Below are 119,902 nucleotides of genomic sequence, written 5' to 3'. Positions count from 1 at the left end.
CCGCCACCTTCTCAAGGGCAATTAGGGATGGGCAATAAATGCTGGCCCAACCAGCGAAGCCCACATCCCATGAATGAATTAAAAAAAAACTATGGGTCACAGTCTCAGAATAAGGTCCATTTAGGCCTGGGATGAGGAGAAATGTCTTCACTCAAAGAATTGTGAATCTTTGGAATTCTAAACCCCAGTGGGCTGTGGATGTTCGAACATTGAGTATATTCAAGAGATCCATAGGTTTTTGGGTACAAAGGGAATTAAGGCATACTTCGATAGCTAATCTTCTACCTCAACTCCATCTTTCCACACTATGATTGTTGAATTGCAAAACAGGCTTAAAGGGTCAAAAGGTTTACTCCTACTCCTACTTCATATGTAAATAAGAAATATTTGGACCCCAGAATAAATCCTTGGGGGACTCCAGAGGTATTGATGTCCAAGTGAGAAGAGAAGCCATCACAGGTGATTCTTCGGTTGCAACTGAATAGTAAGAATGGAGCCAGGTGTGGGCAGTCCCACCCAGCTGGATGACAGGAGAGGCACTGGAGGACGATGATGTGGTCAACTCTGTGAAAGGCTACAGACAAGTTGAGAAGGGATAGTTTACAACAGTCACATAGGATGTCATGTGATTTTGAAAAGGGCTGTTTCAGTGATGAGCTGGCAGCAAATATCAATTGCTGGGCAAAGAATAAGCCACAAACCAATTTGATGAGTCCAAGAGTCCAAAAGCATAACACCAGCACTCAACTCTGTCCTTGGGAGCCAATCTGCCCCATTTTAGTTTGATTTCACGCTGTCTTGTCCTGCAAAAGTTTGAACTGGGAGGGATGAGTGGGACAGGAATGAAATTGGAAAGATAAGTCCCCAGCATCTATACAGCTGCTGTTAGTAATTGTAGAATTATTATTTGGAGATTCTGATGTACAGAATGATGTCTCTAAGCTCTTTACACAGAAGATAAAAAAAAGTGGATGCTGAACAGGAGAAGGTACAAAGCATTATCAAAACGGATGGAAGCATGATTAAAGAGGGTTTCAGTATAGCAGTTGCACAAGGGCCAGGAGGGGTAAAGAGAAAAGGGAAAAAAAAGGGAAAATAGAAAAAAAGCTGTGGCTTATTCTTTGCCCAGCGATTGATCCTGCATATCTCCTGGATCCTGGCAGTGTTTCCACCAGTGCTCAGCCCTTCAAATAGTATTCAGGCTTACTCACCTTCTACACCGGTCACTGATTATTACCAAGATGATTAGCAGGATGTTTAAATCCTTATCCCCACTGCCTGTCACTTGACTTTCCCTGTGTCCATTCATGTGCGTTTTGGCTGTTGCTCTGAGCCCAATGGTAGATTGAAGAATGGGGATGCTAAGTATGAGAGAATAGGGGCTGGGTAATTCCTCCCTGGATAATATCAACTCCTACTTGGTGATCTATTATCCTAGCTTCTGAAAGATGATGTCTACATTAACATGCATTTATATGAGGCCTTTAACATCGTAAAGCATCCCAACAATCTTCGTAGGAGATTAATCAGTTAATAATTAACACTAAGCCAAAGGAAATATTAGGACAGGTGACAAATAATTTTGGTCAGAGCTAGGTTTTAATGAAGTCAGGGATGCACAAGAGACCAGAACCGATGGAAAACAGTTCTCAAAGGATTTCAGAGCTGAAGAAGTTTACATAGATAGGAAAGGGGCAAGGTCATGGAGGGATTTGAACATCAGGATGAGAATTTTAAAATCAAGGCATTGATGGGCTAGGAGCTAATGTATCAATAGTGATATTGGGGTTGAGTTCTGATACAGGCAGCTGGCCAAAAGCATTGCAGAAATGTTTTTTTGTTAGTATACTGTCAGTAAAGTAAAAACTCCTTATCTCCCTCACTAGCTTTTTTTGTTTTGGTATGATTTAAAGATGTTTATGTTTCTTTTATAACTAGGCTTTGAAATCAATATTTGAACATTCTCAGGATATTAATATTTGACTTTTGCATTGTAAGCTTCCTGAATGCTGAAGCACTAATGTGGCAGGATAAGCACTTCAATCTGATATTGTGATGTTGTAAAACTTAGTCATTCCTGGTATCCTGAATGGGCATGGTAGCACGGTGGTTATGTTACTGAACTTGTAATCCAAAGGACTGAACTAACAATTCAGAGATATAAGTACAAATCCCACCACTGAAGCTGGGAAATTTAAATTCAGTTAATTAAATAAAATCTGGAATAAAAAGCTCACATCAGTAATGCTGACCATAAAACTACTGGATTGATGTACAAACCCAACTGGTTCATTAACGTCCTTTATGGAAGGAATTCTGCTGTCCTTACCTGGTCTGGTCTATGTGTGACCCCAGACTCACAGCAATTCTGAAATGGCCTAGAAAACTACAGTACTTAGTTGCATCAAAAAAATCAATAAAAATAAAACCATATGGACCACCAAACATCAATCTAGACGAAACAAAGGCACGCACAGCCCAGTCAACCCTGTACAGTCCTGCTCACTAATCTGGGAACTTGTGTCAAAATTGGGAGAACTATCTCACAGACTAGTCAAGCAACACCTTGACAGAGTCATACTCACAAAATCATACTTTTCAGCCTATGCCCAAGATGTTCCCCATCACCATCGTTGGGTATCCCTGCCTCACCAAAAGGACAGATCCACCAGAAGTGGTAGCATAATGTTGTACAGTTAGGATAGAGTGGGATTCATCACCATTGACTCTGGACCACACAGGGTCTCATGCCATCAAGTTAAACATGGGCAAGGAAAACTCCTGATGATTACCACCTACTCCCCTCCCTCCACTGATCAGTATTCCTCCATGTTGAACATCACCTGGAAAAATAATGAGGGTAGCAAAGGCACAGAATGAAGTCTCCTATCCACAAAACAATTTCCATTACCAAGAATGGCTCAGTAGCATTATTACTGACTGAGCTGGCAGAGTCCTGAAAGACATTGTTGCCAGAGTGGGCTTGCAGCAGATAGTGAGAAAACTAACACAAACATACACACCTACATGATCTCACCCTCGCCACTCTACCTGTCACAGATGCATCGGTCCATGACTGTATTGGTAGGAAGGACCACCGCACAATCCTTGTGAAGATGAGTTCCTGTTTTCACACTGAGGACAACTCTCCATTGTTGTGTGTGGCACCACCACCATGCTAAATGGGGTAGGACAGATCCAGCTGATTCAAAACATGTCTAGCAGCTCAACAATGTTATCAACTGTGGGCCATCAGCAGCAGGGGAATTGTATTTCACCAGAGTCTATAACTTCATGGCACAACATATCCCTCACTCTACCATTACCCAAATGAGTGAACTAGCACTTGTTCAAAGAGTGTAGAAGAGCATGCCAGGAGCAGCACAAGGCAAAATGGTGGTAAACGGTTGAAACTGCAACATAAGACTACACACTTTAAACAGGGAAAGCAATGTACTATAGACAGAGCTAAGTCATCCCAGGACTAAGGATCATACCGTGGGAGGGGGTTGAGGTGTAGGGGGTGATGGAGGATATCTTGACTCCATTCTCGCTCCCCTTATCCAGTCTCTTCCCATCTACATCCGTCATTCCTCTGACACCCTAAATCATGTCAACAATTTCCAGTTCCCTGGCCCCAACCGCCACCTCTTCACCATGGACGTCCAATCCCTCTACACCTCCATCCCTCACTGGGATGGTCTGATCGCTCTCCTTTTCTTCCTCGAACAGAGGCCCCAACAATCCCCATCCACCACTACTCTCCTCCGTCTGGCTGAACTTGTTCTCTCACTGAACAATTTCTCCTTAAACTCCTCTCACTTCCTCCAAATAAAAGGTGTGGCTATGGGTACCCGCATGTGCCCCAGTTATGCCTGTCTCTTTATGGGGTATGTGGAACATTCCTTGTTCCAGTCCTACTCCAGCCCCCTCCCACAACTCTCTCTCTGGTACATCAATGATTGCTTTGGTGCTACTTCATGCTCTCATCTGGACCTGGAAAAATTTATTAATTTTGCTTCCAATTTCCATCCATCATTTTCACATGGTCCATCTCTGACACTTCCCTTCCCTTCCTTGACCTCTCTGTCTCAATTTCTGGTGATAGACTGTCCACCAATATTCACTACAAGCCTACCAACTCGAACAGCTACCTCGACTACAGCTCCTCACTCCCCATTTCCTGTAAGGAGTCCATCCCATTCTCTCAGTTTCTTCGCCTCTGTCACATCTGTTCTGATGATGCCACTTTCAAAAACAGTTCCTCTGACATGTCTTCCTTCTTCCTTAACCGAGGTTTTCCACCCACAGTCGTTGATAGGGCCCTCAACCATGTCTGGCCCATCTCCCACGGATCCACCCTCACACGTTCCTCTCCCTCCCAGAACCTTGATAGGGTCCCCCTTGTCCTCACTTATCACCCCACCAGCCTCCGCATTCAAAGGATCATCCTCCACCATTTCTGCCAACTCCAGCATGATGCCACCACCAAACACATCTTCCCTTCACCCCGCCGGCGGCATTCCGCAGGGATCGTTCCCTCTGGGACACCCTGGTCCACTCCTCCATCACCCCCTACACCTCAAGCCCCTCCCACGGCACCTTCCCATGCAACCGCAGAAGGTGCAACATCTGCCCCTTTACTTCCCCTCTCCTCACCATCCAAGGGCCCAAACACTCCTTTCAAGTGAAGCAGCATTTCACTTGCATTTCCCTCAATTTAGTCTACTGCATTCGCTGCTCCCAGTGCGGTTTCCTCTACATTGGAGAGACCAAATGCAGACTGGGTGACTGCTTTGCGGAACACCTTCGTTCTGTCCGCAAGCATGACCCAGACCTCCCTGTTGCTTGCCATTTCAACACTCCACCCTGCTCTCATGCCCACATGTCCGTCCTTGGCCTGCTGCATTGTTCCAGTGAAGCTCAACACAAACTGGAGGAACAGCACCTCATCTTCCGACTAGGCACTTTTCAGCCTTCCGGACTGAATATTGAGGTCAACAATTTTAGATCATGCACTCCCTCCTCCATCCCAATCCACTTTCCGATCCCCCTTTTTTCCAATAATTTATATAGATTTTTCTTTTCCCACCTATTTCCATTATTTTTAAATGTATTTCATTCTATTGTTTTATCCTTGCCTTTTAGCTTATTTCAATCCCTTCTCCCCACCCCACCACCACTAGGGTTATCTGTACCTTTAGTATCACATTCCTTAGATAATATCACCAGCTTCAACACCTCTTTGTCCTTTTGTCTATGACATCTTTTGGTTATCTCCACCTATCACTGGCCCTCTACCCAGCTCTACTTGTCCCACCCCCCCATTACACCAGCTTATATTTCACCTCTTTTCTATTTTTCCTTAGTTCTGTTGAAGAGTCATACAGACTTGAAATGTTAACTGTATTCCTCTCCGCAGATGCTGTCAGACCTGCTGAGTTTTTCCAAGAGTCTAACCAACTCCCTTGATATTGCATGATATTACCATGGTCGAATCAACATGTTGGGGTCATCACTGATCAGAAACTTAACTGGAGCAGTCACAAATAATTGGTTACAAGAGATCAGAGGCTGGAAACTCTGTGGCGAGTATTTCACCTCCTGACTCCCCCAAACCTCACCGTTTACAAAGCATAAGCCAGAAGTGCAATGGAATACTCCCCACTTGCCTGGATGAGCATAGCTGCAACACTCAAAGCTCATCACCATCCAGGATAAAGCAGCCCACTTGATTGGCACCCCAACCACCTTAAACACTCACTCCCTCCACCACCAGAATAGTATGTATCATCTACAAGATTCACTGCAGCAACTCACCAAAGCTTGTTTGACAGTACCTTCCAAAGCCTCAACCTTTACTGCCTAGGACAAAGGAAGCAGCCACATACCATCATAACACGGAGATATATCGTCATTCCTTCAACATCGCTGGATAAAAACCAAACTCCCTAACTACCAGCACTATCAAAGTACCTATACCACATGGGCTGCAGCAGTAAAAGATAACAGCTCATCAACACCTTCTCAAGGGCAACTAGTGATGGGCATAAATGCTGACCTTGCCTGTGACACCATGATCCCATGAATAAATTTTTAAAAAAAATCCTTGTTACATCATGTAATAGGTTGAATTATAAAAGAGGAACAAATAGCTAGTTATGAATTCCTAGACATTAATTATATTCATTACAGTTTTTCTTCCTCTATACCCAAACTGTAGGTAAGGTTCAATGGTTATAATCCCCACAGATACTGACTTGGTCTTATGAGGGATGGTTTCATGGATTTACCCCCACCTCCACCAAACATTGATTTGGTCTTGGGGGATGATTCCACAAACAGCAGCTACTCTGTTGCAGCTTGCCGAAATAGGGCAATTTTTGCATATGTACCAAAAATGGAGAGCAAATATTCAGGGAGTTGGAGCCAAAACCAATCCTGTACTTACCAGACAGGCAGCCACTTGTGCATTTTCCAACTGGAGTCAAGGAACAATCAGAGTAGGAGCCTTGCCCAATTCATCTCACTGGCATGCCCAGCACTTCTACACCATCTTATAAAATTGAAAATGTACAATTGATAAATCAAGTTAATTTTTACCCCTTTTGTTTGATCTTAAGCAAACTTAAGTAAAATTCATTCTTCTATAGCATGCAGCTGAATGGATAAAATTAGTGATAGCACAAAAGACCACCAAGCAGACTTGACTTTGGATATGGTTTATTCAAGGTACTAAATTGAATAACGAATACATGTATCTTATTTACAAAATGGAATGAAGACAATCAGCCAAAGGCATTATAATAACGGCAATAGCCAGAGTACAATAACTGGATATATATTTACAATTTATAGCAACTGCAAACCAGATAGTTAAAACATTATACATTCAAAGAGTAATGACATTAACAATGTATATAACAATTACCTACTGCTGGGACAGAATCACAAGAACTATACACCTTGAGGTGTCCAAGACCTCTTTATTTCCACTTTATTTCCATGCAAAATCCTTCCAGCAAAGAGCTTGATGCAATCTTTGCAAAAAAATAAACACTTGAAACCAAACATCTATCTTGAAATAAATGGAAATACCACCATTAAAAGCCTAACTGCATAAGTGAGAGAGTTCTTAAAACATGTTTTTTGGACTTTTCCAAGACACCTTCTGAGGAGGCAGAAACAAATACTGAACAGTTTTTATCCTGAACCGGAATTTTCTCAACAAGGCCAAAGCTTCAGCTTCATGAGCGGAATTCTGTTCATGTTATTTTAGAGTGTCATCTTCAAACACTTCAGGTTAAGGGAGGATTTAAAGAAATCATATCTCCCTATTTCCCCCTTCTGTAAGTCTCTCTCTTGTTTGGCTGTATCAAAATGTTGCTCACCACATTTTAGGAAGGTAAGAACATTTCTGAAATTCATGATTTGGGTGGACTTTTGTTCTAAGTTCTATTGTATGAGGAACAGTATCTTTCCTCATACAATAGAACTTATAACAAAGGTTCACCCAAATGTTCCTATGTTCCTAAAATGTGATGGGCACCACTTTGATACAAGGCCAAGCAAGAGAAAGAAGATTTACAGAAGAGGAAAATTTTCCATAATTAATTCTCAGGCTGAAAATTTTGTATTACAGATACATAGTGCATTGTTGTGATTGGGTTAACAGTACGTAACATCGGAACGACATCCTGGATAAGAGATTCTAGATACTGACTTACTCTTTGGATGCTCATATAGGATATTAAAAGGTGTTTAAAAAAATCTCCTCTCCTAATTTGTCCTTTCAACTTTTCCTCCCCTCTTCCCAATCTTAATTTCTTGATGGGGTAAATTTCCTTCACTACCATATTCAATTAGTCATTTTTGATTTGGCAAAAAGAGCCTCCAGTGACTATAGACAGACCATTTGATTGTATCAAAATTCTGCTCATGCTCAGTACTAACACAATCATGCTGTCCAGTAGGGATAGTGTTGAGGAGCAAGAAACCCCGGTAATTATTCTTTCTCTAATCCATTGGCATTGAGTGCCCCTGTGGTCATCCTAACCAATTCAGCAAGGACCAGGATCAAACCTAAAATTTCTGGTGACTATGGCTCAGCAACCTTGCTTTTTTGAAATCAATAATATTTTAATATATTATGCAAATAGCAACTTCCAAAATAAATCAATTAACCAGAAATAACAGCATTAATTTAAAACAAAGAATTGCTTTAGCCAATTTAGAACCAAACACATGGGCTGAGATTTTCTCTGAAAGGGATGAATCCTGATGCAGAGACCATATGTGGGTCCTAAGCCTGCACAGGCGGGCAGTGGGACCACAGTGGCAATCTTGCTGGAAGAGGCCTCTTAATTGGCTGCTGTCTGGTCTACTGTCCAATAAATCCATGCTGTCAGTCTAATCAGAGGGCTGGCAGTGAAGAAGCCTCAGTAGCACCACTGAGTGAGGTAGCTGTGCTGAGGCAGTGTGGACAATGAGAGGTGTCTCCATCTTGAGGCATGCCTGCAGGGGAGGATGACATTTCATTTTTCTGCTGGGGCCAAGCAGGCATGCCCTGGTGTTTAGAGGGTAAAACCCTCTAGCAGTGATGTCAGGAGTGCAGGGGCTGCCATTATTGCCAGCACTCCACTCCTTGGGTACTGTGGCCTCCAGCTCCAATGGCTCCCCACCGAAGGCTGCAAGCAGGTCACCTTCTCACGCTGAGAGAAGCCACTCGCCGCTGACAAAATATCGGCTGCCAGGGAAAATGAATCTCAGCTGGGTCTTTAATTGGCTAAATTGGTTGCCCATGACCATTCAACGGGCGTTTGAGCCGCTGCCTTTCCCAAGACTGGGAGATTTCCCAGGTGGTGGGACTGCGTCAAAGAGTTGTCTTAACTCAGCCTCCCGGCATTTTACCAACCCCCTTCCTGCTACCTGGGGCTGGTAAAATCTTGCTCATGAGCTCTATCACTGTTTGTACTCTTGTCCTAGATAAAGTGGAACATTAAAAAAAAAGTAAAGGTGTACATAAATGGTTGTAAACACAAACATAGTATAACACATGCCCCACTCTTTGAATGGAGAAGATGTCCAGTTTTAAGAAGTACTCTAATAGTCAATCCTGCAGCACCAATCCATCTACACGAAATCCTCAGACACATTACAATCCCACCCAAATCCTTAAAACCAGCTCTCTGTCCAATGAGTCAGAAGGAACAAAGAATAGTCATGGAATTTTTTGGATCCTTTTAATCCAAGACAATCAGTTGAATAAAACTCCAGAGAGAACATAACATAGTTGTGCACACTCCAATGTTGCATGTTCAACAGTATAACTGGCAAGTCGCTCTGGGGACAAAAGTTCAGTTTTAAAAACATTGACAAAAGTATTCATGCACCAATTTAAGTTTTATATTTTGAAAGACATTCAAGAAAGAAAGAAAAGGCATCAGCTCAAGATCTAGAATCAGGATCACGGAAATAATATAGCATGTTTTATCTTGCTCTGCTCCGTTCTGAAAAGGGAAGGACTGATTGTCAGTCGTTAAAACTCAGCACACCATTGGAGAATGTCCAAATCTAACAGCTCAAACTTTGTGCAATATTTATGGTTACATCTCAACTACATCCCTCTACTTTTCAAAATGGATTTGTTTCACAATGTCAGTATAGTCATTGGATAAATCCACATCTGACTTTTTTTTTTAAGTGCCTGTATAATACATTTTTGAAAATGCTCAATTTTTTAAAAATTGGTTCAGTTCCTTGAAGCTTTGGTACTTACAAAATGGGAACTAAAACTTTCTCCAACCTTCTTGAATGAGCCAACTCATGCTGGGGTACAGGTCACCCTATTTGATACCTCACCCCTATGGCAATGCTTTCACGTGGTGAACACTGACAGAAACTGTTAAGAGGTTATTTAATATGCATCAGGGCCCAGGCCCATCCTTTTCACATATCAGACATCCACACTGGTGAGCCTATCAGCAGGGGTTAGCGGACAGTGATTAGGAGCAGGACTGTGAACTGGATTCCCCATTTCTGCTTCAGCAATGATAAATGTTCATTATCGCTACATGATCATCATCATCACTACTGCTACTTTCCCAGTGTCAGTGAGCAGGAAATCGTTCCCATGATCTAATTTCCCTAGTACCATAAATCATTTTTCACTGTTCTGGAAGCCGCACTTTCAACCAGGTATAAAGAATCAGGCCTGCTTATCCACTACACCTTCACATCTCACTCAACATTAGACAAAAACAATTACTTTTCTTTAATCAATTCTATTAACAAGAATGGGAAAGTGAAGATTCATCATTCATACAGCAAATATATTTTGCAAATTGACTTTGGAAAGGAATTAAATGGAATGTTAAAAGTTGAAGGTCAAATGAAAAGGTGAGTCTGCAACTTTAACAAAATATTCTTAGCCAACTCCACTTTTAACCTGGTCATCAAAAAATGTGCTTGTGCTATGAATTAAAAGATTTAACAAGGGCAACAACCTACATTTTGTTTTGTACCATTTTGGTTAAACAAAAATAAAATTTCCATCTGTAACAGATACAGGTGCAATTTTATACTCTGATTAATAAAAATTATCAAAACAAGAAACATTTATCGAATAATACCTATCTAACTTGGAGTTACTTGGAGAAAAAAGGTTCAAATAAGCAAATTAAGGCTCAAGATGGCAGGTTGTAAAGAAAGTCAGCAACCACATTAAGCAAAAAGAGGAAATGTAAACAAACTCACATTCTTTATACAGTACTGCTTTGTATTTAAAGCCCCACAGGCAGGTGCTTGGCTATGTTATGTACTGACAATGATGACGTCTGTGTTACACAAGGCAGCAAGATTTTCCTAGCAGTCAGGCAATGGAATATAAAACTAAAGCTGCTATTCAAAAATGGAAAGTTCAAAAATCATTAACAGACTACATTGCTGGGATTCCTGTACCTGGCCAGAGGAAAGGCTGCTGCACATCCCCATATATTGCGCAGTCAGTTTCACAATAAACAGAGCAAGCTTGTACCCAGATTGAAGCCTTGAGGATCACTACACAGTTCACACCAAATCAGAAGAACAATGGGGTATTATATTTTTCTAATGTTGAAAATATTGTGATTTAATCAAGCTCTAGAATAAGTTATATTCAAAAGGCATAGTTTATGAAAACAAAAGCAACATTTTCAAAAATTCCCTTAACTGAAAGGTCAGTTCACTTTAGTTGGTAGCACTCATCTCTGAGTCAGAGGTTTATGGGTTGAAAGCTCCCTCTTCCCACAAATCACAAAGTCTGATACTATAGTTGGAGTGCTGACTGAATGCTGCATTGTCAGAGGTGCTGTTGTCTGGATGAGACTATTAACCAGGGCCCTGTCTACCTTTTGCCACAGAATTATTTAAGGAGGAGCAGGCAAAATCTGCTTATCTTTTAGCCAACACTCCTCCTTCAACTACAACCAAAATAGTTCATGCATTCATTCATTACACTGCTTTTTGTGGCAACCTGTTGAGCAAAGATTGTCTGCTAGTTCGTCTGCAAGGTCAATAAATCACTATAATGAAAAAGTAATCTATTGGCTGTGAAGTGCTTTGGGGTGGCCTGAAAATTTTATAAAGCGCTATATTTATCTTCTTTTAGTTAGCAAGCCAGCTAAAACTTTGGTGTTATTTTTATTATCCTAGTTTTCTTAAGCAACAAATAGATGTGCTTGGGAGTATATGGTTATCAACATGTAGCATTTCCAATCAACAGTTCAAAACCGAAGAACAAGATTGTTTACAATAAGCTCACACAACCACTCCCATGTAAACTGGCTGTGAACATAATGAAGGCACACCCATTAGCAAAAATTTATCATTTGCACAATAGGATTAAAGTACTCCTTTGCTTTTGTGTTCGTCAAGTTCTACATTAAAAACTACATTTTACTACATTAAAAAATAAGAAAACAATTCAGAATGCTGAAAAGCTAATGAAAACAAAGTGCATTTCCAATGTAGCCAGTACTTTGTTTCAGCCTGAAAGATTTTCTTTTTATCTCACAATTTTGCTCTTCCTTGTGGAAGTGTTGATAGAGTCATGAATGCATAAACATAGTGTTCAGTTTTCGTTGACAACAAACTCCATTATATTTTGCAAAGTGCCTATTTTTTCCTTTTTTTTGCAGAGATAATGAGAAAAGGGGATTTGGGGGATTAAATAGGGGTTCAGTGGAACATTTGTGTCATGTTTTATGATGGTGATGTTTACATAATGTGCTGAATCTCAGCTTACGCTTCTATTGTTCTATGTTTCTTAATCATAGTTGATGGTTTGCTATAAAGTAAGTACAGGTTATCCAAAAAGAGAAAAATGATGATAAATGAGAGTTATAGAGTTTTCTGGAGTTATGTCATCACAATCAGTGTTCACTGCTCTGTCACGATCAGTTTCAATTTAGAGATCAATGATCAAAAGGAGAAATACTGAAGTAAACAAATTTTTTAAAAATTACAATCTCCTTAAACTTTTGTTTAAACTTTACATCATTTTGGAATTGCACAAAACCCTTAAAATGTGCATCAAGTACTCTACAATAAAAAAATTAAAAACATTCTGAAAAATAAAAGGTGGTAAACACATTGAAAAGTGAGTTTAAATACAATAAGTCCTCTTTAAAATTTTTCACAAACGGTATAGTATTCTTTTGCCATTTCATTCATTAAATGTTTATGGATGACCATAGAGGGGTAGGAAGGAGATGTAAATATACCACTACTCTAACAAGATAGCAAAAAATCCTTTTAAGCTCCTGCAGTTTAAAAGGGAAAAGCAGGTCTGGGGAGAGAACTATTTATTAATCTGCAGTCCCTGCCTCAACCCATTTTATTCTAGAACTTAATAAGGTTTTCCTGTATCTGATTTTCATTCAAGCGAAATTTTGTCAAATTGTTTGCAGTGAAAAATAATAAGCACTTTGAATAACACTCTCCTAGACTTTCCTTCCCTCATGAGCTCTATATAGATTTCAAAATATTAATGATTTCTATGGCTCCAATTCTGCACTCTGGTTACTTTTACTTACTCTAACCTTCCTTGGACACCATTATCCCGTTTGAATATTATAAAGTTGATCTCAGAAGTTCTCATTTAGTGAGGCTCACAAGCTCTCTGACTATGCACTGTGGTCATGAGTACAGGAAGCTGATTGTAGTGTTGCTAACTTTATCACAAAAATATGTTTTTTTTAAAACATGCAAAGTATTTGGTGCCCAACAGTGTCATTTATTAAAGTCAGGAGAAAACCACCCAAGAATCACTGCCATAACACCAATATTAGAATGTTGTGACATCAAGTTGTTGTAAATTGGTGATGCATAAGACCAGTGTTAATTAACGTACACAGGTGATGAGCGCACTTCCTATCACATCTTCTATAGAAATTCAAAAGGATACAATTCAAACCTTTGGGTGCACTTTTAAACTTTCTGAATTCCAACAAGCTTGGATCTCTGCTCTGCCACTTTTCTATTTAAAAATAACATTCAGCAAAAATAAAATTAGAACGGGTCTCCAGGTCTTTACATAATTAGTGCTGACCGACCCAATAACTATAACTGATTACTGTGCAATACTAAGGGTATACTTTATGTTCAAGGCTAGTTGCTGCCTCTAGTTTATAATAAAGTAGGTTAAGATCACACACACTTCTCATCCTTGTGTTCTTTGCCCTGTTATTTTGCACAGGAAAGCACAAATGATTGTCAAATTTAAAACTCCGTGTTTCCATTCCATAAGCTTGAACCTTACAATAGGAGAATAACCACCATCTAATTGAGTAGCGATAATATGATGTTTTTAATCCCACTGTTCATCAGGATTGCATTTAGATGCTGGCTGCATATATACTGGCTCCTGAGAATGTTGCAAATGAAGTTTGTTTCTTGCGTGTATTCTATTAAACAAGTTGCTGTTGTTGTGCCGATGTTGGCTGGAGTTACATAACACATTTTGGGGACAAGTGTAAATTGTGTGAATTTTCATTTCTTTATAGTTCTTTGCCAATAAATTCACACAATTGTTTCACTGGAATCTTTCCTCACGAGCTTTGATGAGAGGAGTGAATGCGGAGTGGCATTGTTATGGTCTGCAGCCATCAATCGGACCTTTTGGTTGGTCCTTCGCCATTCTGAGTAGAGCTGGCAGTGATAGCGGAATGAAACCTTTGGGCAAAAATCAACATGTGTTATTTTTACAAGTACTGGATATCTCCCTTCAACTTCCGCCCTCTCCCATACACTAATTTTCCTGAGGAGGTAGTGACATTCTGGAGCAGAACTTCGCATCAGCTGGAAAGTATGTTGGTAGGTTGACATCAGAGATAAACCCAACTATTTCCTCCCTGTTCACTGATTAAGAAAAGCAATTATAAGCAGGAATCCTGGCTAATTTTTTCTCTCTTCCCTAGCACAGAGACACAGAGGCCTGTTACAGCACTATCAAGACAGATTGTAGAGGCAATTAGCCAATTTAGCCCAGACCAGGGCTTGAATCATGAACTTTCCTGCTGTTTTATGCTCAGAAGAATGTTATGCTGAGCATGTACCCACACAGCCACAACACAGGCCAGTTTTTCTTGTAGTAATTCCATAGTTTGAATTTTTCTTTACAAGTTACTAGCCAGTTTACTTTGCATCTTCCAAATCACTTACCAAAGTGAAAACCTGTTCATAATCGACATTTATCTTCAAACACATCATCATAGGGTTTTGAGATAAAGTTACAGGACCCTTGGACTACATGCATCCCATGCTCAAAACAAGTAATTTTGCAAACAGGAACCTGCCTAAACACGAGCTTCGTATTTGCATTGCAGAAGGTGGGCAACAACTCCAGATAAAATACAGTGAAAGGTCAGTGATTGAATTCATCTATTCTACAGACAGCTTCTGTTGAGCCACACAGGTATTGAGAAGCAGCTAACTTGGGCAATCCACTGCACTGCAGGGAGAAATAACAAACAGCAACCACTTTATGCCATTCCCACACACTGCCTAAGTGGCAGTTCTGAAATGGTATTGATAAAAGGCCTGTTCTGAGTAAAGTAATGAACCACTGACCCGAGGGCAGAGGATGAGGAAAACAAAAAAAGTCACTTATATCATAAAGATTAGTCACCATCCTAGGAGAAAGATTTGGAGAGAGAATATTAACACATTACAGCAGCATATCATTTAGAGTGCTGGAATAAGTTTTAGAATAAAAATACTGCCACTTTTAAAAGTCTGAAACAAACTGTTTCACCACAAGTGCTTCAAGTTTAGTTATCCCCTCTTTCTATCAATTTTATGCTTCTCATTAGGTCAACAAAATAGTCCTCCTTTTATTTTACCTGTTTTATATTTTTTTAAAAATATCTAATAGTGGCATATATTTCATAGAAGTAACCACTGTCTACAATGTATTAATAACGCAAACAGGACACATAATCAGAATGGTGTATGTATATAGATGAGCAAGGCAGAAAGGCATTAACAGACTGATATAGAGGACAACTGGTTTAGACATTCACCACTTGATCTGGACCAGATAAAGTATTATCAAGTCCTGTTCTCCTCTGTCAAAACTGCTCCCTGTACCAGGTTCATCCTAGAATGCAACAATAACCCCTGGCTTCTTCCCTCTACTGCAATACATCTTCCTAAATCCATCCTCTGTCTTCTCTACCCTCACCTACAACAAATATAAGGAGTTCATGGACTTCTTTGTCATTAAGATTGAGACCATCTAACCAGCGACCACTGCCTCTCTTTCCTTAGCCTTGAACTCACATTGTTCTTTAGTTTCCCTCTTATCTCCCCTCATGCCCTATCCAAGCTCATCTTTTCTGTGAGACTTGCCTCCTGCTCCATGGACCCTATTCCCACTAAATTGACATCCAATTTAGCAATAGTGTTAACAGTTCTCTCTCTTCAGGTACTGGCTTCCTTTCTATCAAATCTGCCATCATTATCCCCTCCTCAAAATACCAACATGATCCTCTGTCTTTGCAAGCTACTGCCCATCTCCAACTTCCTCTCCAAAGTCCTTGAAGGTGCTATCTCCTCTCAAATCCAAGTCCATCTTTCTCAGAACTCTATTTTTGAATCCCTCCAATCAGATTTCCAACCTGCCACAGCACCGAAATGGCTATCAAAGACACAAATGACATCCTATGTGAATGTGAAAAGGTAAGCTGTCCCTCTCAGCCCTTCTCAACCAGTTTGCAGTCTTCAACACACCTTTCCTCTGTCATCCAGCTGGGTGGCACTACATTCACCTGATTCCATTTGTATTTATCTAATCGTAGCCAAAGAATCACTGGCAATGGCTTTTCTTACTGCACCTTTATATCTGGGGTCCCCCAAAGACCTACCCTTGGTTCTCTCTCATCTACACTTTTCTCTTTGGCAAAATCATCCCAAGACACAAGTTTCCACATGTATGCTTGGGGCCACCTAACTATACTTCACCACATTGCTCAACTACTCCACTGCCTCTAAATTGTCAAACATCCAGAACTGGATGAGCAGAAATTTCCTCCAATTAGATATGGGCAGACCAAAGCCACTGTCTTCAGTCCCTGTCTCAAACCTGGACACCAATTCTATCCCTCTCCCTGGTAACTGCCTGAGGCTAAACCAGACTGTATGCCATTTTGGTGTCATACTTAATCCCGAGATGAGCTTCCAATTTTATACCTACACCATCAGCATTTCGACCTCTGTAGATCACCTGATTCTGTCACTGCCTCAGCTCACATGCTGTTGAAACCCTCATCAGTACCTTTTTTACCTCCAGACCTGACTATTTCAACACACTCCTGGCTGATTTCCCACTTTCTATCCTCAATAAATGTGAGGTATTCCAAAACTCTGCTGTCCGTGTCCTAACTTACACTTATCACCCCTGTTCTCACTGACCTACATTGGGTCCTGATTAAGCAATGCCTTGATTTTAACATTCTCATTCTTGTTTTCAAGTCCCTCCATGGCCTCGTCCCTGCTTATCTGTGTAACATTTTCCAGCTCCGCAATCCTCTGATGTCTGCGCTCCTCCAATTCTGGCCTCTTAGGTAACCCCAATTTTAGTTACTCTACCATTGGTGGTCACATCTTCAACTGCCAAGGCCCTAAGTTCTGGAATTCCCTCCCTAAACATTTCTGCCTTTAAGACACACCTTAAAAACTCTCCCTTTGACTAAGCTTTTGCTCATCAGTCCAAATATCTGCTTGTGTTTCTCTTGCATGAACTAAGTTTATCTGAACAGAACTGAGGGTGCATTAGATCTCTACCATTCGTAGCTATTATGAGCTCCAGGGCTTATTTAAACAAGACTACTTTTATTATTTAGAACTTTGAAGAAGGCAACGTGCCCACAATCCAAGCATCTGCAACTGTAAATGAATACATCTCCACAAAAACTAGAAAAAACTAAAATTAAACTTTGCCAATAGATTTGAAGGTATGGGGCCATATTAAATTTTCAAAAGTAAACATATTGAAAATAGGGCAGACTCATTTCCTTAAACTTCTGTTTAAACTTCACTCAATGCTGCTTAGTTGTAATTGATTGTCATTGACTGGTACTATTCTCTTTTTTTGTTGCAGTGGATATTCTTAATCATAAATCAGATGCCACGCTGATTTTTGCATTTATTTGAGGTTTTTCTATCACATCAGTCAGAGCCAAATGTTCATACCACCTTTTAAATTGATGCATAAGCCAAGTCTCTATAAAATCAAAGTTGTGGTTACTGCAGAAACCGTGATGGAGTGAAACACCAGTATGGATCTTCTGCTGATCGAAAGACAGGCAACACAATTCTCCAAGCAATTTTAAACCTGTAAGGGCCACATATGTTTATAATGCTACAGGTTTTGGCATTGAAAACAATTTCAAACGTTGATTTGTGATCTAATACTGTCAATATTTAGGATTTTAATATCTGAATGGCTGAAATCTTTGGAACTGGAATTTATCCAAATTGTTTTCATATATACAGTTGACCCCATCTCCAGAATGAGTGATGAGAACAAGAAAGAAGACTTTATTTACATAAACAAAATGTTTTAGGTGTTTAGCTTAATAATTCAGGGTTACTAAACTAATAAATCTATAACTGGAGTCTCAGTAACTTGATTATTGTACTATTGCTTGCTTTCAACTCACATACAGTAACACTGACGCAAAGTTACCTTAGGGAGATGAGAAAGGGAGAATCTGCCAGAAGTTTAAGGGTTAAATCAGTTGAAAAGAACAAAGTTACTGCAGAATGACTCAGTGATGTTTAATCTCATCTAATTCCTAATGTTTACTTACCAGTGTCCACAGGACATAGATGGTAAAAAGTGCAACAGTGAGTGCAATAAGTCCAACTGCCTCCAGGCGGCTGTTGAATTGTAGATGATCCTGTGCCCCTCGCAAACAGAGCCAACCAGAGATTGCTGCTAATGGAGTGATGAAAAGAAAGCAAATCATGTCACAAAATAATGTCCTCTTCTCATTCCTGGGACCTGGATCTCTGAGCCACTGAAAGACAGGACATTTGCATTACCCACCTAAATAAAGTATGCAACATAAACAGACAAATGTAGCAAAGCCAACTTGTTATGTAGCTTTCAATAAACACTAATAGAAATGGTCACAACTGTAGCACCAAGGTAACAACCAGGATGGGTGGAGGAAAATTCCTCTGCATGCAGTGCAACAAATCTATATATCTGTTCTTTATTTGTCTACGATTTTGTTACAGATAGTGTGCTGAGGAAATCTTCCCCTACAATGCTCTACATGTTGGATGGTTGATTGTGGTCTGCTTTCTATGACAGTTTCTCTTAATATTGGCACCAATTCCAATGGACTGAATGCATTCATGGCCCAATAACTATGGTTTGCATTTCAAGAGGATTTAATCATTCAATCATGATAGTATGATACACAATGAAGAGCCACAAGGTTGAATGTTTACTTTCCTTTCAGCTCTGTGTAACATATTGTTCTAAGTTAAACGTGTGATATAAATGCAAGCTGCTGATGTAGAGTTTTAAAAAGTCCCTCCCTGCTCAAGTAGTGTTATTGGTACTTCAGACTGTACTTTTGTCCCTTTTTCTTTCCTCATCCATTCCGCCAGGTTTAATTACATCATCATTATAAAGCTCTGCATTTACAGGTCCAGTCAAGCAGTGGAGAAAGTATAATAAAAAATATTGCCCAGCTTAAAATTTAATACTTTACTGAGTCCTTTAAACTCTGAAAAACTGTAAATAAAATCTTGCAAAAGGAATAAAATTCACAAAAGCAAATTTAAATCTGTATCAAAAATTAGATAATTACTTTTCAAATGTTACCTTTAAAGTTAGTAATATAATGCATGCTATGATTGTTTTACTACAGCTACCTCTCTCAAAGGTCTAGGCCTTCGCTCCACCACAAACTCAGTGTGGCAAAGTTCGCAGTAGCTGGTATTAGATGATGAGAGCCATCGCTCTAGGCAGGTTTTGTGAACTGTCCCAAGTGTTCCAGTGCAATCACAAGGTGACAGCAAGCTTTCCAAGTTGTTGCCCTCATGACATATTCGGCAAATTGGTCCATCACTGGAAGTGAAATATATACATTTTATCAAGACCTGTTGCAACGTGTACTGTATATGAAGTATTCTTCTGCACATTATAACCTGTTAATAATGTAGTAATCTACAAACGAGCCAAAAATTCGATTGCGAATTCCACAGCAGTGAGACAGTTGCTGACTAACCAGCAAGCAGATTATGCAATAAAGCAGAAATACCAGAGAGCAAGTCCTAGGCTGTAACCTAATCTTGGCATTTGATGAGGCTTATTAACTGTCTGAATTTCACATTCAAATTTATTGCCCACCATTAAATTATAGGCTATTTATTCCTACATGTGCATGATATTTATACCAAGCAAAAGATGATGATAGCCCTTCATCAGCAAAAGACAAATAGTCAAAAGAAATCGAAACTTTTATGATCATCGCTCAGATATATAGGGGCTTTTATAACATTCCATTGAAACTGCATTAAAATATCTTTTATATTTTTATTAATTCCTAAGAAATTCAGATTTACTCAGCTGGTGAATTTGGGAGACAATGAAAAGATTGAATCGCTGTTCTATTCAGTTCCCAATCAGAGTTGTGCAAGTTGGCAGGAGCCAAAAGAATGACATCTCCCTGGGGTGGAGGGGAAAAAAAAACTCAAATTGTGCCTGGCCAGTGCTTACCATCACCCACCATCCAGCCACCCAGAATTTACTTGCAGGAATCTGGAGCATGCAGCTGATACCCACAGCATCCCCCTCAACTCAACACAGCAGAAATACTTTAATTATTTAAGAAATTTAGTTTTGGTCTCATCTTTATCCCTCAAATTTTAGTCAATTTTAGTTGTAGCCTTAGAGAAATGTTAAAAAAAAAGGTTTTTGCTCCCCACAGTTGTATTCTGCCAGAGATTCAGGAAACCAGAAAACTATTCCTTAAGATAGGAAACTTGCTCATGTCACTCCATGATTGAAAAAAGGACAGAGAGGAAAACCAGGGAATTACAGACCAGTTAGCCTAACATCTGTTGCCGGGAAAATACTCAAGTCTGTAATTAAGGTCAGGATGACTTGTACACCTTGAAAAATTTCAGCTGATCAGAGAGAGCCAGCATAGATTTGTAAAGATTAGGGGCTGAATTTTCCCAGGATTGCACTAGGTGTGGTAGCAGGCAGGTAAAATGGAATCCTACCTGCCAATGAAAATGGCGTGTTTTCACACCGTATCTTCCCGAGCCTGCCTCATTATTTATTCACTCCCATGAAACACGCCGTTTCCATGGTGGGTAGGCTCTCATTCGCCCACTTGCCACCACCCCGGTGTTGCATCATGCCGGCCGCCATTTTTAAAAAGCAGCCGCCAGCAGCACTCGTCACCATCAGCTCACCACCGCTGCCTGGGAGACATGGCCTGCAAAAGCAAAAAGACTGCAGCCCCTCACTTCAACGACAGGTCCCTCAAGCGACTGCTGGAGGCCGTGGAGGCCCGTTGGGATGTGCTGTACCCCCGCTATGGCTGCAGGATGAGTAGCAAAGTCACCAACCCAGCTCAGGAGGACAGCCAACCACTGCCGCAAAAGGATGAATGATCTCCTCCATTCCACCAGGGAATCATTCCCAACTCACACACTCACAAACCCATCACACATCCACAGGACGCTCACTCACTGCCAGCGCAAGGGATATCACCATTCACTCTTTCACACACACCGTCATTGTCCTCATCCCATCCATGGGAACACTCACCACCCACGCAGGCCAGACATGCTTATCATCTGGCCCAGCAAGCATCCTGATACACTGTCCCCAGCTCTATCCATGCAGGACAAACTCATTCACAAGAGGAGGGAAAGGTCGCAGATAGGTGAGGGATGTCGGAATTCAAAGTTCTCTCAGAATTTGAAAACAGAGCCATCCAGCTGGCCGGTGATGACCGGAACTGGTCCTGTGCTGATGGCGAGATTGATGCTGCTCTACGAAGTAAGGATCCAGCAGTGCAACAACCATCAGACAACTATGCTGTGAGTGATGTGCCCTATTTCACAGGCCACTGCCAAGCACTAATTATCTTCCCTGGCTTTCGCAGGCACATCTGGGAAGCAGCAGACAGAGTCCATGACGCAGAGCCTCCAAGCAAGCTCCGAAGAAACCTCTGAAGAGGAATCTGAAGGCACCCTCCCTGAAGTCCCGTCAGAGCGCTCACCCACACCCTCCACCAGCGCAAAGGCACACACCTTGGTGGGACGTAACTTTAGAGTAGTCTCGGGACCACAATCTGGTGAGCACATCAAACTTTCTGATCCACAGCAGGCAGAGGCGGGGATCTCCCAGGTTCCCGGCATTCAGAAGACTACTGGAGACCAGAACGTTGCTGAGTCCAAGTCAGATGACAAGCCTCTGGTCTTGGTCACGGCACAGTTGCTGGAGCTGCAAAGGCAAGCTCGGGAACATCAGAAAGGGATGGCCGCTGCATTCCTCAGATTGCAAGGAACGATGGAGGAGTCCATCCGTCTTCAGGCTGAAGTGGTAGCACCAGCATTGCAACGCACCGAGGTCAACACTGGCAGGATGACAGCCGCCATGGAAACCTTGGTTCAGGACATTACTCCTGCATTGCTGCACGGGCTTCACTCCATTGCTGATGCCATAGTTGGCCTCCAACAGTGTGGATGTGAAAGGGGTGCTGGGCAGCTCGATCTCACTCCAGCTACCCCTTTTGCACAGGGAGTCAGCCAGGGGCTCTTGGGCACCCATAAGGATCAGCAGGTGCACGCTCCGGGGCCATCCACCCAGGTGACTCTAGGAGCGACTGGCCCTTCTGACACCCCTCTTCCTGTGACCTCCGCAGATCCAGCTTCACAGGCTGAGGAGGATGCCACTGCCACACAGCAGGACCCTGAAAGCAGGCCAGGGCCCTCCAAGTCTTGGCCCTCCAGAGGACGCCCGCCAAAGTCATCACAGACAGGGCATCACAGTCAGCAGGCTGCCTCTACCTCCGTAGTGGATGTCCAGGGAGCACCAAGATGTAGCGGCAGGGTTAGGACAGTTAAGGAAAATTAGTTAATCAAGTACACAATGTTCACAATTGTCAATAAACTCCCAAGAATGTGTCCCTGCCTATGGCTCCTTGTTCTGATGAGCAGTGTTCTTGTCACTCAGATGTGAAACCTTTCTGCACAAGATAAAAGGCAGGTGTCTCAGTCCAGAGCCTCTTCCCTGTGCTCTGTGCTGCCGTCAGACCACAGTGATGGTCCGGCCTCACACTCCCTGGAAACATTACTGATGCCTGCACCTCAGCAGTGCTGGTCATTGCCGCCAGAATGTAGTGGGCAGGCATCACAGAGTTCTCTCATACTCTGTGTGCTCTCAGCACCTTTAAGGTGGGGCTGACCCCATCACACCAGCATCTGCAACCAGTGATGCTGTGCACCAGCTCCTGAAGGGCTGAGGTGCTGAAGGCGGACACAGCATCAGATGCATCTAAAGTTTCATGGCTGCGTCTCTGAGATGACCCTGATCATGGAGTGCAAGCGAGCTGCCCTTGGCCATACAGGGGTCAGACATTCTCAGAGGATATGTGAAGATCTATGGAATGTCCTCACTGCATGTTGTCATCATCCTCCTGCGATTGAGCGACTGTTAGGGCGTTCACTGCATCTCCATGATAGGAGCATTCTCTCAGAGGGTACTGGTGCTGAGATAAGCCAGACTGGAGTCAAATGTTCACAACTGCGATGTGAAGATCTATGGGGACACCTCACTGCAAACTGTCATCACCCTTCACAAATCTGGCAGCTAAGAGGGCCTCCCATGTGCGCCTGCCTCGTCTAGCCAGTGCAAGAGCCTCATCCCCGTCTTCATCACCACTGAGGGCCCCCTCAACCTCATCAGCATCCTCATCAGAGGAGTAATGCAGCTCCTCCGTCTCATCCTCAGCCAGCTCCTCAGCCCATTGCAGTGCCAGGTTGTAAAGGGCACAGAGATGACGACGATGCATGACACACTCTGCAGACTGTATTGCAGGGCTCCACCAGACCGGTCCTGGCACTGGAACCGCATCTCCAGCTCTGCTCCATGGTCTGCTCCATCAAAGTGTGAGCTGTTGCATGAGCCTCATTATAGCTTCGCTCTGCTGCAGTCTGAGGCCACCGCATGGTGTCATCAGCCACAGCCTCTGCGGGTAGCCCTTGTCCCCAAGGAGCCAACCATGCAGCCTCTATAGACCCTGGAAGACTGCAGGGATCTGCGAGCGACTCAGGATGTAGGCGTCATGCACACTTTAAGAAGTATTTGGATGTGCACTTGCGATGCCGTGGCATACAAGGCTATGGGCCTAGTGCTGGAAAATAGGATTAGAACAGTTAGGTACTTGTTTGACCAGCGCAGACTTGATGGGCCGAAGGGCTTCTTCTGTGCTGTAGACCTCTATGACTCCCTGGAAACCATGCGCATACCTGCAGGATACATTTCTGGTGGTCGCATACCAGCTGCGTATTCCGTGAGTGGAAGCCCTTGCAGTTGATGAAGTCCATTGAGTGTAGCGATGGAAACCTGAGCGCCACGAGTGCAGTCAATCGCACTCTGCACCTGTGGGAATCCCGAGATCAGGGCAAATCCAATGGACCTTGCATCCTAAACAAAAACAGATGGCTGATGCTGCCAGACCTGCTGAGTTTTTCCAGGTATTTCTGTTTTTGTTTTTGATTTCCAGCATCCGCAGTTTTTTGTTTTTATCTATGGACTTTGCATCCTGGCTGTCCTGGTCCCGAGCAAAATGCACAAAGTTGTGTGCCACGGAGAAGATGGCATCCATGACCTCATGGATGCATTTGTGGATGGCGGATTGTGAAATCCCACAGAGGTCACCTGCAGAGCCCTGAAAGGAGCCACTGGCATAGAAATTGAAGACCACGCTCACTTTCACAGCCACTGGCAGTGGATGCCCTCCATGTCCCTTTGGCGTCATGTCCTGCAGTAAGTGGCAGATGTGAGCCACCAGGTCCCTAGACATGCACAGTTGTCGGCGACACTAGTTGTCAGTCATCTGGAGGAATGGCAGGCGGCGTCTGTCGACCCTGGGTGTCGCTAGGTGCTCGCTGTTGCTTAACGCTTCCCGGAGAGTGCTGGTCACCTCTTGGATGGTCAGAGATGAGTGCGCTGCATGGCTGCCCTGTCAACCTGTGACATGAGGGGACGCTGTTCCAAACCAGGATGCTGAGATTGCAAGGGGCTGTGAGCGCCTCCAGCAGTGACTGCTACATGACCTGCGATGGCGAGGAGATTATACAATGTGTGCAGTCAAACTGCTCTGCAGTCCAATAAAATGGTGATGGACTCTAAGTCTGTGCTGGGAGGGTGGGGTAAGGTATGTAGCGCTTGGTGGCCCTTTGGTGCCTCCACGATGCTTGCATGGGCGGGCAGGCAGGCAGGCCTGACTCCAATCATATCACTGTGACTGCGCCTGATCTGTCCGAGTTGCAGATATGGTCTGTTTATACATGGCCATTTCCCTCGCTTATCCTGCCCCCACCTCACTTGCCTGTGCACGGGATGCAGCGCCAGGGTAGCACTTGACCCCCATGCCCCTCAGCAGTCACCTGCGGGGCTGGCCAGCACTTGCCCCCAGGCACCCCCCAACCCCTCAGTAATCGCCTACGGGGCTAGCCAGCATTTGCCCCCAGACACCCCCCAACCCCTCAGTAATCGCCTGCAGGGCTGGCCAGCACTTGCCTCTAGACACACCCCACCCCTCAGCAGTTGCCTGAGGGGCCAGGCACCCGAGGCCTGAACGCTGCTGCTCACTCACCTCAGTTCCCCCAAAGTGAAGGCCACCAAGTGCAAGTCGCCTGCGTGCTGTTGTGGAACATGTCGGCATGCTTTCCTGCCAACGTGGACAGACAATACGGTGGGGTTTCAAGAGCCTGGTGGGATGGCTTTTTCATTATATGCTAATGCATTACAATTAGCTCCCTGCTGACCGATGGTGGGAAACGCGGCCCGCCGTTGGCGGGCTGAGCAGAAAATCGCGACCTGCTTTCACACCGTCGTGAAGTGGGTCCCACCATATTTTTCGTACACACCACCTATCACACCCGCCACCAGCAGGCTTGGAAAATTCCGCCTTAGGTCACACTTGACAAACATGAATGAATTTTTTTGAAGAGGTGACTAAAGTAGTGGACAGGGGAATATCTTTGTATGCTATTTATATGGGCTTCCGGAAGACATTTGATAAATCTCTCATAAGAGACCATTAGTGAAAGTTGAAGTTTATGGAACTGAAGGAAAGTTATTGACCTGGTTAGAAAATAGGCTGAGTGGGAGGAGATAGAGAATAGGGATGATGGGCAGGTACTCTCCTAATTGCAGTATGTAACTTGTGGTGTCCTGCAAGGATTTGTGTTAAGGCCTCAACTATTCATTATTTATTGGAATTTATAAATTACTTTGATGATTGAATACAAAGCCAGATATCCAAATTTGCTGATGACAAAAGATAGGCAGCATTGTAAATAGTGCAGATGGAAGCATAAAATTACAGAAACAGATCAAGTGAATGGCAAAATTGTGGCAAAAGGATTTTCAATTTAGGCTGGTGTTGTCATCTAATTGGAACCTTCAAAGGATGCAACAGGTTACTTTCTAAATGCTGAAAAAAGTTAGAAACCGTGGTGATATTTAAAGGGAACAGAAAAGGCAGAGAGAGGGAGAGAGAGAAAGAACATATTTCAGCTGGTTGTAATGTCTAGGACTATGGTGACACAAACTAAAAATTAGAGTCAGACCCTTCAGGAGTGAAATTCGGAAACAATGCAAAGAGTGGTAAAAGTTTGAACTCTGCCACAAATGGCAATTCATGCTAGATCAATTATTAACTTTAAATCTGACACTGATAAGATTTTTTGTTAACTAAATGTATTAAATGGTATGAGGCGAAAGTGGGTTTATGGAATTAGGTCGCACATCAGTCATGATCTCATTGAATGGCATAACATGCTGAGTGGATAACTGGCCTACTCCTGTTCCTATGTTCTTTGTATTTTGAAAAATGTCAACTGTTTCTTTGGCTCTCCCAACACAAGCTACAGAAAATGCTGAGAAGTAATAAAATGGGTCTGAAGGGACAGCTGAGACTTTATTTATTTGTTCGAAATTCTAACACACCTGCTACAAAGGTTGTTGTGGACCACTAACCATGGTATTTATAGTGCCACCGATAATTTTAAATTTAGTCTCATCTCTGCTCAAATCTTAGTCTTATTTTAGTTGTAAATTATTAGAGGAAAGGTCAGTCACAGACCTGAAATGTATAAATCTCTCTCTCTCTCCACAGACGCTGACAGACCTGTTGTGTATTCCAGCATTTTCTGTTCTTAATCCTGAAATTCAGTTTGGATTAGTTTGGATCTAGACCTCTTATAATTTGGATCTAGAAACTCACCAAGGCTCCTTAGGCAGCACCTTCTAAACCCATGACTACTACCATCTAGATGGACAAGGGCAGCAGGTACATGCAAACACCACCACCATCCCTCCAAGACGCTCACCATCCTGACTTGGAAATATATGGCCGTTCCTTCACTATTGCTGGGTCAAAATCCTGGAAGCCCCTCCCTAACAGCACTGTGAGTGTACCTACGCCACAGGAACTGGAGCAGTTCAAGAAGGCAGCTCACCATCACCTTCTCAAGGGCAATTAGGGGTGGGCAATAAATGCTGGCCTAGCCAGTGATGCCCACATCCTGTAAATGAATAAAACAAAAATGTGGGCCATATCTATGGTCACACGACCAGAAAATGAAACTCAGGTCTGCCTTTAAGAAGCGTGTGGGTGCATTTTCAGCCTGTTCACCCCACCTCACATCAAGGGACTATATGCGGGAATGTTCCCATGCAACCGAGGAAACTCTTTTCAGTATACCCTTGCCAGGCCTTGGTTGACCACTGAATACCAGAGATCTACACAAGTACTTTTAAAACTTTTAAAAAAAGATTCAATGTCCTCAGTGGGCAAAGGTAACCAATTCCAGAGGGAACTAATTAGCTTGAACTAGCTTGACCCTGGCTGTAAACTCCAAAGTGAGCTGAAGAGAAAAAGTTGCCTTCATTGTTGAGCCTTCCTCTTCTTCTTGGATTGCTATGTCTTCTTTGGGCTCCATTGGGGTTTGATTCTGATGTGCCCTTGCAAGTGCTTAAAGTTTGCCCAAAAGCATGTAGATAACCACCTCCTACAATTTGGAGTGGGGTCTGTGCTCCTTGAGAAGGTGATGGTGAGCTGCCTTCTTGAACTGCTCCAGTTCCTGTGGCGTAGGTACACTCACAGTGCTGTTAGGGAGGGGCTTCCAGGATTTTGACCCAGCCGGACATTTTGCTTTATCACACACCCACAGTCAGAGTAGGATGTATAGAATTTCAAGCCCAGAGAGTTTATACCCCTAACAAAACATACCATCCATACATCTCACATTCCAACTCCAAAAAAAAAACCCACGAAATCTTCACACAAACAGAACACCAACAGGTTGCTTAATTTCTTCACAGATTTTGTAGGTTAATTCCTCTCCCTCTTCAGGTTCCCTGTCATCCACTCCATGCATCAATCTTCAAGAGACTGCCAATGGTACTTTTAAATTATACTTCCTAAGAGAGTGCTGGAGCCCAACTACACACACCCACCAGCTACAGTTCATACAACACCATCCCATTAAGAATAGAACTTCGCCTGTTTTGTCCCACTCTAATGCACTCTTGTGCATTAACATGCCAGACTATATTGTCATTCTATAAACACATCAGGAAGATATATGTTGCATCATCCCCTTTTCCTATCATGTGAAAACAAATAATGACCGAAATCCATCTGAACAAACCCATTTACATACCATTAGCAATGTGTCAAAAAGATGGAATTTGCATTGGTGTTAAGGAAGAGGGGAAAGGGAGAAGCATTCTCCTATAGAACCAGAACATTTGCTGACTTGACCTCTTAATAGTCGACTGTTGCTTCACAGTCCCTCCCTTTATATAAATTCCCCCACTCTACAACCCTCAGAGATATCTGTGTTCATCTAATTCAGGCCTTTTGAGCATCCCTGATTTTAATTACTGCAAGGTGGCCGTACCTTCAGCTACCAAAGGAATTTTCTCCCCAAACCTCTCCACCTCTCTTTCCTCCTTTAAGACACTCCTTAAAAACCTATCTTTTTTAAACAAGTTATGGTCACCTGCCCTAATATCTCCCTTATGTGGCCCACAGTGTTTGTGCCTTATTACATCAATGTGAAGTGTCTTGGGAAGTTGTATGTTAAAGGCACTATATAAATACAGGTTGTCTAATTTTAATCAGGATGCCAACAGCAGCAATCAGGAGATGTACTGCAGTTACCAATGGCTCACCATAATATCTCAAGCCAACAGGCATGTAAACTTGGTCTCCCAATACATTGCAGAGCAAAAAATTCCAAGTTAAAAAGTACAATAGTTTCAAAGCTACTAAACAATACACCTTGAAACATTTGGAACAATAATGGACACGTGCATTTGCATTTTCTCACAGTAACACCTCACCCCGAATTACCTTTGAGTGCTTAGAGCCTTAATGACAGTTGACAGCAGACGTCCATTTTTTGCTGTTACTTGTGTGACGTATTGAGGCCTCCCCACATCAGCTGCCACTACTGTCTTAGAAAAGGTGGCACTGCCATTACAATCACAGAGAGATCCTGGAAGATGACAGCAGTCGCCTGTTGTCATGGCAACAAGGAGTTAATGCCCTCCACATTCACGCTGCGCCTGAAAAACAATATTTAGGAACACCAATGTTTTCAAGTAATTTAGTTTAAGTTTAGTTTCCTCATCATCAATGAATATTAAAAAACCTTACTTGGAGGTTCTGAGTATGCCACTTCAATAAAGGCCATAATAACTACTATACACATGTGAAAATTAAGTTGTGAAAAGACCACTTGGAGCATCCATGTTGACCTTCCTAGGTAATAAAGGTTCATGAACCATCCATCTCAATCATTAGTAATGCTAAATCTTAGGAGAGGCAACTCTACCAAAAAAAACTGCCAACTTCAAGAAAAGCCCTGGGAAAAATCCCCCCACAGCACAGAGAGTTAATCCAGCAAATTATTCACCAAATGCATTACTATCTTAGGACATTAAAAAGAGAATGAGAGATACACTAACCCTTTCTCTACCCATGTCCTATGACTAGAATTACACACAATTCAAAAATGACCAATTCTGTCCATTGGCAAAGACCCCATTTCTCTCATTCCTTTCAATTGCCTTGTCTACCAAAATGTATCCATCACCATCTTGAAATCTGTAAAATCTATATTGCCTCCCTTAATAAGGCTATTCCACATACCTACCATTCTTTGAGGAAGTTATAACTTAATTGTATATCCACCTCTGTGTATAATCTTAAAACCATGTCCTCTTATCCCAGAGTTTGTATTTATACTGAACATCACTTTAGGACTTTGTTGATCTATTCTCCTTAAATATGTAAGAATTAGAATTCAGAAGTAGTGAAGTCAGCTTGCATAAAACCCTGGTCAGGCCTTATTTAGAATACTGTGCACATAAAAAAGGCAGAAGCATTGGAAAAAGTGCAAAAAATATTTAGAAGAAAGGTAGCATAACACTAACCCTGTATTACAGCTACCAGGGAAAGCTGAACGGGTTGGAACTCTATGGAAAAGAAAAGATTTCTGGAAAGCCAGATTGAGATCTTTAAAATTATGAATGAGTTGAACAGCCTGAATGTGGAAATAATGTTTCCATTTGTGGGAGAGTTCAAAGCTAAAGGTCATAACTACTAGATAGTTACTAATAAATCTAGCAGGAAAATAAGGAGAATTTTTTTTTTCCAAGAGTGTGGTTAGAATGTGGAACTCACTGCCACAGGAAATGGTTGAGGCAAAAAGTTTAGGTGATTTCAAAAGGAAACCAGATGACGATATGAGAAAAAGAATAGAAAGATAGAAAGCTGAAAGGCTGAGATGAGGTAGATAGAATGGGAACAGACTCACGTGAAGTAGCAACATCAGCACAGACCAGCTGGGCTGAATGGCCTGTTTCTGAGCTGAATATTCTATGTAAAAGGCAGTTGTAAAGTTAGCATCAGCGTTAAAGATCTTCTGAAAATCCTCTAAAATTGATCAGCTTAGAATGATGCTCCATACTTTCCATCCCACGTGTCACATCTAGGCAGCTAAAATGTGTAGCTTCCTGCTTTTTCAGGTTTACTATAGTTCCTTACAATCTACTACAAAAAGCTACTCGAGGAAATATGGGTGGGAAAGGGCAAAGAAAGAGGGAAAAAAAGAGGCATATGCTTTTAGATAAGAGAAGTGACAAGAATCACTGACTTGTATTGAAACTGCCCATCTGGAAACTGGGACACAAGATAATTTTTTGTTGTTCTGGAGTGCAATTGCAGCTTCTACCTATGAGAAGGTGAATTCTAACTAAATTTAGAACTACCAATAAATCTCATTGGTAGCAATGGCTCTTCAGTTCTTCGTAGCATGTATATCTGATGCATTAGAAACCCTTTTATGTAATCAGAGAAACAGACTTTGTTCTCATGAGAAATGCATGAGAAAGGTTACGATTTAATCTATTAAGGTTAAAGAAATCACTTAAATTTCTGTAATTGTTGAAAGTCTTATGAAAATCATACTGCCTCCAGTGGCCCTCATGACAAAACTGGAAGTTACGGGAATATAGGTTAAATCATTGATTACGCCAACATCTGTGTAAAAACAGATGAGACACTGAGTTTGCCTCCACTCTCCCTCCTTCAAAAAACTGAATGAGGCAAGGTTGCCCACCATCACACAGTTTTGGCTGGTTAAATTACACCATCTTCCTTATGCATGCTTGGGCGTCCCTAAACCTCACATCACTGGCTTAGGCAAGTAGGGCTTTTCCCTCAATAGAAGCAAGTGTACACACTGTATCAGGCACATAGAAACTCATGTGCTTTTCACAGTAATAATGGTGGGGTTCTGCATGCAACAGACACTCAGTGACAAATGAAAGAAATCTTACATTCTCCTCAGATATATAATTCCTAATTTGGGGGGAGATGGTGGTGTAGTAGTAATGTCACTAGACTAGTAATCCAGAGGCCCAAGCTAATGCTCTAAGCACACTGGTTCAAATCCCACCGTAGCAGCTGTGGGGAGTTTAAATTCAATTAATAAATATGGAATATAAAGCTAGTCTCAGTAATGGTGACCATGACAGCTATCATTGATTATTGTAAAAACCATCTGGTTCACTAACTAGGGGAGGAAATTTGCCAACCTTACCCGGTCTGGCCTACATGTGACTCCGGACTCTTAACTGCAATCTGAAATGACATGACCTGGCAAGCCACTCAGTTCAAGGGCAATTAGGGATGGGCAACAAATGATGGTATTGCCAGTGACGCCCACATCCCATGAAAGCTTTTTTTTAAAAATCCTCATTCAACAGGCTAACAATTTTTTCAAATTAGTTCAGAGCAGCCATCAGGTAAGTAACACATCCGTGCTGAATCTAGTTCCCACAAATACATATCTTTAACAGGAATCTTTTAAAATAATGAGGGATTCTTTTTTCCAGCTACATCTAAAGTTTTTGTGAGAAATTGGTCAATACCAACATTCAAACAAGCGAGTTTTAAACAATTGCAGATTTGGAAGCAGAATTCAATTGGAGTCTAAAACAAAAGCAGACAGTCAGTGTTACACATGAAAACAGATCTTATTTGTCACACCATGGAAACGCCCAGTTGGAAGCTGTGTAGGAAATTGTTCACCCACTCGCACATCTGGAGAAGGTTGCAAGAGCAAGTTTAAGAAACCATAAAAGGAATGTTTTTCTTAAATTCGATTCACTACAGTACAGTCTAAGGGCAGATTGTACTTTTTGCTTACACAAAACTTAAAACAAAAATGAAAAGTTATGATATCAGACTGAACTTATAAGAACAATTAAGCTGCATTTTACATTACATCTGCAGCATTAGTGCAAAACTAAGTTGTCTGTACTTAATACTTACCTTCCCCATCCAAACCACTGTGGCCCTTATCAATAGGTCAAACCTTAGCCTCTCCCACAAATCTTCCGCTATTTCCTCTTTCGGGCATTTCAACCTGTTCCATTTCTCCCAAACTCTCTTTCAAATTCCTTGCTGTTTACAAAGTCTAATCCTGAGTCTCTCACAGAACTATCATTCCTTCCATCTTTCTTCAGTCTCTGCACCAAGTGAAGGCTCACACTCAATGATTTTTGTTCCCCTTTCACTTCTTCCTGAATTCACCGCCTTCCTAAACTTCTCTGTCCACCCATATTCATGGATCCCCTCTTGACCCTGCTACATCCTATGGCCTCAATTACAAACAAGCCTATAACTGACCTCTCTTGTCACTTGCCTTACACACGTAACTTATTTTATTCTGTATCTACCCCTGGAAAATAAAAGCCAACCACTAATTGGTTACAACCACACTCCAAAATCTGGCTAGCTCTTCACCCTCCATTTGCTACAATACATCTGGAATTATTTATTTGCTCAACAGTTGCCTATAGTGAAGTGTCAGCCATGGCTCAGTTGGTAGCACTCTCACCTCTGAATCACAATGTCCTCTCAGGTGGACATAAAAGAATCCATGGCACTATTTTGAAGAAGAGCAGGGGAATCATAGAAACAAAGGAGCAAGAATAGACCATTCGGCCACTCAAGCCTGCTCCACAAATTTGATCATGGCTGATCATCTACCTCAACTCCACTGTCCAATGCTATCCCCATATCTCTCAATGTCATTGATATCCAGAAATCTATCGGTTTTTGTCTTGAGCTTATAGAACATAAGAAGTAGGAGCAGGAATCGGCAATTCAGCCCCTCGAGCCTGCCCTGCCATTCAATACGATCATGGTTGATCTCATTTCGGCCTCAACTACAACTTCCTGCCCTCTCCCCATAACCTTTCAGTGCATTACTAACTAAAAAGCTGTCTAGCTCCTCCTTAAATTTATTCAGTGTCCCGGCATCCACTGCACTCTGAGGTAGTGAATTCCACAGATTCACGACCCTTTGAGAAAAGTAATTCCTCCTCATCTGATTTAAATCTACCACCCCTTAGCCTAAAACTATGGCCTCTCGTTCTAGAACACCCCACAAGGGGAAACATCTGCTCCACATCTACTTTGTCTATCCCCTTTAGCATCTTATATACCTCTGTTAGATCTCCTCTCATCCTTCTAAACTCTAGCGAGTATGGGCCTAAATTGCTCAATCTTGCCTCATAAGACAAGCCCTGCATCTCTGGAATCAATCTAGTGAACCTCCTCTGAACCGCCTCCATTGCAGCTACATCCTTCCTCAAGTAAGGGGACCAAAACTGTGCACAGTACTCCAGGTGCGGTCTCACCAATGCCTTGTACAGTTGCAACACTTCCCTATTTTTATACTCTATTCCTTTAGCAATAAATGCCAACATTCCACTTGCCTTCCTTATTACCTGCTGTACCTGTATTCTAGCTTTCAGCGATTCATGCACAAGGACACCCAGATCCTTCTGCACTGAAGCATTCTGAAGTTTCTCTCCATTTAAATAATAAGTCGCCTTTTTATTCTTCTGACCAAAATGGATAACCTCACACTTATCCACGTTAAACTCTATCTGCCAAATTTTGGCCCATTCACCTAACCTGTCCACATCCATTTGTAAACTTCTTATTTCTTCGTTACAACTTACTTTCCCACCTATTTTGGTGTCATCTGCAAATTTAGCTACAGTACCTTCTATCCCTGAATCCAAGTCATTAAAAAGATCGTAAATATATTCAATGATTGAAGTTCCACAGCCCTCTGTGCTGGAGAATTCCAACAATTCGCCCCTCTCTGAGTAAAGAAGTTCCTCCTCATCTTAGTCTTAAATGACCTTCCCCTTATTCTGAGACTGTATGCTTTGATTCTAGACTCATCAGCCAGAGGAAACATCCTATCTAAATCTACCCTGTCACGCCCTGTAAGAATTTTGCAACTTTCAATGAGATTACCTCTCATTCTTCTAAATTCCAAAGAATACAGGCCCAGTTTCCTCAATCACTCCTCTTAAGACAGAACCTTCATTGTACTCCCTCTATGGCAAGTATTTCCTTCCTTAGATAAGGAGACCAAAACTGTACCCAATACTCCAGGTGCGGTCTCATCAAGGCTCTATACAATTGCAGCAAGACATCTTTACTCCTGTACTCAAATCCCCTTGCGATGAAGGCCAACATACCACTTGCCTTTCTAATTCCTTGCTGCACCTGCATGCTTGCTTTTAGTGACTCAAGAACAAAGACGCCCAGGTCCCTGTGGACATCAACTCTTCCCAACATCTTGCCATTTAACAAATAATCTGCCTTTCTGTTTTTTCTACCAAAGTGGGTAACTTCACACTTATTCACATTATGTTCCATCTTTCATGTTCTTGCCCCTTTACTTAGCTGTCCAAGTCCACTTGAAGCATCCTTGCATCCTCCTCACAACTTACATTCCCACCTAGTTTTGTGTCATCAGCAAATTTGGAAATACATTCGATTCTCACATCCAAATCATTTATATAGATTGTGAACAGCTGTAACCCCAGCGCTGATGCATGCCCTGTGCCTTGATCAATATTTATCCCTCATCAACATCACAACAAAACAATTATCTGGTGATTGTGCTGTTTGTGGGAGCTTGCTGTGCACAAATTAGCTGCTGTATTTCCTACATTACAACAGTGAGTACGCTACAAAAGTACTTCATTGGTTGTAAAGCGCCTTTAGACGTTCAGTGGTCATGAAAAGTGCAATATAAACGGAAGTCCTTTTTTTAAGGCAATGCCCTTGCCTTCAGAAAAATCTCCCATCCCCAATACTCCCCATGTTGCAATCCCATCTGGCTCCCTCAAGTTCAAGGAGCACAAAAGTAACCATGTCTGCAACACAACTGAGTCAATCAATCATCAGGTCTGGCTCAACCACATTTAGCTTTAATGGGCCTCATTTTCTTCTGCCAAAAGTACCCAATACTCAAGGATCATCTTGGAGGACCTAGATAATCCCAGGCTCCTTTTTTCTACTACCAACAGTTTCCTTAAAACCCACTCCTCACTTCCCCTTCCCTCACATCCAATATTATTATAGAGTTAATGGATTTCTTGCCATCAAGATAGTCACCTGCTCAGCAGTTTCAGCTGCTTCTCCTTGCCCACTAAATCCCTAGTTTCCTCCCTAGTCTAGGTCTGCACCCCCATGTCTCTTTGTCTCCCACTGTCTTCATGCTGTACGCTAAGCTTACCTCGCCCACTAAACCTTCCTCTGCTGCTCCTTTAACCCGATTGGTCCCGGTTTTACTTGATATTGTCAATGGCTTCCTTTATTCAGGTAATAACCACCTCAACTTTCAAAACCACTGTAATTACCCTCCTTCTCAAAAACCCACACTTGACCCTCCTACCTTTACTAACTGCCATCCCATTTTCTATCTTTCTTCCCTCTCCAATGTCCTTGAACTGCTGGGGCCTTCCGAATTTGTGTCACTTCCTTTTTGAAATTCTCCAATTTGGTTCTGTGGGAGGATCAAAAGCCTAACAGCCCTAACCAAAATTCAAAACAACTGTTACTGTTGTGCATTCTCTCTTTTCATTGCCCTTGATTTCTCCATAGTTTTTGATACAATCAATTGCACCAACCCTCCTCTAATGCCTTTCCTCCATTATCTAGCTTGCCAGTGGTCTGCTCTTGCTTAGGTCTACTCACCTTCCTGTTCACAGCCAAAGTAGTCCAATGATCTCTCAGTTTCCAACTTCCATAAACTTCAATTCTTTCAAAACCTTGCTGCCTGCAATTCAAGCTTGCACTAAGTTCTACTCATCATCATACTGACCTACTCTCCCAGTTCCCCAATGTAGCAAACTTAAAATACTTGCCCTGTGATAAAATCCCTTAATTCTTAGCCCAACACCCCCACCCCCCAATAACCTCCTCCAACTCCCAATTTCCCCCTGAAATCTCCGATGCTTAGATTCCGGGCTCAGTATACCCACCCCTCCTTCATCTGATCAAAAGTGGCAGCTCTTTCAGATACTTATACCCCATGTTATGGAAATCTCTCCAAGCCAGCTCCTCCTCACTATTTTTCTGTCTTCTTTATAATTGAAAATAAATAAATTTTGGTCTAGTCACAATTCATTAAAATACCATTTTCATTTAGTTACTTCAAAACACATCTGAAAATGTATGTAAATAGGCCCCTACAGAAAGCACTTGCAACTGGACTGAGCCTCATCTGGAACCTAATTTTCTCTGTTGCACCTATGCTGATATTCCCCACAGTATTGGCTTGATTACAGTCACATCTATCCACGGCTAGGCTAGGAGGGGAAAAGTACACCTGTGTCAAACTCTATTCACTATCTATGAACCTTATTAAATAACATGTGTATCAATCACCATTTGAATAGTCAATATTCACCATCTAAACCCACATATGAATAGTCAATTAGATTAGATGCTGGAGAGTCATCAGTTTTTAAACTTACAATTAATGGGGGCCAATTACGAATAGAATTTTTTAGCTTTGCCAATTTTTTTCTGTGCCCTCAAATCCATCAATTCTTTGAAGGCACAACAGTGAGTGCGACAGTTTATTCATAGGTGTAACAAACTACACCAGACCATATCCAATTTGCCTCTAAAAATGTACATTTGCAGCTGGGGGTTTGCGTAGTGGTGGCAGTGGGTGGCAATAAAGAGCAGGAACCCAGGCAATTTCTTGGCTATACTGAGGAAAAGAGGAAAACCTTAATACTCTTACCACTGTGCTGGCTGAAATTATCTGATTCAAAGTCCAGGGATTTAACCCAGTCTGTTTGGTGTATCAGTGGCGATCAGACTTTTTTTTAAATTGAGAAAGACAGAAGCGAGGAAGTTTTTTCAATCAAATCGAATAGTTACTCACATGCAACTTGTATAGTCATAAGCAGCAAGCCAAGCACAAAGTAAAAGTGACCTTTTCCTGGAGTTTTAATAATTAAGTTGAAGGGAATATTTGATTTCCAATTTAAATAAAAATGAAAATGCCTGTTGTGCATTCCATAGATTCTGAAATACTAAACGTGGTTGCTCACCATGCAGTGTTTAATATATGACTAATGGTATCTTGTTATTGGGATTGTAAGTTATTTTGTTGTACAACTTGTAGAAATCTTGGGAGATACAACATGCTCCACAATCATTTAGCACTGGATACACTAGAAGTTAATCACCTTTTCCCCTGAAAGAAAATCCAAAACTGTAAAGCAGCAAAGAAAGAAAAGCAAACTCCATAAACAATTCTTTAACAATGTACCAAAAAATAAATACTGTAACCTAAAATCTTAATAGTTAAGCTGATAATGTATTCAGCTTCCCTCATGGTGTATACGCAAGTCCTCTGATCCCTCAGAGACAGATTACATACGCTGTATGTTCCTTATTCATGCTCTGTGGGCTGTTTCCAGGGACACAAACAGATAACCATCAACTGCTGGAGGAACATTAACTCAGCAGAAAACGCTCTTTAGTCTACCCACAACTTGCCAATTTGGTTAAGTGAGTGGGCAAACACATTGCAAAAGGGGTATAAAGTGTGAAAATGTGAAATTGACCATTTTGGCAGGATGAATAAAAAAGAAGCATATTGTCTAAATGGTGAGAGATTGCAGAGCTGTGAGACTCAGGAGGATCTGGGTGTCCTAGTGCATGAATCACGAAAGGCCGGTATGCAAATACACGTATAGTACTCCAGAATCTAAGGAATGCACATCAGGCATTTTCAATCTTGTTTTTAAAAATGGAAATTAACTGTTCCCTTCAACTTAATTATTAAAATTCTAGAAAAGGTTACTTTTACTTTGTGCTTAGCTTGCTGCTTATGATTATACAAGTTGCATGCGAGTAAATATTTGATGCAAGTAATTAGGAAAGTTAATAGAACATTATTGTTTATTGCAAGGGGAATGGAATACAAAAGTAGGGAGGTTATGCTTCAGTTGTACAGAACACTGGTGAGACCACATCTGGAGTACTCTGTATAGAATTGGTCTCCTTATTTAAGGAAGGATGTAAATGTGTTGGAAGCAGTTCAGAGAAGGCTTACTAAACTAATACCAGGAATGGGTGGGTTGTCTTATGAGGAAAGGCTGGACAGGTTTGGCTTGTATCCACTGGAGTTTAGAAGAGTAAGAGGCGACTTGATTGAAACCTTTAAGAGCCTGAGGGGGTCTTGACAGGGTGGATGTGGAGAGGATGTTTCCTATTGTGGGAGAATCCAGAACTAGGGGTCACTGTTTAAAAATAAGGTGTCCCCCATTTAAGACAGAGATGAGAATTTTTTCTCTCTCAGAGGGTAGTGAGTCTTTGGAACTCCCTTCCTCAAAATGCAATGGAAGCAGAGTCTTTGAATATTTTCAAGGCAGGGATAGTTGGATTCTTGATTAACAAGAGGGTGAAAGGTTATTGGGGGTAAATAGATGGTTATAATCAGATCAGCCATGATCTTATTGAATAGCAGAGCAGGCTAGAGGGGCTGAGTGGCCTACTCCTGCTCCTAATTTGTATATTACGTCTTCTAGTGCCAAGAGCTGTCTACAACCGAGTGTTAGAGACAGGCACATTCCAAGATCCAGGACTACATGCTGAGGGATGCTTGGGGCAGCTGCTGAAAAGGGTGGGGAAAGGCTACAGTCTAAGGCCGGCCTACCATACTACATCAAGGGGCTGGAACCAATGTAAAAACCCTGGGCTACATGCACCAGAGATTGTTTGATAAGAAATATATATCATAAGCAAAACCTGTAATTGTAAGTGTAGTGAGGCACCTTAGATTTCCATGTTCATGTAATGTCAAATTTAAATTATGTACTTTTACAAATGTTATGAATAAGTATATTGAAAAATAAGTGTGGATGCCCCTCTCTCCTCAATGTATGGGTTACGGGAGCTGAGGAAAACCTCCCCATTTACAGGCCTAACCACTTTGATATAAAAATGGTTAGCCACAGAAGTCACGTTCACATGGCAAACTGTCGGGACTGTCAAATCAGCCTTAAAGGCACCCACTACTTCATGCTATTCCCCAAAAGGGAGAGCGTGATGATATGAAAACAAGAAGTTTGGTATTTATCAAAATCTTTTACATCTCAGTGCATCTTCTAGGGTTTTGTCCATTATGATCCCCGTAGAGATTGTTAACGTTTAAAGGAAAACAATTAAAAAGTAATTAACTGACAGGTCTACACGACAAAATTTTACGATTTTAAACAAAAACAAGCTTCATTCTACATGTAAAGAAAAATTAGTAATGCTTGCTTTTTTAAAAAATTAACATGATAGTTTAGAAAGACTTATTCTATAAACTCAGTTCTATTTTTTAATCGGCCCCTACCACTAAGAGTTCCCTTATCTTATATCTTGAAGGTTCATTTACTTTCCTTGGGAGCAACTCAAAGGTATGCCACACTCTCCAGAAATCACTGTGATTTCTCCCTGATATTCCAGTTATCCTCAGAAGCATGAAAATTCATGGGGATCCTCCCATTAGCTTTTGGCTAAGTGATTCTCCAAGACCTCACGACTGTGGACTCTTCAGTTCAATATTGGGCTTCACTGCCTTCTTGCATAGGGATCTAACTACTAGGAACACCCCTGGTTCCAAATGTTCCTCTATACTCCCATAGGTTCTGTACAGTTGCTGGTCCCATTGCTGTTTCCCAGCTCATCAGATGCTTTAATTCTGCCTGTTCCAAGCTGACTGTCTACTGGCTGTTGCAAGGCTAACAGCCTTTCACCATGAGGACCACTGCAGATTTCTTCCGCTAGCTTCAAGGTAGGCAAATCTTCCAGCTTTGTTTCCCCTTCATGAATTCCAAACTGAGCTCAAGCCCCAGCCATATTTCGTGTGGTGAACAATAAAGTTAGTATTTTCTCTGCTTAAGGTGAAGGTCATACTAACATTTACTTCCTTTTGATCCCTTGATTCAGTGAGCTGCAACCTACATAAGACCAAATCTGCAACTGCCTTCTGAGAGGAAAAACCTAGTTTAAAAAAACCTTCTAACCCCCACAACCCATCTCTATACTTTGGTTTTAGTTCTGGCATAAAGTGGCATGCTTTGGGAGGGCAAAAAATGCAAACTAATTATGTTTTACCTTTGACACAACTCTTTGATTCGGTGATGCGCATGAATAATTTATATCTCTAATGGATATAATTGCCCTCTCTCCAGACATGCTCTTTACAAACTGCCTTAGGCTTCTTTTCATCTGGAACTAAACAATTTAACTCTTTTAAGGGTAATAAGGATAGACATTAAGTTAAGAGGGGATCCCTATTGTTTATTGCTTTCATACCCCTTCCTTTGAACTTGTTAGAGAACCATAGTTTATCTTTTAACCTAAGCTGGTTTGATTTGCCCTTACATCAGGCTTTTTCATTTAGCTCATATTTAACACTTTAATATCCAATCTAAAAGTTATATCTAAAATATTAATATAAACCATGAAACTTGATGATTATGACAGCATCAACTACAAGCAGTACTTTGACTTCAGCAAATGATGCAAATGTTGATACACTCAAGACGTGCCCAGTTCTCCACACAGAATGATAAATACCAAACCTATTTGTTGTTTCCTTACCATCACCCTCTTCGTTTTGGAGAACAGTTTTCATATAACTGAGATTTTTTTCTTGATGTTAATAATTTTCTCTTTTGGCAATGCAATCTTCTTTTGTTTCCTGTTGCACGCGGCTAGCAGCAAGGAATGGCGGGAAGTCAAGGTCTATGCCAACACCTTGTCATTAGAAGATGTACAAGAAAGGTGACTGTCCCCTTCAATTTTCCTTCATAGCAGAAAAGATCTTTTCCATGCATATCAGTACTCTCCCAGCAAACATCATATGTAAAGTATCGGATTAGCTCTATCACTTAAAACAAAGTTGAGTTTGAACAAAGCTCACTTCAGCACACAATCAAGACAATTACTTTTGTGCATTACTGAGGCATTTTTATTTTAAAACAAGGAGTGTTCCCTCAACTACCACTACCATGAACAGATTAACTAGTCATCCATCTCACTTCTGGTTGTATGAACTTGCTTTGCGCAAAATGGCTGCATAACAGGAGTAACTGTACAATATAACACTAAGTGAAGCACCCGAGGACATATCAAAGAAGTGACGAGGGCACAATATAAAATCAAATTCATAGAGTCATTAAAGCACAGAAGAGGCTATTCAACCCATTGAGTCCTTGTCTGCTTACTGTAGAGCAATACATAGACCTATTCCCCACACTATCCCTGTAGCCCTGCAACTTTATCTCCCTCAAGTATCTGTCCAACATCCTTTTGAAATCAGTGAGCCTCTCCGCTTCAACCACCCTTGTAGGCAGTGAGTACCAGTTCATTACTACTCACTGAGTTAAAAAGTTCTTCCTCACCTGCTCCCTGTATCTCTTAACAAAAGCCATAAATCTAGGTCCTTAGCCCTTGTACCATTAGTGAATGGGAAAAGCTTTTCTTTGTCTACCTTGCCTAAGCCTATCATAATATGTACACTTATATCAGATCTCCCCTCAACTTCCTTTGCTCCAAAGAGAGCAACACCAACTCCCCGAACCTAACCTTGTAGCTATATTCCCTCATGTCTGAAAGCATTCTGCCAAATACCCTTTGCACCCTGTCAAGTACCCTCACATCCTTTCTATATTAAGGTGACCAGAATTGGACACAATACTGAATTTGCAGCTTAACCAGAGATTTATAAGAGTTCAGCTTAACTTCCTTGCTTTTTTACTCAGTACCTCTATTTATGAAGCCCAAGGTCACATAAGCTTTGCTAACTACTCTCATTATGTACACTTATTTTAATAATATGTACACTAATGGTACAAGGGCTAAGGACCTAGATTTATGGCTTTTGTTAAGAGATACAGGGAGCAGGTGAGGAAGAACTTTTTAACTCAGTGAGTAGTACAAAATGAGAATGCATATAACACCACCTCCTCCACGTCCCTCTGTCCCTGCACCCTCTTTAGAATTGTGCCATCAAGTACATATTGCCTTTGCCTGTTCCTTCTGCCAAAAATGCATCTCCTCACACTTCTCTGTATTAAATTCCATCAACCACTTATCTGCCCATTCTGCTAGCCTGTCTATGCCCTGTTTCAGGCCACTGGTATCATCCTCACTGTTTGCCACACCTCCAAATTTGGTGTTATAAACAAATTTTGAAATGTTACTTTGTATTCTAATATCCAAGTCATTTATATACATATATATTCAAAAACAGTGGTCCTAGCACTGGGCCTTGGGAAACGCTACTTTCTACCATTCTTCAGTCTGAAAATCAATCATTTACCACAAATTGCTGTTTTCTGTCTTAAGTCAATTTTTTATCCAACCTAAAAGTTATATCTAAAATATTAATATAAACCATGAAACTCGATGATTATGACCCCCCACCACCACAAGTTTCAATTTTATTACCAAACCTTATATTTGGATTTTGACAAATGTTTTCTTAAAATTCATATAGGCAAGATCCAATGTATTGCTTTCATTAAGCATAAAAAAATTCAATGAGATTAGTCAAACACGATCTGCCCTTTACAAATCCGTGCTGGATCTCCTTAATTTACTCAAACCTCTCAAAACACCTGTTGATTTTTTTCCCTGATTATTGTTTCTGAAACCTGCCCTACCACTGATGTCAAACTAACAGGCCTGTAGTTAATAGGAATATCCTTACACCCTTTCTTGAACAAGGGCATCACTTTCCCACTTTCCAATGATCTGGCACCTCCTCCTTATCTAGTGAAGATTCAAAGATGATGGCAAGCCCTTCTGCCATGTCCATCCCATTTCACTTAGCAATCTGGAATACAAGCCATCTGACCCAGGGGACTTATTCACTCTGAACACAGCCAGCCTTTTAAATACATCCTACCAATCAATTTTCACACCATCCATTACCTCCATCCTCTCTGTTTCTAACAATATTTTGTCAGCATCCTCTTCCTTAAACATTGACACTCAATAAGTATCCTAGCCTTGCCCTGCTCCTCCAAGCATATATCACCTTCTTTATTCCTAATAGGCACCACCCCGACTCCTCCTACCCGTTTATTGTTTGTATGCCAGTAGAAGATTTTTGGACTACCTTTTATGTTAACTGTACTCTATTCTCATGTTTTCTCTTTGCTAGTCTTATTTTTCCACTTCACCTCCCTCTCAACTTATTCTGGCTCTCGCTTGAAGAATTCACTTGACATGCATCATGCACCCTCTTTTTTTGCTGTTTCATCATATTCTCTACCTCCCTTGTCATCTAAGGAGTCCTTCCTTTTACAAAACCATAAGTGTGAATCAAATCTACCATTGCACTGGAGCTGTTATCTGTTTCATTTCCTTAGAAAAACCCACACTCGAAAGATTTATTTCCATTTGTTTAGAAGCAGTGGCATCATTCCCACTGTCTAAACAACATTAGGAAAAAGGTCAGCTTTAGTGTTATTATTACTACTACAATATAGGAAACTATTGCATCAGAATAGTCAGATCACAAATTCTGGAATACAGACCGAATTCTACTTGTAAAATATCCAGTACATATTTTGCAATGCACAGTCATAAATTAAAAGGACCAGGACATTAGAATGGTTATATAAAAGAAAACAACTGAAATTGAACAGTAGTTAAGGGTTGAAAATAAAGAGGAAAATACTTGAAAAAGTGGTACTCCATGATAAATTCATACAAGTACAAATTATGCATAAACTCAATAAATCAGTCTTGATGAAGAGTCTATGCCTGAAATCTTAACCTATCTTTCCAGAAGCTGATGGATATACTATATGTTTCCAATGCTGCATTTTTATTCTGTAACATTTTTTGTCTGCTATCTCGATTTCCAATTTACCCTACTTTTAAGTCTCCCTCCATAAATTCACCCTCATTTTGAATATAGGAGATTGCTGATGTTACCAATATATGTCGAAAATCCATGATGCTTTGTAACCAAACTGTAGGAAATACACTTGGTGGACAAGATAGTGAGAGGTCATTCTTTACCTTTTCCCCTCTTCCAAATGGAACTTGCTGCTGGTGGCCCCGCATGGATGCCAGGTTCTAAACTGCTAGATCTGATCTGAATCTATCCTAGTTAGCAGGATGGTAGTGCTACACAAAACAATGCAGTGTGTCTGTGTGACTTTGTCTCCATGAGGAGTGTGCAGTGATCACTCTAACCAATACTGTCATGGACAGATTCCTCTTTGACATGGTTCAATACAACTGAGTGACATCGTTAGGCTATTTCAAAGGCAGTCAGAAGAGCTAATCACATTGCTCTGGGTCTGGAGTCACATGTAGGCAAGACCAGATACGGATGTAGATTCCTTCCCTGAAGTACGTTAATGACCCAGATGTATTTTCACAAAAATCTGGTAGTTTCATGGTCATCATTAATGAAGCTAGTTTTTTATTCAATTAATCAGTGAGGCCGCAGCTGGAGTAGTGCGTGCAGTTCTGGTCGCCACATTATAGGAAGGATGTGATTGCACTGGAGGGGATGCAGAGGAGATTCACCAAGATGTTGCCTGGGATGAAACAGTTAAGTTATGAAGAGAGGTTGGATAGACTTGGGTTGTTTTCATTGGAGCAGAGAAGGCTGAGGGGCAACCTGATCGAGGTGGACAAGGTTATGAGGGGCATGGACAAGGTGGATAGGGAGCAGCTGTTCCCCTTAGTTGAAGGGTCAGTCATGAGGGGACATAAGTTCAAGGTGAGGGGCAGGAGGTTTAGGGGGGATGTGGGGAAAAACTTTTTTACCCAGAGGGTAGTGACGGTCTGGAATGCGCTGCCTGGGAGGGTGGTGAAGGCAGGTTGCCTCACATCCTTTAAAAAGTACCTGGATGAGCACTTGGTACGTCATGACATTCAAGGCTATGGGCAAGTGCTGGTAAATGGGATTAGGTAGGTAGGTCAGGTGTTTATCGTGTCAGTGCAGACCCGATGGGCCGAAGGGCCTCTTCTGCACTCTGTGATTCTGTAATTGAATTTCAATTCCCCCAGCTATTGAGATGAGGTTTGAACTCATGTCTTCACACACTAGTCCAAGCTTCTGGATTACTAGTCCAGTAACACTGCCACTGTTCTTAGAACTAGGGAGCTTAAATGTTATACCTCTCCTCACATACAGGGTGATAGATGGTTTAGAGGGCAGAAGAAACAAATGGACATCAAACATGATGGAGAAAAGGTTGTGGGAAAAGTCAAGTTCAAATTGTAGGTGGAAAATAAAAGTTTTAAAGAGACGTTTGAAAGCAGCAGGGAGAAGTAGCTAGGCAAAAGGATTTGGATGGAAATTTCAGAGTGGAGGAGGTACGAGATGTACTTCTACATGGTTGGAGGAGGTTACTGAGGTAGGATGTGCAAAGAATAGCCTAGTGTCAAAGGAATGGAGTTGCACAACCAATTAACTGATACATGAAGGGACCATGGATATCAGCAACGATGGAGGTTAGAGTTTAGGAACTTTGTGCAAGTGAAGTGGTGGGCCATGTTACCTGCATAAGTTATATATTATAGAGGCCAGAAAGTGGAGCATTTGAGTCAAATCTCAAGATGTTAAGGGTTTTGGAAGCACCAACCATCTGAAAATTTCATGCTTATTGCATGGTTCCATTACCAACCAATTGTTAACACCATTATCTAGTGGAATTCAAATCTGTGACTGTATCAACAGTAAGTGAATTAATACCCAGTAATATTTCTTCAAATTATTTTACACGTCAATACTCTTGGTAACACTCCAAAACAGATGATTGACTGTGAAGCTAGACTTATTTAAAGTTCATAATTTGTGACAGATTTTAGTCAGTCAGGTTTGGTTTCATTAAACTACTGTGTATGCAGCTGGAGTAGTATGTACACTTCTGGTCTCCTTACTTAAGGGGAGATGGTGGCATAGGTGACTTTAGGGGAGACAGTGGTGTAGTAGTAATGTCACTGGACTAGTAATCCAGAGGTAATGTTCTGGGACAGAGATACAAATCCCTGTAGAGCAGCTGGTGAATTTAAATTCAAATAATAAATGTGGAATATAAAGCTAGTTTCAGTAATGGTGGCCATCAAACTATTAATTGTTGCAAAAACCCATTCAATTCATTAATGTCCTTTAGGGAAGGAAATGTACATCCTTACCTGGTCTACTTGTGACTCCAGGCCCACAGCAATGTGGTTGACTCTTAAGTGCCCTCTGAAATGGCCTCAGTTCAAGGGCATTAAGGACGAGCAACAAATGCTGACTTTGCCACTGATGTCCACATCCCATCAAAGAATGAAAAAAACTTAAGGAAGGATATAATTGCAAGAGGAGCAATTCAGAGAAGGTTCACTCAACTGATTTCTGGGATGAGGGAAGGTTGAGCAAGGTCAGCCTATACCCATTGGAGTTCAGAAGAATGAGAGATCATCTTATTGAAACATACAAGATCCTGAAGGGAGTTGACAGGGTGGATGCCGAGAGGATATTTCCTCTTGTGAGGGGAGTCTTGAACTAGGGGACACAGTTTAAGGATTAGGGGCCTCCTATTTAAGACTTGAGATGAGGAGAATTTTTTCCCTCTCAGAGGGTCTTTGGAATTCTCTACCCCAGAGAGCTATTGAGGCTAGGTCATTGAATATATTCAAGATTGAGTTAGATAGAATTTTGTTAGACAAAGGAGTCAAGTGTTATGGGGGATGGATAGAAAAGCGGATCAGCCATGATCTTATTGAATAGCAGAGCTGGCTTGAGGGGCCAAATGGCCTACTCCTGTTCCTAATTCTTGTGTTTTTATGTTCTAACTAAAATAATCTAGCTATAGATTACTACAGATTGGATTTTAAATGAGTTACATTCAGTAGGTTCAGACCATGCACATCTGCTGCATTTTTGCGAAACTAGACAAAGGATATTTGAGGAGCCATCTCCCCCACGGCAGCAAATTACATTTTAAATAGTAAATCTCCATCTGTTTTGGGAACAGCAATGGTCTGAAATATTTAGACAGAGCAGAAAGGAAAGACATTTCTTGCAAAAATGCAAGGAGACAAAGCTAAAGAAAATTCTCAGCATGAGAAATTATGAACCAGTAAAATTAATAATGATATACAAAAAGTGGGGGAGGGGTGGTGAAAGAGTCTTAGCAATGTGAAATTACTACCAGTGATGTTAACACATGAACATTTCATGTGTTTGTATAACATTCCTCTGTTAACTTATTTTAAACGGATTAAGTCATTCAAAGAGCAGAGAAATCTTTACAGATGTAGCGGTCTGTCTTCTAATATTGACAAAAGTAATTTTTGAACTTTATATGAGCTGCCTCATACTCTTTTAAAGCAACTATATAGAAAAAGTAATTCCTTGAATTCAAATGCAGATGAACTAGAAAATATACTGCTTCATTTCCTCTAATGCTAACTTGTAAAAAGAGAAATTTTATAAAATATTGGGTACCAGTGCTAAACAACAGAGCTTTTCTTGCCCTTGTTCCCTGTTTTTTTTTATGTGACAATCTCCCCACGAGCAAGTTAGATTTTCGTGCCAACTGTCTTGATCTCTTCTACTTTTGCCTCTTTCAAAAACTGAGAAATAGTTGAAGGGTCAAAGTATATTGTGCCAAGGTTGAAAAATAGAAAATAGGAAGTAGTTGATACCTAGTTTTAAAATCAGTAGATTACAGGAAGAAAGGATGATTGAGGGAGTTAAGGAGTTGTGTTTTTCTAAGATCTTGGGAAAAGATGGGTCAGATAATTACATGATGGGTCAATAAAGTGAGGATTCGGGGGGAGAAGATTGAGAAGTCATGCACTATTTTTCAGCTAAATCAACAGAAAAGCAGATATCCTGTTTCTGGGGTCTCCGTTGGTGTTATTATAATGCAAGTGTTGTGTGAAAGCAGCTTGGGTTCATGTGCCCTTAAATTCTGCTATCCACAGCTATTTTCAAATATAGCTTAGTTTCCAGAAAAGTATCAAAAGTCTTAATACTGAATAGAATTATACAAGTCTTATTATAGAATTATACAGCACAGAAGGAGACCATTCAGCCCACTGAACCTGTGTCAGCTCTTTTGAAGAGCAATTTGTCTCGTCCCACTCCTCCAGCTGGAGTCGTGTGTCCAATTCTGGGCACCGCACTTCAGGAAGGATGTGGAGGCTTTGGAGATGGTACAGAAGAAACGTATTAGATGGGTTCCATGGATGAGAGAATACGGTTACATGAATAGTTTGGAGGTGCTAGGGTTGAGATCCTTAGAGAATAGAAGGCCAAGTTATATTATTGCCAGCATCAAGTTCATACATCTAAGGAACTATCCAACACAGACAATTCTCCCTCACTCCCAGAAAAGATCACAATGGTTCATTGATTTTTCACTCCCAAAAGTTTAAATAGATTGCAAATACTAACAATTTGCAATCAGCATTAACAATACTCCATCAGCAGTATTCTTGTTGAAAATATGAATGATCTTTTATCAATGCCAAAGTACTATTATAATCGCAGTTATTTTCATGTTTCAGAAGGGTTGGAGTAGGGGGGCAGAAACATAGGAGAGCTCCTGTAGTTGGGAAATTACAATCTATCAGTTGTTTTTCAAAGATCACCACCTGAATTAATAACAAAGTTCTGTAAATGCACAACAGATTCATTGGCATAATAAAGAGAAGCTAACATTTTGGATTTATTTGAGTTCTAAGTAGATGACTAATACTTCCCGCAAACTATCAGTCCATAAAATTTACTCTCCATGAAGTTTATCAGAAGTGAGTAAGCAGAAAGAAAAAAATACTGTCATCTTTTGGAAAGAAAACTTAGTTATGACGAATGGCCTCTTCGATGAAGCAATAATTTGGGGTTTACAGGTCTTACTTTTAGATGTTTATCAGTATTGCTGGCCATTTCAAGAACCTTCTCTACAGGCACACAAGATCTGTCATTCTTACAGTCAACTTTAAGAGGGAAGGAAATAAATTATGGAAGATCCAAACCAGCTTAGTTGAAGGTGAAATGCTCATCCACAGTAATTAGGAAAAGATTAAAATTTGTATGCTCTTTTGGTCATTCAAGTACCATTGCCTTCAAGCACCTTACTTCATATAAAAAGGTCGATGTATTATTTTAATTAAAAATCACATATCATTATGATCATAACTACTTCTCCAATTGATACTCAGATACTTTATCCAGTAGATTAAAATCACAATATAGAGAACTGAAGCAGGAAATGTGCCATTTCCTTCCAGGCAGCAGCCAATAAAATTTGGCAATACAACTTACTGCATAGAGTTAGCCAAGGATTGACATTAGTTCCATGGTTCACTTCAGAAAATAGTTCCTGAAGCCAAAATAGCTTCATGAATTTCACTTTTATCCAGTTAAAAGTCCATTTTAATACACGATAGTCCATTGGTAACTTGTTACAAGGTTAATCCTTCTCATGCAAGTCACATCTGGGCAAAGTCACAATTTCACAGGGGATATCAAAGAATTTTGATGAAAAAAGTTCACAATAAAAAACAAATTATGAATAAAAGCAAAAATGAGGAGATAAAAAGAGATAGAGAGATTCAAATTTTTGATAAGTTAAAACTCCTCCTCACTCATGTGAGGTAGACTTGTTATCTGCTGTACCGATTGTGTATTCTCTAGATAATGTGTTCTGGCCATTAAACAAATTCCATAGTCTGCACAGAAGTTTTACATCTGGAAACTGGGCCAGTAACCTACACATGTGAACATATTTGTCTGCTTTATTTTTCCATAAAACAGCAGTTACTTGGCAACCAAAAATGTTTTTGGGAGCCGAACAGTTATTCCCATACACTATTCATCAATCTTACAGATATATTTGTACCTAAAAATTATTCACATGAAAAGTGTATTAAACACTTTCAGCACTGTTCAGAGAAATTTTAGCAAAATGTTAATATGTTAAGAAAATTAAACAACAGATCTTAGAGTTGGCAAAAGATACATCTCACATTCTCATGTACACATAAGTAAATGCTTGCATGTGTGCTTATCACGTATTTCAACAATAAACAAACTACAGTTCCTGGCACAAAAATAGTCTGAAGAGACATCCATCATATTTTCCTCACAGAGTTTGTAAACAACAAAAAGAACATCGAGAAAAGACATGCATCAAAAGTGAAATAAACATTGAACAGCACAATTACCAAGCTTACTCATCCACAAAGGTCCTTATTTTAATCTAGAATCAAGCAGCACAGAGAAAGATCATTTGGCCCATTGAATCTGTGCTGACTCTTTGAAAGAGCTATCCAGTTGGTCCAATCCACTAGTCTTTCCTCATAGCCCTGCAAATTTTTCTTTTCAGATGCACATCTAGATTTGTTTTGAAAGTTACATTTCAATCTAATTTCACCACCCTCTCAGGCAATGCATTCCAAATCATAACTTGCTACATAAAAAATCTCCACATCTCTCCTCTGGTTCTTCTGCCAATTACCTGAAATCTGCGTCCTCTGGTTATCAAGCCAACTGCTGGTGGAAACAGTTTCTCCTTATCCACTGCCTATTTTACTTTGAGAAGCACCCCAAAAATTATTTGCTGACGTAAAAATTTACTGTTTTCTTCAAGCCATTTTATGGTATTAATGAAACATGACATCCAAAAGATTTACATTAAGGTGATGTCGCAAAGATCATAAAGGCATTCATAATGCAGTAGAATTTAAAGAAACATCCCAGTAGATGTAGGAAAATGTAGAGCAGCCAGGCCCAAGATTTAAGTCCTCTGGTCATTCAAGTATTCAGTAGCTATCAGTAAATTGCACCAGTCCTCCACAACACTTTCACAATTGTAAAATTCTTTATCTAAACAAAGCTTATAAATAAAAACTCCCAGTACCCACAATATACAGTATAACGTATGTGCACGTTATAGTTACAGATAAAATAACATCCTTCTTTTGCCTACTACCAAGAAAATAATCCACATAACCAATATTTAATAGGTTAAGCATGCCAATGATAATGCAGTATCAATAACCTCAGCTAATCTTCAGTAATTGTATTACCAAATAAGGACAGTTTAATAAAAATAATGTATATAGCACCTTTACTGTAATAAAACATTCCAAAGTGTTTCACAGTAAGGTTATAAAGCAAAATTTGACACCAAACCACATAACGCAATACTAGGCCAGATGACTAAAAGCTTGATCACAAAGCTTTAAGGAGCATCTTAAAAAGCAGAAATGAGCCAGAGGAAATTCCTGAGCTTAGGGCCTTGACTGCTGAAGGCATGGCTACCTATGGAGGTGCAATTCAAATTTGGGATGCTCAAGGAGGTAGAATTATAGGAGCATTGATATCTTAGAACATTATGGAGCTGAGTAAATTGGGTTTATAATCTCTGGAGTTTAGAAGAATGAGAGGCAATCTCATTGAAACCTACAAAATTCTGAAGAGGCTTGATAGGGATTTAATCACATATTATTTCTGCTGGTCGAGGAAACTAAAACATGGGGGCGCAGTCTCAAAATAAGGAACCCATCATTTAGGACTGCGATGAGAAGAAATTACTTTACTCAAAGGGTCATGACTCTTTGGAATTGTCTATCCCAAATGTGGATGCTCCATTGTTGAATACATTTAAGGCTGGGATTGACAATTTTTGATCTCTCAGGGAATTAAGGGAAGCAGGGGGTGAGCGAGAAAGTGGAGTTGAAGCCTAGGATCAGCCATTAAATTACTGAAGAATGGAGCAGGAAAGACATGTCATATGGTCCACTCCTGCTCCTATTTCTTGTGGAGCTGGAGGAGATTACAGAGATAGGGATGGGCAAAGCCATTTTAAAAATCAAGGTATTGCTTAACCAGAAGCCAACATAGGTCAGCGAGCACAGGGATGGTGAGCAAATGGTACAGCGAGAGTAAGGAAACAGCCTGCAGAATTTTGGATGATCTGTGGGCAGCTGGCCAGGAATGGACTAAAATATTCAAGTTTAGAATAACAAGGCATGGATGAGGGTTTCAACAGCAGATGAGTGAGCCGGGGTGGAGTCAGGCGATATTATAGAGGTGGAAACAGGCAGTTTCTGCGATGGCACTGATAAGTGGTCAGAAGCTCATCTCAGAGTCAAATATGACACCCAGGTTACAAATGGTCTGGTCCAGCCTCAGACAGCTGCAAGGGATTATAAATATAATTTATAGTTCCACAAGAGACGCTGGCTTGGAAACTAGCTCCAATCAGCAACGTGAAACACTCTTTTGATAATGTGCTTCCCATTTTGTACTTGTCCAATAATGATCCCAAAGGAACAATAGATTGTTCAGATACAAATAAAGCCAGAGGTAACAGAAGATCTAACCTCAGAAATGGCAAATCACTGAGCACTGATGAAAAATTGTCATAAACATTGTGTCGCAGTGATATCACAGCTCACTACTGGGAGATTTATCAATATTAAATATTAGTCTTATGTTCACATATCAAAAGTGAACCATGTCAGTACCATTTGGTCTCCACTATCAACACGTTTGATTGCTGACTAAAGCTATCGGAACCATTTGACAACTCACCTGGAACATTATTCCAGACACACACTCATACACTATTGTTCGAAAACAGCAATAAACCACTCAGGCGTTGATGTTGGATTTATTTGGGAGCTTTATGAGGGCTATCCGAAGAATTGCACGATGTGCTCAATTTCCTCCGAGTTGTGACAGCAGAGCTAGGGGGTCTCTGCAGAGATGTCAGGCTAATGTTTACACTCTACACAGCTGCAGAGCGATTGACAGTTCACTCGGAGGCCTTTTTAAACGATCACTTGAGGAGACATTTTAACCACAAAATAAACCAAGAGACCCAAATCCCGGGATTATGACGCACAACACCGTGTTAGAAGCGGGGGATCGCTGCTCGTTTATTTATTTTTAAAAATCGCTGGTTTGATTTGATCTTCGTTACCTCAGAGTTATCGCTTTCGGGAAGACTTGTGTTGATGATCCCCAGGGCTCGGTTCAGCGCTTCATTGGGCCCATCTCTCCGCCAACATCACCGCTCCCAACTACTCCTTGAAGAAAAAAAAATCCGCGCCGGAAAAGGGGCGTGTAATTGATCAACTGTGAATGACAGACAGACTATCCAATCAGCGACGGTAAGTTAATCTGATTGACAGCTCTTGTAAACAATCAGTGAACAGGATTCAGCGATAGACATGCCCGTGTGTGAGCAGGATGACTTCACCCAGTCAGGCAGCGCAGTGCGGGGGTGGGGGGGGGGGGAGGGGGCGGGTCTTGTTCCCCCCTGTGATCGAATTTCCAAGGTCTGTTGTACCCATCCCAATCTATTATTGGTCAACCAACTATCAATCAGTGAGCGAGACGGCGGGCGGGCTGGTTGTAATTTCCGGTTGTCGGGCAGGGGTTGGGCTTGTGCCTGTGCCTGCGCCGAAAAAAAGGAAGGGGATATTTTTTGCGGTCGTTGCAGGTTTTTGCTCTTGTAGAAACCGGCTATATTGAAGCTAAAATGGGAACTAGAGATGATGAGTACGATTACCTCTTTAAAGGTAAGCGAGTTGCCATTCGTAATGGAGTTAAAATATATTTGTTCTCTTTTCACACAATTATGATAGATGTAGGCCTCAGGCTTTGTGTCTTCAACCTGGGCAAAGAGGGTACAAAAAACTTCCCCGTTGTGGGCCAGGTAAGTTCTCAATTTCTTATCGGCGTTTTGTTAACTTATTACCAGAAAACGTGGAAAGAGTAGGCGTCAGTAGCAGGAGCTGGAACCGAGGGAGATACCACCCAAAAAACTGTAGTCTGCAATAACATTAATCCCCACCGATTAGCCATTTATAACCTGCAGACCTAATCCAGCTAACACTTTCTCTCTATTAAGTTGCATAATAAAACTTTCTGTCCGCTTTTTCTACGTTTGAAGTATTTTTACCAGTTGGAAATGTTTCTCTGGAATTAGTTTCATGCACCTTCCCTTGTATGATGCTTATGAGCTTTGTCTTAGTTGCTTTGCTGATCATCAAATATACCTTTTCCCGCCACGACATTGCATTTGTGATGTGTTAGCACTAGGATTTCAGTAAAGTATAATAGGTGTGTGAACTGAGAAAAGCAATTAGACTTTTGTTTCCAGACAGGGGTTGTATCTGAAGGGAGCATCAACAGCGTATAACGCTACTGGTGGTCGTAAGGATATCATTGAGTGGCTGGGGTGCATGGGTACGTTAAATCTTATTGGCCAGAGCATATTTTTTGCTAACAGAGTTACCAATGCACCAGATATGTCCGGTGACATCAGTTGTCTTCCATGTTGTGGCTAACCTGTTTCTTTCTGGTTTTTCATTCTCCCACAATTCAGCTTCTCTTTCTTTCTTGTTCCCCCTCAAAAACTAGACTTCTGTTCCATATATGTCTGCCATTCCCTTACTTCATCATAAACATTAATGCCCTTCAGTGGAAAAGAAATGGTGAAAGTTGAAAAATACTATTTTGGAAATTAAACTTTTTCATCCAATGTCAACATTAAGATCAAATGTAGAGTAGATTCAATACTGTGTTTTCAATCTAGACACCTTTTTAAATTATTATAGGAAAGTTTTTTCCCTACATTTGGCTATTTCTTTACTTCAGTGTTATATTCGGCCTAGCATATTTTTGTCTGAGTATGCTTCTGTGAAGCACCTTGGATATCTGATTTGGATGCGGTTCTCTCAGTTTTGAGTATAAATATTTGTAAAGTGCTTTAGCGTTTGCTATTTGACTGTACCTTCTTAACTTGACTCAGATTGCACTCAGCAAATTGAAGTTTGAAAGCTAGGATCTGCTGATGTTTGAGCAATTTTATACAGGCTATGTGTAATTAAAAATGCATATAAAGATTTCATTACGCTGCTTTAATTCTCATAACTGCAACCTCAGATTTATTCTTCAACATGTCAAGAGTTCAATCTGTACACTCTAGTTTTAGTCTCATTAGTGCCTCCTGGTATGCATTCTCTTTTGGTTGGATGAATTTTGGAGCATAGTTATTCTCAACTTGCTTTGCCCAGTTTTATTTGGCAGTCAGGTGGAATCCTGCACAGTAGGCAAATTTCTTTCATCCAAATAAAGGCTAACCTATTTCTTCAGATCTTATATATTATCAGAGCAGCAGCTATATCTGTAAAAGGTAGATTTGAAGCTGTGTTTTTGGGTTGCAATGCATTCATATTATTTCCCTGTTCTGGTGGTGCCAATTTCTTTTGGGATCATTTCACTTTACCTAACTTTAGAAGTGAAACTGAAGATTACAAAATAAAACAGAATGCTGGGAGAAAACAGCCGAACTGGCAGCATCTGTGGAGAGAGAAACAGAGTTAATGTTTTGAGTCTGTATGACTCCTCTTGGAAGAGTTATACGGACTCAACCTTAATTCTTTCCCTCTCCACAGATACTGCCAGGCCTGAGTTTTTCCAGCATTCCCTGTTTTATTTCAGATTTTTAGCATCCACTGTTTTTAGCTTTTATTGAAGATTATGAAGATAAGTTAGTGCAATTACATAAGATGGTTGCATTTATATATCCATACAAAAAAGGACAGTTTTTTTCCCTCCTTTTCTAAAAGGAAGGTTGTATACCTTCAGTTAGAGTTGTTTGGTCATACTGAGGTCAGAGAAGGGTTGAATTATAAATAGTAGAAGATTAGCTGTCCAGTTAACTTCACAAGCATAGTACTTGATTTCATAAATGGTAAGTAAAATACTTAAATGAATGAGTAACGGTTTTTGGCTTCTCGAAGCTTGGTCCGAGCACCCTAATGCTCCAGGTCTAAAGTTCAACTTCACTTTGCACCTGATAGGTGTCTCCACAGTTCTGTTTAACAAATATTCCAAACATATCTTTGCAAATGAAGTTTTTTCCTACTTCTAATTTTGGTTTTAACCAATTTAAATTTATCTTGTGTCTCTAATCAACCTGTATGTCATCTTTAATATTTTAAGTCACTTCTTGTCAATGCCCATTGAAATCAAGACCAAGTGTTGACTTCAAGTGAAATTGGGGAGTTAGCAAATAAGGGATAGGTGGACTAGGGGACACAAATGTAATTCGGTCTGTCCTTTTATTTCACACAATTTTGGCGTTATAAATAATACTCATGGCAATTTGGGGAGCAGTGCTACTTGGAATATAAGTTTAGAGTTTCTCTGCATTGCAGTCTGTGTTGGGAAAGGTAAAAGTGAAGCACTATAGCTTTCTCAATGAATGACAAGTTCACGTAGGTTGTTTTTATTGAGGAGGTGGGAATTTTTATAATAGAAAAGTTGACCAGCATGTGCTGACACAATTGTTTTGCTTGACTTTTATGTAGTACCTTTTAAAGTCGTAAAATGTCACACGAGAGATTATTGGGCAAAATTTGACACTGAGCCACATAAAGAAGTATTAGGATAGAAGACAAAAAGCTTGGAGATGGAAGTACATATTAAGGAATGCCTTCAGAGAGGTGGAGAGGTTTGGGGAGAGGATTAAGGAGCTTGGGCCTACACAGCTGAATGCATAACTGCCAATGGTGAAGTGATTACAAAGGGTAGAGTTGGAGGAGTGCATAAGATCTCTGAAGTTTGAAGGGTGCAGGAGGGTAGGTCATGGTGGGGGGATATGGATGAGAATTTTAAACTTGAGGCATTGCTGTCTCAGAAGCCAATGTAGCGACCAAAGATGAATGGGACTTGGTGCAAGTTAGGGCATAGGGAGCAGAGTTTTTGGATAACCTCATATATTTCTGAATGGTGATAGGTGGAAGGCCAGCCAGGACAATATTGGAATAGTCAAGTCTGGTGGTAATATACTGCCGAGTTTTTCTTTAAATATATGGTACAACATACTTCCCTGGAAAAGCGTTGTACATAGCCGATACCATTGACTCTGTAGAACTTGTCTATCTTTTTGCAACATCTTTATTCCTCTTAATTTGCGTAACTTCTGTTCCTGCACTCTCTGCTTTCTTCCACAATTCTGTCTGGTCTACGAGTAGTTTTCAAAACTTAGTTTGGCTCAGTGGTAGCACTCTTGCCTAAAGTATGAAGGTTGTAGGTTCAGGCCCATTCCATGAAGTAAGCACGTGACCTAAGCTTATGTTTTAGTCCATTGCTGAGGGTTCCATCTTTCAGGTGAGTGTTAAACTGAGGCCATAACTGCCTGTTCAGGTGAACATAGTGCTATTTGAAGGAAGGGAGTTCTTTTAATACCCTAAAGATCATGTAAATTTGCTGTGATTTGACCCTCCCACTAATGTATAACTTTTTAATATCATGAGTTGATGTCCTGTTACAAATTTGGGAAGTCAAGGCAATGTAGTCTTCAGGTGAAGCAGAATTAACGCGAAGCAGGATAATGTACCAGCGTTTGCAAGGTATACAATAATTCAATCCCAATTTTGAAGCCATATAATCTGACCTTAATCTTTATTTACACTTGTAAATTCTCACTTACTTTCATATTTAGAATGAAACCAGCCTATGTAAACTGGTCTAAAGTATATCTGACCACCTGTTGTGGCATTGCAGCAACTTCACTATAGGGAAGGTGTGATTGCAGTGTGACAGGTTTATATGGCCAGTTTCAATTATAAGTGCAAACAGGAATTTATAATTGGAAAATTTGACTCAAGTTTAGACAGCAAATGGCTACAATTATATTAGAACCTTTCTGCCAGCTGTAAACAGATATGAAGTAAGATATGTTGTAATAATGAATGGTGTGAGATATTATTATTGATGTGAATACCTTAAAGATCACTGAGCATGGCCAGTTTCCACGAGCTGAGTCTGGCACCAGTGCAATTTTGTAATATTCTCTTTAAAGCAATCTTGAATTCCTGACGTACTTGTGGTTGACAGTTTGCGTTCCCATGTAATGCACAATGGTCCTTGGTAGCTTTTTGATTATGATGCTGACTCCATAACTCTGCCCTGTGCTGAGTTTAAAGCCCACACAAACAAACCATGGCTGAGGCATAACTTGTTGCAGGGCATTTGTAGGCACTTTCCTACCTATCTTTGTGTCATATGTTGTGAAGAAGACACAAAGAGTTTGCAGACGGATATAGATAAGTTGAGAGTGGACAAAAATCTGGCAGATGGATGTGGGAAAATGTGAAGTTGTTCACTTTGGCAGGAAGAATAAAAAAGCATGAGTATTCCTTAAATGGAGAACGACTCCAGAATTCAGAGGTGGAGAGGGATCTAGGTATTCTCGTGCATGAGTCACAAAAAGTTAGTATGCAGGTATAGCATGTAATTAAGAAGGCTAATGGAGTGGTGCCCTTTATTACGAGAGGAATTGAACATAAAAGTAAAGATGTTATGCTTCATTTATTTAGGGCATTGATGAGACCGCATCTCGAATACTGTGTGCAATTTTGGTCTCCTTATTTAAGGAAGAATTTAAATGTGTTGGAGGTGGTTCAGAGAAGGTTTACTAGATTGACACCTAGAATGAGCAGATTGTTCTATGAGGATAGGTTGGATGGGCTGGGCTTGTTTCCAATGGAGTTTAGAAGAATGAGGGGTGACTTGATGGATTTTTTTTTTATTCATTTAAGGGATGTGTTTCACTGGCTGGGCCAGCATTTATTGCCATCCCTAATTGTCCTTGAGAAGGTGGTGGTGAGCTGCTGCTGCCTTGAGCCACTGCATTCCATGTGGTGTAGGTACACCTACAGTGCTGATAGGAAGGGAGTTCCAGATTTTGACCCAGTGACAGTGAAGGAATGGCAATATATTTCCAAGTCAGGAAGGTGAGTGACTGGTGGTGTTCCCATCCTTCTGCTGCCCTTGTCCTTCTAGATGGTAGTGGCTGTGGGTTTGGAAGGTGCTATTTAAGGAGGCTTGGTGAATTCTTGCAGTGCATCATGTTTACACTGCTGCTACTGTGTGTCAGTGGTGATATGAGTGAATGTTTGTGGATGTGGTGCCAATCAAACAGGCTGCTTTGTCCTGGACGGTGTCAAACTTCTTGAATATTGTGGAAGATGCACTCATCCAGGCAAGTGTATTCCATCACACTCCTGACTTGTGCCTTGTAGATGATGGGCAGGCTTTGGGGAGTTAGGTCAGTTACTGGTCACAGGATTCCTAGCCTCTGACCTGCTCTTGTAGCCCCAGTATTTATTTGGCTAGTCCAGTTCAGTTTCTGTTCAATGGTAACTCCCAGGACGTTGATAGTGGAGAATTCAATGATGGTAATGCCATTGAATGTCATGGGTGATGGTTAGATTCTGTCTTGTTGGTGATGGTCATTGCCTGGCACTTGTGTGGCGCAAATGTTACTTGCCACTTCTCAGCCCAAGAGATCCTTACCCGGAAGGTCCTGAATGGCCTTGACAAGGTGGATGTGGAAAGGCTGTTTCCTCTTAATTGAGTGCAGAACTAGGGGGCACTGTTTTAAAATTAGGGGTTGCCCTTATAGGACAGCGATGACATTCTTTGAGGGTTGTGCGACTTTGGAACACTCTGCCTCAGAAGGCATTGGAAGTGGGGTCAATAATATTTTTTAATTTAGAGGTAGATTGATTCCATTCCCTAACGAGAATCTAAGGTCATCAGAGGTAGATGGGAATGTAGAATTTGAAACACACAGATCAACCATGATCTTATTGAATGGCAGAGCAGGCGTGAGGGGCTGAATGGCCTACTTTTGCTTCTATTTCATATGTTTGTATGGTCAAAATAGTGACTTGACACAAATGGTAAAATTTTCACCCCATTCTTTCCCACTGAGGAGTAATTTGGTTGTCAAGAATTTACACTTTTGTTTTCACTTCTCCCGTCCCAACCAACTTGATTTTTCAAACTGCTGAAACACATGCAGTGCTTTTGTAATCCAGTGTCAACCACTTTGCCTGTCCAAACTAATTATGGACTAAGTCATAAAAATGTTGAAATTCAACTGCTAGTCTGTCTGTAGATAATGACTAAAAAGTCGTCATTTGTTGTGCAAACTCTGACTGGAGATAAATGCTGCACAAGCATTTTCACAGTTTCCAGTTGATTTGTTTGAGTGTAAAGATTTAGAACATTTTACAAAATAGACTGAAAGCTAAAATACAGGAATGAACACTGACACCCAAGGCTGCCCCAGTGAGTTGGCTTGTTAAGTTAAAAACAAAAAACTGCGGATGTTGGAAATCCAAAACAAAAACAGAATTACCTGGAAAAACTCAGCAGGTCTGGCAGCATCGGCGGAGAAGAAAAGAGTTGACGTTTCGAGTCCTCATGACCCTTTGACAGAACTAAGTAGAAATAGGAAAGGGGTGAAATATAAGCTGGTTTAAGGTGTGTGTGTGTGGGGTGTGGGGTGGGGGGGTGGGGGAGGTGGAGGGGGGAGAGAAGTGGAGGGGGGCTGTTGTTGTAGGGGCAAGCAAGTAGTGATAGGAGCAGGTCATCAAAAGATGTCACAGACAAAAGAACACAGAGGTGTTGAATTGGTGATATTATCTAAACGAATGTGCTAATTAAGAATGGATGGTAGGGCACTCAAAGTATAGCTCTAGTGGGGGTGGGGGAGCATAAAGTGCTTTACAGCCTTCCGGACTGAATATTGAATTCAACAACTTTAGGTCTTGAGCTCCTTCCTCCATCCCCACCCCCTTTTTGTTTCTTCCCCCCTCCTTTTTTTTTTCCAATAATTTATATAGATTTTTCTTTTCCCACCTATTTCCATTATTTTAAAATCTTTTATGCCCCCCCCACCCCCACTAGAGCTATACCTTGAGTGCCCCACCATCCATTCTTAATTAGCACATTCGTTTAGATAATATCACCAACTTCAACGCCTCTGTGTTCTTTTGTCTGTGACATCTTTTGATGACCTGCTCCTATCACTGCTTGCTTGTCCCTACAACAACACCCCCCTCCACTTCTCTCTCTCCCCCCCCCCCCCCAACCTTAAACCAGCTTATATTTCACCGCTCTCCTTGTAAAGAAAAATCAGTTCTGTTGAAGGGTCATGAGGACTCGAAACATCAACTCTTTTCTTCTCCGCCGATGCTGCCAGACCTGCTGAGTTTTTCCAGGTAATTCTGTTTTTGTTTTGGATTTCCAGCATCCGCAGTTTTTTATTTTTATACTGGAATTAATTTGGGTTCACAATGGAGAGTGACCACTTGGATCAGGTACTCAAGGGTATTCATTCAACTGTAACTATTCACCAACTCCCCCACCAATGATCCAACTTCGCCAATAAGAATCTCTTCAGAATGTGCTGTACCAAAGATAATTAGCAAAACAAGGAGGATGGAGAAGAAAGAGTTTAGTGCCTAATTAAACAACAAACTGTCTCTGCACTGTTAATGCATGGATATTGTTGCTTGCTCCCAACTTTCTCTGTTGCACTGATGTTAGCTGAAAGAATTGTTACTTAGTTGTGAAGCACCTTTTCTGTTGGATTTAGCTTCTTCACAAGTTTAGGTAGCAATTTTTATATCTGCTTTCTTGTAAAAGACTGTCTACTTTGGGGAAATTCTCACAAATTTACATATGGGCACAAACGATTCCAGTTAACTCCTTTGAAGCATACAGATTGTAACCACTCTTGCTATCTTCTAAATGTTCTTCCGTTCCAGACTCCTCCAGCATCTTGCACTTGTCCATTTTTTTAGGATGTGCTTTGCCTGATTTTATGTTATGTCCTTATTGAGAAGGAATTTGATTTTTTGTGGGATCACAGGCCCAAGATTGTTATTTGGTCTGTGCCATTTCATGTTGGTGCAGCAGCATCTTGCACATCCACTGTATCATCTTTGAACAGCCAAGGCTCAAATGCTGGCAGTTTGGGTTGTGTAATAGTCATAAAGAAAGTTTATTTGTTCTTCCCAAGTCAATTAGAGGAAAAGTACATCACTTGGAATTTCTGTTGTTCAGCTACCTATACCTGGTTTTATATTGCACATAGTGCCAACAATTTACAGTTCCCTCTTCAGCAAAATTAGCAAGTTTACTTGGTTTTGCTGCTGTCTATGACACCAAGCAAAATAAGAACTTATCTGCTGAGTTATTTTATTACTTTCATAACATTAGTCACTCTGGCTGGAACTTCTTTAATAGTGATTCAGTAACCTGCTGAAGAACACATGTGTGAAAAGTTTGGGCTTGACCAATTTCCTCAGCAGAATAGCCAACAATTGCTATCAGGACTCTTGCATAAATAATAGCCAGTTCAATAGGTAGTAGAGGTTAAACAGAACCTGCTGAGCAAGGACTACATGCTTTAAGGAGGGATGTAAAACTTAAAAACAGATTTCCTTTTGAATTTAGGCATTTGTGAATGTGTTTTCAAGCTGCCTCTGCTCATTCAAATTGGAACAAATCTTAATATATTCACACACACACACACACACACACACACACACACACACACACACACACACACACACGATATCAGCTGACTAGGAACTGATTGGAATGAAATTAATTCTTTTGAAAACTCAATTTGAAGGCTTTGAAACTGAGGAAGTTACTATTTTAGGCATTAATGATGCCCATGCATGCATTGTCACATATGAAAGCCTTTAGCAATATCTAAATCTCCTTTAACTAGCATTGAGCAGAATTTGTGGTATCCATTCAAAGCAACTGTAATCTATGGTGATTTAGAAAAGAGGTAGCAGCATTAAACTGGGTATTCTACTGTGAGTATCCAAAATTGATATTTTTTAACATAACAATTAACTTGGAATTCCAATTGGAAAAGATTCTTTTGGGGGAAATTTTGTTAATTTTTATTTCTTCCCCCCTCCTGATCTCTCAGTTGTTCAATGCTCATTGCAGATCCAATGGGGGAGGGGGTGCAATTCAAGTAATGGCTCTTAGTCCTAAAGAATCATTCTTGGAACCACTTGTTTTGTGTGGGTGCAATAGAATCTGATCTGAAATTACGCAAATATCAATTAAAGTAATTAAACTGGTTTCAAACAGACTGGTAACGGCCCTATATTGTTGGTTTTAAACTCCAAAGTCAAATCAATGACATGATTCAACTTCAGAATGGATCCATTTGCCATTTTACATAAAAATGCTGTACAAAGGCAAGTATGTAGTACTCAATTTGGTTTGTCAACTATACTTGTTAATAAGCTGGTGTGGTCTATTTTTAAGAGATCCTATTCCATCTCAATGTAATGAAATGTTACCTTAAAACATTGTACTTGTAATGATTGAAAGTAGATATGTAAAGCCTTCTCCATGGATTGCCATCTTTTCATGGTGGCAATTTATTACAGTATTAGCACCCAAATAGTAGAAATTCAAGAAATTTGTACACTTCCTGTCATAAAATAACTAATGTACTTGATAATTGTCAACCATATTTAAAACTTTAGAAAATTTTCCTTCGGTGCCTTACCTAGTGGAGAAGAATGATGCCTCAACTCCTAAGCAGCCGTGTTATCCTTGTAGCAAGTGAAGGATTTCCCTTCCACAGCTTACTACAAGTGTAGCCTCTCTATCTCTTTCCTCTAAAATGCTCCATAACACCTATTTCTTTGACCAAGCATTTGGCCATCTTCTCTAATATAATTTTGTGTCTCAACGTTAAGCCCCTGCAAAGTGCCTTGCAATGTTTTATTATGTTAAAGATGTTATATAAATAGAAGTTGTTGATTGGTAGACTCAACCCTCTAGTGGGATTCAACATAAATGGTAAGTGAACAGACATGTGAGCAACAAGTCAGATATAAAGATCTCTAACCTTAATTATACTTTCTTGGTGATTTTGCACATATGGCAGGGGAGCAATGCAAATGAGCCCTATGTTTTTAATTCAGCTGTATCCTGGGTGGTGATTTTTGCTACCTGCATGCCCTTCTGCAGCACAGGCAAATTGCATTTTTTAAGCTGGTTCTTTATTGAACATCCACAATTATATGCATATGTCCTTTCTAGTTGTGTTGATTGGAGACTCTGGGGTTGGAAAGAGCAATCTCCTATCGAGATTCACACGTAACGAGTTTAATCTGGAGAGTAAGAGCACCATTGGAGTGGAGTTTGCCACCAGGAGTATCCAGGTAGATGGAAAGACAATTAAAGCACAGATCTGGGACACGGCAGGACAGGAGCGATACCGTGCCATCACTTCAGCGTAAGTATTTTGTGTCACACTGTTAATAAACAATGAGATCAGTACGTTAAAGTCATGGATGATTTTAACCTTCATGTAGATTGGGAAAATCAAATTGAAGAGGTAGCCACGAGTAAGAATTCATAGTGTATTCGGGACAGTTTCCTAGAACAGTGTATCGTGGATCCAACCAGGGATCAGGCTATTTTGAATCTGGTAATGTGTAATGAGGCAGGTTTAATAAATGATCTGAATAAAATATCCCTTAGGAAACAATAAGCATAACATAGTAGAATTTAGTGTTCAGTTTGAGAGTGAGAAGCTTGGGTTGGAAACAACTGTGCTAAACTTAAATAAGGGTAATTACAAAGGCATGAGGGCAGAGTTGGCTGGACTGGACAGAGAAAGGAGTTTAGCAGAAAAGATGGTTGATGAACAATGCCAGGCATTTAAGAAAATAGTTCATGACTCACAACAACTATATAACCCAGTGAGGAAGAAGGATTCTAGGAAGGGGATAAACCAACCATGGTTAAGGATAGTATCAAGTTGAAAGAAAAACATACAATGTGGCAATGATTAGTGGTAAGTCAGAGGATTGGGAAAGTTTTAAAAACCAACAAAAATGACTAAAAAAAATGGAGAAAATAAACTTTGAGGGCAAACTAGCAAGGAATATAAAACCAGACAGTAAGAGCTTCTTTAAACATATAAAAAAAAAGAGAGAGGCCAAAGTGAACATAGGCCCCTTAGAGAATGAGGCTGGGGAAATAATAATGGGGAACCAGGGAATGGCAGGGGAGTTGAATAAATACTTTGCTTCAGTCTTCACGGTAGAAGAGACTAATGGCATTTCCAAAAATGCTAAATAATGAAGGGGCAAAAAGGGGGAGGAAATAAATACAATAACTATCACTGGAGAAAAAGTACTAGGGAAACCAATGGGGCTAAAAGCTGATAAGTCTCCTGGACCTGATGGGTTGCATCCTAGGATATTAAAGGAAGTATCTCCGGACTTAGTGGATGCGCTAGTGGTAATCTTCCAAGAATCCTTAGATTCTGGAAAGGTCCCAGAGGATTGGAAAACTACCAATGTAGCGCCCTTATTCAAAAAGGGAGGGAAACAAAAAATGGATAACTATAGGTCAGTTAGCTTAACATCCATCATTGGGAAACTGTTAGTCTATTATAAAGGATGTAATAGCAGAGCATTTAGAAATGCATAATATAATCAAGCAGTCAGCATGGCTTCATGAAGGGGAAATCATTCCTGACAAATGTATTAGAATTCTTTGCAGAGGTAACAAGCAGGATAGATAATAGATGTAATATATTTGGATTTCCAAAAAGTGTTTGATAAGGTACTGCACATAGGGCTACTTAATAAGATAAGAGCCCATGGTGTTGGGGGTAGTATATTAACATGGATAGAGGATTGGCTAACTAGAAGACAGAGTTGGGATAAGGGGGGAGGAGGGGTGCATTTTCAGGATGGCAACCTGTAACTAGTGGAATGCCACCGGGATCAGATGGGGCCACAATTATTTACAATATATATTAATGATTTGGATGAGGGAATTGAATGTACTATCACCAAATTTGCGGATGACACAAAAATAGTTGGGAAGGCAAGTGGTGAGGCTGATGCAGTCTACAGAGGGATATAGACCAGTTAAGTGAGTGGGCAAAAACATGGCAGATGGAATATTATGTGGGAAATGTGAGGTTATGAACTTTGGCAGGAAGAATAGAGGAGCTGAATATTATTTAAATGGAGAAAGATGCAGCACAGAGGGATTTGGGGGTCCTCGTGCATGAATCACAAAAAGTTAGTATACCAGTTCAGGTAGTAGGGAAGGCAAATGGAATGTTGGCTTTTGTTTCAAATGGAATGGAATATAAAAATAGGGAAGTCTTGTTAATACTGTACAAGGCACTATTAGACCACACCTAGAATACTGTGAACAGTTTTGATCCCCTTATCTAAGGAAAGATATACTGGAATTGAAGGCTTCCCAGAGAATGTTCACTAGGTTGATCCTGGGTATGGAGGGATTTTCTTATGAGGAGAGGTTGAGTGGGCTGGGCCTGTACTCATTGGAGATTGGAAGATTGAGAGGCAATCTTATTGAAACATGTAAGTTTCTTAAGGGGCTTGACAGGGTAGATGTTGGGACGTTGTTTCCCCTTGTGGGAGAGTCTAGGACCAGAGAGCTTAATCTGAGTAAGGCATCGCCTGTTTAAGGCATAGATGAGGAATTTCTTCTGAGGGTAGTGAATCCGGAATTCTTTACCGCAGAGGGCTGTAGATGCTAGGTCATTAAGTATATTCAAGGCTGAGATAGAGAGATTTCTAATCAGTAAGGGAATCAAGGGTTATGGGGTAAAGGCAGGAAAGTGTAATTGAGGATTATCAGATCAGCCATGATCTCACTGAATGGTGGAGCAGACTCGATGGGCTGAATGGCCTACTTCTGCTTGTACGTCTTATGATTAGTGAGAAAGGATCTTAGATTGGAAGATCATGATGTAGAATCAGTTTGGCTGGAGCTAAGAAACTGCACGGAGCAGCAAGCTTTGGTAGAAGTTGTTTATAGGCCAGCAAAGAGTATTGGTAATATGGGGCCTGGTATAAATCTGGGAATTAGAGGTGGATGTGACAAGGATAACAGTAATCATGAGGGGATTCAATCTACATATAGACTGAGTAAACCTATTAGCGTTAATGCTGAGGATGACAAATTCCTGGAATGTATACACAATAGTATTCTAGAACAGTACGCTGAAGAATCAACTAGAGAATGAGCTATTTTAGATCTAGTATTGTGCAATGAGAAAGGGCTAATTGATTACATTGTAAAGGAAGCTTCTAGGGAAGAGTGACCATAATATGATAGAATTTTACATGTAGTTTGAAAGTGATGTAGTTCAATCTGAAACTAGGGCCTTTAATCTAAACAAAATAAACTACAAAGGTATGAGGGGCGTTTTGGCTGAGGTAGTTTGAGGAACTACATTGAAAGGTAGATGGGTAATGGCTAGCATTTAAAGAACTAATATGTGGTTTGCAACAAATTTATATTCCTTTAAGGCACAGAAAACCTGCAAGAAATGTAATCTAACCATGGCTAACAAGAGAAGTTCAAGATTCTATTAGATCAAAGGAAGGGGCACATAAAGTGGCCAAAAAAAAGTAGTAAGCCTTAGGATTGGGAGAATTTTAAAATCCAGCAAAGGAGGACCAAGGTGTATATGAAGAGAAAATAGAATATGAAAGTAAACTAGCAAACAAACAAATGGACCGTAAAAGCTTCTATAGGTATTGGAAAAAGTTAGTAAAGACAAATGTGGGCCCACTGCAGGCAGGGATAGAAGAATTTATAATGGGAAATAAGGAAATGGCTGAGAAACTAAACAAATACTGTGTCTGTCTTCGATAAAACCCTACTTGAAATATTGGGGAGCCAAGGGACTAGTGAGTTTGAGGACCTAAAAGAAATTAGTATTAGTGAAAAAGTAATGTTGAAGAAATTAATGGGACTGCAAGCTGCCTAAGTCCCTTGGACCTGGTGATCTACATCCCAGAGACTTGAAAGAGGTGGCTGTAGAGATAGTGGATGCATTGATTATCATCTTTCAAAATTCTATAGACTCTGGAATGGTGCCTGTGGATAGGAAGGTAGCAAATGTAACCCCCCCCTATTTGAGAAAGGAGGGAGAGAGAAATCAGGACTACAGACCTGTTAGTCTGATATCAGTAGTAGGGAAAATGCTAGAATCTATTATAAAGGATATTATCTGGACACTTGGGATTTGGGAGAGTCAGCCTGGATTTTTGAAAAGGAAATCATATTTGACATTGGTATTGGTATTTGTTTTGAGGATGTAACTAGCAGAACAGAAAGGGATGTGATGTATCTAGATTTTCAGGTGGCATTCGATAAGGTCCCACAAAAGAGGTTAGTAAGCAAAATTAGAGCACATGGGATTGGGGGTAATATACTGGCATGGATTGATTAATGGACAGAATACAGTTTTGGCCTGTCTTTCTCTCCACAGATGCTGTCAGACCTGAGTTTTTCCAGCATTTTTTGTTTTTGTTACAGTTTTGGTCTCCTTACCTAAGGAAGGATAAACTGACCATAGAGGGAGCTCAGTGGAAGTTCACCAGACTAATCCCTGGGATGGTGGGATCGTCCTATGAGGAGACTGGGCTTGTATTCTCTAGAGTTTAGAAGAATGAGCGATGACCTCATTGAAGTGTACAAAATTCTTATAGGGCTCGACAGGGTAGATGCAGGAAGGATGTTTCCTCTGATAAAAACAAAAAGACTGCGGATGCTGGAAATCCAAAACAAAAACAGAATTACCTGGAAAAACTCAGCAGGTCTGGCAGCATCGGCGGAGAAGAAAAGAGTTGACGTTTCGAGTCCTCATGACCCTTCAGCAGAACTTGCCTCTAATGTTTCCTCTGTTTGGGAGGGTCTAGAACCAGGGGACACAGCCTCAGAATAAGAGGTAGGCAATTTAGGACTGAGGTGAGGAGGACTTTCTTAGGTCGGAGAATGGTGAATCTTTGGAATTGTCTATCTCGGGGCTGTGGAGGCTCAGTCATCGAGTATATTCAAAGCCGAGATCAATATCAATGACATCAAGGGATTTGGGGATAATGTGGTAAGTTTAGGTAGAAGATCAGCCAAGATCTAGTTAAATGGTGGAGCAGGCTTGAGGGGCCAAATGGCCTACTCCTATGTTCTTAAATATGATTTATTTGTAGAAGTAAAACTGGAAAATATAGGTACATAGGTATTTTGAGAGAGACAAGTTCAAGTTTTGGGTAATGATAACATAACTGATGACTGAAAAAGAACCTGGTATACTTGCACTTATTAAGAGTTAGTTAATGGGTTTAATGGCCTATGAATAGGTTAATTTGAAAGCTGGAAAAAATGTTTGATGCTAAAAGTCGTCTTATCAGGGTGTGAATAGCACAGCAGGTAAAGATGGCTAAGTAAAGTGAAAAGCTGTTTTTTAAGTGGTGAAAGTTGAATAGGAAAAATAACAGTTTGAAATTGCTAAGGTAATTGTTCAGCACAGAGGAGGATGGCTCCCTTGTGGCTTGCCACTTAAAGGTTACAGTGGGAATGTGTGTTTCTGTTTTTGGCCTCCTAACACCTGTTCACCAAAACTTAATGCAGGTGTCAAGACCAGTATCTTGCCCTTCTTCCACCATGCTACCACCACAACCCCCCACCTCAAGAAAAATAAATTCCTAATGACCAGTTCATCAATAGCTGCCTAAGTGTGGTTATTACTGCTTCCTAATTGGTAAGATAAAGGTACTCAAATCAGAGTCCTTGTGTTTCACAGAAGAGGTTGGATGGGAAGATGCAGCCTGCAGGAGATAAGCAGGAGTGAGGACGTACAAACATATGAACAAGGAGTAGGAGTAAGCCATTCAGCCTCTGGAGCTTACTCCACCATTTAATAAGATCATGGCTGATCTGGTGTAACCTGAAATCTGCATCCCACCTACCCTGATAATCTATCACCCCCTTGCTTATCAAGAATCTATCCACCTCTGCATTAAAAATATTCAAAGATTCTTCTTTCACCACCTTTTCAGGAAGAGAGATCCAAAGACACTCAGAGAAAAAATTTCACCTCCTCTGTTTTAAATGGACGACCCCTTATTTGTAAACAGCGACCCCTAGTTCTAGATTCTCCCACAAGAGGGAACATCCTCTTCATACCCCACCCTGTCAAGACCCTTCAGGGTCTTATGTTTCAATCAAACCGCCTCTTTCTCTTCCAGTGGATACAAGCCTAGTTTGTCCAGCCTTTCCTCAGAAGACAACCCACCCATTCCAGCTATTAATCTGGTAAACCTTCTCTGAGCTTCCATCCTTAAATAAGATGACCAGTACTGTACACAGTACTCTAAATATGGTCTAACTAATGCCCTGTACGACTGAAGCATAACCTCCCTACTTTTGTATTCAATTCCTGATGCAATCTGGGTTGTTTGTGCTCTCAGGTACTACCGTGGGGCTGTTGGCGCTCTGCTTGTTTACGATATTGCCAAACATCTAACCTATGAGAATGTCGAGCGGTGGCTGAAGGAGTTGCGTGATCATGCTGATAACAACATAGTCATCATGCTGGTCGGAAACAAGAGTGACCTCCGTCATCTGAGAGCTGTTCCAACAGATGAGGCGCGGGCCTTCGCTGGTAGGTATTACATACTGTAACCATAACATTTCAACAGCCAGCTATTTATTTAATGTTTTAAATGTTTACTTTGAATAAACACCTTATCCTTTATTCAAGTGGTCACAGTGAATCTAATAGTATCACTGTTGGCTAATTGCAGCAGGCAGCACTGAAAAAGGGTGCCATGATTGACCCAGAGGTTAAAACCATGTAGAATCTGGATGCTCAATCTTTCTCTCTGTTCAGTGACACCTGCTAAAATGAATGTCTAAATAGTGATTGATTTGAGAAGAGCTGGGGTAGATGATTATAGCACCTGCGTTCATTTAACACACACTTCCCAGGTTTAGATGAAGAGTAGACATTTGATTGAGGTACCAAAGAACCATTGTTGCTTATGGAGTTGTATCCGAGTTCAATTTTGTTTCGCGAAAGGTATCTTAACGGTTAAATCTTACTGAACCCTAGCAAATTACCTAGCTACCTATGTGGGCTTTTTAAAGCACTAATAGAGTTCAGTTTATAATGCTAATCCATTATTATGTTTGATCATTAATTTGATAATGTAGCCATAGTGCCCGGTATAATGGAGAAGAGTTCCAGTGCATGCACACCACTTGTACTTTTAGTGAGAACTACTAGTCCTTGATACCTGGTCCATTGCCTACAACACCCATTCTCTCTCTGGAAAAACTCAGCAGGTCTGGCAGCATCGGCGGAGAAGACAAGAGTTGACGTTTCGAGTCCTCATGACCCTTCGACAGAACTTGAGTTCGAGTCCAAGAAAGAGTTGAAATATAAGCTGGTTTAAGGGGTGTGTGGGGGGGGGGGGGGGAGAGAATCTTGTCGCAGAGAAGAACAGAACTTCTTCAACGAGGTAGGCATTTCTTGAGCAGTGGCAGTCAATTAAACACAGAGATAAAAACAAAAAAACTGAGGATGCTGGAAATCCAAAACAAAAACAGAATTACCTGGAAAAACTCAGCAGGTCTGGCAGCATCGGCGGAGAAAAGAGTTGACGTTTCAAGTCCTCATGACCCTTCGACAGAGCTTGAGTTCGAGTCCAAGAAAGAGTTGAAATATAAGCTGGTTTAAGGTGTGTGGGGGGGGGGGCGGAGAGAGAATCTTGTCGCAAGATTCTCTCTCCGCGCCCCCCCCCCCCCCCCCCCCCCCCCCCCCCCCCCCCCCCCCCCGCCCCCCACACACCTTAAACCAGCTTATATTTCAACTCTTTCTTGGACTCGAACTCAAGTTCTGTCGAAGGGTCATGAGGACTCGAAACGTCAACTCTTTTCTTCTCCGCCGATGCTGCCAGACCTGCTGAGTTTTTCCAGGTAATTCTGTTTTTGTTTTGGATTTCCAGCATCCGCAGTTTTTTTGTTTTTATCTCTGTGTTTAATTGACTGCCACTGCTCTTCAAGAAATGCCTACCTCCTTGAAGAAGTTTTGTACTTCTCTGTGACAAGATTCTCTCTTCTCTCCCCCCCCCCCCCCCCAAACACCTTAAACCAGCTTATATTTCAACTTTTTCTTGGACTCGAACTCAAGTTCTGTCGAAGGGTCATGAGGACTCGAAACGTCAACTCTTTTCTTCTCCGCCGATGCTGCCAGACCTGCTGAGTTTTTCCAGGTAATTCTGTTTTTGTTTTGGATTTCCAGCATCCGCAGTTTTTTTGTTTTTATTCTCTCTCTGACGCTGGCCACTGAATCATATCTTCATGTTTCACTGAGTATTAATGCATCATGTTACATAAATGCAAAACCATTCTCCCAAGAGTTCCTGTGACACTGTTAAAGAGGTTACTAAACCAATCATCTTTGATTTCAACTAAATCAAGTGCTAGAGAAATTGACACATCTACCCCATTTCTTTATCTTAATGTTTGATTTGGTCTGTATTATTCATTAACAGGAAATGAATTTGCTTTAAGCCAATATTTATTTTACAATCAACACTTACTCTGGTATCACACAGAGAAATCTTGGTGTTCTCCTGAACATCCACATGGCTGTACCACAGTAAGATCTTTGAATGTTGCAGCTTGAGATGGATTCTACATTGACTTACTTTCTGGTGTGAAGGTTCCAGGTTCAATCAGAATCTGTTGGGTTTGTTGGTCTCAACTGGTTTAGGAGTTCAGATGCTACAATTGTTCTTACTGGCTTTAGGCTGAGGGGAACAAATCAGAGGTCCAAGCTCTGATAACTATCCAGTGACACCTGGTAAAACTCAGCAGGCTGGCAGCATCTGTGGAGAGAGAAACAGCTAACGTTTCGAGTCTTATGGCTCTTCTTCAGATTTCCAACATCTGCAATATTTTGCTTTTATCTTAGTGCATGTATGGATGGTGGGTGATGCCCTTTGGAGAATAGCTCGCTGCTACTGCTATCCAGTTAGTCTTGTAAATGACCAGTTAAGTACAAAGCCATGCCCTATTGAAAGTCAGAGGAGGAAATCATTTTAAAGGGTGGTGACTGATCTCCAGACCAAGTAGCTTATGCATAAATGTTTTTGTTGTAACTGCTTAGTTCCAGATGAACACGTCAGTGTGTAACTGTCAGGTTTGACTGCCATTTAGCTCTGGTGCTTCAACCACATTTATACTGTTGTTGCAGTTAACTATCAGTTTTTCTTTAACCTTGTGCTAGAAGTTTTGCTGTAAGTGTGCTTGCACACACAATCTTGCTGTCTAATTGTTATGAACTACTACACTCTAGGACAGGGAGTAATATAGTTTCCAGATGATACAAACTTAGCAAAGTAGTAAAGATGATGGTTATAGACTTCAGGATGACTTAAGACAGGATAGTGAAATGAGCATAATCATGGTAGATGGAGTTCAATATGGAGAAGTGTGAAGTGATGCACTTTGGAAGAACTAATACGGAAAGACAATATCCTGTAAATGGCGCAATTTTAAAGCTCAGAAGAGTTGAGACTTGGAGTGCATGTACAAATCATTAAAGATGGCAGGACACTCATAAAGGTGATTTTAAAAAAAAAACATGCTTATGTTTATAAATGAAGGCACAAATTAGTCCTGAGGAGAGATTGGAAAAGTTTGTACAGTTCCCTTGGACAGAGAAGGTTCAGAAATGACCTGCGAGAGTTTAAGATGAGAAGTTTTGATAATATAGAAAATCTTCCCTTTGGTGAGTGAGTTAATAACCACAGGTTGTAAATTTAAAATCATTGGCAAAAGAGCTAGCAGCGAGATGAGATTTTTTTTCCAGTCAGGATCTGGAATACTTTACCTGAAAAAGTGGTGGAAGCTGATTCCATAAATAATTTTAAAAAGGAATTGAATGGGTACTTAATGAGGAACTTACAGGGTTATTGGGATGTGGGACACAGCACAACTCCTCTTTCAAAGAGTTGGCACAGGCGTAAGAGTTTCTATTTCTATGAAAATCACCTGAAACCTACAGGTAGCCTGGTGGAAATTGGTATGTCACTTGAATTGTGCTGTGCCTTTGTTCTTGTAGAACATGAAGTCTTACTTTCTCATTTCAGAAAAGAACAATCTATCATTTATCGAAACATCTGCACTGGATTCAACGAATGTAGAAGAAGCATTTAAAAACATTCTTACAGGTAAAATAATGTCAAACGGAGAAACTACTGAGTGTGGTGCTTGGAATTGGTCTGCAACTCTCAGTATCATTCAGATATGTAACCTCTCCATTATCTTGCTCTGTATACGTTCTGATTAGCTCAGAATCAACTAACCCAAATTGAGGTTCTTGGACCTCTATGCTTAGAAAGTCACTCAAAATAAAATGAGCTCCTTTAATTACAGAACTGCCCTTTAATTATTTATCCCACAATCATCATCAGATGACCAACTCATCTGTCTTAATGCTGTTGTGGGTGTGACTTTGCTGTGTACACATGGTTGCTATGTTTCCCTACATTACTACAGTGAAGCACTTTTGAGACATTAAGGTCATGAAAGACGATATATCAAAAAAGGTCGGTCCTTATATTTTTCCAGCACTCGTTGGTGTGAAGGAACGTGTTAGAGAATGGAGATCTTTCCAATTCAAGTACTGTGTCAGTATCAAGCAGTTTCAGGTTAGGTACAGCACAGCCAGATGCAGAATGAACCTCTCTACCCTGCTCCAACAAATGCTTTGGATCTCTATTCTGAATTGTATGATGTAAATTGCAATGTTAAATCATCTGGCTCAATATGTTCGAACTTCCACATGTCACTGTGCAGTCAGTGAGTTTGTATCCATTGGTTCTCGGTGACATAACTGAAGGGTCATGAGGACTCGAAACGTCAACTCTTTTCTTCTCCGCCGATGCTGCCAGACCTGCTGAGTTTTTCCAGGTAATTCTGTTTTTGTTTTTAACTGTTCTTGGGAAGTGATGTATTAAAGCCACACACTGCCCTCTGCACTAATGGAGGAGAATTCTCCAGGCTGATCACTTGTATCTTATTGCAGCTGCTCAGAATGAGTTGAGTTGTCAATTTGGGTACATGATGTGCTGCGGGGGGGTTAAAGCCTGATGAGAGTAAATTTCTTATTGGATCTGCACAATTAACATTTGTATGTTCTTTCAATTAGTAAAATATAATTGTTTTTAAAAAGAAAATATTGAGGTATTGTAAGTGGAACAAATAGACATTTCTGCAACTGCAGACGTGACACCAGGATGATATGTTCCCTCCCTGATCGCAGGGTCAAGGATGTCACTGCGTGGCTGCAGGACATTCTGAAGGGGGAGGGTGAACAGCCAGAGATCATTGTCCACATTGGTACCAACAACATAGGTAAAAAGAGGGATGAGATCCTATAAGGAGAATATAGGAAACTAGAAAATAAATTAAAAAGCAGGACCTCAAAGGTAGTAATCTCAGGATTACTCCCAGTGCCACAAGCTAGCGAGATCAGGAATAGGAGAATGGACCGGATGAATGTATGGCTGGAGAGATGGTGTAGAAGAGAGGGATTTAGATTCCTGAGACATTGGGACCAATTCTGGGGAAGATGGAACCTGTACAAGCTGGATGGGTTGCATCCCAGCAGGACCGGGACCAATATCCTCAGAGGGGTATTCGTGAGTACTATGGGGGAGAGTTTAAACAAGAGTGGCAGGAGGATGAGAACCTGACTTGGAGGAGACGAGAGGGAAACAATGATAGAAATGAAAGACAGAAAAGTAAAAAGCAAAAGAGTAAGGAAGGGGAAACAGGGTCTAGCAGCAAATAGGACCATAGTACAAAAAAAATCTTTAAAAAGACAAGTCTAAAGGCACTGTAACTGAATGCATGGAGTATTCACAATAAGGTAGACAAATTAACAGACTTGGCTCCAGGGTGACCAAGGCTGGGAACTGAATATCCAAGGGTATTCAATATTTAGGAAGGACAGGCAAAAAGGAAAAGGTGGCGTGGCATTGTTAGCTAAGGATGATATCAGTGCAATAATGAGGGAAGATATTGGCTCAGAAAATCGAGATGTAGAATCAGTCTGGGTGGAGCTAAGAAGCAACAAGGGGTGGAAAACATTAGTGGGAGTTCCTCGAGGCCTCAACAGTAATGGTAAGGTAGGGGACGGTATTAAACAGGAAATTAGAGATGCATGTAACAAGGCTGCATACAGTAATCATGGGTGACTTCAATTAGACTAGGCAAACCAAATTAGCAATAATACTGTGGCAGATGAATTTCTGGAGTCTGTACAAGATGGTTTTTATAGACCAGTATGTCAAGGAACCAACTAGGGAACAGGCTATCCTAGATTTGGTTTAGTGCAATGAGAAGGGGTTAATTAGTAATCTTGTTGTGTGGGGTCCTTTAGGGAACATTGACCATAACATGATAGAATTCTCCCTTAGGTTGGAAAGTGAAGGAGTCGAATCTGAAACTGGGGTCATAAATCTATACAAAGGAAATGACGAAGGTATTGAGTTGGCTAAGATAGATTGGAAAACTTCATTAAAAGGTGGATAGGCAACTGCTAATATTTAAGGAACTAATCTATGTACGCATTGCAACAGTTATATATTCCTTTCTGGTGCAAAAACACCACAACGGGAAATGTGGCCCAACCATGGATAACAAAAGAAATTAAGGATAGTATTAGATCCAAAGAAGAGTCATATAAAGTTGCTATAAAAAGTAGCAAACATGAGGATTAAGAGCAGTTTAAAATTCAGCAAAGGAGGACCAAGAGGTTGATTAAGTGATGAAAAATAGTGAGAGTAAACTTGCAAGGAACATAAAAGCAGACTGTAAAAGCTTCTATAAGTATGTAAAAAGAAAAAGATTGGTGAAGACAAATGTAGGTCCCTAACAGTCTGAAATAGAGAACAAGGAAATGGCATAGCAGTTAAACAACTACTTTAGTTCTGTCTTCACGGAGGAAGACACAAATAACTTCCCAGAAATGCTAGGGACTCGAGTGTCTAGTGAGAAGGAGGATTTGATGGAAATTATTACAAAAATAAAGTGCTGGAGAAATTAATGGGACTGAAAGCTGATAAATCCCCAGAGCTTGATAATCTACATCCCAGGATACTAAAGGAGGTGGCTGTGGAAATAGTGGATGTGTTGCTTGTCATCTTTCAAAAATCTGTAGATTCTGGAATGGTCCTGGCAGATTGGAGGGTGGCAAATGTAACCCAACTATTTTAAAAGGAAGGGAGGGAAAAAACAGAATTACAAACCGGTTAGCCTAACATCAGTGGTAGGGAAAATGCTAGAGTATATTATAAAGGATGTGATAACAGGACATTTAGAAAATAGCAACCAGATTAAACAAAGTCAACATGGAATTATGAAAGGGAAATCATGTTTGACAAACCCACTGGAGTTTTTTGATGATGTAAATAGCAGATTAGATAAGGGAGAACCAGTAGAAGTGGTATATTTGGATTTTTAGGAAGCTTTTGATAAAGTCCCACATAAGAGATTAATGTGCAAAATTAAAACACATGGGATTGGGGTAATATATTGGCATGGATTGAGAATTGGTTATCAGACAGGAAACAAGGAATAAATAGGTCTTTTTCAGAATGGCAAGTGGTGACTAGTGGGGTACCGTAGAGATCAGTGCTTGGGCCCAGTTATTCACAATATATATCAATGATTTAGATGAGGGAACCAAATATCATACTTCAAGTTTGCTGATGACGCAAAACTAGGTGAGAATGTGAGTGGTGAGGAGGATGTTAAGAGACTTCAGGGTGATTTAGACAAGTTGAGTGAGTGGGCAAATACATGGCATGTAGTATAACATGGATAAGTGTGAAGTTACCTACTTTGGTAGGAAAAACAGAATGGCAGGGTATTATTTAAATAGTGATAAATTGGGAAATGTTGATGTACAAAGGGATCTTGGTATCCTTGTACACCAGTCACTGAAAGCAAGCATGTAGGTGCAGCAAGCAGTTGAGAAGGCAAATGGTATGTTGGCCTTCATTGCAAGAGGATTTGAGTGCAGGAGCAAGGATGTCTTACTGCAGCTGTACAGGGCCTTGGTGAAACCACACTTGGAGTATTCTGTGCAGCTTTGGTCTCCTTATCTAGGAAAGGATATACTTGCCATAGAGAGAGTGCAGCGAAGGTTCACCAGACTGATTCCTGGGATGGCAGGATTGTCGTATAAGGAGAGATTGGGCCAACTAAGCCTACATTCACTGGAGTTTAGAAGAATGATAGGGGATTTCATTGAAACATATAAAATTCTGACAGCACTGGATGCAGAGAAGATGTTTCCTCTGGCTGGGGTGGGGTCTAGAACAAAGGGTCACAATCTCAGGATATGTGGTAGGCCATTTAGGACTGAGATGAGGAGAAACTTCTCCACTCGGAGGTTGGTGAACCTGTGAAATTCTCTACCGAAGAGGGCTGTGGGGGCCAAGTCACTGAATATGTTTAAGAAGGAAATAGATTTCTAAACTCTAAAGGCATCAAGGGGTATGGGGGGAGAGGAGATTATGGCTTTGGGATAGATGATCAGCCATGATCACATTGAATGGTGGAGCAGGCTCGAAGGACCAAATGACCTACACCTATTTTTATGAGCAACATTTGGCTGGGAAAATATTTTTTTGTTTATAATTATGGAAAGGAAACTTTAACATCCTGGCTGCTAATTTACGCTCTTTCTCTTCACCAGAAATTTACCGCATAGTTTCGCAGAAGCAGATTTCAGATCGATCGGCTCATGACGAATCACCTGGTAACAATGTGGTAGACATCAGTGTACCCCCAACAACTGATGGGCAGAAATCTAATAAACTGCAGTGTTGCCAGAACATGTGACCTGCTTCAGCAAACCCTCTGATTCCTACTTCTGCCTGTGCATTGTAGTGTGTTGTGAATGCTTCTGTCCAATGTCTGTGATTAATGAAATCCTTTCTAATGAGTTGTAGCAGTAGAGCTGATATTCATTTCTGCATTTGGGACATCCCTTTTAATGTGACTACATTGCATGTGTCTCTCTACTCTTCCTTCTTTACCTATAATTATGAACACTCAAGACTAAGTCGAGCAATACTTTATGTACATAACTTTTTTTTTTAAAAGACAAAGACACATACCCTTTCTGCATCTTTCAAATGAGTTTGAACTTGTGTGTATTTATGCTTCTGTCATTGAGGGTTCCTGTATGAAAAAGTCAAGATCCCACCATATTTAAACTGTGGAACATCTTTTTATAATGCTACTGAGGCCTTTATATCCTGTCATAAGTATTTATATCTTGTGCTTTGAAGTCTTTTCAAAAGAAAACCATATTTTTCCCTTTCCATTCAGCTACCATTAGTGAAATCTATCAATTATAACTATTTAATTGTAGCATATTTGCTGCATCTTAATGTAGATACAAAACCTGCAGTGCTGCTTTGCGTTGACTAGTTAGCAGCTTAGTGCATTAAAAGCTGACACATTCCTGAAGCATGTAAATATCCACACTAAGTGTCAGCAGTACTACCTTCACTTGGGGAAAACCTGTTAAGTGGGATTGAAAAGAGAATATGCAGCTTGTGGGAAAGAAAGGGCAGTTCTTCAGTTGGATTCAGACAGATTTTTTTTTAAAAATCGTGCATTTTTTTTTGTACAGATTATTTTATTCAGAGTCTGTCTTCAATTCCACCTAAGCAGGGAAATGACTATAGCAAACCCCTTGCCAATGGTTTGGAATCAGAATCTCATTGCCTATTTCTGACCTGAAGAGTTTCATGAAGGGGGACTAACTTTTGCTTACTGTTCAACACTGGGTTGTTAAATCAAGAAATGTAATGGTATCCATCCAATTCTCACCTCACCTTTTTCCCACGCCCAGCCACCTAAAAAAAAGTTTTGCCTGTGGCTGACACACTGGAACAATAGCTCTGTTAAAATGATTTGGAGCACGCTATCTGTTATTTCCTTGTCACTAATGGTTCTTCTATTCCATGAAGTGCAATCCATTTTGTAAATATGTATTGTCACTTGATTGTGCATGGTTATTATATCTGGTGGATAAACTTGTTGCCAAACCTTTTTCTGTGCAATTCCTTCTTCTGCTGTACCACTAACATTAGATGGTATAACTTAAATCCAATTTGTCATTGAAGCTAAGGTGACTTAATATACGCTCTGCTTAAAAACTGAAATTCTCCACACAGGGCACATCCTTTTCACATATGAACTTCTTTCAACTTCTGCAAGAAATTGCTTTTCATTGAATCTCTACATCCAAAGTGCTTATGTTCTGGTTATTTACTTTGCAATAAAAAAAAACTTGTGGTTGCTCTATTTGCATACCCTTTTTGTACAGCAAAGTTCTGTGGATGCAGAAATCTACAGTGTACTTTATCAGTATGGACATAACAATTGATTATACAGGCTGTTCAGCTTGAAGTGATAGAACAAAACATAAAACAAATCTAGTAAAACAGCATGATGAGATCAGGTTCCAACCTCTTCTGAAATTTCTGGCTTTATATTCTTTAGTTAGATTGGATTCTCGTAACCTAAGGAAGATGCCATAAATACTTATCTAGTTCAAATTTTCTCAGTTGAGTCACTTGCATCTGCATTTTTTAAAAATCATTTTTACTAAATTTTCCTTTTGTTCCCTGTAGGCTTACTTTCCTTTCTGTGAAAGGAAGGGAATAAAAATAACATAATAGGAGTGGGCCATATGGCCCCTCAATTCCACCTTCCAGTTCCCCATTACCCTTACCTCCCTTAAGAGTTGAAGAATCTGTCTATCTTAGTCTTGAAAATGTCTTTCGAAGACATGAAGACAGCTCTCTAGGATACAGAAGAAATTCCTCATTAAATCACACAGAAGATTTTAAAAAATGGAAAGCGGGGATAGTCAACTATATATTTACACTCAGGATGTGGGCATTGCTGGCAGGGCCAATATTCATTGTCCATCCCTAATTATCCTCTGGAATGAGGTGGTGAGCCACCCTCTTGAATACAACTGAGCTAGGCCATTGCAGGGGGCAGTTAATAATCAACGACAGTGTTGTTGTCTGGAGTCCTGTAACTAAATTGAATCTTAAGTAAAAAGTTTTAAACAAGTTATTTATCTTGTTGCAAATAGAGTGTAGGAATGTTTTTTTTTTCAGGTGTATGATTGTTATGGGACTAGTAAGCCAGAGGCCTGGACTAATAGAATTTAAATTCAATTAATTAAATGAATTGAATAAAAAAAAAAGCACCAGTAATCATGAAACTACTGGATTGTCATAAAAACCCATGATTCACTAAGGTAAAAGGACATGAGAAATAGGTTATGTGGTCTTTGAACCTCCTCCCAATCAATCCTCTCCATCATCCTGCACTAGCCCCGCATTCCTTATTCCCTTAATTTAATACCCATAAATCCTATTAGTGCCTGTCTGGAATACACTGAGAATCCACAGCTCTCTGGGGTAGTGAACACCAAAGATTAACAACTCATTGAGCGAGGAAATTCCTCATCATCTGAGTCTTAAATGACTGACACCATATTGTCATACTGAGACTCCCTTTTTGGATTCCCCAGCCAGTGTGGCCTATATTCACAGCAATGTGTTGCCTCTTAACAGCCCTCTGAAAAAGCTGAGTTACTCAGTTGTATTCAAGAGGATAGCTCTTCACCACATTCCTGAGGATAATTAGGAATGGACAATAAATGTAGGCCTTACCAGTAATGCCTACCTCCTGTGCAAATATAAAAAAGTTAGTTTATTACACCTGCTTTCCATTGTTATTAATTATTCTGTTTCCCTTTAGACAATAAAAAAACTTAACAAGGAACACAAAGGAATTCCTTTTAAAAAATAAAGTTCTAAAAAAAGGATTTTTAGTAAAGAATGCAGAGGCAAGTGACTCTGGAGAAAATTTGAACCAGTTAGGTATTTATGGCAACCTTCTTAGGATATGGGGATACGTTGAGACTTAGAAAGGACATGGAAGTAGATTGTAGTCAGAATACATTGCAATTTAGAGGGCAAATGGCAGCTAGAAAAGTTTGCAGAGCCAAATGGGATAGGGATTTTTGGAGGAAATAGAAACCACAGCTACGTAGAATTTTTCAAGGCCTTGCCCCTCTCCACACAGACATCTGTGTAAGTAGGCTAGGATGATAGCTGAATTATATCCTAACCCACTAACGACAATTTTTAGCAAGTGGGAATTGTTAATTTTTTGGTTCTTACTCCCAACTCAAGAGCACTGAGTATAACAGTAGAACACCAACTGCTCCTCTAGCTGAAATCGTCTAACGGCATACATATAGTCTTGCATAGCTTAGCTAGAGCGCATAAGAGCAGCTCTAAATCTCATGGCATTCTAGTTTTCTTTTTCCTTTCTCCCCCCACCCCCCTTTCCCTTAATTTTGATTAATAAACCAGGGATGAGGAATTTCCACAACCGATACTGGCGTTTCAGAAAGCAAGGCTGCATTTTTTAAATATATGTTCTAACCGTTAGTACTGGTACAGGGCCCTAAAAAAATGCAACTGCCAGTGATGATTGATTGGAAACTTGAACTGCTCCTCCTATCACAAATTCTACGTCTCCCACGCTGGCTGCTCCAGTTCCAACAATTAGAATCCCTGTCCCGTTCTTGCTTGCTCCTTAGAGACAGAATCTATTATTATATCTACGATCGCTGGAGCAGCTGCTGTGGCCGTTCCCGTAACCACCACACAGGAGACTTTCGGCTGCACTATTAGCAATCTTTCGACATCTTCCCGAGGCCGAGAAGAATCCGAAAATGAAAGGAGGGACCCTCTGCTAGTAACAATGCTCCGTATCATCTTCAAAATCCCAAACCTGGCTGTTCTCCCACATCGCACTGCACACGGCGCTGACATAGCCTTACTCGGGTTCGTGGCGCTACCCAAGTACATGCTGATGAAAGGAGCTGTACTAACCGGGATCTGACCCACCACCACCCTTGGTCCTTGCCCGAGCTTCTCTTCCCCCTCTGGGAGATGGCTGGCCCTTCCCCAGCATATGGCGCCTGCCCAGGAGCTGTAGTCACCGTTGAAAGCAGGGGCAGCTGTCGGAGGCGAGTATGAGCGGGTGGGGAGGAACTGGGCAGGGAAGGCATGAGTGAAAAAGTCTCCACCCTATGGGAGGGAATGTAAGGAGATTAAACACAAATCTTGGTTTTAAAGTATCTCAAGCCAACAAAATATTTGAATCGATCCCAATACAGCTGTTAAGTGTGGTCTCGCCCATTTCAGAGGGGCAGTTGAACCCTTCCTGGATTTGCATTCAACTGGCTCAGTTGAAACATTTTAATATTCATAGCAATTGCAATCATGAAAAGAACAACACAATGTTTGACTAGCATTTATTCTGATCTATAGCAGTATAAAGAAACCATAACCACCATGAATTTTCCACTTCGACACAATTTTCAAGAAAACTGCAAAAAATTTAATTATACAATTCAAACGGAGGAATATTTTACAAAGTGAACCATTTTGAAAATGGTTGGTTCTGTAGCTTAACTGAACAAAAACCTCCTTCCCAAACATTGAAAACAAACAAAAGCCGAAGTATAAAACGTAAACATATGCTGATAAATAGAAGTAAATGCTGTGTAACAGTGACCAGGATTGCAAGAAGGATCTGATCCCATTGCAAAACTTTTAAGAAGCAGATGTTTGCAACGTAGAATGGTGGTATTAGGCAAGTGTCTTGCTCAATGAAAATCCTAATGAAGTCTGCATATGAGATTTTATACAATGGTATTCATTAGCTGTAAAATCTTTTTTTAAGTTCATTCACAGGATGTGGGCTTCGCTGGCTGGGCCAGCATTTTATTTCCTATCCCTAGTTGCCCTTGAGAAGGCGGTGGTGCTACATGTTTTAGTTTTTGCAATCACTTAGAAATCCTTAGTTTGAAGCTTTGTCCTGCTTTGGAACAGAGAAGTAAGTTTACAACCAACATTGGGAATTTTTCACCCAACAGTGCCACTTTTCCCCTCGTATCCAAATCTTCATGATTTTTGCTGCCCATTTTCACTGTTCTTTCACTTAATTCTCACCTGACAAATGATGGAAACTGATGCTTTCCTGCGATTCAAAAATCAAGGTCATATGGCACAGCTACCTTTTCTCTTATCTCTTTCCCATCAATTTCTACATAATCTGTAGCTTCTTTCCCAGTTAAGCTTACCTCCTCTATGACACCCAACCATTTTTTCTTTTAAACCCTCCTTGCTTTTTCAAATTTCCTTTCTTGGCCCATGAATGTTCATCTCCCCATACCCTCTGGCAGTATCCCACTTTCCAGAACTATCATCTACCACCTTCTGTTCCATCCCCAACCTCATTTCTTACCAAGGTACTCCCCAATCCAATTTCTGTCCCAGACTGAACACATTGAGACAGACAATGGCTCGCTATCAATCCAAAATCTAATATTTCCAACCCCCACTACCCCCTCCTATATAATCAATTACATGTTAGCAGGCAGTGATATGAATTAAACACAGGCCAAGTTTTCTCACCTATGCCAAAAGCACACTTAACTCAATGATTCAGATAGTTGGAAAGCAAGTCCTAGGTTGAGTTGCAATTAGCTGCAGATTAATGCTGCCTTAAGCCAACAGTTCCAGCTCTCCAACTTGACTTCCAAGCTAAATAATGGGATCTTGGGAACACCCTTCTGAGCTTTTTGCTTCAAATTCTGTCTTCAGTGCAATTTCTTCCATCTCTGCAATATTGCTCACTAAATTATTTCTGCCTGAACACCAAAACCTTTGTCTTTATTTTTCAAACTTTTCTTCATCTATGACTAATTGCCACTTCTTTACTACTTGCCTTTCTCCATTCCAATGTCAGTACTCTAGATATTATCTTCATTCCACTGTTTGGATACTCTTTTCCACTTACCTAACTTCCAATTTTCTTTCCATAGCCTTCAGAACCCCATTTAAAAAGTTAATGCCTAAACTCCTGCCCCATATCTCTCCCAAAACTACCCAACCCTTGATTCCAACCTAAGCCCTCAAATATCTCCCAAAAAATTCTTTCAATAATTTCACTCTCCCTCCTCACTCAAATGTTTTTTTTTTTAATTCTTGCATGTAATTTGGTTATCACTGGTAGCCAGCACTTGCTGCCCATCCCCAACTGCCCTCAAGGTGGTGCTTTCTTGAACCACTGCAGTCTCTGGTGCAGGCACACCAAGTACCATTAGGGAGTTCCAGGATTTTAACCCAGGACCAGTAAAGGAACAGTAACATAGTTCCAAGTCAGGTTTGGATGGGAGCAGTGTTCTTGTCCTTCTATGGTACACACTACTGCTATGTTGGTGGCAGATAGAGTAAATCTTTAGTTGGTGGATGGGGTGTCAATGAAGTGGGTTGCTTTTTCCTTGTAGATGGTGGATAGGCAAGTCAGGAGGTGTACTACTTACTGCAGAATTCCTAGCCTCTGACCTACTCTTGTAGCCACGGTATTTATGTGGTTGGTCCAGTTAATGGAATACAGCCCAATGATGGAATCTGGGTCCAACTTCTTCTGCATCACTCACTCACTATCCTGTGAGCTCTGCCATCTCTTCCAACTCAGGCAATATGAATGTTGAACATCTGATTGGAGTAATTAGGGTAGCAGTTGGTCAAGAAACAAGCCATCACAACTTTATTTCCTTTCAAAGCCAAAGTTGCAAATTTTTTTGGGAGATCCAGTTAAGTAAAATCTTAAACAAAACAGCTGGAAAAACTCAGGTCTGACAGCATCTGAAGAGAGGAATACAGTTAAAGAGTCATACAGACTCAAAGTTAAGTAAAATCTTACTTCAATGAATGGGTTTTAGAAAATAAGAGCAAAATGGGTCTGATTTTTCACTTCCTTCTATTGCTAGAATTCTATTCAAGGAACAGTGAAGGTGCAACAGAAACTGCATGCCAAGAGTAAAAATAAACATGTGTGCGCAAGGTACAAATAGAAGTCATGTACCCTTCTCACCCAGGACCAATAAACTATACTTGTAAACAAAAATAAAAATACCTGGAAAAACTCAGCAGGTCTGGCAGCATCTGCTGAGAGGAACACAATTAATGTTGAGTCCATATGACTCTTCAACAGAACTAAGTAAAAATAGAGACCTTCTATTTTTACTTAATTCTGTTGAAGTCATACGGACTCAAAACGTTAACTGTGTTCCTCTCCGCAGATGCAGCCAGACCTGCTGAATTTTTCCAGGTATTTTTTGTTTTGGATTTCCAGCATCCGCAGTTTTTTGCTTTTAAACTATACTTGTACTTTACCTTAGGCACCTAGCATCATAAGCATTAAAAGTATACTTTCTCACTAAACATCCTTTCAATCATGAGGTATAAAATGAATTACATCAAGTTTAATTTGTAATATTTTATCACATTATTGCAACCCAGACTTACCCAACATCAAATACTTCAATGAGCATGGTTGTGGTCTGCTACAAAGGACAACATTGTGGAAAGAACTGATAGTAATCCTTTCACTCACTTTTGCTATAGAATATGCATTTTCTATGCAAAGAATAATTAAAATGCATTAAGCTAGAACCAAAAAGTTTCATTAATGCAGTTTAGATCTTCAATTCCAGGTGTCACTGAAAGCAGGTGGAGGTAAAAGGATAACAGCAAAATTATTTCTCTGGGGCACTTTGAGACAACCTTGCTGCCTCGCTTTTTATCTGTGGCCATTTGCCTCACAATGCCACTGAGGCTACAAGGTTCCATTCCCCACTAAAGCACTCCAACTAACTGATAACCTGCTTTAAAGGCAAGAAATTACAGCCCTTGTTTCTATATACTTCAAAGGAGGAAATTTTAATTGAAACTAAAAAGCCCAGAAATCAGGAAGTCAATCTGTAGTCGGATGCAGGATCAGTGAACATCTAGGCCTGAACAAAGAGCAAAATAATGTAAATCTGAAAGAAAAGCATTAAATACTGAGTTACTTAGATCAGGCTACAGAGATCAAAAAGGCATTTCTGGAACAAACCCTTCCTAGAGCTGAAGGGACCTACTCTTGAATTGTTAACTTTGTTCTTAGATTCTGCCTGACCTGCTGAATTTTTGCTGCGATAAGAATTTTAAATATACATAACTGACAGTCAGTAAAGTCAGCATAGCATCAACAAGAATAGGTTTGAGCTTGTTTGGAAAGCAAGCAGCTATTTGGTTTTAGCAAAGGATGGTAGAAAAACATTCATTTATGAGGCTTATGTTAATATCGTCAACATGATAATTGGATCAACCACCTATCTAACCCAAAGGGATTAGGACAAGCACCAGTGTGGTCTGGTTGGGCCAAACGGTCATTTTCCATGTTTTAATTTTTGCACAATTCTGCACTAAGGCTTAAAGTTACACCTCACTGTCAAGGGTATATTCAGTTCATCTGTTTCATTTTTTGAAAGAAAGCCAGGGTAAGGGTTTACTTACAATCCATAGGTATAGTCATCATTTAGTTACATAATGTATGGAAAAGGGAGAATCTGGATTGCTAGACACAGATCTGCTTACAGGAAATAATGCTAAATGAAAGAAACTAGTATAATAAAAAACCTGAGAAAAGCCCAAACAAAAGCAAAATACTGATGCTGGAGATCTGAAACAAAAACAGAGAAACTGCTGGAAAAACTCAGGTCTAGCAGCATCTGAGGAGAGAGAAACAGAGTTAACGTTGAGTCCATATGACCCTTCTTCAGAGCTGATGAGATGTGGAAATGTGATGAAATTTATACTGTTAAGCAGTGGGGCAGCTGGAGCTGGATAGAAGGCCAGTGAAAGTGGGGACAAAGATGGGATTAGAGCCCTGTCAACCAAAGTGAGTGAGAAACCTCAGTTAAAGGAAGAGGGAAGACATATCAGAAGCACTGCTTTAGAAAGTAGCATAATCAGAACAGGTGCGACAGAGGCAAAGGAACTGGGAGAATGGGGTGGAGTCTTTACAGGAAGCAGGGTGTGAGGAGCTGTAGTCAAGGTAGCTGTGGGAGTCAGTAGGCTCGTAAAGATCAGTGGATAGTCTATCACCAGAAATGGAGATGGAGAGGTCAAGAAAGGGAAATGTCAGAGATAGACCAGGTGAAAGTGATGAGGGTGGAAATTGGAAGCAAAATTGATAAATTTTTCCAGGTCCAGGTGAGAGCACGTAGTGGCACCGAAACAGTCATCGAAGTACTGAAAAAAAGTTGTTCGAGGGGGCTCTGAGTGGGACTGGAACAATGAATGTTCCATATAACCCATGAAGAGACGGGCATAACTGGGACCCATGAGGGTACCCATAGCCGCAGCTTTTATTTGGAGAAAGTGAGACAAAGTTTAAGGAGAAATTGTTCAATGAGAGAACAAGTTCAGCCCGGAAAAGAGCGGTGGTGGATGGTCATTGTTCAGACTTCTGTTTAAGGAAGAAGTCTGTTCCAGGAAGAAGTGGAGAGTCCTCAGACCATCCTGATGGGGGATGGAGGTGTAGAGGGATTGGTAGTCCATGGTGAAGAGGCAGTGGTTAGGGCCAGGGAACTGGAAATTGTTGATATGATGTAGGGTGTCAGAGGAATCACGGATGTAGGTGGAAAGAGAACAGGGTCAAGATAGGAAGAAATGAGTTCTGTGGGGCAGAAACAGGTTGAAATGATCTGTCTAATGGGGCAGTCCTGTTTCATGGATTTTGGGAAGGAGGTAGAAGTTAAGAGACTGAGGTTGGAGGCAAGATGTCCAGAGGAGATGAGGTCAATGAGTCCTGGAAACAGTGGCTTCATGTTCAGTGGTGGGGTCATGGTCCAGGGAGTTAGGAAGAAATGTCTGAGAGTAGGCACTCAACCTCTGCAAGGCAGAGGTCAGTACGCCAGACAATAACGCCCCCCTTGTCAGGTTTGGACCCGAGAACAGTGCAGCAAGCTTATAAGGAGACAGATTAGAGAGGGGCAGAGAAATTGAGACGGCTGAAGTCACGCTGACAATTCTTGATGAAAAGATCAGAGCAGGTAAGAGACCAGAGGGAGGAGTCCAGGTGAAGGGAGAATACTGGAGGCGGGTTTAAGGATCCATGAACGGGGATGGGTGGGAAAGACTTGTGCCCAAAGGAGTGAGCACAGAGATGAATGCGGTGGATGAGTTCAGCATCATGCTAAGCCAGAAATTCATTGAGATGAGGGCACATGGGTATGAAATTGAGTCCTCTGCTGAGTACAGAACGTTCAGCAGAGCGGGGGAAGGTCAGATGGTATGGTGAATACAAGGCAGGGACTGGGATTAGAAGATAGGATAGGGTCAGAGGGACAGGAAGGGGTGGAGGGTCCTGGATGGTCGTTGGTATCAAGTTGTTGGAGCTTGTGTTCCTTGACATCCGAAAGGAAGAGGAAAAGTTTAAGGCTCCAGATGAGACTGAGTGTAAAATTAAACTTGGGACAAGGACAGCTGAGATAGAAAAGAGATTAAAAACCCAAACTGATTTTTTAAAAAAAAAATAAATCCTCAAAAATATTATGAAAATTAGTTTTGTTGGTTAAAGTTGACCAGGATATGAAAAGTGTCAGGTTCCAATTCATAGTTCATTGAGATCTTTAATTCTACTTGAATCACTGATGGATGGCAGTTTGACATTTTGACTGCACCAAGATCAGCCTGACTTTAATGCTGCAATGGAGTTTCAACCAACAAATGTTAGTACTTGGCAATTTGAATCTATCAAGCAAGTCAAACTAAATCCACAATCCACTCCTCCCCCATCAACAGAAAAAGGGCCAATGAGATTTTTTTTTTTTTTTGAAAAAAAAACATTTGTGAAAAAGGCACTATATTGAGTGGCTGCTTCAAAGTCAAAGAAAAATTGATTGTACTGACAACTTCATGGAACGATCAACCTCCATTAAACCAACAAGTTGTTGGCTTAGAGATAAAATGCCCCAAGCAGCTTTGTAGGAGCATTATAAGACAATAACACTGAGCCACAGATAATGATATTAAGTCAGATGACCAAAGGCTAATCAAAAAAAGGTTTGAAGGAGAAAATTGATTGTAATTCTGTCCCTGCACTTTTTTTAAAAAAAAAAGAGCTGAGGACCAAGACAGCTGAAGGCACAGCCAATGATGTAGCTACTCCAAGGATGTTTAAGAGGCCAGAATTAGACACAATGACAATAATGGAGATTAGAGAAAGAGGGACAAGGCCATGGAGGGATTTGAAAGCAAGGATGAGAATTATAGACATCAAGACATTGCCTCCTCTCAAACAATGCAAGTCAGTGAACATGGGTGATAGGGGAAGACAAGAGTTTTGTACAACCAGGTTTACAAAAGGATAAAATGTGGGTGACTAGCCAGGAATGCATTGAAATAGCCAAGTCTAGGAGGTAACAAAGGCATGGATGAGGGCATCAGCAGCAAATAAGCTGAGGCAGGGGTGAAGTCAAGCAATGTTAGAGATGGATATAAGCAGTCTTGTGATGTTGTGAATGAGCGTTTTGGTGTCAAATATGACCAAGATTGTGAACACACTGGGGTTAGTCTCAGACAGTTGCCAAGAAGAGGGATGAATTGGTAGCTAGGGTGTGGTGACCAAAAACTAAGCAAACCAAATTAACCTGCAATATGCAGAACTTTGTCATTATGGCATTAGGTCCAAATCTCAGGAGAGCTCACCCCAAAACTACAATAAAACTAAATACAATCATGTTCACTTTATTTGCATTTCAACCTTTCACATGCTCACTCCACACAAACACTTCAGTCAATATATTATTTTTAGAATGCATCACTTGTAATGTGGACAATTGTACAAGCATTAGCACATGCCAACAAACACACCAACAGATGAACATGTAAAATTTAAGGGGCAAATTTTATCAGGATGTTGGGACCTCTATTCTTCAAATTTACACAGCATACAGCACTTCAGACAGAGAGACACAAATGTCAACCAGGATTATCAGGTCTCTGGAGTGGGGTTTGAACCAATGATCTTCTGATTGAGGCAAGAGAACTACCACTGAACCAAAGCTAACTAAACTTTCACAAATGTTTCCATTTACATCATACTAAAGCAAGAATTGGAATTCCTGAATAGTTTGGATAAAAGGCTCATTTTTATCCTTATACTTTTATCACAAAATTACCTTCACAACAGTGTCTCAGCAAACCTTGCTTTCTGAAGCTCATACAAAATTGCTTGAGAAACACCAATTTCATAGTATGCAAAACCACATTTATTGAATGTTCATAAAAAATTCCAGTTATAAAATGTTTACAAATTTCAGACAGAACGTTTTGTATTTTGGCATGTCACTGCCATCTAGCAAATCACCTTGAGTGACAATTCTAGCTTATTGGGCATGAAGACTTGATAACACAAAATCAACAGAAGAATCAAATGCAAATTAAAGTTACTTTTGCTTAGCCACAATGTTAAATACTTACACTACAAGGGCAGATTGAAGTTCTCCACTTGCTCTGATGTGAGAATTAACATGCTATTGATAATATGCTAGGCACAGCTACATTTCTTTGGAGTAACTCCTCATTAGGGTAGTTCAAACATTAATGCCCATTTCGAGAACCAGCAACCAGTTGTGGTATTGCTGACAGTGATGCTTAGTAGGTCAATAACCTATAGATCAAACTAACCTAGACAACAAGGTACTGCACCTTCAGCTATACACAAATGTGGACACAGTGCATTTATTGCAAGTGAAAATGGCACACAAATAGCTTTGTTGACTTTTTTCACTGCTCAAAATAACATTCAGTTGAACTATGCATTTTTATTTTAAAGGTCTAATAATGTTTTTAGAAAAGGCAAATTTGTTCTTTTGGAATCTTGATACCTTTTCTGAAACTTTCCAGTCAAGGGAATTTTGGACATTCCACTTGAATATATGTTTTAAAAGAAAAACTAGAGTCATTGGTAAAGTGAGTTTATTAGTTCTTGGGACGAGTGTTGGTGGCAAGGTTACTGCTCATCCTTAATTGCCCTTGAATGGCTTGTTAGGCCATTTCAGATGGCAGTTAAGAGTCAACCACGCTACCATGGGTCTGGAGTAATATTTAGGCCAGACTGAGTAAGGACAGCAGAGTTCCTCCCCTGAAGGGCACTTAATGAACTTATTGGATTTTTATGACAATTTGATAGCTAGTCTCTAATCATAAAACTATTTATTCCAGATTAATTGAATTTAAATTCCACCAGCTGCTAAAGTGGGATTGAATCACGTCTCCCAAGTATTAATCTCGGCATCTGGATCACTAGTCCAGCAACTTTACCAATATGCTACCATGAACAAGGTGAAGAGAGAGTGGTCTGCCAAAATTTGAATGAAAACCTCAAATAAAATAAACTGAATTCCACATGTGCTTTGTGGGTTTCTTTTAATCAGTGGAAAGAAGTGTTGGATTTACAAGGGAAACACCAGAAACCTTGCAATAAAACCTTTTAAAAAGGTAAAAACCTCACAGCAACGTGCATCATGATTTTCACCAGTAAAATTAGACCTCATTTAAAAAAGTGTGCACATGATTTTTTTTAAGACCATCCATTATGGTTCAAATAAGTTTAATATAAAAGCATAAATTTTTTAAAAATTCTGTTTCCCAGGCCATAATTCTCAGCAACTTCTACTGAGGGCACTTAATTCTACATTTTGTAATCAATTCTAGTTCACCAGGACAACCATAAATTTGAGAAAGCCACTATTTTTTTTTAAACTAGAACTATTAGGTATATGTATTCAGAATGAATTTTACTTAATTTCAACATTCCCAACTCGTATTCAGCCCAAAAATGATCTTCTGAGAAACAGAATTTTGAAAGTTTATAAAAAGAGATAAGCACAAAATTCAATGATATATAATGATATATTAATCATAAGGTATGTTGGATAAAAAACCATTAGTGTGACCAGGACTTACTTCCCCACCACCCCTCCATACACTATAATATACAGGTACAGTAACTTCAAATCCATTCATCCATAAAAAGTACAAAGAACAAAATGTTTTGCCTGACCCCCCCCTCCCGCAAAAGTATATAACCAATTGAAAATAACTCTTGGGACAGTGATAGAATATTAACTGTAGATATCTCTTTTCCACAGTTTTATTGCTTAAAATTTCATAAGTAGCCATACTCTGAAAACCTCAAGTTATTGCAAAGAAATAAAATGTTTTGCTTTGTACAAGATTGTGCTATTTAAAAATCTCATTTTAGTTTAACAGTATCTTACCTTAGATACTATTATATTTTGTGTTGTATACTGACTACATGATTTGTTAAAACATATTTTCAGTGATGGTTTCTGCAACTGACAGGTAAATTCTCTTGTCAAATTAAGCTTAATATCTGTCCCAGTGCGGTGAAACATTTTTCCAATCCTCACTGCCTTTATCTGAAGATCAATCTAATAAGCTACTAAACAAGCAAGCTATTACAAATCGTTGTCAGTTAAGTACGAACCAGCCATCAAGCAATTAACAAAAATCAAACTTCCATAAGCCACCATCCAAATATTAATACACCAGCCAGTAAATATACCCAATGGCATCAAACTAGGGATTCAAATACCCAGACACTTAAGAATGGAATTTTGACAACACTAACAAGGTTCAGGCTTTGCTGTGAAATGAGAGCAATGCATCAGAACCTGACATGCAGCACTTAACACGATGATTGATTAAAAATTAAAAAAGTTTGGTGTATTCTGCTGTTTTTCATGCAACATTTATGTTTCCATTTAATAAATGCACATGATCACATAATTCATCCAATTGAGATAAATTTGGACTCCTATTTCCAGATCAGTGACCATTCAGGCATTGCAGTCAGTCCACATTCCATATTACAAATTCTTATAGATCATGTACACCAGTTTTGGTACAGCAGTATTTGTACAGAATAGCCAAATAAATGGGCAGGATCACAGTAGAAATCTTTTTTAGCATGATTTCTGTAAAACACCTGAGACTTCTGCATTGGAGTATAGTATACTCCACCTACAGCTTTGAAGGAGTTTCATACTCCTAACAATGCTAGTTCAGTTTGGGTACTAGGTTAACACCAATTTGGTGGAGTTTTTACAACAACCCTTTGGGTTTGAAAAACTGCAGAATAACCAAATTCTGATTAATACAGCCTGTGATGCAGTTCCACGGCTAAATCCTGGATGTATGAACCCAAATCTGTACACAAGGAGGCCATATGACTAAAAAATTGCTTCTTCTCTTCTCCTTCTCACCCCCATGTAAAATTTTGATAACCCCACTTTTAAACATGATATTGAAGTGTTTTGTCAAAAGATCTTAAAAAATACCCCTTCAGAACTCAGGTTTTTACAAATAAAACAATGGTTGTAAAAGTACTAAACCAGAATGGTTTCAAAATGTTAAAAGAAAAACAGTGTACAAAAATATTTCAGTGGCTCTGGATAAAGTAGAGATTTTTCTTCTCCTGAATGAAAATTTAGGATGATGATCACATGACTGCACATTGCCGGGAAGTGGTCCTTGGGTCACCCTGAAATAAAACAAGCGTCTGTTGAAAACTGTCATTTTATTCCATTATATAAACTACAAACTCAACTAAGTTCATATTTAAACTCCATCACTTAGTCCATGTTCCAGTGAGTAAAATACACCAATATAGTATTGTGGGAGGGAGGGAGGGAGATTTCTATGACTGGGCAGCATTGCAGAGCTGAAAGTGAATGAGCAAATGACCTTTGCAATGCAAAGGAAATTTGATCCCTAGTCTGTGATGTAATAGCTAATCTCATCCAAGACATGGGAGATTCAAGTTCTGCATGTAGAACCAGGAAATGACAAAGGAACACGTTAGTGAGCATTGATTTGGAGGTAGTCAGGAGAAAAACAAACCCGATATTCAGAAATATTTCTAGATACAGAAAAGTGATCAGGTTCAAAATGTATGTTATATTGTGTTGACAACAGTAAAAATATTGCAGAATCTGGAAATCTGAAATAAAAACAAAATGCTGGAAATACTTAAGTCAGGCAGCCTCCAGATAGAGTAAAGGAGTTAGCATTTCAAGTCAACAACCCTTCATCCTGACCTAATGAGTGCTTGTTTCTAAATCAATTTTTATTTTACCTGTTGATGGAAAAGATCTTCCTCTCCAAACTCAGCTTCTTCCTCCACATCTTCATGGCAAATTTTTCGGAGATTTCTTACTGCAACTTCCTGTGCAAGAAGGAAATGCAAGTTGGTTATTAAAGCACGTTTTAACTAAAGTAACCTACAATCCAGAGGTAATTTTTAAACATAGGTAATTTTTTGTAACTAGTATCTACATCAAAAAGTAGATTGATTATTCATTACCACCAATGAATGAATGATTACACAGCTCAGCCTGAGGAAAAGTTAAGAAGGCATTCAAAGTGGACTCATTCCCTGCTAACCAGTAGATGCTGTGAGCCCAGGAAACAATGTTCTGACAAAGCAGACAGTATTCAGGAAATAGATGGAATTACATCAACTAAAATACTTTGTAGTAATACATAAATTGACTAATTATCAGCAATACAGAATAGCTTGCTACAGCTAATATTCTGAGATGAACAAAAATTACATGACCAAAGCAGACCTTTATTTAAGGTGATATACATGTTAAATGCCTCAACTTTCTATTCCAACAATTGACATGTGACATCTAATATTTTTGATCTGTTTTGTTGTCCTAGGTCCAACCACCATCAGTTGCTTCAACTATTTACCTTCCCTCAACCATAAGGTCAGTTCACTGATGACTGTAGTGTTCTGCTCCATCTATACACCTTAGATAATAAAACAAAGACCATGCTTGGAGCAAAGCCTATACAACAATATGCACAGGATATACAGAGTTTCAGATAAGTTACAAATTTGAGTGGTTGATGTATTGGGGCAGAACTGGGCAGCGTTGCAGAGGTGGAAGTGAATGAGCAAATGACCTTTATAATGCAAAGTAAATGGGGTCTAAGTTCATTTCAGAGTTAAATTGAATGCTGTTTTATTAACATTTCAAATTCAAAGAACAGAATTTTCCTGCAAAAGGGTAAAATTTAGCCATGTGAAAATTTTAGAATTCATCACCAAAGTGTGGGTAAGCCATACCTCTCCATCAGAGTTGATAAGGACAGTCTTAATCTCATCACCAGTGCCCCAGCTATGATTCTTCCACAGAAGGTCAGTAGGGGGACTATGGACTTTACCAGCATCTGCACTCCAGATCTAGACAATAGAAAACAAAAATAAAAATGATTTACTCTGCCCAAAGTCTTGTAACTTCTAAGGATAGAACTTAGCACTGGTTTAAGATTATGCAACATAACCACCTTTATCCTCCTGAAACAATTCTTTATGGTGTTGCAGTTATCCTTTTATATTGAAAAGTACCAAGTTAAACTTACCCATTTTTGATGATGCTTTCATCCACCCATCTTCCTGAACAGCAAAATTCAGTGGAGCATGCAATTTGCTCCCCCACTCCACTCTGCCACAATTGCTGGAAAGTGTGCAAGTGCAGCTGGATAATGAAGCCGCCATCCAATCCCTGCTTCAGTGAACTAACTGGTTGCTTTTCATCAACTCCAGCATTCACCTTTTCAATACAATGCAAAAGGATGCCACTTCAGCAATGTTACAGTTATGGCCCCTTATAGCAAGGGAATTGCAAGGCCTCTTGGAGAAGATCTCACTGTTTCAACACGAATATTGATTGAAACACCACTGCAAGATCAAGCTAAGTTTTTTTTAAAATGCCAACGTTCACAAGGGATCCTGTTTACAGTCTCGTAGGCTAGCTTTCTCCTAGCAACCCATAGCACAAAACTCAGTGATTGACTTTGGAAATCCATCTCAGATCATTAATTACAATTAATCAATTGTTTGCTTAAATAGATCTTAGATATTATAATAAAAACAAAAGTGCTGGAAAAGCTCACACCATCTGGCAGCATCTGTGGAGAAACAGTTGATGCTCTGAATCCAAAATGAATACTTTGGAAATGGTTTTTAATTTCAGATCTCCACCATCTGCAGTATTTTGCTTTTACTTAAGTATATTTTATTTTATATTGTACTGTGCAACTCACTTTGACTTCCTGTCCAGCCTTCAGAGTGTATTTAGGGGTGAACTTATAGACTATTTCCTCCCCATCTCCAATTTGCCTCTTCAGTCTCCAGCCTCCAAGTGGCTGATCCTGTAAGTAAAAGTGGCAATGAATCAATAATGCACAGCTAGAAAAATAAGATCTCCAAGATGTATTGAAAAGGAGAGGAGTGTCTGCTTGGTGGTATGTACATCATCCAATGATACAGAACCACAGAAGAGCATGCTAGTTGTTGGTTTCTGGGTAAAATTCCCCATTACCTTTCTCCGCTCTTTCCAGTCAAGCCACCAGGGAACCTGTATCCAGCTCTGAAATAGGCAGTGAAAAAACAAGTAGCCAAGAAAATGCCAGATACTAGTTGCTTGCCTATAATCTGACATAAGGATCATTTGAGATATTGAAATCACTGACTCAATAATGCAGAAATGTCTAATTGAAACATCGGACTGCATCAGTATCCAGCCAAGAAGCAAGCCACCAGCTATGGGTCATACTTCTTTACATACAATAGAATTCAAGTGCTTGTAATTGGGAAAAAAAAGAACTGTGCACAATTCTCCATCTTTACTGCACTTTCGGATCTCATTCTCACCAGCCATAAATGGTCAGGCTGAGCACCATGAACAACAAAAAGCATATTTCAGCCAACTGAAAAATAAAAATAAATGGTCTTTCAGGGCTCACAGAATAAACTGGTCCAACATCATCTAACTCTAGGCAATGCCACTGGCTCTTAGTCAGAACCTGCTAAAGTTACCCAAGCTCTTCTGACTGCAGGTTAAAAAGTAGCACTAGTTAGTCCAGAGTGCTCATGCTAAAAAAAAAACAACAGCAACATAGAAGTTCCAAAAGGTCAACCAGCTCTGCTGGCTAAGTTACCAACACTCTAAAGAACATTGAATGAACAAAGCGCAAGGCAATATGATTAATAAAAATTATGAGCATTGATGAGAGACCAAGTTCTCAAACACAAAATCCTGCTGGCATAAAAGTCTTCACTTAGCACTGTTCTTCATAGCACAAAATCCAAGAGCCCAAATGCTTTACTGATTTGCATATCTACCATAATGCATTGGCATTTTCACATCATGTTGACTTGTAATCAGAAATCAAAGCAAACAAAGGAATTTAAGTTTTCTGGGCCCTCACCTTCTCAGATTTATTACTGAGACAAACAAATTTTCCCTCAAGGTCAGTTGGCTCAATGCTGATAAAGCCACTGCTAGAGTGGGTTTGTTGTATACGACTGCTGCTTTCTCTGGGCTCTTCCATCTCTACACGCTTTCGCTTGACACGAGATGTGTGAACAGCACTGCTGGATGTAGCACGGGAGACTGTAACTCGAGAGGAAGGACTTGGAGACAGCTTCAATCTGAAAACAAATACAACAAAATATTTTAGTTGCATTCTACTTCCTCAGACTTATAATCATGCAGGCTTGATCCAATTACTTGCATCTCACTTTTACTGTTGTTTGGACTCTTCTAATTCAACATTCTATGCCACCTTTTATTTCTCACTTCACTCAACCCACCACTGCTTTGCCTTCTTATTCTCCAGCCATTGCAGCCACAAACTGCCTGTATACAGCAGTTTTAATGTAAGCATCTAGCCATACAAGGGGGGGGGGGATGAACAGAATCTAGGCTAATGATCCAATGATACAGAATTGAAGGAGGATAGGAAGTAGAAATTGGATTAATGGGCTAAATTGAAAGCATAGTGACCATAGGGCAAAGGGACTTTGAGATGCACAAGAGGCCTAAACAGGAGGAACAATGTTCCCTGAGGATCGTAGTGCGGGAGATTGGATAGCAAGGTAGAAGCCATGAAGGAGTTCTGAACACTTGGATGAAAATTTTAACATGAAGGTGAATTTGGACAGACTTGGAGCTAACATTGGTCAGCAAGTACAGGGATGCATTCTTAGTAATGGAGAGTCATAACTTGGGTTCAAGTCAGTCATTGGGTTGTAAATAGTATGCTTCAAACAGAGACAGTGGCCAGGGAGGGAAATGGAATCCCTAAGAGACTAAGATAATGGGTTCAGTTTTCCCAATGTTTAATGAGGAATGTGCAACTCCTCCAGGACTGGATACCAGACAAGCAGTCTCATATCACAGAGCCAGAGCAAAGTCTTAGCCACTTGTCTATCAAAGATGTCGCCAAAAGTCAAACATGTAGATGAGGAATGAAGCTAAATATAATATTTTAGGGGCTCAAGATAGCTGCAAGGCCTAAAGGAAAGCCATTGCTAGAGGTGCACTGGCATTGTTGGATAAGACAGGTTAGATCTGGGCAAGGGCAAAGGTGAGCACTGGAAAAGGATGGTGCGGTCCATTTTGTCAAAGTTTGCAGAGGTCAAGAAGAATTTGGAGACAGAGTGCATATTGGTATTTGGATGGGATGTCATTTGCAACTGACAAAAGTAATGCATCATAGAACACATTTTCTGACTGATTAGGGCAGTTTCAGTGCTGGGGCAGAAATCCAATCTAATGCGACTGTAGATTTGAGATTATAGCATATGCAAGGACTGAAGAATACAGAGGCATTGGTGACAGAGTACAAGTGTTCATTGTCAAGGGGTCAAGGTGCTGGCAGAACAACCAAAATCACTCATGCACTTCCCTGCAGAAAATGCATTCACCAAGTCCATGCCATCTACCACCTTACTATGGATGATACATTTAACAAATTGGCTATGGATGGTATGAATGACATACCAAAGCTCCCCTGCAAAAGGCTATACTTATACTGCCTATCCATAACTCTGCATTGGTAATACAACCCCATCACCAAATCACACTACAGTCACTCCCCCACCTCAAGTCCTCCATACACCTTGTACTGTTCCACTCCTCCCATCTCCTAATCTACCCTCTCCCCTAAGTAACTGCATTGTAACCACTCGCTTGCTCATTCCAATCTCTACCCCAACTGCCATTCTCTCTCCTCAATTATGTCACTCCTACGCCACTCCTTCATAAAAATATTCACCCCCTTACCCCTAAACATTCTCACCTCCACTAATCTTATTCACTGATCAGGCCATCTCCAATTCCTCAAACCCTCCCCACTATGTTCAAATCCATTTATTTATGTGACCACTCTGGAAAAAGAATCCTCCATTTACAACTGCACTTCCAAATCAATTGGTCTAGTTTAATCTTGCTTTTTGCTACAATGCTCCTGTTAACTTGCTCAACTAATCCATCACATGCACTTTAGATGTCCTTGCCCACAGTTAAAACCCATTGCCTCCACACCTAGTTGTTTTGCTGATAAAAATTTCACCCCCCACACCACCTTCACATCCTATAAGCACACAACTGTCTTAGCCAACCAGTTCCGGTTGACTACATCAAGCACCCCTTTAGCAAAATTATTCACCAATCTAGGATTATCCTGGAAATCATAGATAATCTCAGTTTCTTTTCTCTGCTACTAACCACCTGTCCTGCAATATAGGAAAACATGGCAGCCAAGTTCCACACAACAAAGTCCCATAAACAACAATGAAACAATGACCAATGTTTTTAAAGAGATGTTGGTTGAGGGCACCAGAGAGAAAGACATGTTCTGCTCGTCTTCAAATATCATGTGACCACTTGCATCCACCTGAGCTCCCATCTCCCCAATGCCTTCAGAGCTCATCTTGTCTATGAGACCCACCTCCTTTGCCTAACCTGTCTAAACAACGGTCTAAACTCTTATACTATTTAGGATTAGATAGTTCCTCTTCTTCATTCAGGGATTGCATGCTTCCTATGAGACTATTTTAAAAACCTTCATATTAGGGTACCATCCAGCCTCCCTGCCCTTCAAAGAGCTTGAAATGTATTACCACCTCTCAAGTCAGGTAGTCTCTCTCTTACAGCTTCCTACTTTAATCTCTTCAAACAAGTTTCTATCTCACACCAACACCAACCAAGTGTTGCAAACATTTGCTGGGGTTGGGACCACAATACATTTTCTTGATTTCTCTGCAACCTTTTAACAGTCAGTCACAAACCATCAAAACCACTCCTCCATTGCCCAGCTGTTATGGTTTCACTCTAAGAATCACAGGTACATAGGAAAGAGGAATAGGCCATTCAACTAGGTCATGACTGATCTACCTCAATTTCCCCCACACCCTTACCCTTTTATATCTTTCTAGATATTAAGGATATCAATCAGTGCTGAACATACATGGCCCTCTCAGGTAAAGAATTCCAAAGATACACCACCTTGAGTGAAGAAACTTCTTCCAAGTGGCATACCTCTTATTCTGAGAGCGCCCTATGGTTCTAGACACCCGAGCCAGGGAAACATTCTTCCTGCATCTACCCTGTCAAACTGTATAAGAAGTTTTGCATGCTTCAATGAGATCACCTCACATTCCTTTAGACTCTAAAGAATAAAAGGCCCAGTCTCCTCAAAAAGGACATTCTGGCCAATCCAGAGATCAATCTGGTAAACCTTTGTTGCACTTCATCTATGGCAAGTGTATCCTTCCTTTGGCAAGGAAACCAAACTGTACACAATACTCAAAGATGTGGTCTCACCAAGTCTGTATACAATTGCAGCAAGACTTCTTTACTCCTGTACTCAAACCATCTTGCAATAAAGGCCAATGTGCCATTTGCCTTCAGAATTGTTTGCTACATGTGCATGTTAGCTTTCAGTAACTCATGAACAAGGACATCCAGGTTTCTTTGCACATCAGCAATTCCCAATCTCTCACCATTAAGAAATACTCTGCATTTCTGTTTTTGCTACCAAAGTGGATAACTCCACATTTTTCATTATATTCCACCTGCCATGTTCTTGCCCACTCACTAAGCCTGTCCAAATCCCCCTGAAGCCTCTTTGCATCCTTCTCAACACATCCCCACCTAGATGTGTCATTAGCAAACCTGGAAATATTATATCTGGTCCCCACATCCAAATTATTGATATGGATTGTGAATAGTTGGGGTCCCAAGCACTTGAGACCTGCAATACCCAACTAGTCACTGCCTTCAAGGCCAAAAAAACCCATTTATCACTACCGTTTCCTGTCTGCTAACCAATTCTCAGTCTATGTCAGTATATTACCCTCAATCCCACGTGCTATAATTTTGCTTTATAACCTATGTGCAACCTTAGAAGGCCTTCACAAAATCCAAATACACCAAATCCACTGGCTCCCCCTCATCTATTCTGCTAGTTGCGGATCCTAAAAAAAAAAATCACCAACAGGTTTGTCAAACATGATTTCCCGGTTTTAAATCCATTGGTTCTCCCCAGTCTTACCATTAATTTTTTAGGTGTCGAGTTATCACATGCTTTAATAGATTCTAGCATTTCCCTTACTGATGTCAAGCTAACAGTTCTGTAGTTCCCATTTTCCTTTTCCCTCCTTAAATAGCAGGACTACATTTGCTACCGTCCAATCCACAGTGACTGTTCCCAAAGCTATTGAATTTGGAAGGTGACCACAAACACATCCACTATCTCTAAAGCCACTTCTGAAAATCATCAGGTCCAGCAGATTTATCAATTTTAGTCCCATTAATTTCTCAAGTGCTACTTTAAAAACTAATTTCTTTCAGTCCCTCATTCTCCTTAATCCCTTGGTTCTCATTCTTGGAAGGTTTTCTGTATCTTCCTCCATGAAGACAGGCAAATATTTATTTAGTTTCTTTGCCATTTCCTTATTTCCCCATTATAAATTTGCCCCTCTCCCCCTGCAAGGGGTTCAAACATGGACAAAAGAGTTGTACTCCCGATGTGAGGTGAGAGGGACTATTCTTGACATGAAGACAGCATTTGACCGAGCGTGGCATCAAGGAGCCCTCGGAAAACTGGACTCATGGGAATCAGGGGATAACTCTGCTGGTTGGAATCATACCTAGCACAGAGGATGTGGTTGCTGGAGGTCAATTATCTCAGTCCAGGACATCACTGCAGGAGTTCCTCAGGGTAGTGCCCTAAGCCCAACCATCTCCAGCTGCTCCAATGACCTTCTTTCCATCTTAAAGTCAGAAGTGTTGAATGATTGCACAATGTTCAGCACCATCTGTGACTCCTCAGATACTGAAGCAATCCATATCCAAATGCAGCAACTGGATGATATCCAGACTTGGGCTGACAAGTGGTAAGTAACATTTGCACCACACAAGTGCCAGGCAATGACAATCTCCAACTAGAGAGAATCTAACCATTGTGCTATGACATTCAATGGCATGACCATCACTGAATTCCCCACCAACATCTTGGGATTACTATTGACCATAAGCTGAACTGGACTAGCCATATAAATACTGTGGTTATAAGAGGTCAGAGGCTAGAAATCCTGCAGCGAATAACTTACCTCCCGACTCCCCAAAGTCCAGCCACCATCGAGGCAGAAGTCAGGAGCAGGATGGAATGTTCTCCATTTGCCTAGATGAGTGCAGCTCCAACAACACAAGAAGCTTGACACTATCCAGGACAGCAGCCCACTTGACTGGCACCCCAACCACAAACATTCACTCCCTCCACCATTGACACATTGGCAGCAGTGTGTACATCTACAAGATGTGCTGCAGGAACTCACCAAACCTCCTTAGACAGCATCTTACAAACCCAAGACTGCAGCAGATAAAGGGGGACACCACCATCTGGAAGTTCCCCTCCAAGCTACTTACCATCCTGACTTGGATAAATAACTCCATTCCTTCACTGTCACTAGGTCAAATCCTGGAACTCCCTCCCTAACAGCACTGTGGGTGTACCTGCACCACATGGACTACTCCAGTTCAAGGAGGCAGCTCACCAGCACCCTCTCAAGGGCAATTAGGGATGGACAATAAATGGTGTAGCCAGCGACACCCACAACCCATGAACAAATATTAAAAGGGCCCACATTTGTCTCTAATCTTTCCCTTTTTACATATCTATAGGTTTTAGTCAGTTTTTATTCATCACTAATTTACTTTCATATTCTATTTTCTCTCTCAATTTTTGTCCTCCTACGCCGAATTCTAAAATGCTCCAATCCTCAGGTTTACTGCTTTTTGGGCAACTTTATAAACCTTCTTCCTTTAATCTAATACAATCTCTAATTTCTCTTTGTTAGCCAAGGTTAGATTACCTTTCCTGCTGGATTTTTGCACCTCAAAAGGAATGTGAATTTGTTGTAGACCATGTATTAATTCTTTAAATATTAGACATTACCCATCTACCATCATACCCTTTAATATAACTTCCCAATTGCCACAGCCAATTTCCCCCTCATACCTTTGTAGTTTTTGTTTAGATTACAGGCCCTAGTTTCAGATTGAACTACATCACTTTGAAACTTGATACAAAATTCTACATTATGGTCACTCTTCCCCAGAGGCTAATTTACAACATTAATTAGTTCTTTCTCATTGCACAATACTAGATCAAAAATAGTTCACTCTAGTTGATACATGCTGTTAGAGCATCTCCAGCAATTGTTCTCTCTCAAATTTGCATTCCTTAAATAACAACCATCCATGACACCCTCAAACATGCTAAACCTTAGCAATTTCTGCAGGTGACAGCCAGCTCCACCTCAGTACTCAGATTGCATTTGAAAATCCATTCTTGGATAGGCTACAAATTTCTTCCCAAATATTGGGAAGAGTGAAGCCATGTTTTCACCCTATAGCTACAAACTCCACACCCTGACTCAATTACTCCCTCCAGTGTCATGCTGAATTAGACTGTTTGCAACTTCAGAGCCCTATTCAACCCCAAAATCCCAATCCCATAACCACTACATCAAAAGACTAAGTAACAGCACCCACCTTTTGCACTGAAAACCCTGAACAACAAAGTCAGAATGAACTATTCCAATGATCTCATGACCAGGTTCTGTTTTGTCTTTCACAAACATCAGTTCATCCAAAATTCTTATGTATCTGACACCAAGTTACATTTGGTAATCAGTCCTGTCTTCACTGCCTAGCTTGACACCCTTCATCCTGGAAGAACTCCTCTAACCCTGCAACAACCCCTCCCACAAACTCCATTCCTCTTGTTCATTCATGTATCACTGCCTTCAGCAGCCTAGACTCTGCATTCTGGGATTCTGCCTTAAATACATAAAGTCAGAGCGGAACTGAAGGATTTTGAGGATAATGGAAAAACAAAGTACCTTTTTAATCACTTCTTTAGCTGGTCTCTTTTTCCTCCAATTATACCTGCAGCTTTATCGTATTTAAGAAGTGTTTAAGACACAACAAAAATGCAAATAGCTGCTGTTTAACAAAAAAGTAATGCCTCAAATTCTCCCTACTGCTCAAAAGTTAGCAACCATTGCTGCAGTGTCCAGGTGCGAGGTTCAGCATAAGCTCAGCTGATATGAATAACCTATCAAGGCCTACATATGAAATTCAGCTTTTGTTATTTTACTTTAAATGAGCTGAAAACTATGTAAAACGTTCACACTTTTCACTACTGTTTGACCGCATTTCAGATTAGTCTCAACTGTTTTGTTAATTTGCTTTAGTTTTTAGAATAAAGAGGTCAGGCAATGAGCAAAATAAAACCCTTACACCCAGAATCAGATTAGATCATTAATGTGCAACCTTTAGACAACAGCACTTAGACGCCTTCAGAATGCATCTTAAGCTACAGGTACCTCTCGCTGGGCCTAAATAGCCAAGTGGTTATGGTACTGGGCTTGTAACCCCAAGATCGAGTTCAAATCTCACAATGGCAAACTATGAAACAATGTAACTTCATCTGAAACAGATGGAAACGTGTTTGTACTCGAAAGAGTTACAGGTACCTCTCTTCCTCGCCTTCCAGGAGTTTGCGGTAGGCTTGAATTTCCATGTCAAGGGCCAGTTTGACATCAAGAAGGTCCTCATACTCCTGCAACTGCACCTCCATGTTAGCCCTCAGCTCAGCCATTTCCCGGTCTCTTGCCTCCAACATCTTACGATATTTATCGCGATCATTTGCAAGCATCTCTTCCAACTCCCTAATTCGAGCCTCAGAAGCAGCAGTCTGAGGAAGGTTAAGTTAACAAAACAATTAGGCCAGAATAGGTTGCATCATTTAATAAAACACATGTAACAAAAAATGTGTCCAACTTATGCTTCAGTCAATACCTCCTAAAAACAGCAGTTTTGTGGGATGTTGCTGGCACAGAATAACTGCCTGCTACTTATTAGGTACAGGACTTCAAATTCAGCGGGATCTGATTCTGCTTTAGAAGCAAGCTGGTGTAGGAATTTGCCCATAGGGCAGCACAGTGCACATGGTGTATCCTTATTTCCACAGAGCAATCTGTTACAAAGTTTAAGCCAAGTTAGATTTTAGTTGTTAGATTCAGGCTTTACCAATCATGCTAATTATCTCCTACAATGCTGAAATCTCAGGATGTTTCAGTTCAATGTCTTATGGTTGTCAAAAACAATAGGTTGGATAACTGAAAAAGTATAACTTGGGAGTTCTACATTCAATTTTTAAAAAAATATTTGTTCATGGGATTTGGATGTCATTGCCTAAACCAGCTTTTATTGCTCATCCAAATTGCCCTTGAAAAGTATTATTCACTAGTAGAAAGGTAGTTAAGTAAAATGGGTAGAATGTGCTACACTTCAAACTGACTTATTAAAAACATTGGGTTTGAGGCAACAAGGAGATTTGTTCCATTAAAACAGCTCATTGCAAGAAAAATCTGTCCTCATGCAAGTGTCTTGCCAACAAACAAAAATTCGAGATTCTCCTCCTACTCCCACTAAATCCTTACCTATACAATATATTTTAAAGTTTGATCAGTATAATGCAGAACGAAAACAAAAATACCTGGAAAAACTCAGCAGGTCTGACAGCATCTGCGGAGAGGAATACAGTTGACGTTTAAAGTCCATCTGACCCTTCATCAGAACTAAGGAAATAGAGAAATGAGGTGAAATATAAGCTACCTGTCCCACCTCCCCCCTACCAGTTTATATTTCACCTCGTTTCTCTATTCCCTTAGTTCTGATGAAGGGTCATACGGACTCGAAACGTCAACTGTATTCCTCTCCACAGATGCTGTCAGACCTGCTGAGTTTTTCCAGGTATCTTTGTTTTTGTTCTAGATTTCCAGCATCCGCAGTATTTTGCTTTTATCTCAGTATAATGCCATTTGCTATTAAAGCTTCATGTGCATTCCTCACACCCATGCCCTCAAAATCTTATACAAGTACGGTGCAAGTTATGATACAGAACTAGTGACCCAAAGGGTCAAATCCTACAATGAATCCAATAGACTGGCTAATTTTCTGATATCAGCCCACAAAAGCTAACATTAAAAAAAGTAGCTCACAACTTTCCCGAGGAGAGAACCTGGCGCTCTATCCAGGTTGGGTGCCCATAAGGCACTAATCCTACACTGTGGTTGATGATGCTCTTAAGAATCCATTTCATTACTTCAAGGCAAAAGCCTTTCCAGTATTACCCAAGTTAAGAACAAAAAATTGTATTCTTAACCACCATCTCCCTTTAAATGTCCAAAATACCTAACAAGTTTTTAAAATGCTTACCTGTTTCTGCAGGGTTCCAAGTTGGTAGTTGAGACTCTCAATCCTCAGGTATGCCTCCTGGAGCTCCTCCCGTGCTGTGCCCACAGCTTTGTCATTTCTATCAGATGCTACCTTAGCATTTTCCAACTGTAAAAGTTAAAAAGTATGCACATTAAAATCAAAACGACCAGGCTGCAAATGACTTTACCAAATCTATTTGAGTAATCAAAAAAGGGGAGATGTAATAGTATGATTTAATCCTTTAGCTGTATTGCCAGATTGGAATAAGTCCCATTACCTTGGTTTGGAAAGTTTGTTCCAAATCATCCTTGTATTGTTTCACTTGCTCCTCATGTTGTTTCCGCAGGTCCTGCAGGGCCTCTGCTAGTTTGGATTCATAGTCAACTCTCCGTGCAGAGTCAACCTCAACTACACGGCGTTCTTGTCTCTTCTTAGTCTCACGCACTTCCTACATTAAAAAAAGATACACTTATCAGGATTTGTATCATTGCCCGAAAAGGGCTTTTATAGATTACAAGAGAGCAACTGGAATTTTGTTAAAGACAAACCTTTATGTGCACTGTTGGCACGAGTTTGAACTAGTGGTAATTTGTACATACCATAGATAGGTACTCCAGCATAACGAAGGGAAAACCCCTTAAAGGCATGACAATTCTTAATGGTATGGAAGTTAAAATGAGGAAAAATTTAACTTTCCAAAATTTGCAACAAGTATCAAAATTTCTAAAGTCCTGGAAGTTCATAGTAAATCCAAGATGCATACATTCTTCCTGATGTAGAGAGAATAGCCAGTTACTCCAGAAAAGGATAAATGCTAACCCTACAGATTAATTATAATTGTAGAATATTTACAGGAATATAAAGGATATTATTTTTGAAAGTTGCAAGGAATAGTCAGCATCTTAAAAAATGGTTAGCTCCAAAAAGAAAGGAAATAAAACAAATCATACCTCTTCAAACACACTTTTCCTGAATGCTAGTTCCTCAGTTAAGCTTTGACACTGATTCTCCAGGTCGACTCGCATTAGTGTCTCCTCTTCCAACTGCTTTTTGGCAGCAGCCAGGGAACTTTCAGCCTAAAGTTAATTCCAAAAATTAACTTTTGTGCAGTCAAAACAGTTTAGAGATTCAAAAGTCTATTACTCTCAAGTACCACACAAAAGTCACCCCGGTATGATTCTCAAGTTAAGTTAGTCATTTCAGATAGATCAGGAGAGAGTGTGTTCTACAACTGAGTTCCTGGGGTAGGAACAAAAAAAAAAAGTACAAAAATGTTGCATTTCTACTATCAGAGCACATTTAGGGAACGTTATTAGAAAGCTGATAAGATGAGAATTGTATTAAGTTCAATTCTAATTTTCTCTATCATTAAATAGTTCACCAACACCAAGAATAGACACTTGGGCGAGATAAGATAGGCTTGATGCACCCAAGTAATGTGCCAATGTTTTCAAGACAGCAACAGCTGGAGGGAAAATTAGAGAAATAATTCTTTGACTCCTCAATACTAAAGTATCCAAAATACTAAAACATCCCCAAACAAACAACTAAAGGTTATAAATCAATACCAAACATGAATAGAAGGACAAGTGAGCAAAAAGGATAAAGGAAATTAATGGTTGACAATCAATCCAGTCTCTTCTTAGCATCACACTTTACAAAGCATGTCAAAGTTAACAAATTAACAGAAACTTAGAACATCTAATCAACAGCTTAAAAAGGTCCAACAGAAAAAAGTTTGCAGAATTCAGATACCATCTCTCACTCCATGTCTTAGCACTTTCAAACAGAACAGCATCCTCCTCACGCCAGCCTTTTCATTCTAGATAACTCATCCTCCCCATTTCATACCTTAGCAAGCTGTGAACGCAAGTCAGCCAGTTCTGCTTCCAAACGACGGTTTTCACTGATAGCAGTGTTAAGTGCAGCTTCATTTTTATGATAGGTCAATTCAAAATCTTTCAACCGAGCCTGTGCTGTTATCAGGTCATTATCTTTCTTCTTGTAACTGCAAGAGAAAAATAGCAGGTTCTAATAATATAGTAATAGTGTTTCATTGCCTCAATATAGAAATAAGTTTTGATCAAATAAAATCATCTCATGCGAACATTAAAGTGGAAACACTAGTCAAAGCCACATTGATATAAAATATTGGATTTAAGCTCATTTTAAATTAATAATTACACAGAGGAAATTGCAAAGCAAAAGCGCAAAGCTTGCTAGAACATAATAGCTCTGTCATCACCTTTAAAAGGGGAGTGCAACACTTCCAACCAGCGATTATATTATGCTGTCCTTAATCCCAAAAGGCAGCCATTTGATCACTTCCATCCATATTTAAAGGAATATTTTATCCAAGGATAAGAATACATACAATTAAAAATATTTCCAATTATTCACATTAGAAATTTACAGACTGAAGATAGGGCAAGTATGAATTTTTGGGCTATAAGACTATGATCAACCTGTATTAATAGTTTCTTCCAATAGAGGTCACACAAGTAACATTCCCTGAAATTGGATCCTGCAATACTGGCCCATCCAAAAAAACAAATCACTTTTGACTACATATACTCCAAAAAAAATTTAAAAACCATGCTCAAATATCAGACACTAATAGTGAACTATGGTTTTGTTTAAAAAGTGTGCAGAAAGCATCTTTGTGTATATATTATGTAGACCACTAGACATCAGTAACAGTCATAAGTGCACTTGCCACAAGCCAAGAATAGAATTGCTTCTAGATCAATCCTCTGGCAGCCTATAGAAAAACACTTGCCACAGTAACCCTACTTTCAACAAAATGTCATCATAAAAATATTTAAAGAAGAACAAGCAATATTGGGAGGAAGGAATTTTTTTGTCTGTGTCACAGTTTTAATAACAGCTTTCGATGAGAAAGACTGAATAGCAGTACTCAGCTGCTAGCAGTTAATAGTCATTCTACATGCAATCTCAAGCGCAACTGCAATCATGACTGGCACCATGAAAGAAAAGCACAAATAAAAAAAATTCATTAACAAACAGCAAAGTACAACAACTAAAAGAACAGATCAGACACCTTCTATCCAGAGAGCACAAAAACAAACAAAAGTCTAGACCCGCACCATCACTTAAGGATTCAAAACTTAGGGAAGCTTAAAAAAGAGTGGAGAGAAAAAAAAACACATTAAATAGAACTCAGCAAACAATAGGAAATGACTAATAGGAAATGATACAGAGTCAGAGAAGCAGAAAAATCAAAGAAACAAAATAAGGCACAAGTGTGACAAGACCTAAAAAGGATAGACTAATAGAATGGGGAGCATTAAAAACATGCAGCAGTAGATGTCCAAGAGGCTGAGGGAATAAAATGAGCAGGATGAAATCATTAGCAGCCATCCAACCAGAATGAAGATAGGCACCTACACCTCTAACCTGCTCCACACCAAAAACACCAGCATGCCATCGCACTTCCATTTATATTGCAGCTTTTCACAACCCCAGGACACCCCAAAGCATCACTAAACTTTTCAAATACTTGAAAGGCGGCTAGAAGAATGGTGACTACATCTGCAAATGACACCCAACATGCACACACAGCTCCACAAAAAAGTTAACATTTGAAATGTTAACTGGTTATCTCCCTGTGCGAATTGTAACATAGTGGTAACATTACTGGGCTAGTAATCTAGAGGCCCAGGCCAATGCCCCAGAGATAAGAGTTCAAATCCTATCATAACAGCTGGTGGAATTTAGTCAATTAATTAATCTGGAATAAGAAGATGGTCTCAGTAACAGTGATCATGAAACTACTGGCTAGTCAACAAAAACCACCTGGTTCACCAATATCCTTCAGGGAAGGATATGCTATCCTTAAGCCAGTTGGGCCTACAGTACTCCCAACCAAAGCAACATGGTCAACTCTTATGAGCCACATTGCTCTTGAATGCTCATTGTATCAATGACCTCCTGCATTGAAACCATTCTATGGAACAAATTGGTGCTTTCATTTGGATTTCACCATAAGAATCCTGAAAAGGGGCCAGAGTCCATCACTGAACCCATTACTGCAACAGTTAAATTAGTCTTCCCATTTCAAACTTAGGCAGACTGAAGGGACCTTATCAATCCAACAATTGCCACCAAGCAACCTGCACAACTACTGATTACAAATGATTCACAACAGCAATGCCTGACAAGTGTGCAGTCTGCTTTAACACAATGGTACCACACTTTACAACCTGAGAATTTATTGCCATTTGGGTACTACAGACATCACATGAAAGATTTGTTAAACTAAACTGATACTTTAACGTCCTGTCAAACCCAAACCCTCCCTACAAAAACAAAATTTCCAGAAATCCAGTTGAACAGAAAAAGTATAAAGCAAGAAACAAATTGGGATCACAGCTTTCTATATAGTTTCCTTGATTGGGTATGACTGAGAGGAAATTAACCTAGATTATGAGTAGGATTTAAAGATAACATCTTTTTCATTTCCCTCCTTTATGTACCAAAGGCCAATCCTCAAAGTAATAACTCAAGGCCATGTCCAGGGGAAAAAGGAGTGTCCCAATGTGGGTTGATTTTGTAGTGGGCAAAACATATATTCAATCAAGTCTCCTCCAGCCCATGAGAAATCCATGGTTTGATTGCCAGATGCAAGGAAGCCCTTCTATTGTAAACCTAGATCTTCCCAACTATAAATGGAAGTGGCTGCTGAGGAGGCCATGATCTAATTGAAAAGTGGACATCTGCTTCATGGAGGACCTGGATTAAGCAGTTGGCAATAAGTAAACCTGGAACGTTGCAAGGTGGCTATGTAACAAGCTGCTCAGTGTACATTTTTAATCGAATAGCTGATGCAAAAACAAACTATGGCAATGGCTGTTAAAGACACTACCTACAAGTGCACACATTCATATATCCCATGCTTGGCACACACCATGAATGGGCTAGAGAATCAAACAGCTGCCAGACATTCTGTCCACGTTCCATGGCATTTCCATGTCCAAGTTGGCAAACACTAATTACTAATCATGCCATTCTCAACGCCAGATATCTACATTGTTCAACTACTGACTTGCAACTGGGTTTGGGAGAAGAATAAGAAGGGTTCTTTCAGAATGTAGCTCAAATGGGCAATGACAACAAACTACTTCCCCTTTAAATCCATGACATTGCCATGGTTGAATCCTTCACCATCAGTATGCTGGGGGGCAAAGTCCACATTGCTCACCTATAGCTTCACGTCTCAGGTTTTCAGGTGCCTATAGCCCCATGCCCCCCATCATTACAGATACAACATAAGGTAAGCTGCCAATGGCCAAAGTGGTATATTTTTATGTTGAACAAAAACTACACCTTGGAACAATTGAGTTATGAATTAATGAATAATGCTATATGACAATTTCCATTTCCCCAGGCAAAGAATGTCTGATCAAGTTAATTCCCTAAAGTATAGGCCCAGAGAGCAGCTGTCAAAAGCTGTTGGTTCCAAGAGTATAGATGCAAAATATCACTATTTGCATTATTGAAGAATTGCAGAGTGATCTGCGCATTTCCATTATTGTCCATGTTTATTTTTATCTTCCCTCCAAGGGATCAGTCTTCACGGATTTCAAAAAAATCAATACAATAATCGTTAGACATTAGAAACCGATGGGAGTTGGAATTACGCTGCAGCCGCTCTCCCCATTCAAACTGTCCAGTACTATTAACGAGCTTTAGAAAGGATCCATCTTTGCCAGGAACGCAGTTAACGGCAGGAAACCAATGCAGATCTTGGCTAGTTACTAAAGCCCGTAAAAAACACGGACAAATTTGAACGAACTAAACATACTTCGAATTCCAACTGGAGTAGCTAGAAAAAAAACACTAAGCTCAGTTGTAGTCGGTTTTCGCTAGCCACAACGAATAGGTCTGCACGTTTAACAACTGAAAAGCTACAAAGTTCTGAGAAACTCCTTCCCGCCCCCCGCCCGACGAATATCCAAAAAAGCCGGAAACGAACATATTGAGTTCGGTTTCATTGCGTTTCCTGTTATAGCGTGATCTCCCCAACATCAAAGCCACGAACGCAAATTAGATTGCGCTGCTGCATTGTAACAGATTGAAGACATTATATTTGTATCTATTACATTTGTATCAAATGGAAACGGATTTTATCCATGCTTTAGGTTATTTTCGAATTGTTTCGAGAAGATACTTTTTTTTAAAATTGTCCACAATAGTTATAATTTGTGCTTTATTATTTTATCCAGGTCTATCCATTAGTCTTGTATACACTGCAAACGACATTTCAGAAATATTAAAAACTGGGTCCGATAAGAGGAACTGATTTTTTCCAAGGACATCGCGATATCCGGATAGAAAGAAAAAAACTGCGATTATGATCGAATCCTAGTAACGTCCTAATGACTCTAGCACGTCAACTTGATCAATATTAGGTACATGTAAGTGAACTCAGAACACGTTTCCTAAATTTCTCTCCAAATGTATTGTTCTATCCAGCGCGGAAATATTGGGCGTGTTCATTCGTTTCCACTGAGGTTAGGTCTCGAGCACAAAGGATTAAGGCGTCGATAACAGGACTATCAGCGCAACGCATAGGGGCGGGAGAAAGGAAGGCGTATCAAATCAGTGATAATTTACAAGTCATCCAGATGTGTCCCAAAAAATTAATAGAAAACATGTAGTTTTGGTCGAATCCGAAATCTCTATGGAGTACCATTCACATTTGCAGTTCAAATATGAATCCTTTCAAATTCGGGCAGAGAAAAACAGATGTGCATCAACAATGGAACCTCAAAATGGCGATGTAATTTTTAAAATGCTGATCCGTCATTAGATCAACTAGACCGGGAAATTAAAATATAAAGTTGGTTCTGTATGTTATTTTTACTGTCCAATACAAACGATGGTTCCCATCTGTAGTGAAAAAAGCACTTTAAGTTTGGTCAATTTTCAGCTGAGAGAGAAATGTCTAGTCGGCAGCCACTCAAATCTGTTCCACCACTCAATAAAATCATGGCTGATTTGACTCTAACCTCAATTCCAACCCCTGAATCTACATCTGAAGTGCTGTAACCTGCATGGTTAAGGATCAAGTGCAGGAAAGTGGAATTTAAATGAATGGCCAGTTTCTTTTTTTCCTCTCTTTGGCTGGCAGACAGTGGGCTGAATGGCCTCTTTCTGCAGCATAATTTTTCTATAGCTCCACCTTGCTCCCCCCATAACCTTTCAACCCCTCATCAAGAATCTACCTACCTCTGCCTTAAAAATATTTAAAGAGTCGGCTTCCACCGCCTTTTGAGGAAGAGTTCCAAAGACAATCCTGGGCAAAAATTTCTCATGTCTTAAATGGGTGAGCCCTCATTTTTAAAATGGTGATCCATGTGGAAGGACAAGGGAGACAGAGCAATGCAAGTCCAGGGAACTGGTAAATTCTCCTGCTAATCTGCAGAAGCAAATGTAAAAAGACTGCCAACACGCAGCCAAGATGGCCATTTCTCCATTCAGAAGTAAAAGCAGATGATCATGACTTGTGTGGTCAAAAAGAATCAGATTCAACTACAGGATGCATTTTTGTGACATAGCTCACAACAATGCAAATCTATGATTAAGGAAAATACTGCAGATGTTGGAAATCTGAAAAACAACAAAAATGCTGGAAAAACTCAGGCTCTGAAGAAGAGTCATGCGGACTCGAAACATTAACTGTCTTTCTCGCCACAGATATTGTCAGACCTGCCGGGTTTTTCCAGCATTTTTTGTTTTTGTAACACTACACATTTAGTGGCTCTCTACTTTCTCCTCCACTCTGTCCCTCTCCAAGTTTCATAACCTTCCAGGTATACATTGCTAATGGAAATGATGAAGCAGGACCAAAATTATCAACTTTGCAAATGTTATCTATATAAAAAAATTGAACCCACAAGTCAGTCTTGCATTACCTACAACACTTGCACATCATGAGGTTTGACAGTCTAATTATTCCTACTCAACTACATTTGACGCCCCCTATTTTAAGAAGCTCAAATAGAATTTTTGATAATGAATTATGTTTTTCTCTGTAGGCTTCCTAATGTATTATCCAAGAGGGCTAGAACTGCTCCAGTTTCAGTAGAGCAGGCCTAATTTACACCTGGCCTCTCCAGAAGGCTAGGTTAAGAAACAAAATGCAGAATTGCAGGCAAGAGCAACTATCCATTAAAAAACATATTGGGAAGAATGTCATGTCCCTCCCTGAGTGTGCACAGAAGCACCCTAGTCATTAAGGTGGGAATTCATTTTATGGGTAAGGAACCAGTCAGTGTATATTTCCAGGAGTAAGGATAGGCCCACAGATGCTTAATCAGACAAGAGTAGGTGCAAAAGTTCTATTCTCTTGTGTAGGGAAAGGCTTTCCATCTGACTTACACAAACTCACTTTTGGACACAAATCCCAGATGCTATAATTCTACAGTGAAACCCTTTACAGTGGAAACTAAAATTGTATGAGGTATTTGAATAAACCTCAGCTGGAAAACTCATCTGACAGTATCTGATATGTTTTATCAAATCTAATCTTCAAACATAACATGAGAAATTGAAGTTCACCACCCACCCCTCCACAAAATAGAGTGAAAAATCGATTCAGTGCCACCATTTCCCATATTCATTACCAATTATGCTGAAATACAAAAGGAAATTGGATATGGAAAAGGGAACTAATTGCATATGGGGAACAAAATTCACTAGACAGAGCAACTCAGATTTGTATTCTCTCATCTTCAGGTGCTACAACATCAGCTGCTGCCTTCACAGACTGACAACACCCACTTCCAAGACAACCAAAGAATGGACATGTCACTAAAGATCCCTGCATTGTGGTCCTAATTCCTACCTTCATACATAGCAAGAGCTCTGCTAAAAGATTAAGAATCATTCACTTCAATCTGTTTTAACTTTTAAAAATCAGCTGAACATAGGTTGAAGGCAATTGCACCACACAGTGATCAGCACTTAAAGTCCTTAAGTAGGAGAGAAAAGAATGATGCAAAAAGCTCTAAATTCTCCAATACACATTGTAAACAAAGCTTAACCCCAAAAAGATAAATACAGTATCCTGCAAATATTTTACAGCATTACTACTGCATTCCAGAAATAACTGCCATATCCTCACTGAGTGTACACCATGTGATGCTGTACACCTCATCCTCAAATTCTAAGTCCTAGAAAATTAACCCAATTAAAATTGGAACCACATGAATGTAATACACAGATCATACTGTTGTATGAGCAGCTTTGGAGAAAAAGCTTGCAAGCATTGATAGTTACTACCTTCGCACTCAGAGGTTTTTAGAAACACTATAGCTGAACAAAAGTTAGACCATACACCCTGCACCAAAACATCAATCACAATTGCCAAATTAATACTGTCAAATTTCTGGCAAGCAAATACATAATACTTTAAATGCAACTTTATCATCAAGAGTGCATCAGGCTAAACACTGACAACTGGTTCATTTTTATGACTCAAAATGCTGTGACAGAACATCTTCAATTCTGACAGAACAATGAAGTTACATGAAACAAAGACGTATATTCTAAGGATTTAGAAGAATGAGATATGATCACATTTAAATGTATAAAATCCTTAAAAAGGTTTTGACAGGTTAAATTCAAAGAGGCAATGTCCTTTGACTAGAGTCTAAAACTAGGGATCATAAACTCAGGATAAGGGCCAGATATTTACAATCATACAATAACAGAGCAGACAGCCAATTGGCCCATCAAGTTGCAGCATCTCTTTCAAAGAGCAATCTTGTTAACTCCAGCCCACCACAAACCTGTGTTTTTTCTCCTTCTGTATTTATCTAATTCCCTTCTGAAGGCTAGTACTGAACAATTCTAATAAGCAGCATATTCCAAATTCCCACTGCTCATTACAGTTTTTTTGGCCAACTCTTAAATATGTACCCAGTCAGCAGGGAGTAAATAAAGACAACTAAGGTTAGCCTTAGGACTAAACAGAAATTTCTTCACTTGGGCGGGTCATGAATCATTACAACACCCAAGAGCTGTTGAAACTCACTGTATATACTTTAGACCGGAGACTGATAGATTTAAAAACAAAAAAACTGCGGATGCTGGAAATCCAAAACAAAAACAAAAACAGAATTACCTGGAAAAACTCAGCAGGTCTGGCAGCATCGGCGGAGAAGAAAAGAGTTGACATTTCGAGTCCTCATGACCCTGCGACAGAACTTGAGTTCGAGTCCAAGAAAGAGTTGAAATATAAGCTGGTTTAAGGTGTGTGTGTGGGGGGCGGAGAGATCTCCCCCCCCCCCCCCCCCACACACACACACACACACACACACACACACACACCTTAAACCAGCTTATATTTCAACTCTTTCTTGGACTCGAACTCAAGTTCTGTCGAAGGGACTGATAGATTTGTTGGGCACTTAGGGAACAAAGGGATATGGAGATAGGGTGGGAATGTGGAACAGAGGAAGACGGCCACCACAATCTTATTAATCAAAAAGCTATATAGTCTACTCAGTCCCCTATTATGCTTCTATCAAATATACATCACAAAGCAGCATTTAAAGGGTCAGTCTTGGTCAATAGTAGCTCAGTAACAGTAATAGTTTGATCACAAAGATGGGCAGCGAAACATTCCTACAACTTACACAATTAGCAGTTAAGGAAGCTCAAACTAAACACTTCTATAAAATTATTACAGATTATACTAAGGTAACTGATATAACCAATAAGAGTTAATTGATGTTTACAGTACAGTCAGGGAAAGGGGATGGACTTGTACATAGGCAATGTTTGCCTGTCGGGAATAGGTGATTAACAATTTTAAACAAAGTGTGAATTTCAAAAATATTTAAATAGCTAGTTAAAAAATAGTAAGGGAATTTTTATATTAAAAATACACAAAAATGAAACTTTTACAGGTACAAAAGACTCATTTTACTCTCTCCTCAAAGCAGTTACACCGTGTAGGTTGACAACTGAACCTCAATAAACGGTATGGAGAAAAAACACGTGGAAAGATGCAGTTTTACACCAACAGACAGTTAGGCAAGTTCATGTTAAGGCTGGCATTACATATGCTACTTTACTTTTTGCCGAGTTCATCCAGCTCCGCCTTGCTCTTCCCCAGTTCGATCTGCAGCTTCGCCTTTTCCCGGGCCGTTTCGTCTAGCAGCCTCCGAGTGTCCGCCAGCTCGGTCTCGTACATGGCCTTGATGCCGGTCAACTCACGGGTCGTCACCTCTTCCTTCTCGGATATCTTAAGCTGCAGAACGCTATTCTCGCACTCCAGGGAGCGCACCTTGTCGATGTAGACGGCCAGGCGGTCATTGAGATTCTTCAGCTCTTCTTTCTCCTGAATTCTGGTGATCCGAGTCGGGCTCAGAGGCGTTTGGGCCGCACTGGCCCGCGTATGCTTTTGGGCCGGAGTGGTTGACATGGCTAAAAAAACTTTCCGGTAATTACCTGGTTTAATAATAGTTCAGTCTCGTACCGATCCTTAAAGAACCGTGCTGCCAAACCCCTTTTATTCAATGAACTAGAAAATGGCGCCGCTATCATGTGGCCGTCGACCGGGTTGGGGAGGGAGGGGGGGGGGGGGGGTAGTGAGGGAGGACTTTGATGCGATGCATGCCGGGAATTGTAGTCCTATTAATTTACGCCTTTTCTACTGTTTTCCAGGGCATTGACCACCGGCCTCCTCAGATCACAACGTTTGTTATTGCCTTGCATCATCGACAGCCATGAATTTTCTCCATCAGTTGAAGTTTGTATTCTGCGGCC

At 40.3% G+C, this 119,902-nt stretch overlaps 3 protein-coding genes across 8 annotated transcripts; 1 reads left to right on the top strand and 2 right to left on the bottom strand.

The window, feature by feature from the left end:
- Positions 1 to 6,706: 6,706 nt before the first annotated feature.
- LOC121287080 (E3 ubiquitin-protein ligase MARCHF2) lies at positions 6,707 to 53,786 on the bottom strand. Of its 3 annotated transcripts, none has more exons than XM_041204593.1 (5): positions 53,675 to 53,786; positions 29,169 to 29,383; positions 19,429 to 19,624; positions 18,351 to 18,560; positions 6,707 to 14,211 (listed from the first exon to the last, which is right to left on the bottom strand). In XM_041204593.1, exons 2-5 carry the CDS (start codon positions 29,342 to 29,344, stop codon positions 14,059 to 14,061), a joined length of 735 nt encoding a protein of 244 aa, XP_041060527.1. In that variant the 5' UTR covers positions 29,345 to 29,383; positions 53,675 to 53,786; the 3' UTR covers positions 6,707 to 14,058. The 3 variants fall into 3 exon arrangements, with proteins under 3 accessions (XP_041060527.1, XP_041060528.1, XP_041060526.1); XM_041204594.1 differs by having other exon boundaries at positions 6,707 to 13,516; XM_041204592.1 differs by having other exon boundaries at positions 6,707 to 9,342.
- Positions 53,787 to 54,108: 322 nt separating this feature from the next.
- Positions 54,109 to 80,786, top strand: LOC121287081 (ras-related protein Rab-11B). Its single transcript, XM_041204595.1, has 5 exons — positions 54,109 to 54,275; positions 64,648 to 64,843; positions 70,860 to 71,053; positions 74,550 to 74,630; positions 79,169 to 80,786. Exons 1-5 carry the CDS (start codon positions 54,236 to 54,238, stop codon positions 79,312 to 79,314), a joined length of 657 nt encoding a protein of 218 aa, XP_041060529.1. The 5' UTR covers positions 54,109 to 54,235; the 3' UTR covers positions 79,315 to 80,786.
- Positions 80,787 to 91,670: 10,884 nt separating this feature from the next.
- On the bottom strand, positions 91,671 to 119,686 carry lmnb2 (lamin B2). Of its 4 annotated transcripts, none has more exons than XM_041203776.1 (11): positions 119,209 to 119,686; positions 109,955 to 110,111; positions 109,054 to 109,179; positions 108,381 to 108,551; positions 108,104 to 108,229; positions 106,357 to 106,577; positions 98,736 to 98,958; positions 97,569 to 97,676; positions 96,589 to 96,705; positions 95,587 to 95,676; positions 91,671 to 94,992 (listed from the first exon to the last, which is right to left on the bottom strand). In XM_041203776.1, the coding sequence occupies exons 1-11, from the start codon at positions 119,556 to 119,558 to the stop codon at positions 94,951 to 94,953; spliced, it is 1,731 nt and encodes a 576-aa protein (XP_041059710.1). In that variant the 5' UTR covers positions 119,559 to 119,686; the 3' UTR covers positions 91,671 to 94,950. The 4 variants fall into 4 exon arrangements, with proteins under 4 accessions (XP_041059710.1, XP_041059711.1, XP_041059712.1 ...); XM_041203777.1 differs by lacking the exon at positions 119,209 to 119,686 and adding an exon at positions 111,512 to 111,977; XM_041203778.1 differs by lacking the exon at positions 119,209 to 119,686 and adding an exon at positions 111,521 to 111,976.
- Between the last annotated feature and the right edge of the window lie 216 nt (positions 119,687 to 119,902).

The sequence above is a fragment of the Carcharodon carcharias genome, chromosome 14, assembly GCF_017639515.1.
Source record: "Carcharodon carcharias isolate sCarCar2 chromosome 14, sCarCar2.pri, whole genome shotgun sequence".
Classification (NCBI taxonomy): Eukaryota; Metazoa; Chordata; class Chondrichthyes; order Lamniformes; family Lamnidae; genus Carcharodon; species Carcharodon carcharias.
Note: the sequence above shows the minus strand (reverse complement) of the source record. Positions and strands in the feature narration are given on the sequence as shown.

Coding starts and splice junctions, on each gene's coding strand:
- LOC121287080 (XM_041204592.1), bottom strand. CDS start 29,344: ATGACAACAGGCGACTGCTGTCATCTTCCAGGATCTCTCTGTGATTGT. Junction 19,625..29,168: donor AAGGCTCTAAGCACTCAAAG/GTAATTCGGGGT, acceptor TTTCACTTCCAG/TGATGGACCAATTTGCCGAA. Junction 18,561..19,428: donor GGCCTAGACCTTTGAGAGAG/GTAGCTGTAGTA, acceptor CCTGTCTTTCAG/TGGCTCAGAGATCCAGGTCC.
- lmnb2 (XM_041203776.1), bottom strand. CDS start 119,558: ATGTCAACCACTCCGGCCCAAAAGCATACGCGGGCCAGTGCGGCCCAA. Junction 98,959..106,356: donor CTGGAAGGCGAGGAAGAGAG/GTACCTGTAACT, acceptor ATTTGTTTTCAG/ATTGAAGCTGTCTCCAAGTC. Junction 95,677..96,588: donor TTATCAACTCTGATGGAGAG/GTATGGCTTACC, acceptor CTTCTTGCACAG/GAAGTTGCAGTAAGAAATCT.
- LOC121287081 (XM_041204595.1), top strand. CDS start 54,236: ATGGGAACTAGAGATGATGAGTACGATTACCTCTTTAAAG. Junction 64,844..70,859: donor TACCGTGCCATCACTTCAGC/GTAAGTATTTTG, acceptor TTGTGCTCTCAG/GTACTACCGTGGGGCTGTTG. Junction 74,631..79,168: donor ATTTAAAAACATTCTTACAG/GTAAAATAATGT, acceptor TCTCTTCACCAG/AAATTTACCGCATAGTTTCG.